Here is a 144,179-nt window from a genome sequence, read left to right as displayed (position 1 = left end):
GTTGATTCAAATGGACTCTAACCACATCGATTATAGGCAGAAAAAACTTTCTTCCTTGAGGAAGAAGATGATCCGCACATTGAATGTAGACACATAGCTATCGAAAAAACGAGTGGGAAACCATTTTCTCTATGAAAACGAAAGCTGATAAGAATTAATAGGCATTCCTTGTTTCTTCTCCAATCAGTCGACAAATCTAGTACTAAAAAAGGGCACAATTTTTTTGTTGTTTGTTCAATTTTAGATTAGGCCAAAAGGTCTTTCTCACACATGGGTGGCTTATTCAAAAATCATAATGTCCAACCCCAATTCTTGGTAATAATACTCCTCACGCTCAAACTTAGTGCAATAAGAACCTTAGTGTCGGAGAAACTTTCATGTAGACCCAAATTCCCATAATTGAAGAAGTCAATTTGGCCACGGTTTTGTGTAGGTGTCAATCTATGGCGTGTCAACAGCATGATAAATCAGAAGTGCTATTGTGCATGTGTCTATCAAGCAATGGTGTTCACAAATTTTCTCCCATGCAGCTACTAATATTATCTTAATTAAAATCTAATCATCTCTCATTATCTCTAAAATGATAAGGCAAATTAATGTGATAATCTTTTGGATAAACGAATCAGTGTTTTTAATGCTTTTTTGGCGTCACCCCTTTTCTTAAACTAACCCCAATTTGAGAAAAAAGGGTTTTATCTTTTCACTTTATATATTGCAATTACAAGTATATATTTTAATTCCCTATAGAATTTTTTTAATTAATAAAAAAATTACAACTAATCTCTCTTAAGGTGTTAATAGAGATAATCATTAGAGCTCTTATTCGACTGATAATTCTAAAATCTTGAAGGATTAGTTAAAATTTATATAAACTGAGCTATACACTCTCTGTCATGGAGAAAAAAAAAAGTTTAAACTAAGGAATTTGGCATAATAGCAGCAAGTTTATCATTATACAGCGGGTCTAATCAAACTATGAGTCATATTAATTCTTAGAAACAAGTCGATCGCATTATTCAGCATAGTGCGACAAACGAATTAATGTTATTAATTAATATATCTATATATTAATATAAACATTATAAGATAAGTCTGTAAAGTAATGGGGAGTGAGAAGCTGAAACGAAATGCATTGGGAAGAGAAGGTAATAAAGGATGAGGTCGGATGTTACGGGGACTCAAAAACATCTTTACACCGAGATTGCAACAAAAAGATACATCAATCCTCCCCCACACATCTTCATATCCCTTACTCTCTCAGTAATCTAAAATTAAACTAATAAATAAAAACACAGAGATATTTATTACGAAAAAATGATGCTCATATCGATCTTTTCTTCTCTTTTCTTTACTTTTGAGTTTTGTTTGAATACTTAAAACAAAAGATGAATAGAAGAATAAATTATTTATTGCAGAGGATAAGTGGCAGTGTACACACTACACGCACATGTGTTACATGATAATATGATATGCCTCGTGGGACTATAGTATACAAATTATAAAATATGTTAATTATTTTCAATGTTTAGCAATATTAATGTAAACATATAGATATCATCTAGATAATAGCATGATTAATGCCCTGATTAGCTTATAAGAGGAAGTGCTATTAATAATAAGCAACAGTTAATCTTCCAATAATATTACTTCTAGATGCCTGCACTGTACACTTGCTTTTGCATATGGTTGATTAATTTAAGTACGCTGCCATGGGCCAACTCATCAATAAACCTTATTGTTAAATGTATCTTTTAATGGAGATTAATTAAATATTTACTATTTGTTAATTGTACTTTAATTGTAACCTAAGAGATCATCCGATATTTTAAACACCCATATAAATGTGTTTAATTTTATTAAATTCTGAAATCATTAGATGATGGAATTGAATGATTCATTATTGTTACTTTAGTTTGGTCAAACTTATATTATCTAAACTATTCCTCTAACAACCTTGACATGAGTAAGATTTAACTCACAATAATTATTCTTAATGGTGTTATTAAGTTAATTAATATTTAATACCCACTATTATTCTTATAATTATGGAATAGTGATAAGAATTACCAGTAATGTATGCATTATAGAATCATTGTACTTAATGTACTCACCTTCTTTTTTTGTTATGATCAATGATGTCTGGCTAGTTTTCGCACACCTCAACTAATCCTTTGAGACTTTAGAATTACCGATCGAGTAAGAGATTCAATAAGTAATGGTTACCCCTATCAGCAATCGAGAAGAGACTCGGACTCAATACTTCTTGAATAATACATCCAAGAGTCCATATTGAACCATTTGGTCACCAAGAGGTAATCAAGTCACCTTCTTTAAGTGAGTTAATACTTCTAAAAAAAAAAAAAAAATTAAAGAATAAATTGAAGACAGACATTTGTCCGAATAAATTAAAAGAGTAGAAGCCAATTTGACAGGTCGAGCAGAAAAAATAAAAGGGTTAATTGTAGAGAGAGTACATGCACGTGAATTTCCTTATACAAGAATGGGAAATCCTTTCAAATGGATCTCGTCGAAGACGCTAACTCAACCATTAATTTACTGGTTTTTATGAATTTCGTGAGCATGATTTTGTTTTAATTTTAGAAGGACAAAATTTAACCTTAAAAACAATATGTTTTTACTTTTTAGTACGTTTATAATTAATAATAATAATAAACGTATTTGCATGCTTTGGGATGTTTGCACCAAAGTTTACAAGTAGAGCCAAAAAGGGATCTACTAGTCAAAAATACAGAGTTTGTGAGGAGATACAATCACATATTTACGGGGATTCTAGTCATTCTAGTCTATCTGTACAGCTAGCAGTAGAGACAAATTAGGGCCTTGAATATTGGAGAACCAACTTGGAGATAATTACTCCTGATTGTCAACACTACTATCAAATGTATGAAGTATAAACAATAATGAGTTGATTAATCAAGCATCAAAACAAAATTTAGAACTAATTTAATGCAGTTCTATAATCAAAACAAACAGAAAAGTCCATATAAAATAAGGTTTAAAATTACTCAAGATAAAACATGGATGAATGGGTGAAGATGAAAATTAAATCAAGATCTGAAGCAAGAGAGAAAAAATAAAGAAAGTGAAGTGGGTTTTTGAAGAAGAAGAAGAAGAAAGTTTAAAGAGTCAAGTGGGATTGGAGACAGGAAGGATTGGTCCAGCAGGGAGTGAAAATATGGAGAAAGTGTTTGTTTTTTGTAATGAAAATGAAAAATGTTTCCTATTCATACAACAAGTTTGTCTGGTGAGGGAGGGCTGGTGAGGGTACATTTGAGATGGGTGATGGGGCATAGCATAAGCTTATGTTCATGTGAATTGCCGAGGATGATTTTACAAATACTATACTATATAATATAATTTATATAGAATTATAGATCAATATATATATAAAGGTAATTTACTATACATACATGACACCATCTCTGTCCCATATTTCTCCATATGCTGCAGCCAATAAAAAAATAGTAACTATTCATAATTTTGGTACAATGAATTTTGTACGGAGAGAATAGTTACATTGTGAGTTAAATTGACTTCTCAAATGAAAGAGAAAAAAAAAAAAATTTGTCACCACCACACTACAATTTTAGGTTCATACCATTTGTATAAACCAAAGAGTTTTAGAATAATATGATTATGAAATTAGATTTGTGGGTATGCAGGTGAGTCCTTTATTAATTAGTTCAAATTCTGGATATGTATCAAATGACAAAGGATTAAAAATCCAAATTACAATATGGACAAAAAATTTACCCACCCATAGGTAGCCCGGCTGTAAAGGCAAACCAAGGAAACTATAAATGGTTTAACCTACAAACTTATATTCGATTCTTCCGTTGGACGCAAAGGTAATACATTTGTCCATGATTTACCTAAAGAGGTCATAAAGGACTAGTCGAAATGCGCGTAAGCTTGTCCAAACACCTTAATTATTAAAAAAAAAAAATAAATAACTTTCACAATAATCTATGTCATTAACTTGTTATGGAATTAAAATTATAGAATTAGAAAGAGAGTCTACAGGGAATCATCTAATTTTAGGTCAAGATCACTCATAATAATATCAAACCTTTTCCTTTTTCCTTTTTCCTTTTTTCTTTTTTAATTACTAGTATAGCTAAACTTTTTGACATTGAATATGCAAATGTAACCAAATACGAAAATTTTGATAGTGAAAGCCATGAATGTGTGAAATTCTTGAAGAGAGAATTGTCACATTAAGAATATGAAAGCATCTTCTTAATATGTAAGCAACAAGTCTATAGTTTATTATTATATCACTTTGGGAATTCTTTTTATATTAAAAATGTATTCATACATACTAGTTGCTTAGAAGGTTAATTGAGAAAATATTGTGATTCCATTCATAAGCTTTTTCTTTGCAATTTCCTCACAATTCTCAATTCTCTTCTATTTCTTCTTTTATGCATATTACTCAAAATTCTAATTAGGCAATCTCTATGAATTTTCTTCTTCTTGTTTATTCTTTATCAAGAGAACACAAAAATTCTAAAACATTATGAAACACTTCAATTGCATACATAATTATGAAACTTAATTTATATTCAAAGTTTCTAATTATGTATTTACATTTAAAAGTCTTACATTATAATTGTACAAATAGTGAAATTAATAATTCCATTAAACATTAATAAAATACTCATTCATAATTAGTTTTCATATAAAAATTTGCATATGTATACCTCTATCAAATTCAAAAAATTCAATGCTCCATCTTAATTGCATAAATATCAATTAAATCATATAATTTTTTTCTTTTTATTTATTAGTAAGGTAAGTTTTTTTATTTTCATTTTCTTTACTTTGTTATTGATACCGATGATTTTTAAATATTTATTAATTATTAATAAGTTTCAGGGTTGGGATGGCAATCCCCATCCCCTCCCTGAAATCAAATTTGGGAATGGATAATCTCCTCCTCGGATGGGCAGGAACCAGTATAGACTCACTTGTGAGGAAATTGCCACCCTATTTATGAGGGATATTAAAAAAATGAACACAAAGGTTGGGGGTTTGTAATTGACCACTTTCTCAAACCTTATATATTTCTATCTAAATAACTCAGTTAAATACTAAATTGCCCTTATCCCTATCCTTACAACACTTAAACCAACTCTCACATCATTTCATTCCATAGACACCACACCATTTTCACACCAATTCATTTTACTCCACAATAAACAATGATTATTACAGACTTCATCCAAGTAAATTCATCGATACGTGATTAGTTTACTTTCTTAATAATTTTCTATTTCAATTTGTGATTGTAAAATAAATTTAAACTGAGTTGCCGTAATTGAATTTGTGTATTTTGGTTACGGTTTGTGTCATTTTGATGTTTTACACAATAAAAATTTTGTATTTGTGTTGGATTGAGTGTATATTGAAGTGTTTTCTATGTTTTTGGCTTGAATTTGGAGAACGAATGGTCGACACAATGTCTTCGTGTAGAATTTCCTAGTTCGCGTAGTATTATGAGAATTGGATAATCCCACGCTAACTTGAAATTTTTATACTAAGACATAGAGGCTTAAAATGAGTTAGTGTGATATTACGGTAATTGATTCATGCTTTGACGCTAAGTGATTACAAGGCAATATCAGTTAGCGCAATATTACAAGCCAAAAAATAAGTTAGTGTAATGTCACACTAACTTAATTTAAACTGAAGTGTGGCGAATTGGATAATCAATTTGAGGATTATTCATTATGCAAACCCATGTTTTTATACCTGGACCACGGCTTGACTCGGTCAAGAGGTCAATCCCCGGGTTGGGCGGTCTGATTGGCAAATCGAACCGGTGACGTCAACATAATATGAAACTTAACAGACATACCCTAAGAAATTATCATCAATTCCTAAAAGTTTGAAATCCAGTAAACACACCCCTGCGATGGCCAAGAGGCACAAAGAGTCGCGCAGCACGCGACAGGTAGCGATCGACGAGAGAACTCAAGTCGTGATGATAAGGGTTTTAGTGTGCAAAAGGAGGTGGATGGCACTCGACGATGGGCGGGTGCACTTGGCTGGAGATGGTAGGTGTTTTGTCATGGAGGTGAAGGTAATGCCTATGGTGCTGTTAGGTGGGTGCAACAGTGTCGAAATCAGGCTAGATCATACCTGGAACTGGCAGTCGCGCGAATGGGGAAGGGTCACATGAACAGTGCAAAACGGCAAAAACACGGTCAATCGAGGTTAGGAAAGTACTCAAACAGTGTTAGGAGGTGTTTTATGCCAATTTTGATGGAAAATCCGACAGGAAACAACGAAAATGGCCGATGACGAGGGTCGATACTGTAGCAACGATACTATAGCAGTTGAGAGAAAATGGTTGAGCGACCTGGCAATTGAATAGGCGATTCGTCACTATTCCGCCAATTCAACTGTAAGTCAATCCGGGTCAATGACTGAAACTGGATTTAGAGTGTCCCCGAACCAGAGTAGAGGTCAATTCTCAGTCGAACATGTTGAACCAGTCGATCTAGTCCGGGTTGTAAAATAGAGATGCAAACTAGGAAAAATTAACAAACTCATCAGGTAGGAATCATTTTTCCAAATTCAACCCAACACTTCAATTTAACGTAATTATTACTCAACCCAAATCAAATACACAATCTTTAATCCATAAAATTAAAAAATATATATATAAAATAAACCTTAACCAAATCGAATACAATTTCAATGTTATCCAAACAAAACCGTAAAACCAAATCATTCAAAATTTCACAATTTCAAGAACAAAACAATAGACAAAATAATACTTTCTTTCTCATTGCCGAAGTACTCAATTAATGTTTGAAATCAATCTCACGCTGCCAACCACTCTCGATTGAAACCCACTCCCCTTAATCTACAGAAATCCAAATAAAAAAAACAACGGCTTTTGACTCGTTGGATCAAGAAATCCGAGACGGCTCCGATTGCCGAATTCAAGAAGTTAGTATTTATATAAGGGTATTATTGGGAAGAAACCATTAATTGGATTTATAGGTATAGGGTTTGAAAATGTAGTTAAATCACATAAAACCCCCAATTTTTGGTTATTTTTTTAACATCCTTCGTTATAAATATAATATATTTTTATTTTAAATTTTATTTCCTCTTGTCCGTACATGTGTGGACTATTTAGAATAAATCTTGGATTTTGGTTTGGGCGTGCTAACTTACGCCTGCGGTACCGTTATATATTCACACCCCATGAAGCAGTCTCAAATTTATCTCAACTCTGGTGGGTCACTTTGAACACGGAGAGAAACAGAGTATATTTGCTTTCTTCACTTGAGAGAGAGATGGAGATGGAGATGGAGATGGAGATAGAGATGAAAATGAAACAATCAAAATTCAATAGAATTTGTGTGTTTTGTGGGAGTAGTCCTGGAAAGAAAAGCAGTTATAAAGATGCTGCCATTGAGCTCGGCAAAGAACTGGTAATGGCATGCCTCTCTGTTCCTGCCCTGTTTTTTTCCTTTTTGTTTGCCTTTTTTATATGTTTTCTTCCTTTTCAACCTTTAATGTTTCTGTTTCTGATTGTTTTAAGAAGTGTTTTCAGAAAAAACATGCTTTACGATTCCGTCCATCAATTCTTTTCCTCTGCTATGGCTCTGTTTCTCCTCTGTTATCTCATCTTTTTCATGACTTTCAACTTTGTTAGTCTTTAATTTCATTTTTTTTTATTCGATTTTAGATCTAACAGAATTGAACTTAATGGCCTTTGTACGAACAACAATTTCAGGAAAATTACTTCTATGATACTGTTTGGTTCTTTAATATCTCTACCCTTTTGTTTTGTTTTTTGTCCTCTCCCGCTACATTTTTTATACAAATTTGACATTGACAAATTCTCTGTGTGTTTCTCTTTCAAAAAGAGATTTAAATGTACTTTGAAGGGTACGATTAAAGAGTTCATTTTTTGTCTACATTATTCACCAAAGTCAATTTGTCTCACATATTACTTTTTTTCCTCCAAAGGTTGCAAGAAACATTGACCTCGTTTATGGAGGAGGAAGCGTTGGCTTAATGGGTTTGATTTCTCAATCTGTCTATGATGGTGGGCGCCATGTCATTGGGTAAACCACATTCCTCTTTTAGCTTCAAAACTGTTCAAATTAATAAACAAGTTGAAGTGGATCAATTCAGAACTAAATTTTGTTCATTCTTGGCTTGTTTTTGATTACTTAGAATGGCTTGAATTGAATTGATCTGCAACTTTTAACTAATCTTTGTCATGTTGTTGCCTGCAGAGTTATTCCCAAGACACTCATGCCAAGAGAGGTTTGTCTGTCTTCTCCTACTAAAATATAAGCTTTCAGGAATCTTTTTGTTACAAGTTAAAATTGAAAATGACCGAAGGCTGGCTACAGAAAGAGAGAGATCATTATTCATTATCTACTTCTATTTTCTTCTCTCATAAATTGGATATTTTTCTTTCAATGTTGTGGTAGCTACTGTACATGAATTTCTACCTCACCTTTGTTATCTTCAAGCAATGGATTTCATACTTGTCTCTTCTGTATTCATGCAGTGGGACTTCATTCATTGATTGGTTCTGAAATTTTTGCTTTGTTTTTAACACATTTTAAATCTCTGATGAATGAAGCAACTTACTATCAATCCCATCTGGGTCTTCACCATTTTGTCCCTATCTAATAGTTTTATGTAACACTACCAAGATTCCTATGATCTGTCCTATTTTTTCTGGGTTTCTTTTTTTTTTCTTTTTTTTTTTTTTTTTCTCTCTTCTTTCTTTCTTTCTTTCTTCGTGTACCTTAACAACAGGTTTATCTGGTTCTGGTGTATATATTTTCCTTGGAGTTTTCCTTCTCTTTCTTTTAGTTGACCTGTTGAGACTTGAGCCCACCACCTCTCTACACTCATCATTGCTTTTCTTTCAAAACTCTCTCTCTCTCTGTTTCAAAAGTTGGTGTCTTTTGGTCATGTATTTGTATTTGGAATAATACTACACATGCATCATTTTTATACAACATTTTTCATACAATATTATGTGGCAAGATATAATTGGGTGAAAATTTAATTTTAACTTTAAATTAGCCAATCATATCTTGCCACATAATATTGTATGGGAAATATTGTATGAAAATGATGTATGTGTAGTATTACTCCTTGTATTTGTATTTACTTGGATTCTACATATACAGATAACCGGAGAAACAGTTGGGGAAGTGAAGCCAGTGGCGGATATGCATCAAAGAAAGGCAGAAATGGCGAGACAGTCTGATGCTTTTATTGCCTTACCTGGTTGGTATTTGACTATTTGTTATACGTATATATAAGTTTGCGAGGTTAGGTTTATTAATTTTCATAAAAACCCTTAAATTTGTAGAGGTGAAATGAAATAGGATAAAGCAAACCCAGTTCTGGTAATGAATAATTATTAGAAGAAGAATGAGAATTTTCACCAACCATTTCACCTGAAAAGGGATAGAATTTTGTGTTATCCTTTTTCTTTCCAAAGTCAACTGAGCTGACATGAGAAACTTTTACTTGCCCTACATTCATACTGTTTAGCCATTAGAGCATCAACCAGCCAGGCTTTATGAGTTTTCATAAAGTGAAAGTTTACCTAATGTCAATCCATTTGTATATAACTTTATATTCAGTGGGGAATGAGATTTGTATAGAAGGTTACCATAAAAGGGCTGAAATAATAATTTTTTTTTAAATGAAGTTACCAGCAGAAGTAGAAGTAAGAAACGATTAGAAGTTAGAATCTCACAGATCCCAAGAGGCAAAGAGAACATAAATATGAACCTAATCTCTGACTTCTATTATCTTCACATCAGACTGCCTCTGGCGTTCTGGTGGACCTCAACTTCTGTGGTTAATGTTGCACTTCCCCTCTGCACATAAATTATACCATGCTTCACCATCTCAAGAAATTTAATAAAACCCCCTTTTATCAACTCTTTACCCAGCTGTCGGTTGCCTGGGGCCCAAAGTTGGGCCAAATGGGCTTGGGCTAGACTTAACAAAAGCCAAACCTAAAAGATTAAGAATTTCAGCCCAAACCCTAAAAAGTTTCTTTGTTATGTATTTGAAGGTGGCTATGGGACTCTTGAAGAGCTGCTTGAGGTCATAACCTGGGCTCAACTTGGCATCCATGACAAACCGGTAAAGCAAAGACCAAGCTAAATTCAAAAGTTCAAAAAAAAAAAAATATCATCCAAGTTTGATTAAATTTTTATTTGTTTGATGATTTTGAAGGTGGGTTTGCTGAATGTGGATGGCTACTACAATTCATTGTTGTCGTTTATTGACAAAGCAGTAGAGGAAGGTTTCATTAGTCCTAGTGCTCGCCATATCATTGTATCAGCTCCTAATGCAAAAGATTTAATGATGAAAATGGAGGTGAAAAATTAAAACTTATAAATCTCAACTTTATCTAGTTTTATTAAGGTTTTCAACACTCACTTCGTTGAGCTCCTGCGTTTTTTCAGGAATATTTTCCACGCCATGAGAGTGTTGCTTCAAAGCTAAGTTGGGAGATTGAACAATTAGGCTGCACTCCAAAATGTGATATCTCCAGGTGAACAGAAGATCACCGGAGCTCATATAGACAATATATGCAGTGGACTAATTTTAGGTGACCCAAAAAAAAAAGGTTCCTGAAATGGGAATTGTTTTTTTTCTTTTTTTTTTCCTTAGTGTAAACTACAAAAATTTAACCTCATAATTTGAAGCTCCATTTGGTTGCCAAGAAGAAGAAGATGAAAAGACAAGTGGGTTTGTTAAATTTTATGCATCCTTACATTTATTTTCTTTCATTTTCTTGGCAATGACTGAGAGCTCAAGTTTAGAACTCAGCAATGGTTAATTTCAGTATATTATGAGCTTATGACAATGTTTTCATTGTTCACTGTCAATTATTGGATTAGTTTAATAACAGAAATTCTCCAAATGTTGATCCTTTAATGTCATTAATTCAGAAATAAGGGGCTGAAAAACAGACGAGAAGACGAAATTAATAAATCTGTCAATCTCGGAGATCAAAGCACCAATTTATACGCTGAGCCTATGAACTAGGTTTATGGTTCATAATGATAATATTTAACATGTCCCCAAATTCAACAAAAGCCCATGTGCTCCTTCATAAATTTTGAAATATTAATAGACGTTATCAAGAACACCAATCAATACTTGAACATTACTAAAGCCTTAAACAAACCTTGTTAGATTAACGATTAGTATGATTTGATGGATCATTAATGATGTGGGACAAATTCTGTTAAATTAGGATTTTAATTTATATCTTTTTATTCAGAGGAAACGACTTCAAGGTTTGCACCAATAACCCAACCCAAAAAGTTTTAAAATACAATTTTTCCATTTAAAGTTCATATTTTATTAACATCCAAAATACGCTTCACTTTCTCAATCGGCATTCGGCAAGTTACCAGTAGCCAAGTTAAGAGGGGTTTTATAAAGTAGAGGTTGGTGGATCTAATGGTGGTGACCGATTCGGAATCAATAGAAAATCAATTAAGAACAGAAAACCCTAGCTTTGTGGTAGGTGGATCTAATGGTGGTGACCAATTGAATATTCGTTATCGGAATCAGCAAAAAATCAATTAAGAACAAGAAACCCTAGCTTTGTGATGGTCGACAATTGACGAGAAATCAGGTGCTGGAGTGAGAGGGGTTTTGTAGAGAAGAGACCAAAGGTTCAAATGGTGGTGACAGAGAGAATTTTCACCGCTTGATTCGACTTTGGGTAGTAACGGAATATTAACTTTAGGTGGGAAAGTAGTATTTTAAAACTTTAGTGTCATTAAGGCAAACTTTGGGTGGGAAAAGGCATTTGGTTTCAATGTTTCATTTTAGGAATTGGATTAATAACAATAATCCCCCTTAAGTATAATTGAAGAACATAAATCTCCCTATAGTTATAAAAATACAGAAATACCTCTTTCTTTAAATTTTGTGTGTTATAATAAATGGTAATTAGGTAATTATTTATTAATCCATTCAGTTATAAATAGGGATGGGCATTTTCCCTGCCCCGTCTGGGACTCAGCCCGAACGGGGCAAAGATTCCCCAAATAGATCAGAGACGGGACTGGGCTCGAGCTAAAATTCAATCCCCAAATTCAGGCACAGGTTGAGGATGGGGTTAGTCTCACCTCGGCCCACCCCACCCATTATATATATATATATATATATATATATAATTAATTAATTGTTTCACATTATTAATTAATCAAATTCAAATGTGATTATAATAATTTAATTGTGGGAACATTGAATGAAACCATTACAAATGGGTAATAAATAATAATAAATATCATATATAATATTATTAAATATGTCATAAATATCTATATTAAATATAATAAATCATTATAAATATTTTTAATACATAATAAATATGTTATATATGTATAATGTATCATATGTATTATATATTATACATTATACATAATATGCTATTATTCGTAATCATCTGGTATTTTGATTCATTATAATAAATCAATAAATCATTATAAATATTTTTTAATACATAATAAATATGTTATATATGTATAATGTATTATATGTATTATACATTATACATAAAATGCTATGAAACAAAAAAATATACATTATATATTATACATTATACATTATAATAATATATCATATGTTAATATATAATATATATGTATAATGCATCATTCGATATTTTAATTCATTGAATCATTATTTAAATTCCATTACATAATTACTTTTGTTATATTTTTATAATTTTTGTCATTTATGAAAACAAATTTTGCTTTGGGTTTGGCCGAGACGACCTAGGCTTCCTTACATCCTCAAATGGGGAATTCGGGGATTCCTCGAATTCCCTGTTTGGGGATCGAGCCTAATCTTTGAGGTTATATTTGAAACATGCACTACAACAAAAATGACATACGGTAACACTAAACATTATCATTTTTCCTTAAAGTGTTACTGTAGACTATCTATGATAACATTTGATGTTAAAATGTTATGATAACAATTTTTATATGTAACACTTTAACTTTTTGTAACACATTTTATATCAATGATAACTTTTTTTAAATGTTATGAAAAATATATCTGCAGTAGCATTTTTAAAGTGTTACAATAAACCTAATAATATAGTAACTTTTTTATAATATTACCATATAATCAAAATACAGTAACATTTTATAAGTGTTACCATAAACCCAATTATTTACCGGCAAACAAAATATTATTCCCGCCAATATGAAATGAGGTTGATTTTGTCTCATTTTTATTGTTTAGGGATCAAATATACTATTTGGGGTTTACTTTGTTACTTTTCATTCATGTAGGGACCAAACTAAAATATTTTTATAAGTAGTATAAAAGGAAGATGGAAGGTTATGCAAAGCCAAAAACGTCCACCCATCTTCATCCATTTTCTGGAGACCATCCAGCGTCCACCTTTGGCGACCGTTTTCCTTCTCCAAGAGCCGGTCGTCATCACCTAAGACCTTCATGGATTCCCGCGACCATTCATCTTCCTGACAACTTTAATTTCTCACTTTTTCGATGGCTTGTAGACATCCTAGGGGCCGGTCCATACTCCCTAAGGTCAAATCCACCTTCCCCAAGCTTGGTTGACTCAAAATCTCGCATGAAAAAGCCATTTCACCGTCTTGACTCTTCACCTTCTCGACGTGATTTCACTCACTTTTTGGTGTCGTTTTATCTCCCAAGTGTTGGAGTTGTCCACCACTTCAACAATTAGAGGCCACGCATACGCATTTGGGAGTCTTGCTAGCTTGTCGATGGGCGGGGGTGCAGGGGGCAGCGCCTCCCGGTCCATAGGCAATTTGCGCGTATTGAAATAATATTGCTCTACTAAATTAAAATATGGTAGCACTTAAAAGTGTTACTAAATCAAAATATAATAACACTTAAAAGTGTTACCATATTCCTAAACTTTAACCGAGAAAAAACACAAATACTCGCCAACACAAAATTTCCGCAAAAAAAAAAAACACCTAATACCTCATTCACTCATCTTCTTCCCTCCATTTTCACAATTTTTACTTCTTCACTCAAATTTCAGCTGCAAACTTCCCCCTATAATAGTTATTTGTTATCGCAATGAAGCCACCCTACATTTAGAACATTTTCAACTCTTCCAGCCTACTCTCTCGAACAAAATACCCCACACTTAATCATCTTCATTCAAAAACATCTAGTGAAAATCATTGATTTCATCCAATTTTTACCTTAAAATCTCCAATACCCATAACCTATTGAACCCTAAATCGAAGCCCCCATCCCTTAAGAGGCAAATCAATGAAGCTACGACTCAGGTGAATCATTTTCTTCGTTCTTTTTAATCTTGTCAGTTGTTTGCTTATGTTTTTTGGTTATTTGATAAAGAGGATGTTGTTCATCAGGGTATACAAACTCTGGGTGGAGGACCGCCTGTAAAAAAGGTCATTTCTGGTTGCTTCACATTCTTCTTTTGCTTTAATAGTTTCGCTCTTGCACTCCTTCCTCACATTTGTTACTTTTTTTTGTGCATTTAATGTTTATTGGTTTGTGCTTTGTTTGCTAGAATTAAAATTGCGTCAAAAGTGGTAATGTACAAACTTCTAAGTTTAAAGCAACCGTTGACAAGCATAAAAAGTATATTGAATAGTGAAATTGGGGCTGGCCAACTGTTGGCAATAAAGAAATGTATCAGTTTATGTTCATGTCCTGCATTTTTGTTAACTGCTTTGTTCTAAAGATTGATTTTGACGTCTAAATTTAGGGAATTTTTGGTTCCTCCAAATTGACCTATTTTTTTGTTGTATCATCTACTTTGAGTAGTTGAATACTTATACTAACTCAATCCAAGATACATTATTATTTTGTTTGTGTAGTTGTTCATCATATATACATTTTCTCCCCTTTTACAGGCTACTAAACATGAAGATTATTAAGGTAAACTTAGCTACAACTATATTCATTCTTTATTGTATTTTAGTACTATTTTATTCTATTGAACCGTTTTTTATTGATTTTCAATCCAAGGATATCATTATGTATGTATATATTTATATGGACTTGATGTTTTCAACCTTTTATAATATAAATTTGGTTTCTTACAATGGATGTTAGCTAGCTAAACATTATCTTTTTTTTTTAAGGAAAATGCAGTATAAAAAATTACTTTGAGATCTATAAGGTACTGAACATGTTGGATGTTTGTAATGTTTTGTTGTTTCCATATATTTTGTGCATTTCCTCTTGTTTTTGGTATAGGCCTTCATTTGTTGTTTTCGACTATTGGCGGCTCCTTTTGTATGCCGTACATGATAGTGGTGGGGTTAGTGGGATTGTATACCAGGTTTCCTCTTGTTCATTTTGTGTAGCTGGATTCTTGGGTCTGTCCAAGATATTGATTTAGTTAGGGTCACTCCTGCATTTAGGCTGTTTTTTTTATTCTTTACATAATTACCTTTTGCCGAAAAAAGAAAATTTTTAGACAAAAAAAAATTAGGCAAGAAAATGTTTAAACAAAAAAAATAGTGAAATTGTATACATCTTAAGCCCAAGTGCTTTTATAGTATATGCTTGCATGTTGAAAAAAATTTGAAATTACTTCTATTTTATATGTTTCTTATCATATCCTTTTTTTTTTTTTAAATAAAAAATAAAACTCTCTCATTGGCTATCATGTGAACGCAATAAAAGGGGCGTTGGTTGGGGTTTATGGGATTACTGGGGTAATGTCATCTTATATTCTTGATTACCATGTTTGGTTGTTAAGTATATAAGATACCAGTAATCTTCAAATACCATAGTGGTACTATTGGTAATATGGAGGTAATTGTTACCTCTATTTTTCTAGGTATTCTGAGATTACCTGGTTTATTTTTTTGCTACATTTTCTCCTTATTAATAAAATTTTGGACAATATACCCCTACTTTAAAACAAATTTACTAAATATCCTATTTCAATTTTCCCTTGTTTAATTAAAATTTTGGACAATAATGCCCTTATTTTAAAAATATTATAGACCACCACTGCAACCCAGCCACCACCGCCAACACGAGCCACCCACCATGGGCCGCCGCCGGAAAATCACCGGATCCCCAAAAAGAACGAGATTGTGGGGAGACTCCGAGGCTTCAGTATGGCCATTTCTGGCCAAATTGATGGACGAAACGGCCATATCGGCCAGAACTATTCTGGCCATTTTCGGCCAGATCCTTGGCCATTAACGGCCAGGTTTGGGCAAGATCTAGCCATTAACGGCACACACCTGGCTGTTAACGGCCAGATCTATTCTGCCGAAATAGATCTGGCCGTTAAGAACCATGTCTGTGGCAGTTAACGGCCGATTTAGCTGTATGGCCGTTTTCGGCCATCAATATGGCCGAAATGGCCATATCGGAACCTCTTCATCACGGTGAGGTACTCAGGGATACTTTCAGAGATTCCAACGGTGGTTTGCGGTGGCAACAGGAGGGGGGGGTGATTTTGTTATAAATTAAAGTTTTTATAAGTAGGGGTGTTTTAGCTAATCTGAAATATTGGGGGCTAAAGAAAACTATTCAAAAATTAATAATAAAAATAATCTTATATTAATATTTAAAAGGGGGACAATTTAGTAATTTAATAACATACCCACCATTTATTCCTTAACCAACATTAATAAACATACCCACCAACTAACCAAACACATTTTTTTAAAGATTCTCAATAATCTTCCAAGGTAATCATCTTTCTAGTATCAAACATTCCCAGTAATCTAACATTCCTGAACCAAACCCCCTAAAAGGTTTTGAAAAGCATGAATGTTGTTAGGCTACTAAAGAGATTGGTGGGACCTGTTGCCAGGATCCATACCCATTGACTTTCAATTTTGCCACTTCTCCCATAATAATACCAAACCCTTATTGCCTTACCTTTTAAATTTTACTGTTAAAAATAATATCAAATCCACAGCTACAGTTATAGATATATTTAGCTATTTATGTTGCTACTACTGTACTGTGGTTCTATTTGGCTTTCATGTTTGACATCTATTACTAGATTGTGCATCAATTTAGTTTATCTCAACTAGAGTTTGCAAACCGCATTCTGCATTTTTATAAACTATAGTCTACTTTTTTATAATTTGCAAAAATGGGGACTGCAATTTGCAAACCGCAGTTTAATAAAATACTATTACATTGCAAATTATAGCTTGATTCCTATTCTACCTTCCTATTTTGATGTGTGTTTTATCTTCTACAAATTCTTTATTGGGTTCATGATTTCTGATCATGTAAGGTTTTATGCATTCACTAGTCAAGGAGATAATTCTATGTCTCAAAAAATGCAAACTATAGTTTGCAAAAAGCGAAGTCCCAACAGTTTGCATGTGTATATTTGAAGATAAATTTATTGTATTTGTCAAATTGTAATAGTGTTTCCGTTTGTGCATATCGAAATTGTCCCATATCCCTAGTTAGTAAATACAGGTACGGCAAAAAAAGGTACGGGAATTATACGGGTATAATACGGTAACGGTGAAAAATACGTTTATAAAATTCGGCCATAAAATTTAGATACGGGAAAAATACGGTACGGGTATTACGGGTTTAATACGGTGCATTGTCAATAATACGTTTTGAAAAATACGACAATATCAATCTTAGTTTAAACACTTTTATGGACTACCTGGTTAAAATCAACATAACATTTCAAATGCAAAGTATTCAATTACCAATAACACAATACACAATATTAACTGATTTCAAATTATAGTCTTCAGACTTAAACATAATATTTAGCCAAGATTCAACTATAGTGTCAATAAACACATAATTCATAACAGAATTGGGTTATGAGATGTGATAATTTTAAAGCTACTGATGAGTGTGAGCCCTCTCCTGCTTTTCAGGCCTGGGATAAGAGGGTTAAAATAATCTAGTACTATAATCAAACTATTTTGAAGTATTTTATTATTGGTTGAATTGGATATTAGTATTTATTTTATTGACTTACGAAATAATTTTTTTTACAATTAAATAATAGAGAGTCACATATTTTAATAGGCTGAATGACATTTTCTCAACCCAAGTTTGGCGAATCTCATTTTCCCCACCATTATTAAAATTCTTACGTTAGTTTTAATGGTTAAAAGACATTCTTGTCGTCAGTCTGCATAAATTTTATTATAAAGTTAATATTACTTACTGCCCAAATACAATAGATGGTAATTACCTTTATAACTTGAAATTAGTCCCTTAAACTCCATTCTCAATTTCTATTAAAAATTATATTTTTATTAAAATCAGGTTATTAAATAAAAGAAAAGTTAAGTTTTATAAAAATATATAAATAAATGTATAAATTAATAATAACCATTTTTAATATAAGAAAAAAAATTAAAAAACAATTTGCCCCAACCCCTTTTATCCTTCTCCCACACCCCACCGCCACAAAATCCTCCACCCCCAATATTCTTTCATAATTCACACCTGCTACGCACCTTCCCTCATCCCCAAAATCTAACAACCCTAGCGCCCCACCTTCATCATCTTTCGAAACCACTACAAACTCTAGCAGGGCCACCTCCTCTAATTTCTTTTCTTCTTTCTCTTCATTCTTGTTTTCCCTCTCTCACTATTAGTTTAATGTTTTCATGGATTTATTCATTTTCAAGGTGAATTTGATGGTTGTTTGGGGCGCACTACTGACTGCCAAAGAACTGAAGAAGAAGGACTGAACCAGATCTGTTTTAATTTTTTGTATAAACCCACCAAAACAACGTCGTTTTGGGGGTGTGAGATTTTGTTTTTTTTTTTTTTCAAAAATTCGCGAATTATACATGAATTATACGGGAAACCTTATTATACGCGAATTATATGGCAGATTTTACAAAATAAGTATTCACGCGTTTTATACGCGAATTATACGACTGTACATACAATTCGCGTATAATACGCGTTTTTACTAACTAGGCTCATATCAAGAGAGAATTAAAAATTATTGCAACAAGAAGGATTGGAGTTAATAAGCTATAACCATTAAGTATTCAGAGAGTAAGCATTATTGTGCTGTTTAATGGAATTTGCATATTATGATGGTTACATTATTTTGCCCATATAAAATGGAGTTTTTTTTTTTTTTTTAATGTTTTGTATAGTTCAAATAGGGTTTGGGCTTCATTATTTCCTATTGAGGTTGAGGTATAACTTAGAAACTTACAGTTGCTCTTTTAAATTATTGGATGCAGGAAATTCTAGGCAAAGCTTTACTCTTCATGTCATTAGTTTAGCTGCTGGTGAGGTATGCATTATTTTAGAATCTAAATTTTCTCATGTTAAGGTATATATGTATTCAATGTTTTAATTGTATGAACACACAGTTATGTATAGAGTTTGATCTATCTTTAGAAATTTAAATTGTGTAGCATGACATGAAATATATCTGAATAGGTCACTCTATTGTCTTTGTAAAACTTTAAAGGTTTTGCACTATAACATAATAATGTGTTCTTTGTTATTTAATTGAGTGAAGAAATATTCTTGATGGTGTGCAACAGTTTGCTAAATTGCATATTGTAGTTTGCAAACTGCAGTCTGAAATTTTGCAGTTGCCATTTTTGCAAAATACAATCTGCAATTTTATAGACTGCAGTTTGCAAACTGTATTATGCAACTTTGCAGTTGGCATTTTTGCACTAGTGATTGTGAAGTTGAAGACTTAAACATATTCTTTTCCTCTTTCTTTTGCATTAAATATTTGGGGTGCTTTTGTCTTAATCTTTTCTTGAATTTACAATATATGTGTGTTGTCATTTTTGAGAATATACATGGGAATTGAAGATGTTTTTTGTATTAATGGTTTTGTAGGTTGTGAAAATGCAAGAGTGTTTTTTTGATAAAGCACAATTGGGAATGGAAAATGGTTTTTGTTGTTAGAATTTTTGAATGATTGGAAAGTATTAACTATTGTTCATAGTTAATTTTCCAATCATGTTGGTATTATAATGTAAAAATGATTGGTGCATACTTGTTAGGCATATATAAAGCTTTTTGTATATGAATGTTTATTTGTTACAAAATGTAATATGATATATGAAGCATATTAGATTTTATAGATGTAAATGATGTTGGGTGCCTATTTACTAGGCACATATGCAAACTTTTTGTTTATGGAGGTTCACCATTAATGAAATGTTCATTGGAAAATTAGTGTATCATTGTTTATAAATTGTATTGTTTAAATAAAAACTATAACAATTTTATATATGCTATAACAGATACATTGATAGCACTTTCAAAATGTTATGGAAAATAATTTTGTAACATTTACTAAATGTAATGAATGATACTTTAGTAGCATTTTTAACATATTATTAAAAACTATTCTATAACATTTAACAATGTTATAGAAAACTAAACTGTAACAGGTTAAGAATGTTACAAAAAAACTTACTTATAGCATTTGGAGAATGTTATAAAAAAATAAATTGTAACAAGTTAAGAAAGTTACAGAGAACTTATTTATAACATTTTGAGAATGTTATAGAAAACTAAATTGTAACAAGTTAAGAATGTTACAAAAAAAAACTTTTTTATAGCATTTTAAGAATGTTACAAAAAATTAAACTGTAACAGGTTAAGAATGTTACATAAAACTTATTTATTGCATTTATGCAGTGTTACAAAAAATTATTCGTAACTACCAATAAGTGCTACAATATACTTAACAACAACATTTTATGACAGTGATTGAAATGATTAATAACATGCAAAAAGTGTTACCAATGTCTACTTTTTAGTAAAATAGGTTGTCACAACATCCTTATAAATGCTACGAATTACTCACGATAACACTTTTTGCATATTACTGTAGGCCATTTTTCTTATAGTGATGGTACAACATTGATTTTTTTTTTTATTGGATGAACCGGAAATTATTGATTTTTTTTTCATTTATAAATTAACATATAGTTTGGATAATACTACACTTACAACTCAATCTCACGAACTTTCTCTCATAACCTTAACGTTGCACCTCGCAAATAGGTCTCGCTTGCCCATTATGGGTCTTGCTTGTCCAATTACAAGCTGTCACGTCGAGGTTATAAGAGAAAGTTTATAAGATTGAGTTGTGAGTCAATCTTTATCCATATAATTTTTATTTAAAATAATATTCATTTACTTATATCACAATTATATTATATATAAGTTTTTTTATTATTATTATCCATCTTTCTCGGGTTTTATGTAACAATCTTTTACACTGAGAATTCATTAGTCTTAATTATAAGATACAAATATTAGCCTTTTGTGAAAAAATTCTAATACTTGTTATATAAGACCTCTTTTTTTTTCTTTTTTCTTTTTTTTTTTAGTGCAAAAATTTGAATTATAAAATCATGGGACAAATTTGTTTATGTTTATGGGATAAAAAATATTTGATTCAAACTATAAATTACTATGGCTTTATTTTCCCAACATAGAAATGAACAATATTTATTCGAGACTTCAATATTATTATAAGGAAATTGCTCCCAAACAAAACTTCTTATTATAAGAAAAGAGCCCTAATCACACACTTAATTCTACTAAGATTTGCGAGGATTTCAGCTTCACATACTACAAATATGAAATATCATTAAATTAAGATGATCTAAAATTAAAAAAATAAAATAAAAAGTAAATTTCTTTGTTCTTTTTGGCACAATGTCAAATTAAACCATTTTCTTATTCGCCAATAGATCATGGGTGTACAGTCACACTGCATTATTTTCATAACATAATCAAACTATATATTATAATTCATTTGTATCATATTACAGCTGCCCCGAAGATCACGAAAAGGCGAAAACTACACTGGCGATTGACAAATTCAAATCATGTAGAACCCAACAACAGTCTCATATATCATTTATAAATTAAATCAAGTTGGAATTTAATTTCTCTTTTGGAAGGAGGCAAGAAAGCATGTGATAATTCTTCGAAAAAATCTAGCTATTAGGTATCATACCACCACTTATGCATATTATATATTGAATAAGACACCAGATAAGACCAAGAACCTTTTACATTGACTTATTCAATTACATGAATTATAAACTATAATAATCTATATGGTATATTCAGGGGTGGATCTAGAGTATATAAATTTTTTCTTTTAAAATATTTATATGTAATTTTTTCTTTTCTTTTTATGTCAATTTCAACTAAAAACATAAAATATGAATATTATATGCTATTATATTTTATTTTGACCTATCCTAACAAGAATTTCTTATCCGCTACTGGGTATAATATTAATGCAACAAAAGTCTCACATGCAGACCCCTTTAGTCTTGAATCTTGATCAATATTTCAATGACTAGATTTTGATTTTCTTTATTGTTAGGTGTTATAAAACTACCCCCATTATCCCATCTTTGCTTACGTGGCTTCCACTAGATCTGATTTCTGGCTTTGTCAGAGCTCATCGCCAGTCAAAATCTGCCATCTGGCTCAAGTCAAAGATGTCCAAGTGCGATGGAATTGAACTAGTTGCCTTTTGTATCATAAGTTGACTTTTATTGGGGTTTAAGGTTTTGACCATGAAATGGTTGTTAATATTAGAAGAATGTTTTGACCATCAAAACGGTATGTCTCTCTTCATTTAATTTTTGCATTTTATGGCACATCACGTGTGTGTGGAGATCTCACACGCTTAGTCAACTTTACATGCATGTGAGTTTCATCACAAAATGAATTAGCACAATTAATTATACATTCGTTCTATAATCTATAGAATAAGGATTTATTTACTGTATTATCAAATTAATTTCAAATTACAACAATATAATGAAAAAATATATATATATATATATATATATATATATGATTCAAAGTTTACTTTTTACCATGAATCATAGGCTGTATTCTAATTAACAATATTTACAAGAGAGATTAAACTATAATATGTATTAAAGAATAGTTAAACTCGGATAAGCAAATTGGAGATTGGCCTTAGTAGTATTCTCTTTTGGATTCTTTTTTTTTTCTTTTTTTTCTTTTTTTATGACCGAGAGTGTCCAAACTAGCTTATATACAACTCAACTAATCTTTTAGAACCCTGAAATAAACGATCCGATAAATCACTTCAATAGCTAAAAGATTTAAATTCAGAAACTCATGTTGGACCTCTTTGAGTGGTGGTTTTCTCCTAGGGATTCTCTCCAAAAAAAAATATATATATATTTACTGTTTTATTGTTGTTGCAACTACCAACAAATATCCATGGTGTTTAATCAAAATTAAACTTGAAATTAATGAAAATGACTATGATTACATGGTTGAAAAAGAGAGATCTGAAAGTAATGATCCATTGCCTGGAAGGAAAATCTATTAAACCCAATGATGAGTAAACATTTGATCACAACAGATAATTAATTAATAGATTAATAATTCCATAGACCTCCTTCAAAGTCAACTTTAATTAATTAACTAACCTTGTTATTGAGGCCTTCCATGTCATTTTATAGTGATTGGGATTTTACAAAAACAATTACCAGGTAATTCAAGCAAATCACCAACACAAATACACTCTTTTCAAAGGGATTACTGACAAAAGGCCAATGGTGAACAAGCCATTTTCGAAGGTAATTATTTATTATTAGCAATACAATAATCTACAATGTCAAGTCAAAGGTCCAAGGAGCTTTTGATTCTATTTTGACAGAGAATGGGGTAAATAAAATTTAATAAATTCAGAGTTGGCTTTTTGGATCGTCTCTAGTTGAAACTATACTTGTGTCTTTTATTACCTAATATGAACACATTATACCTTTTTGCAGGTCTAATTTAAGTGTCGAATTACTTCATATGAGCCTTACGTGAGTTAGCCCATCACTTCCTTTTCACGTTTGTAATTTAGCCATCTATGGAGTCTCTCGCAGAAAATTGCTTACTTGTAAATTTTTGGTGTTTTCTTTTTGAATTTGTTTCATTAGATGCAATATCTTTATATTTTTTCCCTTCCAAGTTACACTTTTTTCTTCTCTTAATTTCTACAAAAAAATAAATTCTCATATTAGTTGAATTGACTAATGACAAATTATATCCCCTCAGTCCTCATCCATTACCTAACAATTTTCTCAACAAAATTTCATTCTTTCTTCTGCAATGCTAATGCCAACTCGCCTATAAATTAAAAAGACTATGACTTGTGAAGAAAAAAAAGGGAATAAGTGTTCATCTTCACTTTTTCTTGAATAAGCAAGCAAACCCATTTGAATTATCCCTTCTGCAAGCAAATTTAGTCATAAATTTCTCAAAACGACTTGCCTAAATTTGGCTCAAAGCCATTAACAAGTAAATAAAGTGTACTGTTATATTCATTTACGTATCTACATGCACAGTCAACCCTTCCCTATATTAAGTATTTTCTTAGTTCTTAAATTCTCTTGTATACTCAAGCTTTATAACTCCATGGACAACGCGGTCTTTTGTTAACCATTAACGATAGTACAGTTGTGAACACGAGCTGATTCAGCTAGCTTTTGTTGAAGAAGAAAAGGTTCTTTAATCTGGTGTTTCCTTGATTTCCTTGGTTCATTTTCTTTATACACAAGGTAATGCTTTTGTTCAATGTTAATTTTGTCGATTATATTTCTCTTGCACTCAACTTCTCTGGACATATACTCTTGATTTAGGGAAATTTGTGACAATATCATGTTTTTTGTAATACTATAATCTGCTGGGGCGCTCAGGGTTTTGTAAATGAACTTTGAGTTCATTGATGGCAAAAAATATGCTTTGATCGGTTTCTAATTAACTCTAAAGGGTCAGCACTGATTGATATTAATTCTAATTGAAATGGGGTTGTGCCAAAAACGCAGGGATAGCCCTTTTATGCGGCAGCAAAGCTGCCTTTTAAGTGGTGTCTTAAGGAAGGTTATCAAGGCATAATGAATGAAAAGTAAGAGTAATCAAGGTTGAGGTAACGCGTAATTCAACAAATTTAAGTGTTAAAATATTGAACTTTATTAATGTAAACGTTTAGCCCATGTGACCCTTGATGCATTTCCCATGGGGTGCTTCATCTTCACTTTAAGGCATCTTTTTCATTTATATAAATACAAATGGCAAAGGATCTGTTGCTCTTCAAACTTCAAAGCTACAACCCATTAAAAACTTCTCAACTCCTCTCATTCTTTCTTTTATAGACACTAATCACGGTAACAATCCATGATATTCAATTCGTAATTTGAGTTTTGGGTACTGGTTTGTGGCATGTTTGAACGTTTTCTAATGTAACTTCTGTTTTTGGACTTGTTTTTGGCTTTCTTGCAGGCGAAATTATAATTTGTTCATCTGTGAGATGGGTTTGATTAGGGGTCCGAATATGAGAAGTGGAGATTACCTGGAAGGGATGCTAAGTGATTATGTGGGAGGAAAGGCGAAGCTAAAGGCTCACAAGAGTACTTCAGCGAAACTTGTAACTGCTCTCACATGCCTTCAATTTGCGTTTGCAGTGTATGCAACATTCCTTTTGTATTACATGAGCCCGGCTGTGGATTTGCGGACCAAACCAGACTTTACATGGGCGACAAGAATAGCGAAAAACTGGAGACAGTTCATCATCCCGCCACACTTTGTTGGTCACTACCAAGAAGCTGCTAATTATCTTGTTCAAGCTGAAATCGTACCCATTACTCCATCAGAAGTTTGTGAGCACGAGAAGATTGATTTTTCGCAAAAGAAGTCGAATGATGCGCACATGATCAAGCTGAAGAGGGAGTTATATGAAGAGATATTGGATTTTCAGATGAAGTCTGTGGGTACCGAGAGTCTAAAAGAGCTCATGGCAATGAAATCTAAGTGGGATTTGCGCGGTCCAAATAGACCGAAAGTGACAGTAATCTTAAACCATTTCAAGAGAAAAACACTTTGTGCACAACTTGATTCATTGCTTCAACAGACGCTTCCGTTTCACCATGTTTGGGTACTTGCATTTGGGAGCCCAAATGAGCTCTCATTGAAGAGAATTGTAGATAGCTATAACGATTCAAGAATCAGCTTCATTAGTTCAAGCTATGATTTTAAGTACTACGGCAGGTTCCAAATGGCTCTTCAAACTGAAGCTGATCTTGTATATATTGTCGATGATGACATGATTCCAGGCAAAAAAATGCTACAAATTTTATCACATGTAGCAGGGACAGAGAAGTACAAAAATTCGGTTTTGGGCAGCATCGGAAGGATCTTGCCTTTTCGACAAAAGGACTTTACCTTTCCAAGCTATAGAAAGTTCAGATCAAAAGAGGCAGGACTTTATTTGCCTGACCCTGCTTATGATATCACAGTTGATAAAATTGTGCAGGTGGATTTTCTTTCTAGCTCATGGTTTCTATCTGCAGAGCTCGTTAAAACTCTTTTCATCGAGACGCCTTTCACCTTCATGACCGGAGAAGATCTTCATCTCAGGTATGTTACTTCGTCGTGATCGAAAACTTTTCAACATTTAGTTCATTCTTATTTATTGTTTTCATGGAGAGAGAGAGAGAGAGTTTTTACAAGATTAGTTCTAGTTTTGGGGTAATAAATTTTAATTAAATACTGTTCCTCATCTCATTGCATAGTTTGACCAAACCAAAATGTGAATTTATGTTGGGTTGTTCACCTGTTCAATAATATATATGTGACTTAAATATATAATTTTGAGTAAGTATTAATCAAACAAATAAATTTTATCAGAACAATTATACAGTATTAATTATATGAGGAGTCATTATATGTTTAGCTAATCATTTTAGAAATCTATCATAGTTTAATTGTAGATTGAGTTGAAACTGATTCAGGGAGCATTTCACGTACTGAATAAAATTTTCTGCCAAAAAGAGTCTTATTATAATAAGCTATTTCTATGAATAATTAGGTCAACTCTTCTATGTTAATATAATGTTAACCAATCCAGAATGGGTACCCTATACCCTATTTCCACTACTAAAATTTCGGCATCTCCTTATTTGTCTGTTCTGAGTTGTTTATTTCACATTATTTGCAGTATAATTTTCTTAAAGAAGCATAAAACACTCTTTTCGAAAGACCACTCACTTCTTGAGATTCCTTGCACCACTATGTGCACATTATTATTAGATTTGTGTTAGCAGGGAATCTATTGCTAACACCATTAAAGATTATATGTTTTGATAGCAAATATTTGAAAGTATAATGGTTAACAACTGTACTTAATGAAATTAAGAAAATATTATGCATTTGTTTTTTCACCTAAAGTAATTTACTTTATGGCTACTGCATGTTAATAGCAATTATGAAACATTTATGTTGAGATTCTAATAGTTATAATTTCTACAAACATTTGCAGCTATCAGCTGCAGAAGTACAGAGATGCAGGCTCTTTTGTTCTTCCAGTTGACCCTAATGACAAAGAAACTTGGGGTGACAGTGAACACAGACTTGCTTATGTTTCCGAAACCACTGTAATTTTCAAAGATATTGTTCAAGTCCGAGATGACCAATGGTGGAAAGCATTTTCTACTGGTTATATAACTCAGTGGGCTGCAATGCACCCTCAAAAGATTGATGCACTCTTCTATGCTCACTCTGTTGATGAAGTTCGTGCACTTGCGCCCCTTCTTGAGAAATTCAGATCCACTGTTGGCAAGAAGGCGTACATTGTTGTATCTGGAGGCAAATTTTGCCCTTGTGAAGATGCTGCCTCTGCTCTCAAGTGGCCTAAGTTGGTTTGTAAAGAGCGAAGATTTAAGATATTCGATTTGGCAGTCGGGGCGCTGTCGGACTTATCAAAATCAGAAGTGCCAGTGGTGCAAGCAGTGTACTCTAGTATGAAGGGATTGATCAAAATTCACAACCCCAGTGTGGTGATCACAGTTTCTGACATTGATTCTCATGTAAAGAAAGCTTTGAAGATGGCAACTGAGACTAGTTCAAATGCCACAACATTGGTTCTTTTGCCTAGGCCTTCTGTTCCAAAGGTTCTTTGGATGGCTGATCTAAGATCAACCGCACTACCAAGTAAGAGTCCTTACATTTTAAAGCTTTAATCCTATATTTATTTCAGCTTTAGAGGACTAAATTGTTAATCAATTTGCAAATGCAGATTGGAACCGGATGCGGATTTCTATTAACATAATTACACAAAACCGTGTTCAATCATTGACAAGGCTTCTCAAATCTTTAAGCAATGCATACTATCTTGGGGATGAGATCCCAATCAGCTTCAACATGGATAGTAAAGTGGATGAAGCAACTATAAGAATGATAAGCTCTTTTGAGTGGCCTCATGGTCCTAAAACACTCAGAAGGAGAATCATCCAAGGAGGCCTAATTCGCGCAGTGAGTGAAAGTTGGTACCCTGCATCTGATGACGATTTCGGTCTCCTTCTTGAAGATGATATCGAAGTTTCTCCTTACTACTACTTGTGGATCAAATATGCTCTCTTGGCCTACCACTATGACCCTCAAGTTTCATTTCCAGAGCTCTCATCCATCTCTCTTTACACTCCTAAATTAGTTGAAGTAGTCAAAGAAAGGCCTAAATGGAACCCAACTGAATTCTTCAAACACATTCACCCACACACACCATATCTCCACCAGCTACCCTGCAGTTGGGGTGCAGTTTTCTTCCCTAAACAATGGAGAGAATTCTATGTTTATATGAACATGAGGTTCACTGAAAACGCCAAGGAAAACCCGGTTCAAATCCCAAAATCTAGAACAAATGGATGGCAAGCTTCATGGAAAAAATTCCTCATTGACATGATGTACCTTAGAGGCTACGTCAGTCTGTATCCAAACTTTCCAAACCAAGCAAGCTTTTCGACAAACCATATGGAGCCAGGGGCTCATATCAGGGCGAAGGACAATGTTGTTCAGCATGATAAGTCTGATTTCGAGGTGCCACTATTGAAGGATGATTTCAAAACGTTGTTGCCAAACGGAAAGCTCCCGCCTGCATCGAAATTGCCATCGGTAAACTTGTTCAACCAGCCCGTTTCTCTGAAGGGTCTCAAGGCTGCTGGTGCCAAGTTGGGTCAAGATGTTCTAAGTTGTGACAATGCCACGGAGATTGTTGTTGTTGATCATCAAACGGGTCTGCCACATCGCTGTGCAAAATTCTGATGATTATCAATTGTGATTACTGATTACTAATTCTTTGTTTCTTTCAGAAAGATATATAGTCTTGTAATTTTTGTATTTCCTTTATTTTGTTGATTATGATTATTGGAGGGAGGGGAAATTGAAATAATTGTAGCCAAAAGTGGCTCTCAAATTTGTCATTTGTCCCCTAAAGAAAGGCAAATAAAAAATATATATATATATATATATATATATGCTCCTTTCCATTCGTTGTAACCTCTTTGTGTCTCCCCTTTTCTTTCCCACATTAAACACTGAAAATTATTTATATATATCAAAAGATAATGTGTTAAATTGAAATAAGCGGTGGCAATCATTAATCTAATAAAGTAGTTTCGAAATTAAAAGAAAACTGACTAATGATCTAAAGATTTAGGCCACCTAAGCATGAACATCATAAGATACATTTATTAAGGTCTGAAATTTGAAAGAAAATAGACATGTGACAGATCACCAAAATCGTATAAGGGGGATTATTTATTTATAGTTATGGCTAACCATCTAACAGGTTAGTTGGCAGAACCAAATCGCATGGAAGCAAAGCAAAAATGACATGAGATGATGGAACTCCGAGATTATTTTTATGATAGTAGGTAAGGCATCAGTTTATAATTAAAGGGGTTAATCAGGTTTCATTTGGGAATGGGATTAAAGGTACTGGGTCAAATCCATTTATTGTTAATGATGTTCCTATTTTTTTTCAATATAGACTCACTCTAAATTGTTATTATATGACTATATTTTAATAACGTCTAATTATATCATTTTAATAAGAGTAATCGACTTTTTCTCACCCAATTAATGGTTTAATGGTATTTTTTTATCCACAGATTTTTAAAATATCACTAAATTATTCAAATTTATATTCCGTTTTCGATTCTGGCATCGTTGCAACCTCACGTTACCATCATTCTCTTCTGCAATCATCACTCACCAAAATCCCTCGAACTCTACTCCTTGCTGACCCCGTCAATCGTTGGCAATCAAACAATTAAGGTTTGCGCAGTCACCCCTCTTAAGTCAAATTTTGATCAATCTCAACCACCAAAATCTAATATTTCATCACCAAAAGACTCATCAACCTTTCCTCTTAAAAAGCCTCAATAGTCTGGATTAAGTTTGTTTTTTGATTACGGTCAGAATATAAATTTGAATAATAAAATGGTATTTTAAAAGTCTATGGGTCAAAAAATGTAATAAAACGATTATTTGTGTGGAAAAAGTCGTTAACTCTTTTAATGATCTTTCAATTATATAATTCAGTAATTAAGATTTTATCCCAAATCAAAACGTCTCAATATTAATTTAAAAATCTATATTAAAATCTGAGATATTAAAAAGAATAGAAATAAAAGAAAATTTGAAAAATAGAAAAGAAAGAGAGCAGACATTACCTGGAATTGGAGCGGGCCAGGCCCAGCAGCAAGCGTCTAAGTTGGAGGGCACGCTGCACGTGGTGCCAGCCAGCCAACATACTCTAATTTAGCGGAACACCATCATCATAAACTAACAAATCTATTTCAATCAAATTACGATTTGATTAGATTTGGACACACTTGTATATTCTTACCAGATCTCAATTTTTTTCTTAAAAAAAAATAATAAATAGATGAAAAATGAAAAATATATTTTACTAATATTATATTACGTGATAATATTTCAATAATTGGAAACTAATCAATAACAGATTAGATTAAGATAAATAATTTTAAATTGATATATTTTATCTCTACTTATCGCTTTCATTTTCAGGATTGTTGTGTTATATTAAATCAAACAATAATGATTAGACACCGAATTTTTATATCGAAGGACATAAGATCCAATTAGAAGCGATCATGTTGGAGATAAAATACGTCTTCCATGAATGAATGGTCATCCAACAATTATGGATATCAGTCCATATTTGATGGACAGCTGTTCACCACAAATTGACAAACGTCCACAAAAATATCAATAAACTCTCATCCATATTATATAAACGAGTAACTATTTACTATGAATGGGTGTACATATAAGATGGACACTCATCCATAAAATTTTAAAACAAAATAATAGATGGTCATTCATCTTATATGGATAAATTGGATAATTGAATTTGGACGATTATCCATATACATTAGATAATTAAATTTGGACGGTTGTCTATATACATTAGATAATTAAATTTGAACGGAGGCCTACCTTAAATGGATGTCTGTCCATAAATTTTTAAAAGAATAAAAACTTTCATTTGTACTATATATAGCTCGGAGTTGGCCTGATACTATTTAGGGGGTGTTTGTCTAAGCTTATAAGCTGGTCAAACTTGCTTATAAGCTCTAAAATTAAGCTGACCTGTTTGTTTATAATTTTTTTGAGCTTATAAGTTGAGCTTATAAGCTAAAAAAAATAAGTTGGGGGGAGGTACTTTTTTTTTTTAGCTTATAAGTATTTTGCTTATAAGCTAGTTTGACCAAGTATATTACCATATTATCCTTATTTAATTTTAAAATTCCATAGTATGCCATTGTTTAATGTAGTACCTTTTTTAGTAATTTTATAATAAAATGTACTTATAAGCCACATTTTACCAAACACATCAATTACTTATCAGTCACTTATAAGTATTTTAACCAAATACGTAATTACTTAAAATTTTAAATACTTATAAGTTAATTTTAGTTTATAAGTAATTGTTGCTTATAAGCTAATTTTTATAAGCTCAGACAAACACCCCTTCGAAAGCAGATTTCTAACTAAAACTTTTTTTTTTGTAAACGAAGAGTCAAAAATGTCATTATGCCAAATATTATAGGCACTTGCACAGATTTTTTGCTTTATAAAAGTTTTTGTATTTAATTAATGCTCTTATTGCCAATTTCTACATTAAATGAATGACAAAGGAGCATTAAATGAGAGACAGAGTTTCTTAACTTGTTTTTCACAAATAAAATCTTTTTTTTTCTTGGATGTCAATGGACGGTCCATCTAACAGGACGGTCGTAGGCTGAATATGCAACCGTTCATATAATACGGACAGAAGTTCATTTTGATTGTTTTATAATTTTATAATTTAAGTTATGAATGGACATTTATTCAAGGTTGATATCTGTCCATAGAAAATAAAGTCTATTGATATTTTCTTACGAGATTGATTAACGGGAGTCTATTTAAAATGAACATTTATTCAATAATTATGGACGTTTGTTCATATTTGATAGATGATCGTTTATTCATAAAAGATTTATTAGTGTCTATTATTTTATTTTTAAATTTTTATGGACGAGCGTCCATATGAGATGGACATCCGTCTATTATTATTTTCATGAACGTTCATCCATTCGTGATAAACGACCGTCCATCAAATATAAACGGGCATCCATAATTATTGGATGACCATTCATTCACAAAAGACGTGTGTTATCTTTGACTTGGTCGCGTCTGATTGGATGCCATGTACATCGGTATAAAAATTGATGTCCGTAGTATTATCCTAAATCAAATACTTTGTCAAGTCATTTATTTATTTGAAACCAATATGTTTTTTTTTTTTCGATAATTAAGGATGTTTAGATTAACTTGTGCGTACTTCAACTAATCCTTTGAAACCCTAAAATTAACTACAGGATAAATCCTCCAATGACCATCTCTATTAATCGAAGCCAATATGTTGCTACATCACTTAATATAAAAACTTTGAATAAAAATTGGATATCTTAAAAACAAAATAAAATCAATCTTTCAAAAAATAAAATTTCCACCTTCAATTTCCTTATATGCTAAAAACTGATTAACAAAAGGATACTATGAAATCTACAAATTTTTGTCAAGTCATTTATTATTTTGCAAAACTGTTCAAATTTCCACTTTTAATGGCTTTTAATTTCCTTGCAGACAAAGAAATGTTCAAAAAATCTAAAATATTTTTTCAAGCCATTTATTATTACTATATTTTCACTTTTAATGGCTTTCAATTAATATTTTCACTTTATTTCTACATTATTTTGTTGATTTTCTATGAGGACATAATCTTATTCTCATTAGTGAAAGCGATAAAAACTGCAACTTTTATACGTGGCAACCATTTGTTGGTTGTGAAAAATGGTTAAATCAAACACCCGTACCACTATCAAACTTGGCTGCAAATTCAAAAATAAAGGCGGGGCAATATCGTCAGGATCGATTAAAAAAAAAGGAAAAGCAAAAGACCGGCTTCGAGTTTCGGTTGAAGCCCACAACAAACAGCAGGTGTCTCTCGTCTCTCTATATAAAACCTTTGAAAAAAAAAACTCTTGTTTCTCTCTCTTTGCTCAAGATCGATAGCCAGAGCGCGTAAGCACCAAACCCTAAAGTCTTATTTTCACCGAATTACTTCGATATCTGAAATTGCTTAGTTCTCTTGTTTCGAATTCTGTAATGTGATTTGTTGTTGTTACTGCTTTTGATTGTTGATGAGCGTTTTTGTTTGAGTTAACGATATCACATTTGAATGTTTTTGACTGTTGAAGCAGATCAACTGTGGAAATGAACTGGTTTAGCTTTGAATTACGTAATTTTGGTTCACTGTTTGCAATATTAGTCCGTGTTTGGATTTAACTTGAAAATAGTTTTTAACCGTCCAGTGTAGTGGCGCATTCTATTCATCATTCATTTGCTTTGAACAGGTTCTTCAATACATTTTAACACTTAAAATATGTCCAATAACTTAAAAAGTTTCTGATATCTTCAATAGTGGTCATTTTGAAAATTGCATTGTTTTTTATATTATATGTATTTCCTCTTCTTGAATTTTTTTTTTTTTAAATCTTTTTTAAGATATTGATATAGAAAATGGTTGGAACCAGTAATTCTTATGATTTTTTACTCTTTAATAGGCTACTGTTTGCGACAAATTTTTATGAATAATGTGTGTTGTGGATCTATTTACAGGCACGTGGATTATGCGGATTGAAATTATTGGACAAATAGAGTAGAATTGATATATTAAAATTATAAAGCTTACTTGCTACCAGGTTTCATGCTTTGTTGAAGATCCAATGCTGATAGCTTCTTGAAATAGAAGAATGAGATATTTGGTTCAAGAGGTGCTTAAGGAAGTGATTTATTTTTGTGAACATCTGACCTGTTGAGTTGGAGTGTAAGAACCTGTATGAAATGGGGACATTACACCGGAGGTTTGAATTATTCGTATATTTTGTCATTTTACTGTGATCCTTGATTGAGTTAAAGTTGTCGTATGAACTCTCATTTTTAATCTTCTAGGACTATCTTGAAGTTTTTATTTTAGAATTACTGATCTACTGCAGCCAGTAGCGTGCACACACTATGCAAACATTTTTTAATCCAGTTTCAGTTTTGCTTTGCAGCAGTCTTTCAAAAAGAACAAATGATAGTGGTAGACTTATTATAACTACTATTCTAGGAATTGTCTTTGGATTTTTCGTCGGTATATCGTTTCAATCACTTTCTCTTAACAAGGTATATTTGCCTCCATCCTAATGTACCTGTCTTGCAGTAGACACCTGTCATCAGTATTCATTTATTTTTTACTCTTGCAGATTCAATTACCGTCGAGCCTTACTTCAACCATCGAATTTGCTGTAAAAAATCAAAATCAAAACCAAATTCAAAATCAAAATCAAATTCTAAAGAGTGATCCCAGATATAATGAATCAAGCACTATTCCCAGGGTAAATATAATGTTTTTCCTTCAGACATCTTCTTATTCTTGGTTTGCTTATAATATTTGTTGCAAAGTGTTTACCTTGTTCCTATGTGATTTATTACATGATTCTGTCATTCTTTTTCTTGATTTACAAAAGTTAATTCAATTGGTACTAGTTTGATGCCCATGCACAAAATTTGGTTATATGCAACATAACCATACAAAGTAGTATTCACATTCTCTCTTAGGCGAATGAAGCTTACTAATTCTTTGACCAGCAGCAAGCGCCTAAGTTGGAGGGCAGGCCGCACGTGGTGCCAGCCAGCCTACATTCTCTAATTTAGCGTAACACCAACATCTTAACCTAACAAATCTACTTCAATCAAATTACGATTTGATTAGATTTGGACTCACTTGTATATTCTTACCAGATCTCAATTTTTTTCTTAAAAAAAAAAAAAAGGTGAAAAATGAAAAATATATTTTACTAATATTATATTACGTGATAATATTTGAATAATTGGAAAATAATCAATAACATATTAGATTAAGATAAATAATTTTAAATTGATATATTTTATCTCTACTTATCGCTTTCAATTTCAAGATTGTTGTGTTATATTAAATCAAACAATAATGCTCAGACACTAAATTTTTATAGCGAAGGACATGACATCCAGTCAGACACAGCTATATTAGAGATAAAACACGTCTTTTGTAAACGAACAATCGTCCAATAATTATGGATTTCCATCCATATTTGATAGACGATCGTTCACCACGAATGGACGAACATTTACAAAAATATCAATAGACTCTCATCAATATTATATAAATAAGTAAATATTTACTATGGATAGACGTACATATAAGATAGACACTTATCCATAAAATTTTAAAAACAAAATAATAGACGGTCATCCATCTTATATGGACGATCGTCCATATACATTGGATAATTGAATTTGGACGATTATCCATATATATTGAATAATTGAATTTAGACAATAATCTATATACATTGGATAATTAAATTTGGACAGACGTCTACCTTGAATGGATGTCTCTCCATAAATTTTTAAAAGAAAGAATTTTCATTTGAATTATATATAGCTCGGAGTTGGCCTGACCCTATTTAGAAAGCAGATTTCGAACTAAAACTTTTTTTGTAAACGAAAAGTCAAAAATGTCATTATGCCAAATATTATATAGGCACTTGCACAGATTTTTCGCTTTATAAATTTTTTTGTACTTAATGCTCTTATTGTCAATTTCTACGTTAAATGAATGACAACAGTTTCTTAACTCTTACTGTTTTTCACAAATAAAATCTTTTTTTTCTTGGATGTCAATGAACGGGGCATCCAATAGGGAAGACCTTCTATTGAATATGTATCCCATTCATATAATATGGACAGACATCCATTCTTATTGTTTTATAATTTCATAATTTAAGTTATGGATGAACATTTATTCGAGGTGGATGCTCGTCCATAGAAATAGAGTTCATTGTTATTTTCTTACGAGATTGATAGACGGGAGTTCATTTGAAATGAACGTCCATCCAATAATCATGGATGTTCGTCCATATTTGATAGATGACCGTTCATTCACAAAAGACTTGTTAGTGTCCATTATTTTATTTTTAAAATTTTATGGATGAGCATTCATATGAGATGGATATTCGTCCATTGTTATTTTTGTGAACGCTCGTCCATTCGTGATGAATGACCATCTATTAAATATAGACGAGTATCCATAATTATTGGATGATCATTCATTCACAGAAGATGTGTGTTGTCTCTGACGTGGCCTTGTCTGATTGGATGTCACATACATCGGTATAAAAATTCGGTGTAAATTATCGGTGTCGGTAGTATTATTCTAAATCAAATACTTTGTCAAGTCATTTATTTATTTGAAGCCAATATGTTTTTTTTTTTTTTTTTCAGATGATTAAGGCTATTTATATTAGTTTGCGCATACTTCAACTAATCCCTTGAAACCTTAAAATTAACTACAGGATAAATCCTCCAGTGACCATCTCTATTAGTTGAAGCCAATATGTTGCTACATCACTTAATATAAAAACTTTGAATAAAAATTGGATATCTTGAAAACAAAATAAAATCAATCTTTCAAAAAATAAAATTTCCACCTTCAATTTCCTTATATGCTAAAAACGGATTTAACAAAAGGATACTATGAAATCTACAAATTTTTGTCAAGTCATTTATTATTTTGCAAAACTGTTCAAATTACCTCTTTTAATGGCTTTTAATTTCCTTGCAGACAAAGAAATGTTCAAAAAATCTAAAATCTTTTTTCAAGCCATTTATTATTACTATATTTTCACTTTTAACGGCTTTTAATTAATATTTTCACTTTATTTCTACATTATTTTGTTGATTTTCTATGAGGACATAATCTTATTCTTATTAGTGAAAGCGATAAAAACTGCAACTTTTATACGTGGCAACCATTTGTTGGTTGTGAAAAATGGTTAAATCAAACACCCGTACCACTATCAAACTTGGCTGCAAATTCAAAAATAAAGGCGGGGCAATATCGTCAGGATCGATTAAAAAAAAAGGAAAAGCAAAAGACCGGCTTCGAGTTTCGGTTGAAGCCCACAACAAACAGCAGGTGTCTCTCGTCTCTCTATATAAAACCTTTGAAAAAAAAAACTCTTGTTTCTCTCTCTTTGCTCAAGATCGATAGCCAGAGCGCGTAAGCACCAAACCCTAAAGTCTTATTTTCACCGAATTACTTCGATATCTGAAATTGCTTAGTTCTCTTGTTTCGAATTCTGTAATGTGATTTGTTGTTGTTACTGCTTTTGATTGTTGATGAGCGTTTTTGTTTGAGTTAACGATATCACATTTGAATGTTTTTGACTGTTGAAGCAGATCAACTGTGGAAATGAACTGGTTTAGCTTTGAATTACGTAATTTTGGTTCACTGTTTGCAATATTAGTCCGTGTTTGGATTTAACTTGAAAATAGTTTTTAACCGTCCAGTGTAGTGGCGCATTCTATTCATCATTCATTTGCTTTGAACAGGTTCTTCAATACATTTTAACACTTAAAATATGTCCAATAACTTAAAAAGTTTCTGATATCTTCAATAGTGGTCATTTTGAAAATTGCATTGTTTTTTATATTATATGTATTTCCTCTTCTTGAATTTTTTTTTTTTTAAATCTTTTTTAAGATATTGATATAGAAAATGGTTGGAACCAGTAATTCTTATGATTTTTTACTCTTTAATAGGCTACTGTTTGCGACAAATTTTTATGAATAATGTGTGTTGTGGATCTATTTACAGGCACGTGGATTATGCGGATTGAAATTATTGGACAAATAGAGTAGAATTGATATATTAAAATTATAAAGCTTACTTGCTACCAGGTTTCATGCTTTGTTGAAGATCCAATGCTGATAGCTTCTTGAAATAGAAGAATGAGATATTTGGTTCAAGAGGTGCTTAAGGAAGTGATTTATTTTTGTGAACATCTGACCTGTTGAGTTGGAGTGTAAGAACCTGTATGAAATGGGGACATTACACCGGAGGTTTGAATTATTCGTATATTTTGTCATTTTACTGTGATCCTTGATTGAGTTAAAGTTGTCGTATGAACTCTCATTTTTAATCTTCTAGGACTATCTTGAAGTTTTTATTTTAGAATTACTGATCTACTGCAGCCAGTAGCGTGCACACACTATGCAAACATTTTTTAATCCAGTTTCAGTTTTGCTTTGCAGCAGTCTTTCAAAAAGAACAAATGATAGTGGTAGACTTATTATAACTACTATTCTAGGAATTGTCTTTGGATTTTTCGTCGGTATATCGTTTCAATCACTTTCTCTTAACAAGGTATATTTGCCTCCATCCTAATGTACCTGTCTTGCAGTAGACACCTGTCATCAGTATTCATTTATTTTTTACTCTTGCAGATTCAATTACCGTCGAGCCTTACTTCAACCATCGAATTTGCTGTAAAAAATCAAAATCAAAACCAAATTCAAAATCAAAATCAAATTCTAAAGAGTGATCCCAGATATAATGAATCAAGCACTATTCCCAGGGTAAATATAATGTTTTTCCTTCAGACATCTTCTTATTCTTGGTTTGCTTATAATATTTGTTGCAAAGTGTTTACCTTGTTCCTATGTGATTTATTACATGATTCTGTCATTCTTTTTCTTGATTTACAAAAGTTAATTCAATTGGTACTAGTTTGATGCCCATGCACAAAATTTGGTTATATGCAACATAACCATACAAAGTAGTATTCACATTCTCTCTTAGGCGAATGAAGCTTACTAATTCTTTGTGGTTATTGTTTTTGACCCAAATCATTTCGAGTTTGATTATCTCTACAATTATCATCAAATCCTCTTAAAGGGAGTTATTATTTCCATGATCCTGTGTATTCTTCACTTCTATGGGTTAATTTTCTTGATATTATGTTGGTATCCCGAGTGGAACTTGCATTAAAAAGTAATAATCAAATCGTTTGATCTTAAAATCTTTGGCCAATAAGCTTTTTTCTTTCTTTTTTTTTTTTTTTTTTTTTTTTTTTTTTTTTTTTTTGTGCAAGTTTACTAGATGTGGTTTGTTTATCTCTACATTTTTTGGCCTTTGCACATTTCATTATGGTTTTGGTGTTTGCATTGAAGCTTTATATTCATTAGCTTAAAAATAAACTAATTTTTTTTCAATTTGATAATTGTTTGTGTTATTTATTTCCCAGATATATTGTTCAACAAATCCTCGTGGTGCAGAGTTATTACCTCCAGGAATTGTGGTGCCAGAAACTGATTTTTACTTGCGCAGATTATGGGTGAGCCTCTTGAGGTATGATATACAATTGTTTTTAATATATACAGTGCTTGTTAAGGGAAACCTAATACTTACCATTATGATATACGGCTAGAATGAACTGGAATTTTGAATATCTTTTTACCCTATTTGCTAGTGATAAGCATTGGATACAGCAATATTAATATTATTAACGATAAAGTTCTGATAGAAGGGTGATGGCTCCTTTGTGTCGATTATAGCAGCAATTAATCTTCTAGCATGATTGCTATATAGTGTACCATTGACATTTTGGGACTATATATTTTACAATTCTGCTAATCTGTATCTCTCAAAGGCAGAATCCGTAAAATGTGCTTTTGGGATATTCATATGGGTACCGCATAGCTCCCATGCACAGACACTCAAGATCTATGAAGTTTTTGTATAATTATCCAAGAATAGTGTTTATTCCCATGTTATCTGGTTCATTTAGACATTAATGGCTTTAAACAGTGAATTCCAGCTAACGTAGTCAAATTTGATTGGAATGGAAGCATTTGCGGGTGAATAGCTAATGGGAAGCATAAGGTTCTATGGTTCTTTCTTTAGAGAGATGTTGTAGTTTAGGCAAATGTGAGCATGTTAACAAATGATGAGAGTAATAGAGAATCCTCAAGTTTGACCTCTTTACTGATTGTGCATGTTGGATCAACGTTTTAGATTATCGGAATTGACTCAAGTAAATGCTCTAAAATTTGCATGTTCTGAAGTAAAAGCCTAAGTACTTGCTGTCAATCACAGTTGGTCTGAATCAAAGGCAAAATATTGATAGAATGGTTAAAAAGGTGTATATGAATGGACCATTTCATTCTTTTTTTCTACCTTAACTGATTTTTACTTCAGAGATACTGAGGTTTTTGTTACATAAATTTTGGTAGTTTTCTGAGGATTTCCAACTTTTGCTTTTCCACTATGATGGTCGGACAAGTGAATGGGATGAATTTGAGTGGTCAAAGAGCGCAATCCATGTTAGTGCAAGGAGACAAACAAAATGGTGAGATTTGAGAGCTACCAAAGTATAGAATAAGCAGCTCCTTGTTTTTATATGTTTTGTTTTCATGATCATCCATTCTTGAATTGCTTGGATTTATTGTCAGGGTTTTGATGCGATAAATCTTCAATTTAAGCTTTCATTTTCACATATGATTGGCAGGTGGTATGCAAAAAGGTTTTTGCATCCTGATGTTGTTGCAGCTTATGAGTATATTTTTATTTGGGATGAAGATCTTGGCGTGGAACACTTCAACGGGGAGAAGTAAGTTCTATTTTTCCAGTTATGATTTCTGGTCAAGTTTAACAGTCACAACTTTCTTTCTAAATTGCTCCATATGAATAACCAGGTATATTGAGTTGGTTAAAAAGCATGGGCTAGAAATCTCTCAACCAGGTCTGGAGCCTAATAACGGATTGACATGGCAAATGACGAAGCGGAGGGGTGATCGAGAGGTTCACAAGTAAGCTTTATAGCTCACTCTCTTGCGCTCTGTCTCCCTTTTGTATACACTAGACATTTATTTGATGAGTCTTACTGGATAATTCGTATATATCAGTTTTCTAAGACATGATGCATTTTGAATTTATTTTCAGGTTTACAGAAGAGAAACCTGGCTGGTGCAGTGATCCACATGTGCCTCCATGTGCTGCGTATGTTTTTTCTCTCACACACGTACATTTTGTATTAGTTTGATGTTGGCATATCTCAATTGGTGAGTTAACGTCATTCGTAATTATAGTACTTGCATGCTAGTTATTGACATGAAAAATCATGCTTCAGTGAAGAAGTGTCAATTGCCTATTGGCAATAACGGATATTTATGGTTCCTTATATACGACTTGTTAGTTGACACATTTTATTTGTGCTGCACAGTTACAATAACATCTTTTAACTCTTTCTATAAAAGAATGGTATATAAGTTCGATTATGAAAGAGCAATAAAAATTTTGTTGTCCTTAATTTTCCTTTAAGAATTCAATCACTCATATCTCTCTAACTATATGGCTCGCTTTCCTGGGCCATGGCTTACACAAATAGTCATTTAATTGATGCATTCTCTCTCCTTTATCCATTGCTGATATTATTGCTGCTGCCGGTCTCTCTCTTTCATCCACCAATTGATCCAATAGCAGACAATGATATTGTTTCCCTTATCTCAATCACTGCCTCCATAGAATTCTAATAGTTTTCACCAAGGAAAAACTTACAATGATTTATAGTTCTTTTAAAATTGATTGACCATAATTTGAGATTATTAGCTGTTATCAGTTGTCAGAAAAATAAGTCTATTATATCCATAAAAAACCGAATTTCTTAGTTCTGCGACACCTTTGAGTGATTTGGTCCCCAAATAAGTGGATATGATGAAAAGAAAAAGTTGATGTGATTTGTTCATAGTTGTAGTGATAGTGCATGGCAGTAGAGAGTAGTATTGGTAAGTGGCAGTGGGGTGGTACATTGTCAGCGGTGATGGTAAGCAAATGATGGTGGTTGTTTTAATAAGATGGGCCGTCTCAAATTTTCTTTTAAGACAACTTGATTGACTTTTATTCTATTCATATGAATGTAGACATGTTAGAGAGTGAGAACTTATTTTGCTATTGAGTTGTGGTCTGGTTGTCTATGTCAAAAACAAAATTTTGCATATAAATTATTCTTAAAAAGCGTTTTCCTATATCATTAAGATTCATTGGAGGAAGGAAATATTAAAGTTTCCCGTAATAAAATTATTTTCTAAAATAAAACTTCTTTGTAATTGGGATTTATTTGTTAGCATTTTAAATCATTGATGCAAAATCCCGTAGCAAAATCTAAAATAGAACTACCTTCTGATTGAGGTTTGTTTGTTACATTTTAAATCATTGATGCAAAAGTGGTATGTTCCATATAGATGTTTCTAATAATTAAGTTATATCTACAGCAATACCTCTCTTCTGTTTGTGTTTAAGATGTCTTCCTTTCTTTCAGCTTTGTGGAAATTATGGCTCCAGTGTTTTCTCGGGAAGCTTGGCGTTGTGTTTGGCATATGATTCAGGTAAGTTGTATTTTATGTGAGTGGTTAGATTGATTATAATTGCATTCTTAGCTTTGTACATCCATCCTATTAGATCAACAATCATTATTAGAGTTAACACATGCAAACGCTCTTCATAATTTGATGCATTATTTCTTCATAAAGGTGGGGAGTTCAGATGTGAATGACTTAGACTAATATAAACAAGTAAAAAGCCACCAAATAATTCAAACATGAGATTGCCTTTTAAATGAGTCATATATTACTTGTATACATGGTCACAGTGATTGTCTCAGTTTTCAGCAAACTGGTATATGCACAAATTTGATAATATGTGATTACGAGTGTCAGCATAGCTCTTGCCTTTCAGTATATACAGCTTTTGTGAAATTTTTGTTTTTCACCTTACAGCTAACCAAATTCTAAATTCTATGCTTGTAGAACGATTTGGTGCATGGATGGGGATTGGATTTTGCTCTAAGAAGATGCGTAGAGGTAAGTGGTTTTTTCCTTTTCTTTTTTCTACTTGAAAGTGGGTTATGTTTAGAATATGTATTTCTAGGAAATGGCAAGTAGCATGCTTGTATAATCACAATGGTGATTGTGGATATATATTCATGTGTTGGGTCTGTGAGGCCCTTTTTTTTTTTTTTTTCCAAGATCCAGCTGATCTTAGGCTAGTGCTTAATACTTACCCAAACATGAACCAGTTCGGAGAGTAAACTTATTCAGATGCAGCAAGTGAGGCAATCGTTCAAAGGATAAAATCACATGGCTTAAAAATGGACGTAGTACAAATGCTGCATGGCTGAGTCATCTTAATTGATTTAACCCACGTAAAACCTGTATCGCCTGGCAAGTTAAAATTGAAATCATTTTCTTGTTAACAAGAAATAATGTATTCTGTGACTTTGTAATACTTTTTCGTCACTCTTAATTTTTTTGTCACAAGAAGTTGGTAGAAGAAAGTAAAGTGCAAGCAGAATAATTGTAAGTACTCAGATAGTCATCTAGTTTGATAAAAAATTCAAAGATTGATGTTAAATTGGAAGAAAAGCTTGGGAGTGGGAATACTTACTCTAGTGACCCTATTAATTTATATAAGTTGCTCCTCCCATACATAGCATTCCAATGTCTGCTATAGCTGCTTGACTAAAAAGACATAGTGAGAAAACGTTTCAAAATACTGATGCTTGTTAAGTAAGTGATTCACGCGAAATACCCTTGTCACTGGTAAGAAAAGCTGAGTGGTTGGACCCTTAATCCCGAGACCCTATTGAGAGGAATAATTTGAATGTGAGTAAAAATAATAATTCAGGGCATGGGAGAAAATCTAATAACATCAATATTTATTTGGCAAAGTAAAATGATTACATTTTCATAGGCGCCTAGATGCATGACCTCTCAACTTAAGGTCAGGGTCATTCCACATACTGGCAATCTACATTGAAGACTATTCTAGAATCGTAGGTGAATAGTTACATTGCATACCTAATAAACCTACCTTGTGTATAAGATATAATCTAGAAAATTTATATACATTTAAAAGTGATCAATCTATATTTGTTCCCATCTAGGTGGTTGGTCTTATAAATATTTTGTAACTTGGACTAGTTGTTGGCCAGTTCTAGTTCATAATGCAATATCGATTTTGTTTCAGTGTACATACTCCTTGCAGGTTCTTGAGCCAAATATCTGATTTTTTTTTAAATCACCTAGAAACCTTATATTTGAATTGAATTTTAGTCATTGTTTTTTCCCTACAGCCTGCACATGAAAAGATTGGTGTTGTTGATTCACAGTGGATCATTCATCAAGTCATCCCTTCACTTGGGAGTCAGGTGAGTTATCTTCAACTGGCCATATATTTTGATCTTTTCTGCTGTTATCATTATACACCAATTAGAATTAAACTCTTTCTCTCTCTCTCTTCGTGCATGCACATGTATTTGTTGGGTTTCTCTGTCTGCTTCTGTGCATGAGACAAACTGTTTTAAAGGGTATTCATAATTTGGGATGGTTACTTGTAAAGTTTATTGTAACAGAAGCTTGTCTTAGATTCTTAAACCAAGTTTTCAATTGGTGAAGTAAAAGAAAATAGAGTTAAGAGATAGGGAAAGGATCTGAACTTTGGTTTTCTGTTAAGGGCGGTCATTGTGGAATTTGATGTATTTAGCCTCCACACAAGACCTCTTATTAACCAATTTGGTTAGAACATTCTGTTATTTACTGTTTGGGGTGAGAAGGAATAGGTGGAGATGTAAAATCTGATGTTATCAGCAAGAAACATGAATTTGATGTATTAGCATTATGACTTGTTTGACTCAAGTTTTACAGAGTAACTACAGTATGAAATCCTATATAACAGGTTATTCTGATTCTAGTTGAAGATGTCCCCTGCTTGTTAATTTTAGCAGTTATAATTGAAGATAGCCTGACATTGAGCCTTTTCAACTGCAATGTTGCCTCATTTACAGAAAGTTATATTTTTGTTATCTTACGGATTATGATATATGCATTTCCTTTTCTTCATTTCATATGTGGCATATTCTCTCGTTTGTCTCGTAGTTAGCTGTTAACTATAGTCTCATTACTTTTCTGTTAAATTCCAGGGTGAGTCGGAGAATGGGAAAGCTCCATGGGAAGGGGTATGTATATCTATGATGTTTTGTTTATCTACTTCAATGGTTTCTTCTTGGAGGAAGGAGAAAGGAGATGAAAATGTTTGCTCGTATCATATTGGATATATCAAGTGTAAACCTCAAAAGACTTTTTTGTGTTTTGTTAACATATTTAACTTCGCCTTCCTCCTTTCTACTTGCAGGTGAGAGCGCGGTGCAAAAAGGAGTGGTCTTTCTTCCAAAATCGTCTTGCCACAGCCGACCAGGCGTACTTTGCTCAGATGGGGAAGGGATAATTTTTGTGCAATTCTCTCTCTCTCCCTTCTCCCTTGTACATTTATGATTTTACTGCCCTTGAGGGGTGCTCTAGAGTTTGATAGTTCAAATGATATTCTTGGTCAAGGTCGCTCATTGTCTGGGCCACATTTTCTGTATCTTATAGATCATCTCAGTTATATAAAGAGAAGAGAAATTTATTTTGCCCAGTAGCTGATATTTTCTTTCAGTCTGGCTTTGGTATCAAAAATTTGTGTTCACCTATCGCTCAGTTCCTGACGTTTTAGGCCGATGTTTATTTTATTTCTCTATTTCCCCTGTATCAAGTCGGCTACAGGAATATATTGGTCATGCTTTCTTTAAATATAACAAATATATGGAAATACTTAAATATATAATGCAGCCTGGTTGCCAATCGAATCCAACAGCAGAAAGAGCAATTTTTCAAATCTAAGCAATGCTTTACTAACCAGCCCGGGATGAAATTTGGCAAAGTTATTAGGTCCTGAATTAACCTCTATTTTAAAAATTGGACCGGCCGGTCAGATCGGTCAGACTGGGATCCGGCAGCTTCTTTGGTCAGGTTTAGGTCTTAGAGGGGGTTTTTGTAATATTTCAAAATTATAAGGGTTACTTGTAATTTTATAGGGGTTTTTTGGAGATATGTCAAAAGTTTAGGGATCAATGAATTTTTGGGGGTATTTTTGAAACAAACAAAAATTTTAAGGTTACTTTGAACTTTTTTGGGGAATTTTTGTAATATATTAAAATTTGAGGGATAATAGTAATTTTTTAAAAATAAAATTATCATTGACGTCATTGGTCTAACTGGTAGGACCGATTGACCCGTGACCTGGACAGCAAAACGGGTTGCCTTCTGGTCTGAGTTTTAAAACAATGGAGTTAACCGGTTTAATCGGTTTGATCGGCCAATCAAACTAGGTGGTCAAAATTTTAAAATTCAGCAAATATACCCTTGAAAATTACAGTCAAGCTCCTATAGGTTTGAAATTTAACAACGCACTTCAAATACAAATTGGCGGTTGATTGGTTGGTAGCGGCAACACACTAAATGCAATTCCAATAATCCCCTGAGTCATTCTCCAAAAAATCTACCCAAGATCTAGTTGATTTTGATCAGATCTCACCACCACCGGTGTCAACAACCCTCCTCATCACCACAAAAATACTCTCCTTAGCCTTCTATCCAAAACCCATCTCACTCCACCCCCGTTCGTCTCGCCAATTGCCGACAAAAGCCAACTGTTGTTGCACGGAAATCACCTCCGTCATCACCATTGTACTCCTCAGTCATTCCTCTTCAAAATCCCCAACATCCCAACCTTCAATTGTTCACCGATCACCATCCCAATTTCTAAGGTTTTCGATGGACAGAAAAATTGCTAACCCGGCTCAGTGAAGGCCCCAGGTCTTGGTTGAACCTGTCAGGCCGAGCCGAGTTTTAAAACAATGTATCTAAGCATTCATGTGGAATCATGGTAGTCTTCTATGTTTAGACACTATAAAAGTTCAATTGTTATATAATTCCTTTGAAAAGTAATGTGAACCTTAATCAGAATTTTGGTTCAATTCAATTATTAGAATGAATGTTTTCTCTCAAGGTTGAGCATTCCCTTTGATTTCCTCGGTTGTGCCATCAACCTGGGGACTGTTTGTTTCATTCCATTAGCCTGACGTCACATTTATAAACTACTTATTAAATTGACTTTCTGTTTACAATCATGCAGTGGTGTATATTTTTTCATTTCAACCATAGAAAACGCACCCCAAAAAAAAAAAAAATATTTGACTTTGAGAACAATTTTTCGCCTATCAAATCTCTAGAAATAGCATCAATGATTAAACAAATAAAGATGGGCCATAAATTTAAAAGTATTTCATTCACTTGTTATAGAAGAAGAAGATAAAAATAGTTTATAAAGTAGTTGAACTCTTGTCAAAATATTTTCTTTTGCACAATTTGGAAGGGTAAATTTCCAACTTTTCAACCATATCCATATGTACAATTTCTCTCCAACAACTTAAGCTTATATACTAATTTTCATGTCAATGCCTAAATTAAAATCTACCAAAACTGTTTCGAAATATATATAAGAAGAGCCAACATCAAGGTGATTGGTAAAGAAAGAAATTTGCCTGGAGGTTGGTTGTGGTGATGGTGATGTCCAATTCAAAATGGAATTATTTGGAGTAAAATTGAAGTTTTTCATACCAAACATAATTGAGCTTGAGGTTGGCCAAGGTCTCGTTTTTTTGCTTGCATTGGCAGATATCTCACATTCATATTCAAATAAGAAATGGTTGTTTCACCTTCCTGCCTTATTCCCCAAGGCTTTCTAATTCTAGACATGGCTGTTAAAGCTTTAAATTTTAATTAAAATTTAAAAAAAAAAATTATTACTGATTTAGAAGATGGTATTGGACTAGATTTTACTCAAACCATAACATAAAAATACTTTATTAATTCAATTTAAGAAAATTTATAAAAACACAAAACTCATTTACTATGGAAACTATTGGGTATGTTTAATCTATTATTGTGTTTAAAAATACCTAAATGAAAATGATACAAACAAATAAATAATTTAGGATTTTTTTCTACTCTAAGGTTTAATCAAATAACAAAATGCTCCCTGATATTTCGGAAGTAAATAAATTCCCTTATATACAATATTTACCTAATTACCCCTGTTCCGTTTATTTTAACATAAAAAACTAAACAATAGAGGTATTTATGTTATTATTATAATCATAAGAGGATTTTTGTTATTTAATTATATTTAAAAGAGATTATTATTATTATTATTAACTCAAAAGAGAAAAAGGAATGGTATTTATGTGATACAAAAAAATAAGAGTATACTAAAAATAAATTGTATTTGCCACGTGATTTTTTTTTTTTTTTTTTAAAAAAAAGGTATATTAAAATAATTAAACAGCGGTAGGCACCAACCTCTTTTTGTTATCGATATTCAAAAATAAAAGGATCGTTGCCAAATTCAACATTCTCACACAAGCCAAAACTACAATCTCTCTCACACACTCTCTCAAACACAGAGCTATCATTTCATCTTCCACCTGAGGATCGCTGTAACTTGCCGGACTCTGGTGCTTTCGTGGAGTTTTGGGAGCCCTATTCAATATAAATATATCTTCTACATTCATTTCTAAGTTTTGTTAGCTCGTAAATTTTAAATTTCTGGGCTCCTAAAACTCCATCCTTTTACTTCTTTTTAAGGTATGTACGTTAATCAACCACAACTTGTTTTGTTTCTCTATCGTAAGTTAATTAAATTTCTGTAGATTGTTTGCACATCGTCTATATATATATATATATATATATACAAAGTTGTGCGGTGCCATGCATATAATGCAGGCAATTCTATATCTTCTTCATATATATGATTCATTCAGTTTTTAGCTGCTAAATTATAGTAAACATATTATCCGTAAAATGGGAAATGAAAATCCAGTCATCTGGCTGTGTATACTTTAACTGATACAAGAGAATGAAGCAGCAAGAAATTGACATAGTCACCGGCCGAGGATAGATTTATTAATTAATGACTTATTTTACATTGCAAACTTCTAAGAAACCGGCTTTTTGATGTTAAACTTTATTTATTAATTATGATACAGAGGATCTGTGATGATTAATGGCTAGTTGCAGTGTATATTTTTATATGTCTCTGACGTTTTTTATATTGTTTTTGTTAATGAAAAGATATGGGAGAAATGTCGAGCTTTCAGTTAGGTGTTATTGGTGCACTGTTTCTTTCAGTGGCATCATCCGTCTCTATTGTCATTTGTAACAAAGCTTTGATGAGCAATCTCGGCTTCCCCTTTGGTAACTCAAAATACGTTTAATTAAATTGATAAATATTAATTTGAATAATACATGCCTTCTTTTTTAATCTTTTGCTGGTGGTATAGCAACGACGTTGACCAGTTGGCATCTGATGGTAACATTCTGCTCTCTTCATGCTGCACAACGATTTCACCTCTTTGAAAACAAGTCGGTTGACATGAAGACTGTCATGCTCTTTGGCATTCTTAATGGCATTTCTATTGGACTTCTTAACTTGAGCCTTGGATTCAACTCTGTTGGATTCTATCAGGTTAATTTACTAATACAATGTAATTAGAAGATAGAATTCCTGTGACTGCAATTCCTCGTATTACATTGGCTTCATATACATTTTTTTTTTCTGTGGCAGATGACCAAACTTGCAATTATACCATTCACTGTGTTACTGGAAACAATCTTCCTGAAAAAACAATTCAGGTTACATATATATCTCTTCCCTGGTTAGAATTTCTGAAAGCATGAGTAATTCTCAAGCGTTAGTTCTAATTGAAACCTCTGATTTTTCATATTTGTTGCAGCCAGCAGATAAAAATGTCCCTCTTGGTCTTACTGCTTGGGGTTGGCATTGCCTCTGTGACCGATCTCCAGCTCAATATGGTCGGCACAATCATCTCTCTGCTCGCCATTGCAACCACCTGTGTTGGTCAAATTGTATCCTTTATTCACAACCATTTATATTAATATTTCCAAATTATTAATATTCTTAGTGAAATTGTTTCAATTCTTAACCAAATTCTGAATTCAGCTTACTAACACAATCCAAAAGAGGTTGAATGTCTCATCCACACAGCTGCTCTATCAGTCAGCTCCATTTCAAGCAGCTGTTCTTTTTGTCTCGGGCCCTTTAGTCGATCAGCTCCTCACCAAACAAAACGTCTTCGCTTTCAAATATTCTCCAATAGTTTTGGTAAATATATAAATTTCCTACCTCCTACTTTCCTATATTCAACTGAATTTGTGAAGATTCCCTAGAAAAATTATAACATGATTACATTAAAACAATTGCAGGCATTCATCATCCTTTCATGCATTATATCAGTTTCTGTGAACTTCAGCACATTTCTGGTTATTGGCAAGACCTCCCCAGTTACATATCAAGTTCTTGGACACCTCAAGACCTGCCTTGTTCTTGGCTTTGGCTATACACTTTTACATGATCCATTCACAGAGAGGAACATCATTGGAATTTTAGTTGCCATTTTTGGTATGGGATTGTATTCATATTTCTGCACTCAAGAGAACAAAAAGAAACAATCTGGCGATTCATTGGCGTCTCAGGTAATGTTTTTGGTGGTTTTTGATAACAGAAAAAAGGTTTTTTTCTTGAATGATTACTGTGTTAAAGTGAAAACTGGTGTTGCATGTTTCAGATGAAAGATCATAATGAGACAACAGCACTCTTGGGTCATCAAGAAAAAGAAGGTCATGAAGTTAAAAAAGCAGCCAAGAATTCTGTCGTTTGAGTGGTTAAGATTTTCATGTATTAGCAATGGCTTCTTTTCCTTGATTACACCTTGGTTGAGTGTAAATGATTTTATTCTTTAAATAACTAATTAAACTCCCTTTTTTTGTTTCTCTTAAACATTCAATCATTTCCTTTTACCTAATATTTATTCATAGAAATGGACTCAAATTCAGAAATAATGGTTGTCAGTTCAGACCATTTGGCCCATTCCAGAGACTCAAAGCTTTATTCATCTGGTAAATCAAAATTAATGGTGGAGACAAAGCATGGGCATATCATGTTATGAAATGAATTTAAAGAAAGTAACTTAAAACAACATATAAATTTAAATATCTATCTATTCTTACCCAATTATTTAAGAAATTGTTAAATTAACCCAAAAAAAAAAAAATGGGTGCAAAGAAAATGATTTTTTTTTAAGCTTAAAAGGGTATTTTTTTAATATTAATTGACGTTTAAAAAATATTTTAAAACTTAAATGGAATGTACTAGTAAGGAAAACACTAAGCTCGTTAATAGCATAATATCGTTTCCCTTACCTTTACGAGTTAAATGATATTTTTTTTTTTTTAGGTTTCTGAAATAATAAAATATCTTTGTCATTAAATTTTAGATGTTAATATAAACTGTAGAATGACAACTTGATAAATATTCATTAACATCTAATAGTGTAAGTTCTTATGGTTTACTAACAATTCATTAACATTAAGGGAATTTTTGTTATTTCAGAAAGTTGGAGAAAATACTTGTTATTGCTTCAAACTTCAGGGGGTATATTTTTAAAACTATAACTTGACCGCAGAAACCTGTATGATGCTAGGCCCACTTTAATTGGACCTGAAATCCATTTCAACAGCCCATTAATTTCATAAGAAATGCCTTGTTTCAGATCTTGTTTTTCTTCTTCACAAAATATGCTCTGTAGTGTAGATTCAAGAGAATACTACAAATTCCAAAACAATCTTACAAGCAGACAGAGAGAGCACGTTTGGTTTTAATAATCAGAAATTTTGCCGAAAGTCTATAGAAAATATATAAGGAATGAGGTATTGTCTTGACAAATATTATACATGGCCAGGTACGTACATTATGTAAATTATTATATAATATAGTTTTGACTGGTGAAATTTCCAAGGTTTTGGTCAAAATTGGCCCACGAATCCCCAAGGAATGGTCTTGGCATACCATTTGTCATATTGTGACCCCCAACTTGGCATTTCCGAAAACGACATAACATTTCTTCGTATCCACGAAATAAAAAGTTTACAGAAAAATCATACTCTAAAAAGTTTACTGGAAAAGTATGCATTATATATTGTTATTATAAGGTATGGATGGATGATTATTTTTTGTCGACACTCAACACCATCCCAACTACGACTAGAAGGTTAAACCATTTAAGTCGGTCCCTTGATGGTAGGTTTGAGAATTGAGTTTTCAACTCTTTTCAAATTTTTTTTCTTTTTTTTTTTTTTTTTGGATCTAAAATGTTAGCCAAAAACCCTTTTATTTATTTTGTGGCTTTAATTTAAATAAAGAAATTAAAAGCTTGAGAAATTTAGATAAAAGATGTTTATCTTAATTTCAAGAAAGTTGTTATTTATTTAAATATTAACAAATATATCGAATTACACCATAACATTTATTAAAAAAAAAAAAAAAAGGCATGAAATTGTTTTTTTTTTTTTTAACTAGGATGTCTAGACCAGTTTACATGCATTTCACAGTCAAGTTCATATGTTGGGTCATGCCTGTTATTAGAAGTAGTTGTCGGTTCTAATTCCTCACCCGTTGGTCAAACACTCAGCTTAATTGAACCTGGACTTCGATACTATGATATAATTTGAGGTGGGTCTGACTCCTCACCCAATAAGGCTTTGTTGAATAAGAGAATTACACTCTCTTATAAATCAGTAGACTTGAGCGTGCCTAATCGGTGTGGGACTCCAACATCAACCCCTGGGTTAACATAAAATCATATTAAAAAAGCATAATTTAATGAATTATGGGTCAGTCCAAACCCCAAAGTAATTTGTTTTGAAAACATTGGAAAAATGGAAGTTGGTAAAATGGAAGCATGAAATGGATAGAAGTGTTTGATGTTTTTTGTTTCCTACAACGAAACATGTATAATATTTGTTTGATAATGTATTACTTTCCATATACAAAACATGCAAACCATTTATATCATGCTTCTTCTCTTCAATTTACCAATTCCCATGTCTCTCCAAACTTAATACTATCTTTTATTATAAATAACCCACTTAAAATAATGCTCTTTACTTGCTTTTAATCATTCCTTAATAGGCACGTAGTCACGTAGCGACTTGTGGGTTCAATTCAACTTTTAAAAAGTATTAATGTTTTATAGTTTTTACAATTTCAACCTCAGTTAACTTCATGTTGAGCCCACAAAATAAATTATTAATTAATATTTTTTTAACTTTTCTCTTCTCTTCCTTTCCTCTCACTTTCTCTCAAATTATATTTTTCCTTTTGGTTAAATATTCAAGAAAGATTACTCTTTTGGATTACAAGGTAAAATGATACTCATTTTATTTTTACTTAAAATTCTTTTATTTTAGCTTTCTTAATTGATGAAACATCATGAGCCATAAGTTTTTGTTGAGTTTAATAAATGAGTTTGAAATTGGTAGATTAAATTACTGTATTTTGATGTGAGTTTTGATTTAATCTTGTCCATATTGAAGTATGGGTTAATTAGTTGTTATTTTAAGTTGGGTTTGATAAATTTTGGTTTATTATTAAGTTAATTTTTAATGATTTAAAGAATTGATGAAACCCCAAGTTGTACAGATTTGAGGATTATACAACATTTTCAGAATATAAAAAATCATCGAAAACAGTTGTATTTTGAATCTTCTGGCTACGTCCTTGTTCCTTATCATACTTTAAATAGTAAAATAGTGGTAAGAGTTCATAAGTGTCAAAATGTGGTTATAACTTATAATCAAGTAGATATTTGTTCACTATGTCCCAAATTCATATAGATTTGTTCTTTTTTTTTTTTTTTTGGATAATCAAGAGTGTTTGGGTTAGCTTACGTGCATCTAAACTAATCTTTCAGGACCCTGAAATTACTGACTAGATAAGAACTCTAGTAGCTTTCCTTATTAGGAATCAATGAGTAACTCAAATTAAGGATCTCTCTAGTAATACATCTAAAAGTCTTTATCGAACCATTCGACCAACTAGAGGTAGTTAAATGGATTTGTTTTTTAGCTTCACGCAAACAATTTTGTTATATATAACCCATCTACTTAGTTAAAAACTCAAGTTTTATAAAGTTAGACATGGGGTAAACATCATGAGATCACCTTAGTATATACTATATACATAGGATGTTGAGAATAAAATTTGAACCATGTGTCAAATATTTATTTTTGTAAATTCCCTAATCATTAAAGATAGGTAAAACATTTCATTCAACTAATGGGTAATACTACATTATTACAGTATAACCTCTATAAATTAATATTTGGAAAATTAATAATCTCTATTATATAATAATTTCTTACTGTCATGACTTAGGTTAGTAGGTTAAATTAATAATTTCGATAGAATAATATTTTTCTCGAAAACTTTACATAACTATATAGTCCCATTCATATCATAAATAAATAATTTGCTAATTGCCTATGATATTTTGTTAAAATATGATTATATTGTTACTTTTTTTTTTCCTTAAAATTTAAATATTGTTGGATCTCCTCTCTAATTTTTCTCATTACATTAAAAGTTTTGGGGTTGAATTCTCGAATTACAATAAAAAAGTATTGTTAATACTTTGAATCTTGTTGGATCTGGTCTCTAATTTAAATGTATGTTCGTTGAATCATAAATATATTCATAAATTATTAATTTATTAATTTATCTATTAATTAATACCTATTTTAATTAATAGAATTTATATGGTCACAAGGTTATTAATTTGTACAGGTTATACTGAATAATGCAGTTTTTTTTATCTTAGATTAAATTTTTAATTCCTAAAATAAAAAAAAAATAAAAAAAGATAAAACGGATTAAATAACCCCAAATGTAGCTAATACATAAATGAATAGATATAGGTATGGTCCGTATGGATGTGTATCACGTAAAGATTTTATCACACAAATAAAAATAAATTAAAATCACAGTTAGATCATATTTTCAGGTAAGCCTACCTTAAAGAATCACGTTGAATTTAAAAAGGCGGGAAAAGAGATAAAAAAACAGGTTGGTGATGCGTCTCAAAGTAAAAAACTGAAATGATTGGTCAGAGGGGCCGGCCACTGCCGAAAGTTACTACTTACTAAAGTATTCATTTATTTTTCCAATTTTATGCATAAAAAGGACCAACCATGCAAAATTAATACAGAGATCAATTATGTAACGACGTCAGAGGAATCATTTTTTCATGCATGAATTGTCACTATCAAATATTCATATCTCACTCCCAGCCATTTGGCCTTTGGCTTTATCAATTTCATATGTACATAACCGTTACTTTGCCTAACTTATATTAATCCAATATTCATCTACATTAAATCAATTATTTAATTTAAGTAATTATCTGGTAACTGTATCAATCATACTATATTTTAACCCAATTATTGAATTTCTTTTACTTTTTATTTTGTACTGATATGTTATATTATCTTCTAATCAAAGCATGGAATAATTTCATACTACCATTAACAACTTTATATGTTAAGTACTACTTATAATTTTACTGGTCGTAGGCTACTATAAACTTTAGTGTTTTAAGGAATTTTAATTAGACTCGTTAGATTTTTTTTTTAATTAGCTGTTAATTAATCATTTGAAACACCAGAATTACTGATCAGATAGGAGATCTAATGACTGTCCTCATTAGTACTTAAAAAGAAACTCGAACTCAGGACCTTTCGAGTATTTATCAAACCGTTTGGCCACCTAGAGATAGTTGTTATACCATCAAAGTTGCTTTTAGTCTTTTAATGAATTTTAGCTTTTTTTATTTTTTTTTCCTTTTACCTTCAATTAAAAAAAGTATGTTGGTTTGAAATGGTCATTCAATATAATTTTTTGTATTTTCAAATATTGAAAATAATATAAATTTATTTCATGACAAATTGTATGCAAATTGTAGTATATCTATATCACAATTTATTTATTTTATCCGAGTGTGATTNATTTTTTTTGTATCATTTTATATTAGATGTAATGTTTTTCTATAATGTTTTTCTATATTAAATGTAATGTTTATTTGATTAAATAAATGTTTAATTCTATTAAATTAGTATAATTTTCAAAATAATTATTATTTAATAAAAATATCATTCCCAATATTTAATTAATATATATAAAAATAATGAGTGAAATAGATTAATTGTTGATTATTACAATAAAATAAAAAAAATAATATTTTAAAGAATATTCTAAGGAATATTCTTTTTGGTGCAATATTTAGTGTTATGGGTTGGAGATAGAATAGTATTTTATACCAAATTTTGCACCAATTTGCACCAAATTGGTGCAATGGGTTGGAGATGGTCTAATCAAAGCATGGAATAATTTCATACTACCATTAACAACTTTATATGTTAAATACTACTTATAATTTTACTGGTCGTAGGCTACCACTCTAAACTTTAGTGTTTTAAGGACTTTTAATTAGACTCGTCAGATTTTTTTTTTTTTAATTAGCTGTTAATAGAAGTTTTATTTTAATTATTTTTTAATAAAAATATGGAAGAATCTCATACTACAATTAATGGATAACTTTATATAATAAATACGGAATATGATGGTAAGTTATACCCCAAAGTTTTTTTTTTTTTTTTTTTAATGGTCCAGTGTATCCAAATTAGTTTATACCTATCTTAATTAATTTTTTGAAACACTAAAACTACTGATCAGATAAGAGATCTAATGACTGTTCCTATTAGCACTTAAAGAGAGACTCGAACTCAGGACCTTTCGAGTATCTATCAAACCACTTGACCACCTAGAGGTAGCTGTTATACCATCAAAGTTGCTTTTAGTCTTTTAATGAATTTTAGCTTTTTTTTTTTTTTTTTCCTTTTACCTTCAATTAAAAAAAGTATGTTGATTTGAAATGGTCATTCAATATAATTTTTGTATTTTCAAATATTGAAAATAATATAAATTTATTTCATGACAAATTGTATGCAAATTGTAGTATATCTATATCACAATTTATTTATTTTATCCGAGTATGATTTGTTCTTATTAATTTACTGTCTCCAAAGATCAATAAAAAAAACATATATATATGACCATTTCAATGCCAATATATTTGTTTATAAATATATTAGAACAAAAGTCAATTTAGAGATCAAAATAAAAAATTATTTATTATTATTATAATTGTCTGGTAAGAATTTCTGACCAAACGTCCACATAAATCAACAGATTAGCTGCCACCAACAATTTAATTTTCTTTAACCCTGCCGTGACATCTTTAAATTCACATGTTGATAATACTATATATTATATAAAGTATAAAATATGTACTAAAGTAGTGAAAAGGATTATTCTAAGGTTGCATTTGAATCAGGGTGATATAAGATTAATCTTGTAATCTTTATTTAATTTTCAAGATTCCCTCGTTTGGTTGTCAAGTAATAAAATATTACGTAATCTTTTATTGTAAATAGTGTTTATTATTATAAATATTGGGGGTAATCAAATTACCTTTCTAAGGGATGTTAATATAAGATTACCGAGGTAATCTTAATTTTGACTCTATGTTGTCCTTAATCTTTTATCATTTTTGACACATTTGCCTTCATATGTCTATTAAATAACAATTAGCCTAGACCGCCTACATTTGAGAATTTAGCTAAAACACTCTAGCCATAAAAAAGTTTAAAAGTTAACAAAATACCCCCAACCACTGGTCGCTAGCCACCACTGCTGGCTACTGGCGAAAGTCATCATATCAATGCAAGACCGACGAGATCTTGTCGATTGTGTGCCGGTAAGGATGTTTCCGACCATGGATTTGTGATCCATGGCCGGAAACGACCAGATCTGGCCGTTTCATGGCCAAAGATGTGGTAGTGAAATGCCATTCACGACTAGATCTTTGGCCGTGAAATGGCTACAGTTTCATCGCCAAAGATCTGGCCTTTTCACGGCCAGATTTGTGGCCGTTTCATGACCACATCGTTGGTCGTGAAACAACCATATTCGTAGCTAGATATAGCCGTTTTTTGCCATGGATCTAAGATCCATGACCTAATTAGGCTTTATCGACGCACGACCAGCTAAATTCGATCGATCGTGCGCCATTACGGTGACTGCCGACGATGGTGGCTAGCTGTCGGTGATAGTGGCTGGCTACTAGTAGTGGCTTGGGGTGGGTGGGAGTGATTTTGCTACAAATTAAAGTTTTATATGATTGAAGTGTTTTAACAAAATTTCAAATATAAGGGGTTAAAAGAAATAGTTTAAAAAATAATAATAAAAATAATACTATATTATTATTTAAAAATGAGGGCAATTTAGTAATCTATATAACATACCCACTCATTTATCCTCCTAACCAAACATATTATTATAACATACCCACCAATTTATTCCAATCAACCAAATATATTTCTCTAAAGATTCTTGGATAATTTATCTTTTCAGTAATACAATATTCCCTGAACCAAACTCACCCTAAAAGAATTAAAAAAAATTGCGTAAGTCATGCCTACCAAAAGATTCTCCACTAGTCTTTTCTTTTATATGAACCAATTCCGTGATAGTTGATACAGTAATGATGTAACAAAATCTAACTTTATATTTGTATCTCTCTGTCAATTCCTTTTCATGTCATTTAGTATTCGTTATAATACAACAAACATGAACTCCACACACCCATTTCATAATACTCTGCGTTTTGATCCCAAAATTATGCTTTCTCAATTTTGCCCTTATGAGCAAATTTATTTTCTTGGACTCTTAGGTCAGATATTTTTTAAAACTTAAAACAAGTAAAACAATGAAATAACGCATATGAGAGAATTATTAATTAATAAAAATTAAAGTTTGATCAATCAAATATCATGATATACTGTATGTTTCATATCAATCAAATAAACAAATTTTAATCCCAAGAGGTTGGCCTGTCGATCAATAATATTTGCTCATTTTATTGACTTACTGCTTCAAAGTTCGAATCATCTTAGAGACACTTACCACATTTTTAATTTACCTTATAACATTAAACTTGTAGGGTGTTCAATAGACATCAAAAGATTAGTTTAGGGTGTTTAGGGCAAGTTGGCCCAGATACCCTGTCATGAAAAAAAAAAATATAGTTTGATCATATGGACTAAAATTTATTTTTTTATTTGATCCAATTGATTGGTCTACAAACAATAATAATCAAGTCAAACGGAGTTGGCTCCCACTTTTGTCTTCAAAGGATGATTTATTTATTTTTACTTAAATCCATATTATATTTTTATAAAAATATATTCACAATAATTATTTTAATAATATGCAGCTCATTTATTAAGATGAGAATATGTGTAAAAAAAAGAGGTGGCATGTAATTATATCAATCATGATAGCGGGTTATTTGTGAAGAAAGTCAAGATAAATCATTTGTTTCAAGTTGCGTGTTTCCAACTTGAGGCAATTAGTATTAATGTTAATTATGATTATCTTAATACTTATTACTTAATTTAAATAATGAAAAGAAAAAAAATTAAATCTAGACTATAATAGTAATATTATTTATTTTCTTCTGGATAAGCTCTAATGAGAAATAATAAATCTACGCTTTATATATAGTGATTATGATGAATTTGATTAAAAGAATAAAATCTACTTTTTAGAGGAAATGTTATCATATTTAATGCTTATAACATAAAGTTTTTAATTTCATTCATCCTAAAAATGAAATATATGATTAAAGCACTACATTGTAAATATTGACAAATACAATTAGTCACATCTTTTATGATTGTGCAAAAGATTTTGATATTGATTTTTTTTTTTTTTTAAAGATTTCTATTTAACAGACAAATTGACCTATTGCAAATTCTTACACGACAACACTTCCAAAATTAAACCCAACTGCAAACTTACCTTAAAAAGATTAAAATCATTTAAGGGATTACAATTACCTCTTGATCAATTTTAGTGTTACCAGTAGTGATTATAACGACTCAATAACGAAACCAGAAGCAATTACCTTAAAATAATATTTATTTGTTGCACAAAAAATTAAAAGTTATTATAATTATGCTGCAAGTAGACTTGAGTCTCCCAAGGGCATATCCAACTCAATGCCAGAACACCGAAATGGTGTGAAAAATGTGTTCAAATCTAACATCAAACACTACATCAAATTGGTGTAAGTAAACAGTATCACGCCTGTTCACTTACACCAATTTGGTGTGGCAATGTTTATATTTTATAAAATATATTTTATTTTCTTATTTTTGTTATTTATATTTATGTTAATTTGATTATTATTTATAATAATAAATTCATAATAATTATATAATTCAAAAAATGATGAAAAATAAAAAAATGATGTATCAATTGAGAATTAGATGAAAGTGCCAACTCCTGAAGTTGCAAAATTGTTGTAAATGAAAATGTCCGATTTTAAAATTTTATTATTCGATATAGACAAATCAATGATACGAGGCTCACTATGTTCTTCAAAATGCATTAATTGATCATTGTGGGAAAAATATACTAATTCAGAAAATTAAATACTATCAATAAAATTTACTTCTTTGGTGTGTCTTTTTTTTTTTTTGATATTTTATAATAGATGAAATGTTTTTCTATATTAAATATAATGTTTATTTGATTAAATAAATATTTAATTTTATTAAATTAGTATAATTTTTAAAATAATTATTATTTAATAAAAATATTATTTTTAATATTTAATTAATATATATATAAAAATAATTAGTAAAATAGATTAATTATTAATTATTAATAAAAAAAATAAAAAAGAGAATATGCATGGAATGAGTTTAAAGATATAATAATAAAATATACTAAAAATTATACCAATTTAGTCTGAAACTTGCACTACTCTGATGTTTGTGACGAAGATGGTCCAAGAAGAAAAAATAAAAAAAATTGCCAAACTCAACTCCCAAACTCTCAAATCTCAATTCAAGAAGAAGGACAATGGAGTAATTTTACATAAAATATTCGGCAGTCAATCTTTGTCTGATATACGCACGCACTCGTCAAGCCAAATCAGTTTCATTGCTTTAACAGAGAGAAAACACAGACTCAACCAAAACTGAAGAAATACAGAAGAGTCTAGAGAGAGAGAGAGAGAGAGAGAGAGAGAGAAGGAAACAGTCTTTCTCTTTCTTTTAATCAATTTCCTTTACAACCCTCTCTGTCTTCAACTGATGATCACTCACACTTTTTTTTCTTGAATTGTAAACATTTTTGTTTATTTATTCAATTCTATTTGTTCGTTCTTGTTGAGAGAGAGAGATGGATTTGTCGCAAATCAAGAACGATGGTACAATGGAAGGTTGGTTGTACCTAATTCGTTCGAATCGGATTGGATTACAGTATTCAAGAAAACGGTATTTCGTTCTTGATGATCATCATCTCAAGAGCTTCAAGTCTGTACCGGATTCTGAGAACCAGGTTTTTTTTTTTCTTTTTCTCTTTCTTTCTAACTTCAAATTTTTTAATTTAGATTCTGGTCAAGTCAATGCTGTAGCAAACTTCGGAAAATGCTGTATTACCGGGACCGTAGTGTTACCGGCGTCACGAGTTCTTGTAACTCGCAATAATCGTCGTTTTCCGTAAGCTCAAGGCAACACTTGCAGTACATGTTGTAAATTGTAATACATGAATCCTACAACATTATTTTAGTGATAGAAAACAATCGGATCACATGTTTAAGTAACTTATTACGCAATATTAGTATCGTTTATAACGTGTGATTCATTTTTATGTGGCAACTTTATGAGTTATTTTTTTATTAATTTATTTAGTTTTGGGTATGCGATATTGGATTTGCTTTTATGTGTGTGGATGCAACCACTTTTGATTGCCAGTTGTGTTTTCCATTGTATTGTGATAGTGTTAGGTACTTAAACGTGGGCTACTTGAATGTGGAGTTTTATTACTTACCCAATTTAGTTATGGCTTTTCTTTCTTTGGTTTTGGCATAGAACGGTTGAGCGTTTTGGATATTATTACATGTCATACTAAAATTGCTTCATTTGAAGTGATTGGTTTTCATTTTTGATCTTGCCTGGAGTACTAGGCAATGAAAATAACGTAGTTTTTTATTCAGTTAAAACCTGTGTTAATGTGAATGAAATTGCTTAATTACTAGTTTTTACTCTTGAAGGCTTTGGGGGAAAGTGACTGGGCCTCTGGGAAAGCAAACGTTTTCCTTGTGTTGCTGACTTTGGGGTTTTGCTTTTGTCTTTTCTGGGGGAATTGATCCTTTAAATTCACTGACTTACATATTTTGAAGGTTCTTTTATCTGAATATGGTCGTTTGAAATTTCCCTTCATTCAAAGAATGATGAGTTTTGAGTTTCCTATCAACTTGTCATGTATAGCAAATTTCTGCTTTAGCATTTAGTTGTTTCAGTAGTCTTTGTTTAAGATTCTACCGCTGGGTAACATTTCAACTCTGAGGTTGAATAAATGATGTGATTAAAATACTTATGGAGAAAAAAATAGTCCAATGTAAACTTAGGTATATCATATTTACTTTGCTGATACTCTTTCTTTTTTGGGAAGCAACTATACTTTCCTGAGTGTCATCCACTACCTGGCCCACCTGGTGCCTCTTAGGTGCTTGAAGTTGATTTATGCACACCTGGTGCCTCTTAGGTGCTTGAAGTTGATTTATGCACTTACTAGGAGAAAGATGGTAGATGGTAAGTGGGAAATAAACCAAAGGTTCACAAATCCAAAAATATTTAAGGGTGCTGTGTCAAAACATCAAAGAGTTTGCAATCAAATTGGACCAAAGCAGTAAAGAGTTTGTAGAGCTATTTTAAAGTAACCATCTCAATACCTATCAGGTTTACATAGAATGAGTACAATTATCTCAATAAACACACACCCACACCAGATACGACTCTATAAAATTGGTAATAAGTTTCATTTCCTTTGTTCAGTATATTTATCGTGTACATAAACAGAGTGAGTGCTTTTTCTAAATTCTATTAAGGCTTTGATCACAAAATGAATCTGAATGTTTTTTTTTCTTAGTTGTGCAGTCTGTTTTTTCACAGATTCTCTAATTTGTTTCCCATGAGAATGTTCTTTTGTTAAAAATTTTGTGGTCTGGTATTTAACATTGTTGTTTGGTATATTAACTAAGAAGAAAAACCTTGATATGCCTGTCAGGAACCTGTTAAAAGTGCAATTATAGATTCCTGCATTCGCGTTACAGACAATGGGAGAGAAAACATCCACAGAAAAGTATGTCAAAGTGCTGTTTTTGTTTACTGGTTCCTGTTTCGCAGTTTGTATTTTCTGATAAAGTTTTTGGTATTGATACTTTTGTAAAGTAAGCTCTTTCTTGCAATGTGCAGGTATTCTTCATATTTACGCTTTATAATACTTCTAATCATCATGATCAACTTAAGGTAAGGTAATTGTCTTTTTAAGTTATTGTAAACTTTATATAACATTTTCATGTATAGGTTATGGTATTTTAATGTCATAGCTAGGAGCAAGCAGTCCTGAAGAAGCAGCTAAATGGATTCATTCATTTCAGGAAGCCGCTTTAAAGGTTCCAAACATCTTTATTTTGTTGAGGTACAGCAGAAGTGTGTCTGTAATACAGAAGATTAATACTTATCTGTTTTTCAGGTTGCTCCATATCAAGGAGATAATCTTGTTGGATACTCAAATAGACCTTGGGAGTCTTTCAGGTACACTGAATCTGAATATAGTGCAAGCAATCAGTGTAATTTTGCAATATATACTATCTACTGCCTTTTCTGTTACTAGCCTTTTCACCAGAAACAGTTCTGTTGGAATTTTAGAGAAAGCTATTCGTTGTAGGCTATGGCTGATATTTGTGGATTCAGAACATTGTCCCATGTACGATGGTCAATTTCTGGTTTTTCAGAGATTTTATTAATGCATGCAGATTGAGCGGTTCCAGTAGGGCAAATCGCATTAGATCTGTAGACTGGACTCTATGTTCAACAACACAAATGGATCAAGTGACACCTGATGTTATCGCACCTTCACCTTGGACAATCTTTGGTTGTCAGAATGGTGCGTACAAAATTAAAAATGTGCTGTTCGATTTTAGCTCGCACAAGTTGCATGCCTGAAATCATGAGTGTAATGCAGGTTTGCGGCTGTTTAAAGAAGCAAAAGATAGGAATTCTCATGGGAAGGTTGGTAGCTTTTTCTTTTTGACCATTTAGATTTTTACAATGCAGCAATAATTTATATATTTTTCTCTCTGCAGTGGGATGATCATCCTGCAATAATGGCTGTTGGGGTGGTGGATGGAGCTTCAGAAGCCATTTTCCAAACACTCATTTCTCTTGGTCCCTCAAGATCAGAGTAAGTTTTCTTGATGCATTTAATTTTTATATTTTTACAAGGTTGAAGTGATAAGTGATAACTTATATGGGTGCAGAATTTTGTACTTGGATTCATAACACCTTTAAAGATAAATAGGCATTTTCCCGTGAATTGATCCTTTTTCATCAAACAAAACTATATGTTGTAAGTTTATATGTTAGTGATTACATATTTTTAGATTATGGCACCTTAGGAAGACACAACACAGAATATATTTGTTTAGTGACCATATCCATGAGCAAAGGCATCTGATGCAAAACCTGGAACGAAAGGTTTTATTTTAGGAACTATTTTGTTTTTGGGACTTTGCCAATAAACCATAATTGTATATTCATATAAGAAAACCAAATATAACTCAAAACAGGTAATAATCAACTCAAACAACTAATATCTGAACATTCATAAATATAAACATGTTTCCTTAAATAAATTAGACTTTAGGTTCCTGGTCTTTCTTTACGGCCTAGAGAGCTTCCTCTGTGCAGATAGTGTATACTACTGAGATTAAAACCTTGTCGTCTATCCTGTAACATTAGATGACTCTAATGCACTTCCAATTAAAAATTGATTTTTCCCAGTGAAGTCCTATTAAAATGCTACCACCTGACTGAAGATTATTATCCCGGAGCTATGCAGAATTGTAGTACTGTTATAAAGTAATTCATCTTTGTTCTTCTAGAAATTTACATTTGTTACCAGAAGTAACTTGGCAAATTGGCTTGCAGATGGGACTTCTGTTTCTACAAGGGTAGTGTCGTTGAACACCTTGATGGTCATACTGATATTATACACAAGCAGTTATATGGTGATTGGTTACCATGGTCAGATTCTAGGCTGTATTATATATAGTCAGTGTTCTTTTAACATAGATGCCTAGTAGTTTACATTCATTTGTAATTGTTGTCATTTACATGTAATTTGCAGGGGAATGAAAAGAAGAGATCTCTTGTTGCGGCGTTATTGGAGAAGGGAAGATGATGGGACATATGGTTGTGATGTTGTTGAGGAATTTCTCAAATAATTATATACCCCTAACTGATTTGGATTAGACATAACTTTCTTTGGTTTATTTTGTTGCAGTTATACTCTACCATTCCGTGTTTCATAAGAAGTGTCCACCCCAGAAAGGCTATGTTCGTGCCTGCCTTAAAAGTAACGTATGCTTACAATTTAGAAGGAAAAGATAATTTACTTTATTTTTCAGAATTTCTTGCATGCATGCTATGTAAAAATAAATGTATAATGAATGATCTGTTGCTTAATAATTATTTTGATAATGATAGTAATGGTACTTTTCTTTTTTAATCATTTTTATCATCATCTATCATTGTGATTTTGGTTCAGTGTGTGTCAGATGTTGTATCTTTTGAATCCTCTGGTGATGAGAGGTCCTTATACATATTTTTATTTTTTTGGGTGAATGCATATCAAAATTGTCAAGGGAAAAATAACAGATAATATTTTACACTCTCTTGCAGGTGGGGGTTATGTTGTATCTCCTGTGGACCAAGGGAAAAAATCAGTTGTAAAGCACATGCTTGCTATTGATTGGAAATTCTGGAGATCTTATCTACAGCCATCTTCAGCACGATCTATTACCATCAGCATGCTCGGAAGACTTGCTGGTAACCTTTAACTGCTCATATACACTTGCATTAATGTGATTTCACTTAAAAAACCTTTGAGGCGACTAATTACAATTTTACTGTTATTATTGTTGTTGTTGTTAATTGTTATTCTATTGGTATTTGCAGCATTACGAGAACTTTTTAGAGCAAAGCAAGGAAATTATTCTTCTGATTTTTCATCGGGAGAGTTAGCTAGAAATGTTAGGTTGCTTCATATGGAAGAGGATAGCACAGTTGGTGTTCGAACACTGACAGAAGATGGGCAACCCAAGGAAAACATAAGTGAAGAGATGGATGAACATGCAAGCCTGGTTGGCTTAAATGATGCTGCTGATGAGTTCTTTGATGTTCCAGAACCATCCGACTATGACGATATAGAAAATGGCTGGACTTCTGATTTTGGTCCAGAAATTTACTCTCAGGTATCAGCTTTGTCAAACAATTTCTTGTACCTTCTCACTGTCAAAGACAATTTGGAGTTGTTTTTAAGGACATTTTGCATGAGTCACATTGCGAAATGGATGCATACTTGCATTAGTTTTGTTAAATTTGTCAGCACATAAGGTGCAAACTTTTTTCTTGAATCTTATGGGTTTAAAGTTAAAACTAGTTGTATGATGATGATGATTCTGAATATTCTACCCATCCATTTTCTTCTCTTCTCTCAAGCCTTTTGGCATGAAAATTTCAGTACTAGCATAAGCTACATATCCCATAAGCTCCAGATATTGCTTATTTTGATTTTCTCACTGGAGTCTATGACAATGACAATTGCAGGATACACGTCAACCAAGATTATCAACAGCTGCAGGTTTTGTGAAAAAATTGCATGATCTTGCAGGTGATTTTGGTTTGGGTTACAAATATTCAGCTTAAAATTTTAGTTCACTGAAAAAGAAATTTGCTTCTGCCTTGTAGTTGTATATGGTTTTCTGCTTTTCTGAACTGTTGATGACAAGCTACTTCTATGTGTCACAGTTCAGACGAGGGGCTATATGGACTTACAAGGGATGTCAAGGGAAGACAGTATGTCATGCTGTTATGGAACTACTCTTCAAAAGGATCCAACTTGTACTATGCCTTGCAGTTGGACATCAACAGATCCCTCTGCATTTTTAATTCGTGGAAAGAATTACCTGCAAGACCGTCAAAAGGTACGAGCAGCAAAGTTATTAATAAAAAAGCGGCCACTGTCTGAAAAAAGTTTTGCTTTGTATCTTTTGTATTATGTTCATCATTCCCACCTACTGGAGAGGTGAAATGTGGTCTGGGTTTGCGTGATCTTGCATCATATTAATTTAATGGTAACTGATCTATGTTAGCTTGCATTTTTCTTCTCCTGCTATCTATGTTCCTTGTTTATGAAGTTTCTAAGACCAATCAGTCTTGGGTTTACTCTGTTGAATTTGTTCTTGTTCCTTGTGATCATCCTGAATTCTCAATTGGAAATGTTAACTCCCCACCTGCAGTTCTTATTTTATCTATTATCATCTTTTCCCAGGTGAAGGCGAAGGGCACCTTAATGCAAATGGTTGCTGCCGATTGGCTGAAATCGGACAAGCGTGAAGATGATCTTGGAGGCCGTCCAGGGGGAATTGTTCAGGTTGATCTTTCATCACTGTAAATTGCTCTTATGTTTCAAGATTTCCTAGCCATTCATTGCAGACGTTTTACAAGCTCTTTTCTACAGAAATATGCGGAGCAGGGTGGTCCAGAGTTCTTTTTTATTATAAACATACAGGTAGATTCAGTTTTTGGTTTACACCCAACTCAAGTCAATAAATTCTTGAGTTATATTATACGATTGATTATTCTGCGTTTAGATTTTAGAATGACTAAATGTTTAGATATGAAACAGGTTCCTGGCTCAACCTCGTATAGCCTGGCACTTTATTATATGATGATTACTCCTGTCAAGGATTCACCCTTGCTAGAAAGCTTTATCAAGGGGGATGATACATATAGAAATTCGAGGTTTAAGCTCATACCATACATATCTAAGGTTTGTAAATACAATGGATGTTGCAAATTATCTGTTTTAGAATTTGATAGCACAATTGCGTAAAATTCCACTGCTTGATTACTTAATGTGTCGTATTTTTATTTATTTATTTCTAAAGTATTAAATATGATGCTGAAATATCTCTCTCTTACCAATCCATTCGATTGCTTGTTTATGGAAGTACTTGGTGATAAATGGGCTGGGGTAGGACCTTGGTGATAAATGAGCTTGGGTAGGACTCAACTCACTCCCGTTCGATTGCTTGTTATGAAAGTACTTGGTGATAAATGAGTACTCAAACCGAAAAGCTAAAGCGTACAGGGGTCCAAACTCATCACACATCCAAACAAACGTGGTTTGATAGCTTGATAAATGAGTTTGGGTAAAACTTACTCCCAAAAGTTAGCTCAAGGAGGAGGAGGGAGTTCAATACACATATCTACACCATAACAGTCTACTAACTTGGTGATGTGGGACAAATTCACTTTAACCCTTGGAATTGATGGTTACTATGGTCCATGTGTATATATTTTCTTTTGCATATGGAGGAACTAGAAATATTCAATTTTGAAAATTTTCTTTCCATTTCTTTTCCAGAGACATTTATTTTGTGCTGCATTAATTCATTCAATGTGACTATAATTCTAGCTCATACTAATTTAACTTGATTCCCAGGGTTCATGGATAGTTAAACAGAGTGTGGGAAAGAAAGCTTGCCCATTGGTCAAGCACTGGAAATTAACTATTCCATGGGAGGAACTACTTGGAGGTATGTTGCAAAATAGTATTTTATGTTGGGAGAAGAGGGCGAGAGTAATTGGTTGAATTATTTACGTATATAAATGAAGACGTTCAAATGTTGTTTCTTGACTTCAGATACTACATATTTGGTTATATTTATGTTTAGGTTGATGAAATTCATATTATGCAAGTACTACACTTGTTGAGTACTGCAATATTTCAACCGCATAAATTTGACAAGTGTTTACTAGATAGACTTTGTGCTAAGAGAAGAGCTCTTTCAATGTCTAAACATTATATGGCATGGGAAATTACGTTTGCAACATGTGATTTTTGACATTCATTAATTTCATTTCAGTCGGGATTGATATTGGATCTTCACAGTTGCAAGGGGTGTGGTTAGTCTGTTCTTGGTTACCAACAACATGTTATTGAAATGGCATTTTTGATACAGGTAATTCCAATCTATTTTCCGTTACCGTAACCAAAGGTTCTACCCCTTCATGTTTGTTGCATACCCTGGCACAAACATATTGGAAAAGCTAAAGCTTTTTGATTTTAATCATGAATCAAGCCAAGTAAACTAAAGTTTTTCCCCGGATGTGGATAAATTTGAGTTGTAAATGAAGGAAATATGTGTACACACGTTTATGTTTGGTTGTGCAATTCCGACCTTTGATGACTACCATCCATTTTAAGTACTTAGTGTGGGTAAATTTGAGATTGTAAATGAAGGAAATATGTGCACATAATTTATGTTTGGTTGTGCAATTCTGACCTTTTTTGATGACCTACCATTCCATTTTAAGTACTTATTTTCGATGTTCTTGCCACAGGGTAATACCGAAGAGGAGCTCCCAGAATTTCTTCTGGGGACATGCCGCCTGAACCATCTGGATGCGACGAAATCGGTTCTTGTAAAACCATGAACGTCTCCCTTATCTCATATCTTACTCTCTTTGAAATGAGGATGTGTGTATCTGCCATCAAAGTTACAGAAACTATTCTTTGATTCAATGAAAATTGAACCGGCAGCATCTTCCGATGCCAATCTTTGTACAGATAATTTCTTAAATAGTGCTGAAAATGTTCCTATTAGATTACAATCCATTTATCTAATGAAAATACTCAACTTCTCAGCCTATGAGCTATTGAGGAAAACCGTGATCTTGATGTCAGCAGCAAAACGCCAAAAGACAGATGTAATGGATGCAAGTGGCCACCAACAGAATAGTCCACAGAATTAAGGTAAAAAGGGGGTGGTGCCAAGTTGGTGGGGTTGCCCACCCTTTGACTCTTCTAAAACAAATAAAAGTGCCCACATTCCCCGATGCCACTTAGGGAAAACGACAACCTGTTTCACACTGCAACGACAGTTTTTAATTGGTGGAAAAGTGGACCACCCATATCAATGCCATTTGGTTTCTCCCTCATTACCAAATTAACAACTTTTCATCATGTCCCAATTTAAGTTGTTTGTTCTTTTGTTGATTCATGTGCCTTTTTCATTTTCGTGAAGAGTAAACGGCCTTTTCCCACCCAAGGTTTGCTTTAATGACACTTCCCACTTTAAAAGTTTTGAAATACCATTTTTCTATCCAAAGTTTATACTATATTACTATCCAAAATATACTTTACTTTCTCAGTCGACGTTTGACAAGTTACCAAGAGCTAAGGTGAGAGGAGTTTTATAGAGTGGAGGTTGGTGGATTGAATGGTGGTGATCGATTGAATATTCTTTACCGAAATCAGTCGAAAATCAACTAAGAACAGGAAACGCTAGCTTTGTGATGACCGACAATTGGCGAAAAATCCGACAATTGGCGAAAAATCAAGTGTCGGAGTAAATGGGGTTTTATAGAGAGGAGACTAGAGGTTCAAATAGTGGTGACAGTGAGAAATTTTGCTGCCAAAATCAACTTTGGGTAATAATGAAATATAAACTTTGGGTGGAAAAGTGTCGTTAAGGCAAACCTTGGATAGGAAAAAGTCGTTTACTCTTTTCATAAAATACCAATATAACTTAAATGTTTTGAACCCATTCACTAAAAATTCTAACTATATCCTTGACCTCAACTGTTCATTTAGATAACAATGTCATACATTGATATATAATTTATTATAACGACGTAACATTTGGGATTAAAATTTTAGAATATCGGTTAGAGAAGAAGTACACTATTATTCTTTATAAAATTAATATATTGTTGCTCATAGTATCTGTCAAAGAATTTAGACTGGCTCTACTGCTTGGTAATTTAACATCTCCTATCCAATTAGCTAAAAGGGTTTTTGACATAAATTTGTAACACGAATTTTTAGCCCTTAATTCAATGTAATAAGATAATCTAGATGAAGAATTATAGTTAATTACTATTAATCTATGAATTTATGCTACAAATTTTAAAAATTCGTATTACAAAATGCGAGGACATAATACTTATACGAATAAAACTATGTGCACTAACCAATGAGTACTAATCCAAGTACTAACATTGGAAATTTGAAATTCCCTCTAATTTTTTTTTTCAAATTTCCAATGTTAGTACTTGAATTAGTACACATTGATTAGTGCACATAGCATTACTCTANTTCATATTTAAGGCACTCAAACTTTGAAGAATAAAAAAAGTTTCTATATCTTATAATATTTTAATTTTGATCCGACTTAAATTCTTTTTGGCCTCACAAAATTTTATTGTAAATTTATAACTTAAATGTTTTGAACTCATTCACTAAAAATTCTGACTATATCCTTGACCTCAACCGTTCATTTAGATAACAATGTCATAGATTGATATATAATTTATTATCTTGGCTTCTCATGCAGATATCAAAACTACATTAAAGTACATATCATTTGGGATGAAAATTTTAAAATATGGTTAGACAAGAAGTACAATATTATTCTTTGTAAAATTAATATATTGTTACTCATAGTATCTGTCAAAGATTTTGGACTGGCTCTACTACTTGGTAATTTAACATCTCCTATCCAATTAGCTATAAGGGTTTTTGACATAAATTTGTAACACGAATTTTTAGCCCTTAATTAAAAACCATTTTGGATACAATTGCCCTTACTAAATAACAATTACCCCACCCTTCTACATTTGAGAAATTAGCTAAAACATCCCAGTCACAAAAGAGTTTAAAAGTTAATAAAATACCCCCAGCCACCCAAGACTACTGTCGATCACCTGCGTCAATCATTGTAATGTTGCACAATCGGTAGGATCTGACTGGTCATGCACCAATAAGGACTTTTCCTCACAGATCTATGGCCGGAAACTACCATATTTGGCGTTTCTATGCTCATTTTATGACTAAAGATGTGGCTGTGAGATGACCATAGATCTGGCTATTTTCTGGCCATGGATTTGTGATCCATGGCCATTTTTGCCTTTGCCCGAGCACGACCGACCACATACGGCCAGTCATGCACCATTCCGTCGACTGTCGACGGTGGTGGTTGACTGCCGGTAGTGGCTTGGGGTGGGTGAGGGTGATTTTGCTAAAATTAAAGTTTTATGTGATTAGGGTGTTTTAGCACAATTTTAAATATAGAGGGTTAAAAAAAAAATATTATTATATTAATATTTAAAAATGAGAACAATTTAATAATCTATATAACATACCTACCCCTTTATATTCCCAACCAAAATATATTATTCATCAATTTATTCAAACGAACCAAATACATTTTCTAAACATTTTTGTTAATTTTGAAGGTGATTTTTTTCTATTCATATAATATACCCAATGATAAAATATTATGAGCAGTGTTAGTCTTACAAAGACAAATACAAAGGGGGCATACAAAGACAATTATTATCCTCGATCTTCATGATTTCTCTCTCTCTTTCTCTTTTACCGTTCTTTCTTTTTTTCTGACGTCACTTTATAGCCTTTTTTGTCAATTAGGGGTGTTCAAAAGAACCGGTTAGAACCGGAACCGACGGGTACCCTGGGTTTGGTTCTGGTTCTGGTTCCTACCCAGAATCAATCGTTAATGGGTAGGTTCCGGTTCCAAATTTTTGGAACCGTTACTATGCGATTCCGGTTCCAGTTCCTATAGTTAGGAACTAGAACCAGAACTGGAACCAGGAACCAGGAACCAAGCCTAATATAAAATAAAATTAAATATTAGGGGGCTTAATAAAAAATTTTGTAGAAAAAGTAATGTGAATACATTTATATTTATATTTCATAACATTTAAAGTAAGTTGGTTTGACTTTTGAGAATCTACCTTTACAAAGTAATGGAGTTTGTAATTTTGAATTTATAATTTGTAATTTTATTTTTGTTAACAAGTGCCAGGTGGGGGGGTATTTATAAGTTTTTAAGGGTTTTTTTACCATTTTAAAAACTTTTAGGGGTCATTGTAATTTTACAGGGTACCCAGAACTAGAACCGAAACCGTTGTTACAGGTTCTGGTTCTGGGTACCTAGGAACCGGAACTGTCGGTTCCGATTCTAGTTCCAAATTTCAAGAAACTGTCTGTTCTACTTCTAGTTTTGGTTTCTTTAAAAAGTGTAAGATACTCGAAGCCGAACACCCGTCCTTTATATTGTCTTTTAGGGATAACATTTTTCAAATATTATACAATCGAGACGCCCAATAAATGTTTTTTTTTTTTTTTTTTTGGTTCTCACGGCGTGCGTTTCATACTAAAAAAAGAAACCACCCACCTGCCGGCGCCCATTTAAAACCTCCCCAAAGTTATCATTACAAATTCCTCTATGTTATATTCGCTCGCTCTTCAACTCTGCATTGAGAACCCAAAATCGTTTTTACACAATTCGAGGGTTTCCATTTCCATGCTCTATAACTTTTGATTTAATATATTCTTGTAGGTTACAGTGGGCAACATGGGTGGTGTTAGTTTATGAGCACGAGATCACGAAAATCTATACAGGTTCAACCACATGTTTAATGTTTCATTTCTCTCTCTCTCTCTCTCTCTCTCTCTCTTACTAGTTTCTTTCTTAACAATTTCAAATTGCGTTTATTTACTTGCTTTTTTGTTTTGCAGTGATTTGAGTAGGAATCAGCCCCATGGATACTGCTCTCAAATTTGGTCTTCTGTTGCTGCTTTTCGGGTTTGGTATGTTTTCAATCTTGTTTAGAATTGAAAAAGGTTTTTTTTTTTCTTATGTTTATTATGATGGTTGGGCTCATGAGTATTGAATGAAATTGTTGATTTGTTAGAAAGATTGATTCTGAATTTTAGAAACGAAAGGCATAAATTTGATTGAATTTTGTGGAATAGTCTCGTCTTCCCTTACCCCAAATGTTGATTCGCTGTTGAGTGTTATTACTTATATTTTGCATTTTAGAAATTAAACACAAACTTGATTGAGTTTTACCTTACCTCTAGTGCTGATTGAATATTCAGTACCATTAATAATCATTGTCGCTCTAACTTGATCGCTTCCACCCATACATCAAATGTAGATATCACTGTCCCAGTGCCATCTTTGCCACATTTAGTTTATAATTATTATTATTTTGTTACCTAAATGAATGACCTTGATTTCTCTTTACTGAATAAGCTCTTCTAGATGGTGAGAATAAATTAGTTTTTAGTTTTGTAATTAGGACGGCAGAAACATATTAGAAAGCTGACTAGGGGCTTTGCTAAATTTGAATTTTCTGTTACTAATTATTGATATGTTGATATGAAGTAAAACCCTTTTGAATTTCCTTTATTATTTTTATTTTGACCTCAAAATGTTTATTTCTAGTGTTAATTGTAGTGCAATATCTGACACTTTTGAGTTTCTTTTACAGTGAATGCTTCTACAGTAACTGATTTTGGGCACTGTGAAAGAGTTGTCAAAAAGTGGGCACTTTCTTCTCTTGATCAAGAATTAAAACAAGACAAACACACCCTGCAAGATTTGTTGTTCTTTCTACATGTTCCCAGGACAGGAGGGCGCACTTATTTCCATTGGTAATTCCCTCAGGATGTAATGATAGTTACTCTGAAATTAGGGTCCAGCATTTTAAAAACCTTATTAATTTCTGCTTTGGGTAATTTGTTATTGTTGCAGTCTTCTGAAAAAGTTGTACTCTAGCTCTCTAGAATGCCCCCGTTCTTATGACAAGTTGCGGTTTGATCCAAGGTATCATCGTGTTGTCCTGTGTTCTGATATTTATGCTAGGCGTTATATGATTAAAATTCTATTATTCATTTGATGGTTTTACTTTTTATCAAATCATTGAACCTTCTGTAGCAAATAATATTGATGTTACTTCATTGTGTTTTACTAGGAATTTAGATTTACCTGTAGTTTGTTGGATGAAACTGATTTGGTTTAGAGATTTAGAGGTTAAGGGTGCTTATTGAAAAATAGAGAAAACTCTGAAGAAAGGAGAGACCTTTTAATTTATAAACATTTATATGTGTGGGGGAAAGAAATTGGTTTGAATGTTTGTAGAGAGAGATGAAAATTATTGATGCAACCATTGAGTATGGCACTCAAGTTGAACATTTTTAGTAGAATATTGGTAGAATAGAAAAATTGTGGGGAAAAAAAAAAGGTCTATTAGTGGGATTTAAGGTTCTTTAGGAATTATTCTAAAGCACTTTTCTTCTTATTCTTTTGAATGGAAGATTTTTCTAGAAATTAAGTTGAATAGGGTTTGTGTTTGTTTATATTACTACACGGTGGAGATGACAAGTGTGACTGTTGCTTAAGTGTACTAGGTTAACTTGTAATTAACTAGTTTTCTTCAAAATGTTCGGGGGAAGAGACAATCTTTTAGCATCTGTAAGTCATAACTATAGCAAAAGAACTAGATATTTCTAATTTGTTATGAATGAAACTATCATAAATTTTAATTAGTATGTACTTATATGGCTTTTTAATTGCTGCAATTTTGTTACCTGTGCAGCAAAACTAACTGTAGATTGTTGGTCACTCATGATGACTATAGCATGATGTCCAAACTTCCAAAAGAGAAAACTTCAGTGGTGACGATACTTAGGAATCCAATTGATCGTGTATTTAGCACTTATGAATTTTCAGTAGAAGTTGCTGCTAGATTTTTGGTGCATCCTAACTTAACTTCTGCCACACAAATGGCTAAACGCTTGCGCTCTAAAAGTTCTGGAGTCAGCACTCTTGATATATGGCCATGGAAGTATTTGGTTCCATGGATGAGAGAAGACCTGTTTGCTCGGGTACGTTTGTCTTGTATTTTTCTGTTGGATTTTTTTTTTTTTTAATTCTTATTTCTTTTTACAGGCTATTCAATTTTCTTTTTCTTCACATAGTAGTCCATGAGAAATCCTTTGTTATGCACATCATGAAATACAATTTTTATTTTAAATTCCTTTTTAATTACTTGACTCTAAATTTTGGGCTAGGGCTGCTTCTATAGGTGGGTTTGACAAACATCATTGGGCTGAACTCATAGGGTTGGATTGGAGTGAACAGAAATGGAATGGATTAGATTTTATAGGACTTTGTTAAACATCATATTATATTGTGTTTGCTGATGTATTATACTGGACAAGATTATTTATATGATTAATAAATTCAAAATTTACTATATAAGTAATTTGAATAAAAATCAATGAAATACTTAACCTTTAATTTTAATTCAATTATTAATTATATTTATTTAAAAGGAATATTAATAAGTACGTATTTTGTCAAGTTATTATTAAAATTGTTAGACATTTACAATTTTTAATAATATTAATTAATAAGTCACGTTAAATTATTAAATTACATTTCCGCCTGCACATGTTTGTGCAAAACCAGCTCTGGGAAGTGCCCACAAGATAGTGCGATTCCAGTGCACTAAAAACTAGGAAAGGACTTTAAATAGTCCTGTGGATCTCCAAGCACTGGTTAAAAAAAAATTATTAATGCTGTGCGGTGTTTTTGTGTTGTCCAATATGGTGTAATAAACACCCCCAATAGTAATTATGATGAAGTTTTTACGTATTCTACTTTGATGAACAGAGAGATGCCCGAAAACAGAAGGTCACAGTGGATGTTAACGGCAATGATTCATACAACATGGAGGATTTTGTAATGCCATTACAAGATTTCATCAATAAACCAACTGCTTGGGATATTATTCACAATGGAGCAACATTTCAGGTATTCTTCCTCATGGTTTATCTTTGTCATATTCTGTTCTCGTGAATTATTTTTCTTTGGTTTAATTTAGGTTGTGCGAGCTACTTATGTGTTGGAAATATTACTAAAAATGGATTATAAAAGAAAATGTTTTTTACTGATTTTCTGATGGGATTGTTAAGGCCATGAGGATTAAGTTGTCAAATTCATCATTGAGTGTTCTCGATAACAGGTTGTAGGATTGACAAACAACTCATATTTAGCAAAATCACATGAAGTTCGCCATTGTGTACAGAAGTTTAAGACTCTTGGTGATTATGTGCTTCAAGTTGCAAAGGTAATTGAAAAGGGTATTAGAGTTGTGGATAATTTTATGTCATAATATTGTTTTTCTGATAATTTCTCTCCTTATGGTTGCAATCATGGTAGATACTTGTAAATCTTGCAGAAGAGGTTGGATGAAATGCTATATGTTGGTCTCACAGAGAACCATAGAGAATCTGCAAACATTTTCGGGAAGGTGGTTGGTGCACAGGTCATTTCCCAGATGGTAGCATCAAATTCTAGTATAGAGGGTAACAACAAATCAGGTTAGTTTGACAAAACATAATTCTATTTCTAAATTTTGGGATTAACCACCTCTGAAGGGCTTGCATATGTTGCAAATATCAAAAAAAATATTGGGACTTATCAGATGCTATTAGACACTTGGTTGAAATAACATTAGAAAAGATAGCAGTTCTAGAGTTTAACCATTTGGAAGAAACCAAGTCCATTAACCATTGATAACACAGGTTAACCAGAAGCAAACTTGTTCTACTGATAAAGCTGTGTACAGCTGCACATTCACATATCTAAGGGACTAAGAGTAAAGACTGGTCAAGAAACCTCTAATATTGAAAGAGTAGAAAAGTCACAACTGGAATTCTTAATTATGGGAAATGGTTTTCACAATCTTTTGCTTTTGTTCAGAACTTCCTCATTTGCACTATTTTCTAATGTTCCATTCCTGATTGGTATGCTTGTATGGGCAAAAATATGGTTTATTATTTCATAGCATAAACTAAAATGTGGAATCTGGACATCTTGGGATTTCACTGTTTCATAAGTTGCATTGGACTTCATAAATATTTCCGTATTTTCGTTTCTAATTGGATTGAATTGAATTGGGTGTAGTTAGCTCTTTATTTGATTCACTCTTCTTGTGCTACAGAACATAGCTCTTCATTTTCAGATCCTGAGCCTGATAGCAATTATCATCAGGTGGTAGCATGTACTTTTGCATTTTTGTTATAAGACTTTTGGTAATTGGACATGAATCAAGTAGACTAGCATTCTTACTGTTGCATTTTTACTGTTCCTTCCCATGTGGCAGAATAGCACCTCAGACCAAAAGTCTGCTGAGATCACCTCAAATGAAAAAGTCGAAACAATAAAAGAAAATGTAAGCCTTTTTATTTAATCTGATACCTGACAATATCAAGATGATATGATTTTCCTATTCGAAAATAAAAATAATATTTGCCCTCTTTCATTCTATATTAGATGACTGTTGGAAAGCTTATGCAAGCTTATGAAGTGTGCATTTCTTCCTTACGAAAGTCCCAAGCGACTCGACGCATTAATTCTTTGAAGAGAATCTCTCCGGTGAACTTTTCAAAGGAGGTATGTAAATTCTTTGAATTGGTTGGTTACATGAGTTCTTTTTCCCTGTTTGATTTCTTACATCGGTGATATTTTTTTCTTCTTTCACATTGTGCTTCAAACCAGTTAATCTGAGAGTAGGGATTAAACTAAATTTCTGTTGGTCTTGAAGATCCCGTAAGGGTCAGTAGATAGGATTATAGTTGAAGAATCAAGTTTCTTTCTCTAAATGGTTAGGGATTTGAACTGGAGTTTAATACTAGTCAAGGCCCCCCGGTCAGACCACCCAGACCGTGATGGTTTTGAAAGAGTAATAAACATTTTTTATTTATATGTTGTTACGTTTAAGAAATATAAAGCTTATATCCTAGAGGCTTTTTTCTTCCCTTACAAGTATTTATTCTCCTTACTAATATGAGAGGTGGGCTCAACGATATGATCTTGATATTATTGTTATATGTCACTGGTTTCTTAACTACTGAAAATTGTGAGGTCCATCATCTCTGAGCTTTGGACCTGGTGCTTTTGTCAGGACATTTCTAGGTTATTAAAATAAACTCCTTGCCATGCACATTTCATTCTAAAGCACTTTTGCAATTCTTTTGATTGTGTTGGAGTTGCTTTTGCTCATGTTTGTTGGCTTTGTTTAAACTGTGGTATCCCTTTCCTGCTACTTTTTCTTTGACCCATGAAATTTTGCAGGCACGTCTTCAAGTTCCTGAAGAGGTTCTGCAGCAGATAAGATCACTTAATAGCCTTGATTTAGAGCTTTATAAGTATGCCCTGGACATCTTTGAGAAACAAAAGCAGAAATTAGCTTCAATAGTAAGTCGCCATCTGTGAGAAATTATCCAAGATGCTGATTTCTACCTGTTTTTTTTTTGGCTTTTTAATTCTCTGGTGATACTCAGTGAGTTCCACACTGATAATTGTTAAATTTTTTATTTATTTTTTTATTTTTTTAAACTGGAAACGGAAAAAAAAAAACTGTTTGAGAAAACAAGTTAGAAGAATTTAGAGTGCATAAAGACTTTCTACTGGCATTTTCTGGGTTTGTCCCTAGCTGAGCAAATATACATTTTTATTTTCAGAGCATCAGGTTTTCCTTGGCTTAAATTTTAACAAGCACAATTGCGATTCTTCATGACTGCTTTCAGTTCTTTGTTTATGTTTTAATCTTTCATAGTTACAAAGCAATCAGTAATTGACAGTTTTTGTTACCTTATCAAAATTTGCTTTCGGAGTGATTGATATTTTATTGTGTTGTATATATAAACCACACTTCTATCTTAGCTGTTGACTTTTTGGTTATGGCTACTTTAGATGCATCTTGTGCATGTTTAGAGCTGCTTTCACTTGACATATTTACTGATTTTAATATTTGTACATGGTGCAGGATGAAGTGGGTAGTTCTGGATTTAACGTACTTTCTTTGGCCCACCTCCATTTGGTGTTTAAAGAAATGTTGACACTCTTACATAGTGACCTAATTTGATTAATATTTTTCAATTGCAGGAGAAGCTGGAGAGCATGTTCTACTCTTCTTATGGCATCACGCTTGGACAAGGGCTTTTATTAGGCATTCCCATTTTCTTACTCGTCTTCTTCTTTCTATTTGTAAATGCTAGAAGAAGAACATCAAAAGTTAAAATATAAATGTATGGTTTTTTATATTGACATGTTGCAGAGCAGCACATGCACAAAAATCATTTTTAAAAACTTGAGATTTGTAGAAATCAATCTTCAAAATGCAGTGCCATCCTTGCATCATATCCCATTTCTATTCTCTTGAGATTGATTGGATATTTTCTGTAGCCCCTAATGAAGTTTTGACTTTTGAGTGACTCTGAGCCTTGCATTCTTTGAGGCTTATCCTGGTTGTTGGCGAGGAAACAGATATGTGGGACTGAAACTAACCCCCTGGTGCTGGACGGACTTGTATATCACCTGTTTGATAAGAATCCTAAACCAAAAACCCCACCAGTGATGATGAAATTGAACCGACACTTTGTGTAATTTTTTTAGCCTGCTGCCTCATTTTCTGAAAAAAAAAGCGACTCTTTTAACTAACTCCCTTTGCTTCCAAGCTACATTTCTTCAGCTACAATAAGTAGCAGTACCAACCCTTGGGGTTGGTCTCTCAAGTTTCTATGTTTAATCTTTCTGATCACTTATCCTTATAATACTGTAGCTTATTTGGGTTTGTAGAATGTTTAATAGATTTTGAGGATTAATTGAAGTAAACGTAAGTTGATTTGAATACTCTGATTATAAAAAAATAATAAAAATAAATAATATTGCAATTTATCAGTCTTTTTAGGCATATAAGGTGTTCAATGAATTTTAAATATTAGTTGAGACGAGGGTAAACTGGGTTGAACACTTTAATTAAAGAAAAAAAATAATAATAATAGTACCCGAATATCATGCACCGCCATGTAACTGTAGAATTTCCACAAAAATATATTAAATTTCTTACTAATTAGGTAATATTACAAGTCAATAGTAATCTAATAAGTTAATATCTTTATAATTATCTCTATTCAAATATATAAAATAATTCGTGGGTAAGTTAAAAATGTTGAGGAGACAAATTCTGACAACCACAGCATGTGCCACATGGAAAGTCCAACTAAATACATGGGACCCAGATGTAGAGTAATTGCAAAGACAATGAATGAATGATTTCGATCTTCACTTTGATATCATAATCGTCGGTGATCTCTCCTCTCCATTTCTTTCCATATATAACATCATACCATTATCGTAGACCCCACCTTTTTTTCTTGTCCCTCTGATTCCACATGTTAAACAAATCATACACCCTTCACTCAATTTCCCCTTAATAAGGTTTATTAATTGTTATGAGTTATGTTTCAATAATTAAAATTAAAATATTGAAGATTACAATTTTTAATTTATCCTTATTTATGATTTTTTTTTATATTTAGTTTTGAAAAAAAAAAAATCCAATGATTTTAACTTTATCCATTTCTAAATTGGCTATAAATGATTTTTCTTAACCACATTAACCCCACCACTTAATTATGTTTTCTCCAATCAAATAAATGGTATATGACAGATGTAGGCTGATGAATCAGGGGCCACACGCCAAACCCCATGTGGTCGCTCGCATTATAATACTCACACACTCTCTCTCTCTCTTTTAAAAGCAAAATCCCTAAATTCCCAAAACAAGACATACAGATTCAAAGGAATCTCACCCACAGCTTCTCAAACAAATACACACTCACTCATCTCTAAGATCCCATGCATTGCTTCATTCTTGATGATAGGTTTGTTTCTTTCCCCCTCTTCTTTTACCTTTACATTTCTTTTCTGTTGTTTTCTTTTTTTCTTTTGATTTTGATTTTTGAGGAAGATAATGAAATGTGAACCTAAGAAATCATTTCTTTCAATAATAAGTATAATGTGGTTCTAGCTTTTTTTGCTCGGCTTTACTCAGCTTCGGCTTACATTGCATGTGTCTTGTTTTTTGGTTTGTGATGTTTGTTTGGTCGCTGAGAAAAAATTGGGGAAAAATTGTGTGTAAATGTTTCCTGCCGTGAATTTAATTAATTTCTCTGCGTTTTCTCAGTGGCCAAACAGGCGATAGTTATTTATTTATTTACGGTGACTTTAGTTGAGTAATTTTTATTGGTCAAAAATAAAAATGGAAATAATTAGCTGAAAAAGACGTGGTAGCGTAGTTGTTTTTTAAAGTATCTTAGAAGAGAAAAGGAAGTAGTTGCTTTTCCTTTTAAAAATACGAAAATTCCTTTTGTTAAATCTCAAATTAGGAAAGATTAATTATAAAAGGACCCCTAGATTTTGAGAATTTGTGCTATATTTGGATTTTTAGAGTTTTAGTTGAAACAATTTTGTACTTATATAAGGGATTTTTTGTTGATGATAAAAGCGTGTATATTAATATATTTTCAGTTGGATAAGGTAAAATGCATGGTAATCCTATGGACCTAGCCTACGATATTATTTCATCTTTACTTTTTACTCTTAACTGCTTGTAAATTCATGTTATGGGTGTTCGTTTTTACTTTAATCTGTTAAGAGTTTATGTTTTTTGAACTTAGAACTAACATGTCCTTTTTGCTTGTTATTGGATTCTAATCACAATGTGTAATCAGAGAGTGAAGAATAATATGAGTGATTCCTGGTTTTTGGATGAAAATTTCAATGGCGTCCCGGATGAGTTCTTTGATGATTTTATGGAACATTTTGATTTCCCATTGGAAGACCTGGATTCTGGTGTAGATTGGAATGCAAATTTTCAGAGCCTTGAGCCACCACCCTTGAGTGTTTTGTCCGAATTATCAGCAGTGACCAAAAATAATTCTATCTCGGTGAGTTCTTGTATTCATAATATCTTGTACATAAACATATTACATATTATTCATTACAAAAATTTTGTTACCATAGAATTCTATTAGGGAGTGAAATTATGCTTGTATGATGTGCGCTAATGACATTGAAGTGGATGAACTTGACTGTTGTCATAATATGGACAGTAATATAGAAACTTAGAAATGTTATCAAAAGTTCAAGGACTGATTGATTAGAATTGGATACTATATGGAATACAAGAAATTTAAGAAAACTTGTTTGGTTGAAATGCTTTGAACTAGTTTTTGAATATAGTATTGAAAATATATATATTTTTTCTAAAGTTATTTTTCTTGTTTTCTGTAATGTTCTACATATAATAAAGTTTTTTGATATCATATAAAATGTAATTTTGGATTTTAAAATCATTAAGCATATAACCTTGAGGGTTATTTGAGTGGTTAGGCTGGTCACAAGGTCTAAGGTTAATTCCTTTGGGCCACCTACATGTTGAAAGCCATATGTTTCTTGCTTCGCAAAACTTGCAAAGTCAGCGGGGCCCTTCAAATTTGAGTTTGCTCAAGGTATGTCTGGTTTAAAAAAGAAATTGAGATCACAACTTATATTTTTTCTATTGTAGAAAAAGGGGGAAAGTGATATGAGAAGTGATTTAATTCAAAGTTTGGGGCATAATTTTGCCTAGCAATCTTATTTTTATTGGAAACTAAGTATTTGCAAAGAAAAAATATTAGAATAACATGTTTGGCTCAAAAATTGATAATGGCTGGGTTTATGAGTTTCACAGAGGTTGTAACTCCAATTGTAATAATAACTATAGTGGTTTTAAGTACTTGAAAGCATTTCCACACAGAAGTGACCGGATGATTGCATTAATTCTTCTGAATAATTTCTGGCTTGAGAGGAAAAATACTTTGAGAGGAAGAATACTTTGGAGAGAGCACTAATGTACATTGATTACTTTAGTGTCACAGAGAGGTTTGGTATTGGCATGGACCTTAATTGGAGTTACTGGAGATCTGTGCAAGGGGTTGAGATGGTGTAAAGCATGTATGATTTGCTAACAGCTGGAGTTACGCCTGTTAATTACTTTATTTTATCAGAGAGTTTGGTATGGCAGATATGATACGCTAATAAAAGAAATTACACAACAGCATATGATTTTCATACAAGTGTCAGATAGGGTGTAAAGGCTTTTTTCATGATGAGAAGAGAGATTAATTGCAGTGTACAGCTCTACAGAGATGGTTTTTTTTTTTTTTTTTTTTTTTGAGATAATGAATTAATAATTGCTTAACAATCTACAGCATTGGGTAATCTATAGGTGTTGTGGTAGAGGCTGTGTAAATCTTATCACTGCTTGATGGCATGAATTCCATCTTAAATCTAAGCATTTGTAGGTTGTATTAAATATAAGGTGTAAGCTCATGCATGAAATTCAACTTATCTGATCAATTTATAGTGTTGTTTTTAACATTATAACTTCTTATAAACCCATATTGTCTGTCTTTTTGGAGTCTAATTAATTTGGGAAGATGTGGAGAAGATTCTTAGCATGGCCTCTGCACAGGGATAGCTTACTTAAATCTAAATATACTCCCAAATGAACCCATCTGGTCTAATAGAATTTGACTTAGGTGTGCTCTCTTGAAAGCAGTTTCCAATTTGAATTATCTTGTTATATAAGTGTTCAGAGTCCGTTAATATTAATATATGATGAAATTATTGCAATTGAGGATGCAATAATATGGTATTAGTTGACTTTTATCCCACAACAATAGGAATGTTAATACAACTTTTGCTTCTATCATGGAGAGAAAACCTTGTAACTCCTGTTTTATTTTCTGTTTTCTGATTGACCAGCATAAATTTTTCATCAGTTAGTTAGTTCCATGCAAATGCTACAAGTATCTCTTACTGTCTCGTCTAACCTTTTGTGTGATTGTACCTTATTCTTTGATCAGTATAACAGAGCTCCTCAACCAAAACAGCGACCAAGCTCTGGTGATTCGTCCTCTTGTGGAAGCATTTTTCTCTGCAGCAATTCTAATGATGTCAAAGATTCAAAACTTTTCCAAACCTCCAGTCCAGTCTCTGTCCTTGAAAGCAGCAGTTCTTGCTTGGCTGAAAATCGAGCATCCATTAATCCTAAACTTGCCTTCCCAGTGTCAGTGAAGCGCACTCGAAGCAAGCGTCGGCCAATCTCAGCCTTCAAGCCACAGTTTGTGTTCCCTTTCATCTCCCCCACTTCCTCTGCTTCTGAGGAATATAATCCTTCAACTGCTTCTGACTCAGGGTCAGAATCCCACTTTGAGAAGCCTTCCAGGAAAAAACAGAAGAGGAAAAAGAACCTTACAATGCTCTCATGTTCGAGGGAGATTAAGAAATCTAATTCTCAGCAATCAGTTGCAATTAGAAAATGCACTCATTGTGAGATAACAGAGACCCCACAATGGAGGGAAGGTCCTTTGGGACCCAAGACCCTTTGTAATGCATGTGGGGTTCGATACAGGTCTGGCCGCCTACTTCCTGAGTATCGACCTGCTGCAAGTCCGACATTTGTACCATCATTGCACTCCAACTCTCACAAAAGGGTCCTGGAGATGAGAACCAGGCATAGGCAGTAGACCACCATGTACGACCTGCAAGTCTGGCCTTTTGCCCCGTCATCGAGGCAGTAAACCACTGTGGTTGTGAGGAACTGTGTATGAGCAGACACATTAATTAGAAAATTCATTTGGATAGCTTCTTGTTTAATTATTTCTAGGACAGCAAGCTGATGTTTCTGTTTACTGTTTTTTTTTATGTTATCCTAGTTGATTTGTTTTGTATATTATTGGAATAAGTAGGAAGTAGGACTAGGAACCTTTGGTGAGCACGTTTTTCATTAGGAAAAGAAGGCAATAGAATATCTGAATGAGGCAGAGAATGAAATTAGATATTGAAGTTAGTATTAGTAGTAACTTTNCAGGCATAGGCAGTAGACCACCATGTACGACCTGCAAGTCTGGCCTTTTGCCCCGTCATCGAGGCAGTAAACCACTGTGGTTGTGAGGAACTGTGTATGAGCAGACACATTAATTAGAAAATTCATTTGGATAGCTTCTTGTTTAATTATTTCTAGGACAGCAAGCTGATGTTTCTGTTTACTGTTTTTTTTTATGTTATCCTAGTTGATTTGTTTTGTATATTATTGGAATAAGTAGGAAGTAGGACTAGGAACCTTTGGTGAGCACGTTTTTCATTAGGAAAAGAAGGCAATAGAATATCTGAATGAGGCAGAGAATGAAATTAGATATTGAAGTTAGTATTAGTAGTAACTTTTTAAACTTAAAGCTCTCTTGTGGTGTTTGATGTGCTTGTCCGGTTAGTTATGGTGGACTGCATTTTGAGCAACGACATCAGAATCATCAGGTCTTTTAAAAATATACATTTATTTGTTTATTTTTTAAAAATATACATTTATTTGTTTATTTTTTATTCTTGCATGCAATACTTTTCTTGGTTTTTTCTTCATATAAATTTATTATGTCGTGTTTTTTTTTTTTTTTTTTTTTTTTTGGGTGAAAGTCACGGGTCTCTCCATGTCCAAAGGTATGAGACTAATTGATCAAGGCTCGGGTAAGTACCCTTGGCCAGAAGGTATTTCCAGTGCGGTTCGAACTCCTGCAATGGCTCAGGTAAGTATCCTTGGCCATAAATTGCTTCCAATATGGGTCGAATCTCTAACATTGTAGGGAAAGTTCGTCCTGTCTTAGAGTCTAGCTATTGGCTTGGCCACAATTCATGGTTTAAATTTATTATGTTATTTTGTTCCCACGCTAATGCTGTTAGTTTTGCTTCCAACTTTTAGTGGACTCCACAAAAACAATTATGGGAGAACTATGGGGTGGGTTTAATCCAGTTCTAGCCCATCGTAAAATCAAGTTCGAACCTACTGGGCTCTGTCCAATAATTCGTAGGCCCACATAATCCTCAATTACATGTGTAGTATGTACATTTTGTATGTATGTATAGCATTATCCATTAAATACGTGCCAAAATTAAGTTACTGAATGGTCACAAAACTAAAGCTCTTGTTTTTGGTGCCAGTTGATTGCACGACTTTAACTGGTTTTTAGTTTTTACACACCTAACTCAATTTTTTCACAGATTTAAATAAAACTCTCATTAATATGTTGCAATTATTTTCTGTTGGCACATGATTCTGGATTTTGTACTATACCAAAACCATGTGCTAGACATCTCATGCGATGCGCCCATACCAAACTTCTGCCCAATACCATCCCATAAAATCCTTCCATTTTTGTTCATTATTTAAATTTGACATTCAATTTTGAACACAAATTAAATTGGAGTAGTGTAGATTTGGAAATTGTGACAGAAAAAACAATGATATTTATGTGAGTTGGATATAATATTTTAGGGTTTGAAAATGTAGTTAATTTTGTATGTGATTAGTTTTATTAGTATTCTTTCTTTAACATTATTAAACCCGATTATCTGATACTTAAACATTAATTCATAGTGTAAGAGGGTAAACTAATCGTAAGTTCAGCATAAAACTTTCATGGACACACATATGATTTAATCTCATAAAATTTCTCTTACAACCCTAACATGATAACTCGTAATTAATCCTTATTAGATCAGTTATTAACTAAACTTTCATTTGCAAGGTGTCTCGTTTCTCCTTGTAAAAAGAGTAATAAAGCAAAGAGTCAGATAATTCGATCTCACCCCTACACGTGGCAATCCAAAATTCTTCAAAAAAACAGAAACTAGTTTAGTTATGTCATGCTATGTTTAGTTTCACGCACTGTACCTGAGGAGTGAGGACATAACGACAGAGATTCCTGGGCTGTCTCAGTATTAAAGGTCCCACTCTCGCCCTGTAACGTCCCATCATCACCATCATCAAAGGTCCACATCTTTAATCATCAACCCTTTTAAACTATAATATCATTCCATTCAGATCCTGCCACCTGGATTCTCATGCCATGCCAGGTCACCCACGACTCAACTTGCACATCCACATGACATTTTTATAGCTGTCATTATATTTTTTTCAAAATATGTACACTTGCTTCCCCTTTTTATTATTTTACCAATTTAGTAATATATAAACACACATTTTTATTTAAAAAAATTATATTAAATTTCCTAAATAACGTGATACTAATTTTCAAATTAATTATATTATTTAAAATATGAAAATCTAGATATATAATTCTCACTAGGTATTAAAATTTTCCAAAATTTAATTTTAAAAAATGAGTTTCTGAATTTCTCCATTAAGCTAGTAATATTTCTATTAAAACACAACACAAGCTTAAGTATATGAATATTAAATTAGTTTTTGTTCTTGTTTTAATTTTCTATGAAAAAAATAATTTTGAAAATGTGAATTTACGCAAAAGGGGTTGGTGTTTAACAGAAGAAGAAACTGTTTTGTCGTAGGAGGTGTCAGGTGGGTTGTCTTTTATTTTTTTTGTAAAGAGAAATTGTTGGGGACCTAATAACGGTTGGCTTTCAATTAGTCGCCCATGTTTTGGAGAGACATAACAGCTATTAATCTAACCACTTCCTTTATAATTCATATTAATTTGATAAAATTTTAAACATCTCCTGCATATCAAAACAAAGTTTATCAGAAATCTTTTTTAATTTAAAATATTTTATTAAGTGGGTATGACATTTTTCAAATATTCATTAAATACTTTTATAAGTTTAAAACTTTTGAATGTATTATTTAAGAGATCTTGAGTTCGATTTATCTCGACTGTTAATAGAGATAATCACGGAAAGCTTATTTGATCATTAACTTCAAAACACCAAAAGATAAGTTAAAGTACATATAAACATCTCTAGAATTCTATGCCACGTATGCTTGAAATATTGACAAAATGGAAGTCCTAAAGTCTAAAAATCTTAGTTAAAATTGGAAAACCATTATCCACATGTAAGTTAAGAGTCAAATTCAAAGGGCCACTTAATGCTAAACACAACCAAAACGAAAACTTTTACTTTGGGAAATGAAACCCACATATATGTAATCCATAACACTATAATTATATAGTTTAGGCACAAGATAAAAGACTATCTCTATTTATGGGTAGCTAAACATTAATTGGTTTAATGTAGTTTGTCCTTATCAACGTTGGTTGTTCACCAACTTTTCTTATTAATTTCTATTTCCACATCCTAGTATTGTAGGGCATATCTTCAATTTAATTTCTTCTTGCTAGAGGATTTAATTTGTTTAATCACTTTATTGGTGTACGTTGGTATTGATGTTGTTTCTTCACCAAATTTTAGTTTCCCATGCTACTTTTAATCCCATGGTAAGTATGGATTTTTCCAACAAGATTGAATCATAGTTGATAATTTTGTGTCTATTAGATGTTAGTTATCTCTAGTTTAGAGCAACCATTGCGATAGATGAAAGTAAACTAACGAGTTCAAATGTTAATGAACCCTATAAAAGAGTAACATTGTAAGAAAAATGTGTTTTTCTAGTGAGTTTTCTACTACGAAAACGTCTAACATTAGAACAAACTATATCTCTCGACACAATCAGCCATAAGATGTATGTTGAAAGGAACTAATATAATAACTTAAGAAGAGCTTACATTTTAAGGATTTCTGAAATTGGAATGGAATATGAATTAATGTTGAAATGAAATAAATACTTGGGCTACAATCATTGCCTTTAATGTTCCAAATGAAAAATACAAATTAAAACTTCAAAGGATTGGTCTGATGGTCAAATAGGTTTACTCTATTCCTTTAGTTTTTTTGTTCAAATCTTGGGGTTACCTATCACAATAATATTGTAGTTTACCTGATTCTTTGGGCTTATAAGGTGTTTAATGGACCTCGGGAATTAGTTGAGACATGCACAAACTGGATTGGACGCGCTGGTTACCAAAAATAATAATAATAATACAAATTAAGAAAGGGTCATACCATGTTATCAATCCAGAACAGGGGCGGATCTAGCACCTTTGAGGGTAGGCTTCAAGTTTAAAAAAAATAAAAAATTATTAATATATAGACCCACAAAAATTGCTATTAATATATATACCCAAACCCACCCTTGGATTTAAAAAAAATGAGAATTATTATACATATATCTAAGCCCACAAAAAACTTACTATTAATATATATATTTCAAGCTCACATCATATTAAAGTTTAAAACTCTCTTCACTCTTCTTCTCTACGACTCTACCTGCTTTTTATGATTTTATCCCTAAAATTCTTTACTCTCTCATTCTCTTCCCCATGCTATTTCATCTTAAAACTTTTGAAGACTGAAATTGTTGAAGTTTTTACTACTCAAGGTGTCACAATTATCTCTATTTTCTATTTTATCAGTTTTAGGTATGTGTATTGCTCATTTCAATTTAGTTTATTTTAGGGTTAAATCATGTTTTTTTTTTTTTTTTTTTTTGGGAAGGTTTTTTATTATAATTTGAGGGGAAAAGACATGGATCTTGTGAGTTAATTTTGTGTTTTATGTCTAAGAATGAACTTGCTTTCCCAAATTAAAACCTTAATTATATTTCAATTAAATGACGTTATTTTTCACCCTTCACCCACCACTTTCCTACATTTCAAACGTTACCGTTTTACTACTCAAAATAATTAAAGAAATTTGAGTTACTATCTATGTTATATCAAGGAAATTCTTTTTTTTTTTTTATTATTAGATTTAAGTTTTGGTTGACTTTAGCTTAGGTTAAGGGGGTGTTTGTCTGAGCTTATAAAAATTAGCTTATAAGCAACAAATGTTTATAAGCTAATATAAGCATTTGAAATTTTAAATAATTACGTGTTTGGTTAAAGTACTTATAAGTGATTGATAAGTAGTTGACATGTTTGGTAAAATATGGCTTATAAATACATTTTATTATAAAATAACTAAAAGGGTACTACATTAAACAAGGGTATATTATGAAATTTTAAAATTAAACAAGGATAATGTGGTAATATACTTTGTCAAACTATCTTATAAGCAGAGTGCTTATAAGCTAAAAAAAAAAAGTACCTCTCCCGTAACTTAGGGGGTGTTTGTCTAAGCTTATAAGCTGGCAAACTAGCTTATAAGCTCTAAAATTAAGCTGACGTGTTTGTTTATAACTTTTTTGAGCTTATAAGCCAAAAAAAATAAGTTGGGGGGAGGTACTTTTTTTTTTTTTTGGCTTATAAGCACTCTGATTATAAGCTAGTTTGACTAAGTATATTACCACATTATCCTTATTTAATTTTAAAATTTCATAGTATACTCTTATTTAATATAGTACATTTTTTAGTCATTTTGTAATAAAATGTATTTATAAGTCATATTTTCCCAAACACATTAATTACTTATCAGTCACTTATAAGTACTTTAACCAAACACGTAATTGCTTAAAATTTTAAATGCTTATAAGCTAAAATTAGCTTATAAGCATTTGTCGCTTATAAGCTAATTTTCATAAGCTCAGACAAATACCCCCTAAGTCTGGTTAAAGTTATGAAAATTTATATTATAATCTTTAAAAGCCAAAAATTAAAAAATTAAAAAAATTAAAAGAAAGTTTTGCTCAAGGTTTACTTAACACATTTACTCAAAATTTTGCTTCTCATGGATTTATTCAAATAGGAAAATATTGCATTATTGCATTCTTTTTTTTCAGGTTCTTGATATTGTATTATTTTCTTTGTTTAAGGCTTATGATTTTTTCAAGTTTTTATTAGTTGTTTAGCAAATAATGATAAAGCCGTGGAGGCCCTCTCTGGATAAAAATCCTGAATCCGCCACTGATCCAGACTGATCCCAAATTGTAAATACTACGCATTATTTAAAATTTTAATTATGAGCCTGAATTTTTTGAAATTCAAAAGAAACCACAATAATATTAAAGTCTTTAACAAATAATAAATAATATTAAAGTCTTTAATAGAAGAATATATAACATGTAAGATTTGTAGCCTGTCTTTGTCTCACCCGAAACCCTTTCTTGCTTATTCACGACTCTGCAAGAACAAAATAAGATACCCTTTATCTTCTGCCTTTTGGCATTACCTTAATTCTAATTAATGTTATCAATCAAATATCCAATTAATATTTTATTTTCAGAGTGTGTTTAATTCTTCCCAAGACAAGTGTGCTTGTTTTATTATTTTAAGTAATGTTTTTGAAATATTATTATTAAGTTGAGTTGAATTATCATTACGAGGTAAGATTTAAAAATTAACAAAAAAACTAATAGGCTTGTTAATTTAGTTAAACACCCATAATAATAAAGAGCTTATAAATTGATAAAAACACTTTCACCTACCCACAGTTGCTAGATTCCAACCACCACTATCGGAATTTGGTGTCATTGTGCACGATTGACCAGATCTGACAGGTCGTGTGCCGCTATGGCCCTTCTTGGCCAGATCCACCACGGATCTAGTCGAAAAAAACCAAATCTATAGTCGGATCTGGCTGTTGATGGTTAGTTTTGGTTGTTGTTGACGGTCAACAACGGTCATATATTAGTTGTCATTGACGACCAGATGTGGCCAAAGATCTAACCGTCAACGCCCAGATCTTTGACCGTGGATCTGGCTGAAAACAGTCAGATCGGCTCACTACCGGCCAGATCTAACCTGTAGTGCGCTATTACACCAGATTCTGACAGCTTCTGGTAATGGTTGTCAGAATCTAACAAATGTGGGTAGGTGGAGGTGTTTTTGTTAATTTATAAAACTTTTTTGTTGGGGGTGTTTAGTTAAATTAACAAACCTATGGGGGTTTAAATGTTGAATATTATAGGATATGATTTTGAGAATAGAGAAAAAACATGTATTTTTTTCGAATAATATTACACATACATCATTCTCATACAATATTATGTGGCAATATATGATTGGGTAAAAGTTTAATTTTAACTTTAAATTAATCAATCATATTTTGTTATATAATATTGTATGAAAATAATGTATATATAGTATTATTATTATTTTTTCATAATATGAATAGAGTATTTTGAAAAAAAGAAGGAGACAAACCATTTGTATTGTATGTCTATTTGAATAAATAAAATATGGAAAATCTTATAAAAAAAAAAAAAAAATACATGATGGCATTTTTGTATAAAAATTGAAAGAGTCCATTTACAAAACGACTGGTGAAATAAAAGGCAATCGCTTTATGTCATCGCTAAGTACCATCAATCAATTCCTCGTCGCCCTGACCAGAAACCTCGCCGACTGCACACTCATCAAAAATTGCTCAACCTTCTTTCACGCGCCTCCATGTCCACTTCCTTTGGTATTTGAAGAGTTACGATAAAAATTCTTTTAATTAATTGAATTGAATTTATGTAGAATTATGCCGTCCTATCTCCCGTATAGAATGAAAGAAAGAAAGAGGAAATGCATATAAAGATGAACGTAAATATAATGAAAAAAACAAAAAAAGTGATCATAATCAGTGTCGCCTGCCCACATCTTAATTCATCAAATTACAAATTTTTAATACAAAAATGTTGACAAAACTTTTTAAGTCTTTTTATTTTACATTACAACTTGGAGGTTTTTTTTGGACACCCCATAGGTTTCAAAATGAAATCCTTACACTCTTGTAGTTTCAGAATGGAACACTTACACCCTTATAGTTGACAAACATTTTTTGAAAAAGTTAATTGGACACAATAATTGATATATCATTATTTTGTCTTTTCTCTTATAATAAAAAGAAACTAATATCAACATTTGTCACATGATTAAAATATTAAATAATTTAAAATTATTAATTTTAACCGCAAGGGATTGGTGTCAAGGAAATTTGCTCATTTCCTTGAGTTTTTTTGTTCAAACTTTAAGATCATCTATCATAATAATATTGTCGTTTATCTGATCATTTGGGTTTGTAAAGTTTTCAATAGACCATGAAGATTAATTGACGTATGCGCAAGCTTGCCTGGATAATAATAAAATTGTCGTTTATCTGATCTTTTAGGCTTGTAAAGTGTTCGATAAATTATGAAGATTAATTGACATGTGCACAAGCTTGTCTGGATACTCTGTTTATCAAAAACAAAAAATTATTAATTTTAATAATTCGATAAGACAGTAGAAAAATTAAAAACCTTTTTTTTGTATTGTCTATTTTACTTTTACAATAATTATTTTTCACAAACATTATTTAATTATAAGGGTGTAAATGTCACATACTAAAACTATGACAATGTAAATTGTCATTCCAAAATATTGTGAGTCTCCTTATTTCTTTCACTAAATCTTTCGATGTTTACTAAAAACCTCTTCCAAGTTGGATATAATAAAAAGGATTTTTTCAGAGGGTGATTCACAGTCACACTGCACCTTACTTAGCACGCGCCTGCAAGAAATAGCAATAAAAAAAGTACACTTTGTCAGTTCTAGTCCAATGGGCTACAATTTAACCCTGGTTAGTCTATACAAATTTGGATTTGTTAACCATGGTTAGTTTGTCTGGTTATTGTGACTGCTTCGATTTCGGAGCAGTACAAACACAAAATCAGTAAACAGTAAGTGAGTTAATAGCCCAATCCCAGTATCTCTGTTACTTTATTTATTTACTGTGGCATTTTATCGAGCAAGTTGTGTGTATAAAAACTCGCGAGATTTAACTTTGTTTTTACTTTAAAATCTCGATATGAAATTAATATATTTTATTTGTTTTTTTTTTTCTTTCTTATAAATTCTCTGGTTAAATAAATTAATAACAGTTTTTTGTTTGTTTTAAGATTTCTGTGTTTGTTTCGTTTGGGTTAGGAGAGAGAAAGTTAACAGTTTGAGATCTGAAGAAAGGAAAAAGATATTAAAATGAAAACAAAAACAAAAGGGTAACAGATAGAGCGAGATTGGGGTTTTGTTTTGTTTGGTTTTGGGATTTAGTAGATGGCAAAGTAAAGCAAATGGTAAGAGAATCAAAGGGATTTAAAAGTGTCTGAGAACAGAGGATTCGGTGGTCATTGCCGTACCAGATAACAGCTGCTACCATCTGATTCTGATCGCCGATTACTTAAAGTCTCTTGTCCGTGCATGAGAAAGTTAAAGCAGAGCAACTCTGGTTCAAAGTCTGCAAATTTGGAAGGAAAAAGGATTTTTTTTTTTTTTCCCTCATATGAAGAGATGTTATGTGTTTAGAGCAAATGTGAAAAAAGGGTTCTCTTTTAAGTGATAAAGTTGCTAACTTGAAAGAGAGGGGTAGAGTAAAGTGTTGAATTTGAAGGGTTTTTTGTTTTTCTGGTGACTACTGACAGAGGTAAGAAATTAGAGATTGATTTTGCGTTTCATGTATAATTTAATGAACTTGTTTACTTAACCTTCTCAGTCTCAGCTATTTATTCTTTGCTTTGTTAAATTTGATTCTTATTGTCTTTCTCTCTCCCCTAAATAACTCACAGGATTGTAGAAAGAAAATCAAATCTTGAAGCTTTAAGCGTTTGTATTTCAGAACTCAAAATACCAAAAGAGGCCCCCCAAATGAAGGAGGTTGAGAAGAGCATTGATCCACAACTATGGCACGCATGTGCAGGATCCATGGTGCAAATCCCTCCATTGAACAGCATGGTGTTTTACTTTCCTCAAGGCCACGCTGAGCACGCTTTTGGGCCTGTGAATTTCCCTTCCTCAACTACACCAATCCTACCTCTTATTCTTTGCCGTGTCGCTTCACTCAAGTTTCTTGCTGATTCTGAAACTGATGAAGTGTACGCCAAGATAAGACTAGTTCCATTACCAGGTAGTGAGCTTGATTTTGAAGACAATAGTTTAAGTCTGAACTCTGTTGGGTCCGACACTGAGTCAGAAAAGCCAGCATCTTTTGCTAAAACCTTGACACAATCTGATGCTAATAATGGGGGTGGATTTTCTGTGCCAAGATATTGTGCTGAGACTATATTTCCAAGGTTGGATTACAGTGCAGATCCTCCAGTCCAGACTGTGGTGGCTAAAGATGTGCATGGAGAGACTTGGAAGTTTCGGCATATTTATAGAGGGACACCAAGAAGGCATTTGTTGACTACTGGGTGGAGCACGTTTGTTAACCAGAAGAAACTTGTTGCTGGGGATTCTATTGTCTTCTTGAGAGCTCAAAATGGTGATCTCTGTGTAGGGATAAGGAGAGCAAAGAAAGGAATTGGGAGTGGAAATGACTCTCCATCTTCCGGGTGGAGCTCAAATCATGGAAGCTGTGTTGGCATTAATCCTTATGGAGGATTTTCATGCTTCTTGAGAGAGGAAGAGAACAAGATGTTGAGAAACGGGAATATGAGTTTGAATTCTTCTGCGAGTGGAAATCTGAGGGGCCATGGTGGAAGAGTAAGGCCTGAGACTGTTTCAGAGGCAGTGGCACTTGCGATGGGTGGGAAGCCATTTGAGGTTGTTTATTATCCCCGGGGAAGCACGCCAGAGTTCTGTGTTAAGGCCTCTTCAGTAAGGGCAGCAATGAGGGTTCATTGGCACTGTGGAATGAGGTTCAAGATGGCTTTTGAAACAGAGGATTCTTCTAGGATAAGTTGGTTTATGGGAACTATATCCTCTGTTCAGGTCTCTGATCCCATCCGCTGGCCTAACTCACCATGGCGACTCCTCCAGGTACAAGTTCTATGATTTGATAATTTTTTCTTGGTAAAGGTGTTTGATTGTTAATATTTTAAAGTTGGCTTCTCATTTTTGTTGATTATCGTTTTGTGGATATTGTTTGCTTCACATTAAGCTTGTAAAATGTTTTAATGTTCTTGTAGCCAGAAGTGCATTTCAGCTTCCCAGCCTGATTTGCAAAATTAATGATCCTTAAAAGTGTCAGTTTATCAATATTCTCTTAAGTCTATATATATACATCAGTATATTGGACTTTGGTTGCCTTAATTGCTTCAAATTTTTAATTTTCTGAACTTAATTTTGTATACACTTAAACACTTCCTTAATATGATATGGCTGTAACATTTACGGGAAGACTAGTTGTAGAACAGTTTTCTGGAATGACTTTTGTGGATTCTGTAGTTGTTGTTGTTCTTGTGGACCATGTCAATATTACAGAGCTATATTATTTCAATCTTAGAATATATTTTACTTTGATTGAAATTGCTGAATATTCCACATTGTTAGATCTGTCTGGTGTACCTTCTCATTTTAGTTGAGGGAAGATCATCCTCATCTTGACTGACAAGAACCACATGCATGGCATCTCTACCTTGAGTTTTGTTGGGGTATCTTTGTTCTAAATAAATGGCTTTATTTGGCGACTGAATGGACATTTAATACACTTAACTACACCTGACAGAAAAGTTCAATTCATCCTGTGATTATAAATAAATTCCACATATAATTAGATATTTTTTGGCGCATTTAATACATGTACAAATTACGCCATCTAGTGTATACGTTATAAGAGTTATATTGTCTATTTATTAAGCATTGTCAAATAAATTCATTTATAATTTATGTATATCCACGAATTAAGATGCTTGGGCAAATTACAAATGTATATGCTTCTATTATGATGCTTGTCTGAGTTAAATTGTTATTTGGAGTTTTCAGTTTCTAGATGCCTTTTTTCTTTGTAATTGGGATTCTGTTTTGGTCCAGTTCTTTTTCAGATTATGTCTTAAATGTTGAATAACTACTTGACCTAATGGCTTATTAAGAACGTTATTTATTTTGCATTATATCTACTCACTCTATGCACATGTAAGGTTCAATTATGCAATGTCATAACTTCTAGCGGATACTTGTTGAATGAAAAAATCACTTGTTTTTGAACATTAAATAATTTGAGTTTTTTTAATCTCTACTTGTATCATCCCTTCTTACATCTTATTTATACCAATTTCCAGGTGACATGGGATGAGCCAGATTTGCTACAAAATGTGAAACGTGTTAGCCCATGGTTAGTTGAACTGGTTTCAAACATGCCAGTCGTCCACCTGTCACCCTTTTCACCTCCAAGAAAGAAGTTGCGGCTCCCGCAACACTTGGACTTTCCCCTTGACGGCCAATTTTCAGTGCCGTCATTTACAGGCAACCCCCTTGGGCCCAGCAGCCCCTTGTGTTGTCTACCTGACAACACTCCTGCAGGCATACAGGGAGCCAGGCATGCTCATTTTGGAATATCTTTATCAGAATTCCATCTTAACAGCAAACTGCAGTCAGGGCTGTTTTCATCCAGCTTACAGCGGTTTAATCCACATTCCAGAATTTCTGATGGCATCATGACAAACCACACACACAATAATGAGAATTTGTCTTGTTTGCTAACAATGGGAAATTCCAGTCAGAATTTGGAGAAATCTGATAACGTGAAAAAGCACCAGTTTTTACTCTTTGGTCAACCAATACTCACGGAGCAGCAGATCTCTCACAGCTGTTCCAGTGATGCAGTTTCACAAGTTCTTGGCAAAAGTTCATCAGATGGCAATTCGGGCAGAGTGAAAGCATCATCTGATGGTTCAGGATCCACACGTGAGCTGCAAATTTCACCAGAGAAGTCATCAAGTTCTGAAATATTTTGGAACCGGGGTTTCCGAGTGACTGAACCTGACCTTGATACTGGTCACTGCAAGGTATTCATGGAATCAGAGGATGTGGGACGAACTCTTGATCTCTCAGTTCTTGGTTCTTACGAAGAGCTGTACAGGAGGCTAGCCAACATGTTCGGGATAGAAAGATCAGAGATTTTGAGCCATGTTCTCTATCAAGATGCAACTGGAGCTGTTAAACAAACTGGAGATGAACCATTCAGGTATTATTTGTGGAAATCTGTTTCACAAGTATTTATAAACTTTTGCATATTTTTTAGTTTTGGCTCTGTGAAAACTACATGGCTATTTCAATTTGCAATCGTAGATGTTGTTAATGACCTTGGTTGTTATGTTTATTTGATCTTCCACCTTGATGACATTGCAGTGATTTTATGAAAACGGCCAAAAGATTAACAATTCTGATGGGTTCAGGCAGTGACAATGTTGGAAGGTAAAGAGAAACCTAAACTTGATTTCTTCTTTTACCTCTTTATGCTATCAGCTTAGTTATTGTCAAACCTAAGACCAAACCTCATTCTGCTCACTGCTTTACACAAACTAAGGAATGGATGGAAAATGATTTTGGACATTTTGCGTAAATCTTTCACAATGCACATGAAAGTATTCAGATCTCTTCAACTTATTTTTGAACAGTCAGAATCTGCTATTCAGTTCAGAAGTTTGTTCATATCATTAGATAGGTTTAGTATACTGTTTTCACTAATGTAAGTTATTAATCTGTTTTGCAGGACATGGATCACAGGTATGCGGAATACTGAGAATGGACTCAATGCTCCCAACAAGACAGGTCCCCTGAGCATATTCGCATAGTTACTGCAGAATTTATGCTAGATGTTCAAAGAACAAATGGATGTTTAGAATTTGTTACTAGTTTGTTAGCCTAATATGTTTAGTTGAGACGGGATTTTAATCTGCATTTGTTATGGTGACCGCTGAATATTTTTCGTTTGTTGCTGAATGTGTTTACAGTTTGACTGGATATTGGTGCATAATATTATGCAACATTATATATGTTTTATGTTTCTGCAAACTACATACACTCTTTTACGACAATTTTTCTGATACACAAATCAATACTTTCACAAGTGTGAAGTTGAGGCAGGAGACATCCAGGGATTTGATCTGATTCCAGCATATGCATGCTGTCAAGGTTGACAAAGATTCCAGCATAAACAATGGACAACTAATTGAACTTATTCAATAGATTAGGTATAATTGATGGTTTAATTTCCCCTTGATGCATAATGAAGTTGAATAATATACTGTTTGGTGGGGTTTATTCATTCATTAATGGAAAGCAGATTTTGGCTTCTCCTTATTGACCTTAGCTCTTGGAATTCATGTGAATTGACCCTTTTGTTAGTGTAACAACTGAATGGCCTCACCATATTTATGATTAAAAGTAGGTGATGTTCTTAAATGGGGTCTTGTCATGAAACAAGAACACAGAATTTAATAATATAATAATAATCAAACAAAAACTCAAAATGGGAAAGATGAAATGGACATTGCCCACATTCATATAGACAGACAGTCAAAAATCAAAAGCTGCAAAATTTTACTTTGGGATCATGTGATTCAGTGATTAATTGGGATCTGAAAATCCGGAAAACATGAAGAGTTTCGACTGATGAAGCAGCAGTTTGACGGCCAAGCTGGGTCTGGTCTGCCTTTTTAAATTTTAAGACAACAAGACAAGACCCTGTTTGCAATCCCAAATAAATATGTCAGCATTTTCAATTCAGTTGTTAATTAATTACGATTAAAATTTAATTAAATTTGACATAAGCACAGTCATTCACACGTGAGAGAAGGTCCCACTGCCAACAAGAAGGAAGTTGGAGTTATGAAGTCAAGGCCCCCAATATCACGTGCAGTCCCATTTGTGTCGCCGTTTGGGTGGTCGGGCTTTTTGGTCCCTTTTTGGGCTTGGAATTGACTCCACTCTCTCGCCCACTTGTTTCCCCACTTCAACCAATTTTCCTTTTATTTATTTATTTAAAATTGAAGACACAATTTTATATTTTATATTTAATAAAAATCCTATTTTTTGAACAAACCCATTTTCATTATAATTTTTTTTTTTTTTTGTAATTAGGGCATCCGGACCAGTTTGTACGCAACTCAACTAATCTCCAAGATCAATTGAACACCCTACAAACCCAAATGATCAAGTCAGCCAAATGTTATTGTGGTAGATGGATTGAAGGTTTGAACTAAAAAACTTTAAGGAAGAAAACGAACCTCCTTGACCGTTTGGTCTACCCCTTAAAGACTTTTCATTATAATGCTAATTTGTCAATGTTTTGATTATTTGATAAAAGCTAATGAATCCATTGGAATCTTATTGAAATTACAATTGAAGAGACAAAATATATATATTTATGTTAGTGGATCCATTGAAGTCAAATGGTCAATGATTTTGGTTTGAAGTTAGGGCCAAAAACTTTTAAATGTGTTTGTGGGGAAATTATTAGGAGGGCTCCATCTTTCAATGTATCATTCCAATTCCTTTCAATGGTTTCAGTTCCAACCCTTAATTTGTGGGAACTGGTTTTCTCTCTATATTGGGATAACCATTTTTATCTTCATTTTTTTTTTTTTTTTTAGTTTATTCTTATCCATTGTGACTGGATAAAATATTATTAAATTTTGAAGGTGAAAAAATGTGGTCAAAATAGGTGATTTTGATGGGTGTTTGAAATTATTGAGAAGTTTGATAGTATTAAGAAAAGATTGTCCAAACCAAGGGCCGAAGGAAAAGAAAAAATGACCATAGAGCGTTGAATCCAAAACAAAGAGGGTATTAATGATGTTTTAAATGTTAACAACAGTTGGCCCACACTAGACATAACAAGATCCGAGAACCCAGTCCACACGAATGTTATGGTAATTAATAAAAATCACTTCAATATTGTTCAGATTACGAAATTCTAATCCAATCACTGATTTTTTTAATTAAAAATAATAATAAACAAATTAATCATTTTATAAAAAGGTTTGGCTTGGAAAAAAGGTTTCTTTATCCAATTTAAAACAAATTCGTTGTAAATAAGCAATAAATTTGGACGAAGGTGTCGCTGAATTTAAAATGTGAATGTTATTAAATTTTATAATTTTAAAATAATAAATTGACAGCTTATTTCAGCTAAAAGTCTTCAGCACAAAAGACAGAGATTTCGTGACGTGGCAAGAATCCCCGTTCGTGCGGTGGATCCCACTGTTCTTTTCCTGTTAGGTTGACATTGCCTATTACGTGTAAGCGTCAAAGGCACCAACTAATGCGTTACGTGTACGGTTAGATTCGCTTTCATAGTTGGTTGTATGGTCCAGATTTTTCCCAGGTTCACTTTTTACCCAATGTACATTAAGGACAGTCGGCAAGAAAAAGAGAAATTGTTTCACTATGGTCCACATCAATGTACAGGAACCAACTTAGTTCTCGTGAGGTGAGAACTTGAACGCTTGATATATCGTTTAATGGCCAACGGTAAATGCACGAGAAGAGAAATTTGTTTAATTTGAAGATAAATTATCTTGGTGTTGTCCACTACTGATAATCGGTTTTAGGTACCCTGTATTTTTATAAAGAATCAGAGTTAAAATTAAAATCGATCGGTTCCTAAGATTTGGAATTGAAATCAAAATCAACTGGTCCAGTTTTTAGAAACCTGAAACATAATTTTGGTTCTAGGTACTTAGGTTAATTTTCCTACCTCCTAGTTTAAAAAAAAATGATAAATACACCCCCAAAAAATTACAAATACACTCTTAACAGTTTACAAAAATTACAAGTCAGTCTTGATTCCTACCCAGATACCCATACTTCGATTCTGATTCTAGTTCTGATTCTCGGTTTCCGGTTTAATGTTGGAACCGAAATCAAACCCAAGAATTCTTGGTTCCAATTTTTCAGAACTGAAACCAGACCCTAATGGGACTGATTATGATTCCTATTTAGAATCGATAGGCGAGTATCCTCCGATTCTGGTTCTACCCTTTATTCATGCTCACCCGTAAATGTTCACTCTCAATCCCTCATTTTTATGTAAGTAATTATATTTATAATAACTTATATTAGCTCATTGTTTACAAATCAATATTAAGTAAAGTTTTTGATTAATTTGTTTATTCTTATCTAAATCTGGGAGTGATGCATGAATAATAATAATCTTAAATAAAGTATACGTATCTAATACCAATTAATTTCTTTTGAAAAACAGAAGATTATTAGGTTATCTTTTCAAAATTATTGTTGGGATGATGACATGATTGTCAACCGACAACAGTACTCTACATGAGACGTATGCTTAATAGTAAAGAGGAAAATAAGAAAGATATGTCATTTTTATTCTACTTAATGTTTGATTGACTCCAGAAACGGCATCTAATATGGCATTATGCGGTTGAAAATTTAGAATCATTTTGAAACCAACTTTCAATATTCAAACAGCGACCAAATATCTTCTCCACAATTTGCCAACATTCAAGTTTTAAACTCCCATTTCAACAATATGCTTCCCGAATTGTCCATGGATTAAAATGTTGGCTGGTAAGTTTAAATATGCAATTGAAACTATTAAAATTGTCAGAGAAGTTTTGATATCATGTTAGAATTAAGGAGACAATTGAAAAAAACTGAAAGTATGTCCAAGAGATAAATATGTTCAAGAGATATATTTGAGAATGAAGAATTATACTCAATTGAATTGAATTAAATGTATTAAATTGTTGTGAATTGCAATTGAATAAATAGCTTATTTATACAAAAGTGTAATAATTATGTAAAAATAAAAAAATATCACAATAATAATGTAATTTCTGCAAGAAAGAAAAGAAAATAATATCTAAAATACAATAAGAATGAGAATAATGTCACATATTCTTATTTTATATTCGCATGTCAACAGAAACAGTCGTGTTAATTCAAAAAATTATATAAAATCATCATTAATGGGCAAACAGTTCAGATGGCATGACCTAACAACCTCTAGATATACATTAGATAGAGTAGTTGGAGAGAAAGATTTCGCCATTATTGCTAAAAGTTGAATGCATGAAGAAGCAAATAATAAAAGGATAAAGATACGACGAAAAATGGGTTCATAACTTACTGTAGACATTTATGTTAATGGAGTTTTGCGTGATCATTACCCAAATACCAGCAATTATCCAAAGATGATTTACAAGTTTCTGCAACATACTCCAAGTGGGTATAGGTAAACTGGTGAAGTATCATCATGAATTAGAATACCAAGTGGCAATTGGTCAACATAAAAATAATGCCATTTCCACATAATTTAGATTCATCATGGATTAGAATCATTATTGTCGTGGACGTGGCAACCACCACCTTCCAATTCAGCTCATAATCACAAACTGATTAGGTTGCGTTCGTTTTGTTATTTCTACACTATCCTATCCGTATCTTACCTAAAATACACATTTATTTTCCTATTCTGAAAATCATAGTCTATTTTACTCCCCCTAAATTTGTTAATTTAACCAAATGCCCCAAAAAAATGTTTAAAAATTGACAAAAACACCCTCACCACTCACATTTGTTGGTCGTCAACGTTAGTCATATCATGGCTGCCGTTGACAACCAAACGTGACCAGATCTAACTATCAATGACTAGATCCACGATGAATCTGACCAAAAAAGACTATATCGAAACACGATCGGCCAGATCCAACAAATCATACGCCATTACGACGACTTTCAGCCACTCTCTTACGGTGATGGCCAACTGCCGACATTTAATGGGTGAGTGAAGGTATTTTTGTTAATTTTCAATGTTTTACCGTACAGTTGTTTAACTAAATTTACAAACCTAGGAGGAAGTTTTAATTTTTAAATCTTACTTCGTAATAACTACCCAACTTAACTTTTTCAAAAATCCTATCTAAACTAATAAAACAACCCAATTTCACAAACTTTATCTCACAACCCCTAGTAGCAGCTCGCAATTGATCAGTTTGCAGTGGGTTCCACCTATCAAATTGCAAGCTGACTAATTACAAACTGCCATATCGGGTTTGTGAGAGAAATTTGTAAAATTGAATTGTGAGTCCATCTTTATTGATGCAGAAAAGCACACCACAGAATGACATCAAATAACAAATATAAACAAATTTCAACCAGAAGTATTGTAACTGTGGAAAACAAATAAACTAATTCAACTCTGCTCCATTAATACACTCGTTTCTCTAGTTATCTGCCAGATAAGTTTTACAAGGATTTGACAATGTCATAAATCAATTTTTTTTTCCACCTCCCACAGACAATAAACAAACCAGTACTGTGCAGAACTCAATTTATCAAGCTCATTTCTTTCCAAGATTTCAACAATTATTGCATTATCTAGTGGATTCCGCTTAGGCAACTGGTTCTTGTCGCCCATTAAGTAATAAAGTTAGATAAAACATTCTAAGTAGCAATCAATGGTGGTAGCACAGCATTATGAATTTCAAATTTTTTCTGCCTACTATTCCTGATAAGGCCAATAAAGCTTCCAATTCTGAAAGCCCTAAAGCATGCTATCGGACATAGTGTATTTGTATAAAATAAAAGGGTAAAATGATCATCAGAGATATTAGGAATCTGCTACAATATTGGTGACAACTTTTGCTTGACATGAAATTTCTAACATCGGTTCATACAAGTCTATTCCACTTTATAAGAGTCATATTGTTCCAAGTTTACAGTTTCATGTCACAAATGTCTTATTAAATGTTACCAGTCCATGGTAAAACAATGGTGAGAAATGCCCCAATGTTGTAGTCAGAGCTGAAATATGCAAATGATCGCCAATATGAAGCAATACAACTCGGGAAAGTCTTACCCTTCATTCGAGCCTCATGCAGAATCACAAATTTATAGTACATTAGAGACAGAAATAGGTAAGTCATAACTGGAGACAACAATACATAACATATTCTGTAACAACAGGACATTTGCCACTATAGAAACGACTGTTCATAAGAAAAGTGTCCACCACCGATTAGACCCTAATATAATAATTGATGACATTTTTTCAATGAAAGTTTGATCTGCAGCACTGAAAAGAAAAGAAATAAACACTATCTCGCTATCCTAATTAGATTCAATAGTTTTCAGTCCATCTAAATCTATTTAGGTTGCTAATTGCTATAACACCTCTTGAGGTCTTCAATTATGCTGAGAAAGTAAACAGGGACTGCTGAAACTATTCTAATCATATAATTAAGTGAAATGATCATAGACCCTAACACAGATGAGAACAACAACTCTGCTAATGTTGCAGATAAGTTAACATAAACTAGCTAAACATGACAAAAATTATCAATCAAATCATGAAGACTTGCTAAAGAAATTAAGAAAAAAGAGATAAAGCGACTAATCCAGGATTGACTTATATTAGTTGCACAGATTACAGAGGACAAAATAACATGCAAACAGAGTTCAGCAGTTACTTGTTTTTCACATGTCCAAACAAGTCAATAACACACATTACACAGAGACAATATTACTTGAGAAACAAGGCATTCACTCCAACAATCGGAACACACACCTCAGCAGCACCATGCAATTTGATATGACCCAACGTACCTGTAAACAAAAAACACACAGCATGTTTAGCTCAATTGAATGCATATCTTGAGGCTATAAAAGAGAACAAGTACAAGAGGAACATACTGGTAGAAGAATTTAGTTGTAATAGAGTTCGAGGCCCATGCCGTCGTGGATCTCGTAGTCTTTAAGAGTGATATGGTCTTTGTAAATTGTGTACCATTTTTGGATTCTAATTTTATCGGGTCGTGTCCCTGTCTGAGCAGCCACTAGCTTCTTGAGGTCGCCGATGGTGTCGTCTTCATTGCATTTCACGCGGACCTTCTTCCCTAATCTATCGTTCAACACCACCTCAATCATCTTGCTCTTCCGATTGCAATCACACAAACAGATGCTTGAATCCTCTCAATCAATAAAATAACAAATAAGTAGAACTTGCCATTTTATTTCTTGTCAACCACGAAAATTTTTGCGCCTTACCAGTGGATTCTGGAAGCTTCATATTTTCTCATCAATCTGCAAATTATAACACGTGGAAGGGTTTGATAGGTTATGGAGAAGGGAAAACTAAACGCGGTTAACCACTACGGAATACAAGATAAATCAACTTAATAGGTTGCATATGATTTAAAAAATTAACCAACATTTGCGTTTGTTATTAGTTTGAGTAATTTTTGAAAAAATGGAGTAGTGTGGTTATTACGAGCTAGAATTTAAAAATTAATAAAAATATTTTATAGATTTGTTAAAATTCCTTTACAATAAAACATTAAAAATTAATAAAAATATATTTACTCACTCATTAAATGTCACAGTAATGGCTCACGATTGGCTGGATCTAGCTAGTTGTGCATCGATATGACATTTTTTGATCAGATCCATCGTGAATTTAACTGAAAAATGTCATATATACGACCATATATGGCTATTGACGATCAAAGATATCGTTGTTGTTGACAATCGACTAGGGCCAAAAATCTAGCTATTGATGTTTAGCCGTAGATTTGATCGGAAAAGGCTAAATCGTTGCACTATCAGCTAGATCCAGCTGGTAGTACGACATTACGTCAAATTCGGGCCAACTTCCAATGGTAGTGGCCAGAATCTGACAAATATAGATAGATGTGAGTGTTTTTATCAATTTTTAAACTTTTTTTTGTTAAAAGTATTTAGTTAAATTAATAATCCTATGGAGTTTAAAAATAGTTGAATAAAGTATAATGAACCTTCAGAATAAGAAAACAAAATATAAAAGATTTTCAGAATAGTTGGGAATAACAAAACAAACACACTATCATATTAATTGTGTGCATTTGGTTTAATATTTTTATCCATATTCTCAATCCTATTCTTTAAATATTGTTTGACACATTATTCCAGAAATATTACTATATTTTTTTAATTACTTTTAGACCCCTTAAGTTCATTAATTTCATAAAATATCCCCCAAAAAAAGTTTAAAAATTAACAAAAACACTCTATTAACCCATACTTGCCAGATTCCGGTAACCACCATCGGTGGTAGCCAGAATCTATACAACGGCCTACACCACGACGGCCACTGGCTGATAGTTCACCAATCTGGTCGTCGCAAAGAAATCTCCATCATTGACCGAAAACTACGACCATATCTTTGGTCATCACTGACGGCCAAAGATAGACTTTTTTGGCCTTTTCCGGCTGTCGACAGCCACATTTGGTCATAGATCTGTCATTTTTCGACCAAATCATGTTATGACACATATCCGACTAGTCTGTGTCGTAACACAATTTTTCGACCAGATTCCGACAGTAGTGGGTAGAATCTGACACTACCGGTAGTGGGAGTATTTTTGTCATTTTATATATTGGGATGTTTAATTAAATTAGTACACCTATAGATTTTTTTTATAAATTTTTAAATTTTACCTCGTAATACTCCCATATTCAACTACCTAATATTATTCCTAAAACCCTATCCAAAATAATAAACCAAACGCACTTATTATTATTATTATTATTATTATTATTATTATTATTATTATTATACTTTTCGTTGCAGACGATTCAACGCATTAAGCCATTAACCAAACTTGAATAGTTGAATTTCATATTATTTAACACAACATCGTTCCGGACATTTCCTAATGTCACTTACTCTTGCCACCGACACCATATTATTAAATATAAAACGAACCATTAAATACGAGGCGATGAGCAATGGAAGATTCAAATTTCACAATGCAGTTCTAATCAAAATCCTACATCAAGAAACGGATAAAAGAGCAAAACTGATTTCAGCCAGAAATGAGAAATATAAATATGGACTATGGGAAATCCAAAAAATCAGTAACAAGAAACAAAACTTAAAATAATAAACAGTTAGAGTTAACAATAACTAATAGACATTAATAACCATAACACAACCTACAGTTCAATCACCATCTGGAAACAAAAATATACTGTACATGCACTTGTTGCATCAGCCCTTCCCAGCCAAAAATGAGGTTGACTGTAGGATCCAACTTTCAGGAACAGCCAACCCAAACAGGAACCCACCCACCATCACTCCAGAACAGCTACCTCTTGATCAACCCTCCAGTAGTTTGCATCATTGAACTCCTTCATACCAGCTCCCCCTTCGTCGGAATTTTCCTTTTCTGGTACCTTTGGGATAATGTTCCTCTTTAAGGGCCCTGCTTCTCCAACTATTCAATTTGGTAATTTAACAATGCCCCAAAAAAATGTTTAAAATATGACAAAAAACACCCTCACACACACATTTGTTGGTCGTCAAGTTAGTCATATCATGGCTGCCGTTGACAACCAAACGTGACCAGATCTAACTCTCAATGACTAGATCCACATGAATCTGACCAAAAAAGACATATCGAAACACGATCGCCAGACCAACAAATCATACGCATTACGACGACTTTCAGCCACTCTCTTACGGTGATGGCCAACTGCCGACATTTAATGGGTGAGTGAAGTGATTTTTGTTAATTTTCAATGTTTTATCGTACAGTTGTTTAACTAAATTTACAAACCTAGGAGAATGTTTAATTTTTAAATCTACTTCGTAATAACACCCAACTTAACTTTTTCAAAAATCCTATCTAAATAATAAAACAACCCAATTTCACAAACTTTATCTCACAACCCATGAGCAGCTCGCAATTGATCAGTTTGCATGGGTTCCACCTATCAAATTGCAAGCTGACTAATTACAAACTGCCATATGGGTTTGTGAGAGAAATTGTAAAATTGAATTGTGAGTCCATCTTATTGATGCAGAAACACACCACAAATGACATCAAATAACAATATAAAAAAATTTCAACCAGAAGTATTGTAACTGTGGAAACAAAAAAACAATTCAACTCTGCTCCATTAATACACTCGTTTCTCTAGTTATCTGCCAGATAAGTTTACAAGGATTTGACAATGTCATAAATCAATTTTTTTTTCCACCTCCCACAGACAATAAACAAACCAGTACTGTGCAGAACTCAATTTATCAAGCTCATTTCTTTCCAAGATTTCAACAATATTGCATTATCTAGTGGATCCGCTAGGCAACTGGTTCTTGTCGCCCAAAGTAATAAAGTTAGATAAAACATTCTAAGTAGCAATCAATGGTGGTAGCACAGCATTATGAATTTCAAATTTTTTCTGCCTACTATCCTGATAAGGCCAATAAAGCTTCCAATTCTGAAAGCCTAAAGCATGCACAGGACATAGTGTATTTGTATAAAATAAAAGGGTAAAATGATCATCAGAGATATTAGGAATCTGCTACAATATTGGTGACAATTTTGCTTGACATGAAATTTCTAACATCGTTCATACAAGGCTATTCCACTTTATAAGAGTCATATTGTTCCAAGTTTACAGTTTCATGTCACAAAGTCTTATTAAATGTTACCAGTCCATGGTAAAACAATGGTGAGAATGCCCCAATGTTGTAGTCAGAGCTGAAATATGCAAATGATCGCCAATATGAAGCTACAAACTCGGGAAGTCTTACCCTTCATTCGAGCCTCATGCAGAATCACAAATTTATAGTACATTAGAGACGGAAATAGGTAAGTCATAACTGGAGACAACAAACATAACATATTCTGTAACAACAGGACATTTACCCTATAGAAAGACTATTCATGAGAAAGTGTCCACCACCGATTAGACCCTAATATAATTGATGACATTTTTTCAATGAAAGTTTGATCTGCAGCACTGAAAGAAAAGAAACTAAACACTATCTGCTATCCTAATTAGATTCAATAGTTTTCAGTCCTAAATCTATTTAGGTGTGCTAATTGCATAAAACCTCTTGAGGTCTTCAATTATGCTGAGAAAGTAAACAGGGACTGCTGAAACTATTCTAATCATTAATTAAGTGAAATGATCATAGACCCTAACACAGATGAGAACAACAACTTGCTAATGTTGCAGATAAGTTAACATATACTAGCAAACATGACAAAAATTATCAATCAAATCATGAAGACTTGCTAAAGAAATTAAGAAAAAAGAGATAAAGCGACTAATCCAGGATTGACTAATTAGTTGCACAGATTACAGAGGACAAAATAACATGCAAACAGAGTTCAGCAGTTACTTGTTTCACATGTCCAAACAAGTCAATAACACACATTACACAGAGACAATATTACTTGAGAAACAAGGCATTCACTCCAACATCGGAACACACACCTCAGCAGCACCATGCAATTTGATATGATCCAAGTACCTGTAAACAAAAAACACACAGCAGTTTAGCTCAATTGAATGATTCTTGAGGCTATAAAGAGAACAAGTACAAGAGGAAATACTGGTAGAAGAATTTAGTTGTAATAGAGTTCGAGGCCCATGCCGGTGGATCTCGTAGTCTTTAAGATCGTTGTAAATAAGCAATAAATTTGGACGAAGGTGTCGCTGAATTTAAAATGTGAATGTTATCAAATTTTATAATTTTAAAATAATAAATTGACAGCTTATTTCAGCAAAAAGTCTTCAGCACAAAAGACAGGGATTTGGTGACGTGGCAAGAATCCCCGTTCGTGCGGTGGATCCCACTGTTCTTTTCCTGTTAGGTTGACGTTGCCTATTACGTGTAAGCGTCGAAGGCACCAACTAATGCGTTACGTGTATGGTTAGATTCGCTTTCATAGTTGGTTGTATGGTCCAGATTTTTCCCAGGTTCACTTTTTACCCAATGTACATTAAAGTACAGTCGGCAAGAAAATGAGAAATTGTTTCACTATGGTCCACATTAATGTACAGGAACCAACTTAGTTCTCGTGAGGTGAGAACTTGGACGCTTGATATATCGTTTAATGGCCAACGGTAAATTCACGAGAAGACAAATTTGTAAAATGCTTTAAAGAATTTTTCCTAGGGAAATTTTATTAATTTGAAGATAAATTATCTTGGTGTTGTCCATTATAGATAATCGTTTCAGATACCTATATTTTTTTTTTTTAAGGAATCAAGTCGAAATCTAAATCAATGGATTCTTAAGATTTGGAATCTAAATCAAAATTACCCAGCTCCAATTCTTAGAAACCTGAAACATAGTTTCGATTCTAGATACTCGGGTTAACTTCCTACCTCCTATCTCCTACTTTTTTAAAAAATAACAAATACACCCCCAAAAAATACAAATACACTACTAATAGTTTACAAAAATTACAATTCAGTCTTTTTGTTTCCTACCCGGGTACCCATACCTCAATTCCGATTCCAGTTCCAGTTCTCGATTTTCTATTCAATGTTAGAACCAAAATCGAACTCGAGAATTCTTGGTTCCAATTTTTCAGAACTGAAACCATACCCTAATGGGACCAATTCTGATTCCCATCTAGAATCGATAGGTGAGTATCCTCTTGTTCTGGTTCTACCCTTTACCTATGTTCACCCTTAAATGTTCACTCTCAATCTCTCATCTTTATATAAGTAGTTATATTTATAATAACTTATATTAGCTCATTGTTTACAAATCAATATTAAGTAAAGTTTTTGATTAATTTGTTTTTTCTTATCTAAATCGGGGAGAGATGCATGAACAATACTAATCTTAAATAAAGTATACGTATCTAATACAAATTAATTTCTTTTGAAAAAAGAAGATTATTAGGTTATCTTTTCAAAATTATTGTTGGGATGATGACATGATTGTCAACCGACAACAGTACTCTACATGAGAGGTATGCTTAATAGTAAAGAGGAAAATAAGAAAGATATGTCATTTTTATTCTACTTAATGTTTGATTGACTCCAGAAACGGCATCTAATATGGCATTATGCGGTTGAAAATTTAGAATCATTTTGAAACCAACTTTCAATATTCAAACAGCGACCAAATATCTTCTCCACAATTTGCCAACATTCAAGTTTTAAACTCCCATTTCAACAATATGCTTCCCGAATTGTCCATGGATTAAAATGTTGGCTGGTAAGTTTAAATATGCAATTGAAACTATTAAAATTGTCAGAGAAGTTTTGATATCATGTTAGAATTAAGGAGACAATTGAAAAAAACTGAAAGTATGTCCAAGAGATAAATATGTTCAAGAGATATATTTGAGAATGAAGAATTATACTCAATTGAATTGAATTAAATGTATTAAATTGTTGTGAATTGCAATTGAATAAATAGCTTATTTATACAAAAGTGTAATAATTATGTAAAAATAAAAAAATATCACAATAATAATGTAATTTCTGCAAGAAAGAAAAGAAAATAATATCTAAAATACAATAAGAATGAGAATAATGTCACATATTCTTATTTTATATTCGCATGTCAACAGAAACAGTCGTGTTAATTCAAAAAATTATATAAAATCATCATTAATGGGCAAACAGTTCAGATGGCATGACCTAACAACCTCTAGATACACATTAGATAGAGTAGTTGGAGAGAAAGATTTCGCCATTATTGCTAAAAGTTGAATGCATGAAGAAGCAACTAATAAAAGGATAAAGATACGACGAAAAATGGGTTCATAACTTACTGTAGACATTTATGTTAATGGAGTTTTGCGTGATCATTACCCAAATACCAGCAATTATCCAAAGATGATTTACAAGTTTCTGCAACATACTCCAAGTGGGTATTGGTAAACTGGTGAAGTATCATCATGAATTAGAATACCAAGTGGCAATTTGTCAACATTAAAATAATGCCGTTTCCACATAATTTAGATTCATCAAGAATTAGAATCATTATTGTCGTGGACATGGCAACCACCACCTTCCAATTCAGCTCATAATCACAAACTGATTAGGTTGCATTTATTTTGTTATTTCTACACCATCCTATCCGTATCTTACCTAAAATACACTTTTATTTCCCCATTATGAAAATCATTGTCTATTTTACTCCCCCTAGATTTGTTAATTTAATTAAACACCTCAAAAAAATATTTAAAAATTAACAAAAACACCCCCACCCACTCACATTTGCTGATCGTCAACGTTAGTCATATCTTGACTATCGTTGACGACCAAACATGGCCAGATCTAGCCGTCAATGACTAGATCCATGATGAATCTGACCAGAAAAGACCATATCGAAACACGACCAATCAGATCCAACTAGTCATACGCCATTACGACGACTTTCGGCCACTCTCTTATGGTGGTGACCGACTACCAATATTTAATGGGTGAGTGAAGATGTTTTTGTTAATTTTTAATGTTTTATCGTAGAGTTGTTTAGCCAAATTAACAAACCTAGGAGAAAGTTTTTGTTAATTTTTAAATCCTACTTCGTAATAACCACCCAACTCAACTTTTTCAAAAATCCTATCTAAAATAATAAAATAACCCAATTGCACAAACTTTATCTCACAACCCTTAATGGCAGCTCGCAATTGATCAGTTCGCAATGGATTCCACCTATCAAATTGCAAACTGACCAATTGCAAACTGCCACATTGGGTTTGTGAGAGAAAGTTTATAAAATTGAGTTGTGAGTCTATCTTTATTAATGCAGAAAATACACCACATAATGACATCAAATAACAAATATAAACAAATTTCAACCAGGAGTATTGTAACTGTGGAAAACAAAAAAACAGATTCAACTCTGCTCCATTAATTCACTCGTTTCTCTAGTTATCTGCCAGATAAGTGTTACAAGGATTTGACAATGTCATAAATCAACTTTTTTTTCCCACCTCCCACAGACAATAAACAAACCAGTACTGTGCAGAACTCAATTTATCAAGCTCATTTCTTTCCAAGATTTCAACAATTATTGCATAATCTAGTGGATTCCGCTTAGGCAACTGGCTCTTGTCGCCCATTAAGTAATAAAGTTAGATAAAACATTCTAAGTAGCAATCAATGGCGGTAGCACAGCATTATGAATTTCAAATTTTTTCTACCTACTATTCCTGATAAGGCCAATAAAGCTTCCAATTCTGAAAGCCCTAAAGCATGCTATCAGACATAGTATATTTGTATAAAATAAAAGGGTAAAATGATCATCAGAGATATTAGGAATCTGCTACAATATTGGTGACAACTTTTGCTTGACATGAAATTTCTAACATCCGTTCATACAAGTCTATTCCACTTTATAAGAGTCATATTGTTCCAAGTTTACAGTTTCATGTCACAAATGTCTTATTAAATGTTACCAGTCCATGGTAAAACAATGGTGAGAAATGCCCCAATATTGTAGTCAGAGCTGAAATATGCAAATGATCGCCAATATGAAGCAATACAACTCGGGAAAGTCTTACCCTTCATTCGAGCCTCATGCAGAATCACAAATTTATAGTACATTAGAGACAGAAATAGGTAAGTCATAACTGGAGACAACAATACATAACATATTCTGTAACAACAGGACATTTGCCACTATAGAAACGACTGTTCATAAGAAAAGTGTCCACCACCGATTAGACCCTAATATAATAATTGATGACATTTTTTCAATGAAAGTTTGATCTGCAGCACTGAAAAGAAAAGAAATAAACACTATCTCGCTATCCTAATTAGATTCAATAGTTTTCAGTCCATCTAAATCTATTTAGGTTGCTAATTGCTATAACACCTCTTGAGGTCTTCAATTATGCTGAGAAAGTAAACAGGGACTGCTGAAACTATTCTAATCATATAATTAAGTGAAATGATCATAGACCCTAACACAGATGAGAACAACAACTCTGCTAATGTTGCAGATAAGTTAACATAAACTAGCTAAACATGACAAAAATTATCAATCAAATCATGAAGACTTGCTAAAGAAATTAAGAAAAAAGAGATAAAGCGACTAATCCAGGATTGACTTATATTAGTTGCACAGATTACAGAGGACAAAATAACATGCAAACAGAGTTCAGCAGTTACTTGTTTTTCACATGTCCAAACAAGTCAATAACACACATTACACAGAGACAATATTACTTGAGAAACAAGGCATTCACTCCAACAATCGGAACACACACCTCAGCAGCACCATGCAATTTGATATGACCCAACGTACCTGTAAACAAAAAACACACAGCATGTTTAGCTCAATTGAATGCATATCTTGAGGCTATAAAAGAGAACAAGTACAAGAGGAACATACTGGTAGAAGAATTTAGTTGTAATAGAGTTCGAGGCCCATGCCGTCGTGGATCTCGTAGTCTTTAAGAGTGATATGGTCTTTGTAAATTGTGTACCATTTTTGGATTCTAATTTTATCGGGTCGTGTCCCTGTCTGAGCAGCCACTAGCTTCTTGAGGTCGCCGATGGTGTCGTCTTCATTGCATTTCACGCGGACCTTCTTCCCTAATCTATCGTTCAACACCACCTCAATCATCTTGCTCTTCCGATTGCAATCACACAAACAGATGCTTGAATCCTCTCAATCAATAAAATAACAAATAAGTAGAACTTGCCATTTTATTTCTTGTCAACCACGAAAATTTTTGCGCCTTACCAGTGGATTCTGGAAGCTTCATATTTTCTCATCAATCTGCAAATTATAACACGTGGAAGGGTTTGATAGGTTATGGAGAAGGGAAAACTAAACGCGGTTAACCACTACGGAATACACAAAATAGAGTAAACGACATGTTCCACCCAAGGTTTATTGAAATCCTGAGTGGTACACAGATTTCATAAATTCCAGATTCCCACCCTTAAATGGATACCGTTTCTTTTTTATCCGTTCAAGGCTAAAATTGTATTTCTCTTTTCCCTTCCCATTTCTTCTTCATCTCTGCCTCCACCTCCCATCTTCTTCTTTTCCTTCATCTGAAAACGGTTACTCATAAATCCAGCCACAAACCCATCCAAAAACCACCACCAAATCATCACAAAATCAGCCACAAACCACACAAAAACCAACACCAAACAAATCACAAATTCAGTGCAAACCAACCCAAAAACACCACCAAATCACTCCAAATTCAGTCACAAACCCACCAAAATCCACCAAATCACTCACAAATTCAGCCACAACCACCCCACCAAAATCACCACCAAATCGCTCACAAGTTCAGCCTCAAAACCACCCAAAATCCAACATCAAATCACTCACAACCCACCCAAAAACCACCACAAACCGCCACAAAAACCACCACAAACCGCCACAAATCCAGCCGCCGGCTGGAGCTTATTCCGACAAGGGAGAAAAGGGAAGAAGAAAGAGAGGAGAAGCAAGAAAAGAGAGGAAGAGGAGGAGGAGAGGGAGAAGAAGAAGAAGAGGAAGAAAAAATAGAATGGGTAGAAGAAAAAAAAGGCTGTGGTGGTGGTTAGGGATGGGGTGGGTTTGGAAGGGGCTGCGAAGAAGAGAAGGGGACATGAAGAAGGGGAAGGTCCAAGGGTAATTTGGTAAAAGAACTATATGCCCCTATGTCGTCACTAACGACATCCATTTAAGGGTGGTAATCTGGAATTTATGAAACCAGTGGTACCACTGTAGGATTTCAATAAACCTTGGGTGGGAACATGTCGTTTACTCTACAAAATAAATCAACTTAATCTAATTATTATAGGTTGCTGATTTAAAAGTTATCCAGGTCTGTTTTATTATTTTGGGTTGAAATTTTGAAAAAGTTGAATTGGGTGATTATTGTGAGGTAGAATTTAAAAATTAACAAAAACGCTTTCTAGATTTGTTAATTGCATTTTTGTTAATTTGCTAAATTCCCTTACAATAAAACAGTAAAAATTAACAAAAATATCTTTACTTATCCATTAAATGTCGTAGTAATGGCGCACGATTGGTTGGATTTAGCCAGTCGTGCATCGATCTGGTTTGTTTCGACCAAATATACTGTAGATCTGACCAAAAAAGGTTAAATATACGATCAGATCTGGTTATTAACGACTAGATCTGACCACATTTGGTCGTCAATGACGGCCAAAGATATGGTTGTTGTTGACAACTAGCTACACCCAAAAATCTGGTCGTTGATCCTTAGCCATAGATTTGTCCGAAAAATGCTAGATCGGTGCACTACCAACCAGATCAAGCTGGTAGTGCAACATTACGCCAAATTCAGACCAAATTCCAACGGTAGTGGCCAGAATCTGACAAATATAGATAGATGTGAATGTTTTTATCAATTTTTAAACTTTTTTTTGTTAAGAGTATTTAGTTAAATTAACAAACATAGAGAGTTTAAAAATAGTTGAATAAAGTATAAATAGATTTTCAAAATAAGAAAACAAAATATATAAGGGTCCGTTTGTTTTGTTATTTTGGATAGAATTTTAGGAGTAATATTGGGTAGTTGAATAGAGTGAATATTACGAAGTAAAATTTAAAAATTAACAAAAAAAAAAAAAAACCCCATATGTTTGCTAATTTAACTAAACACCCCAATATATAAAATTTTTGTAAAATAACAAAAATATCCCCACCTACACACAATGCCAAATTCTAGCCATTATCGCCGGAATCTGACCTAAAAATGGCATTACGATGCAGACCGATCGAATCTGTCGGATAGAACGTTGATATGGTCTTTTTCGACCAGATCCACACAGATCTGACCGAAAAAAGCCAGATTGATGAATTACCAACCAGTTCAGATTGTTTGTAGGCTGTTGTGACATATTCCAGCTACCACTGACGATGATTGCCAAAATCTGATAACTATGGGTAGATGAAGGTGTTTTTGTTAATTTTTAAACTTTTTTCTAAGGGTATTTATGAAATTAATGAACTTAAGGGGTCTAAAAGTAATTAAAAAATATACTAATATTTCCAAAATAATTAAATAAACAAATATTTTGAGAATAAAATTGAGAATATAAAAAGAAATATCAAGAGTAATACTACACTTACACCACTTTTTTACACTATTTTTATTACATCATGATGTAGTATATGCTACAACTACACAAATTCTATTACAATATTAAAAATTCAAAATAATTAAAAATTTATATGGTTGTGACATATGCCACATTATAATGTAATAAAAATGACGTAAAAGAGTAATAAAGTATAACATTATTCAAATATTAAACTAAACGCACTCAAAAGATTTTCGGAATAATTGGATAGAATTTCAAAATCCTACTCAAAAAAACAAAACAAACACACTATTATTATTATTATTACTATAGTTTACGTTGCAGATTCAACGCATTAAGCCACTAACCAAACTTGAATAGTTGAATTTCATATTATTTAACACAACATCGATCCAGACATTTCCTAATGTCACTTACTCTTGCCACCAACACCATATCATTAAATATAAAACGAACCATTAAATACGAGGCGATGACCAATGGGAGATTCAAATTTCACAATGCAGTTCTAATCAAAATCCTACATCAAGAAACTGATAAAAGAGCAAAACTGATTTCAGCCAGAAATGAGAAATATAAATATGATGGGACTATGGGAAATCCAAAAAATCAGTAACAAGAAACAAAACTTAAGATAATAAACAGTTAGAGTTAACAATAACTAATAGACATTAATAACCATAACACAACCTACAGTTCAATCACGATCTGGAAACAAAAATATACTGTACATGCACTTGTTGCATCAGCCCTTCCCAGCCAAAAATGAGGTTGACTGTAGGATCCAACTTTCAGGAACAGCCAACCCAAACAGCTACCCACCCACCATCACTCCAGAACCGCTACCTCTTGATCAACCCTCCAGTAGTTTGCATCATTGAACTCCTTAATACCAGCTCCCCCTTCGTCGGAATTTTCCTTTTCTGGTACCTTAGGGATAATGTTCCTCTTTAAGGGCCCTGCTTCTCCAACTATTCCCTCCTTAAGAGCCTGTTCCATTGCCTTCTCAGTACCTTCTAATTCCACACCCACAAATTCAACATCCTCTTCGAACAATGAGGGCACTGCCGCAGATCTCTGACTCCCATCACTGTTTGCAGATCCATCACTAGAATCCATGGGTGTAACAGAACCATTTGGGACTATGGAATCTGCAGTTGATGGTGAAGTAGCGTCACAAGTTGCAACCTCGGTGTGACTCGCAATGTTAACATCAGAATTGTCATTATCAATAAAAGGATTCAGACTTGACCCACCAACTTGCACATCTGATGATTCTCTCCATCCCTCCCAATCTGGTAAAGGCCTATCAGCAAATAAGTCTTTATTTTCTGGTGTGTCAAACCTGAAGAATCCCATATCATTGGAAGCATTTGCTTTCTCATTTTGTGGATCCAAATTTCCACTATTTGTGGAATCACCCCCAGAAAATGGATTCACATAGTTTGTGTTGGAAGTGGATGTGCCATTAACAGAATCTTTACTTTCAGTCAACTCATCATCTTCTCCAACCACCACCTCATCATCACTACTGCTGTTACCACCATTAGCAGTTCCATTCAAGTTTATCTCATCCATCATCTCTGAAGGTGATGTGCTCACAGGTGCATCAACAATTCTGTCGTCTTGGAAGGCAAACCAGTTGGAATTCGTGAACAGACTGCACAAAACAAAACTTAATTAATACTGCACATCATCACTAATTGACCAAGAGAAACAACTATTCATAAACATTCAGCTGAGCCATTTGAAGTTTTTGTTGAATAAGCCAAAGAAACAAGATGTATGACTAACTCCTAGGAGCCTGTAAATAGAATTTTCTTATAGGATTCAGTTGAATTCTCCAAAGAAATTAAAATGGATGGATTAGAATCATTTAATTGCTCAATGCCTTATAAAAAGAAAAACTAGATATGGCTTCTTGTTCCAGTATTAAATAACCAATATAGACCATTAAGCTAAAGCGTGATTTTATTTAGATAGAACAGAGCTGGAAGGGCTCTCAATAAAATCATGACAGTTTCTTAATTTCAAGAAAGAAAAAAACTAAACATGCAACTTGCTTTTGCTTTTACTTTAGATTCTCAAGAACTTGCTGCAAATTTTATGCTCGTATCACTTCATTTAAAAGACTAGACAGCAGAAATGTGAAAATTGGGTTAGGCCACAGTGGGGACAATGACATAGAATAATAATTATAGGAGAAAGGGGATTCCATCTATATCCTTTTAAAACTGGAAGGCATAATGTGGAAGTTTCCAAAGTTTCAGATGACCAAAACCCCCAGAACCGTGAACTAGCTTTGCCGCTGCAGTGGTAGCAATGGGGTAGCAGCAGTGCTGCAGGATGCTGGCTATAAGCAGTTAGTGGGATTTCGGTGGTCACCAGACCACTGGGAGGTGAATAGCAATTGGTGGGAATGGTGCTTGGTCTTATTGAGTGGCATGCAGACTGCATCACAATTTAACTGGGAAAAATCACTAGGTACCCACAGTTCTTTTTAGAAATTGTCAAGCGGATGGTAACTTTACACGTCTTAATCAATTGTCCCTCAGATATTTCATTAGATTAATCCCAACCACCCCTTACTCTAAAATGATCCATTATCATTTAATGTCTTAGGGGTTGAATTAGTCACTTCATATTTTTTGTTTTTGAAAAATGGATATTAATTTCCAAACACCCCAGGACAAAAAAAAAGACATGTAATTTTTATTTTGATTTTTGTGCCAAGGACATGTGATTCTTAGTTGTCGCATGTTCTCTCTGGAAAACAGAGCATGTATTAACTCAATTCCCCAAATAAAGGAACTACAGACATTTGGGTCAAAATTACACCTATTAAGTTAGTTTAGAAATTTTTTAAGCTCGCACTATCAAATCACACAAGCAAAAATTCAAGAAAAACTATTACTGTTGCAAATAAAAAAAACTATCCACGCAAAAATAGTGCAGCCAATCATATAAACCCACCATTCATCTTGAGATAAAAACTTGTACACAAATCAACCAATAATTAATACTATCAATAACAGTTTAGAAATTTACCTCCCTTGGTCATCACCAAGCCTCAGTGATGATATCACAACTTCAGCAGATTCATCATCAAAGTAGACATCCTGGTGTTGGAAAACAATTTAAGATCAAATCAAATTCAGTAGAAAGTTCAAAAAAAACCCTTCAGTTACAACTTTATCTTAATTTTATATTATTACCTCAAGCTCACCCATCCTATCTTACTATAAACACCCATCCTAATCTTACCACCAACTGCTGTGCGAAAAAAAAAAAATCAAAATAATTACCTCATCATCCCGATCAAGAGCTCCATGGCCCTGCAACACGAATGTTAGAAATTACAAGTCAGCAACTTAAACTAGAACAGATATGAAAGAGCACAATTGTGAACAATGATATACCTCTTCAGCATCATCATTCCCATATATTTTATATCTGAAAGCCTGACTTAAGTTATTTGCAAGAGCTGCAACATCATAATCCCTGTCATGAAGGTCATCATCATCACTGTCCCTTGTCCTATCTTGCAAAGCTGTTGGACGCCTGCACATAACAAGAAATGATATGCTTCCCAATTAAAATTGTTACAATTGTTGTGAATTAAAACAAAAAACAAAAAACTCAATAAGGATAGAATCATCTTCAATACTATCAAATAAATCAAACAAGGAAACGACTACTCTGGTGCTTTGCACATAGATAAGAGGTCAATAGCAACAGAAGTGGTAAAGAACACCTTTACTAACAGTCTGAATTTCGAAAAGCAAATCAAATTAAATGCTATTGTCTTTTTATACTTCATACTTCACCAAATGCTAAATTACTTATTTTATATGTTACTCATGCCCATAAATTCCCACATAGTGATCCTTTAATTAGATTTCCAACTAATATGAATGCATAGAAGATACGAGGCAAGAACATACCCGCAAGCCCATCGGTAGACATTTTCAACTACATTACGCTCTTGCAGGACACTAACTTGCCATCCGGTCCACTCATTATTTTCCTACAGAACAAATCAAGCAATATTAAGAAAGTTATTGACAAAATTTATCAAAACAATATAACAGATAATATATATCAAAGACCCCAAAAAAAAAAAAAAAATTAAACAATTCAAAAGTATCCATCTTAATGCAAAAAAGAAGTGTAATCATGAAACCTCCCCCTTGCTAGATAAGAACAGATAGTGATGCTTTTACTGTTGTTTTCTTCTATAAAATACTCAACACTGAAATTGGATCGAAGAATGCTGTCACTTTGACAAGACGCATTATATAAACCACAAGCTTCAAAAGCAGTGGATCATCCACTTATGCATACTCATCCAGCAAATGTGTCTCATCAGTTCTCATCAATGTCATAGAGAACAATGGCCTTATCCATTTATTCTAATAAGTAGAAATGACTAATCAGAAACTAGTTGTAATTTAATCAATTACCAAACACTTTGCCAGATCCTGTTCTTAAACTCAACCTTTACACACCCAATAATGTAATCAGACTATTACCAACCTGAAGATATGTCTGAATGTGGCTGTTGCTGCTAGCTAATTGAACAAGCTTATTAGAAATCCGTGTAATGTGTCCAAGGTTTCCTGCCCGTGGTGCCCGTTTCCCAGAAGCAGGTAAAGTTGGCTGCATGATCCAGGAACATTTCCATATTATCAGATTTTTCTTTCAATCAACAGAAAAACATAGAAAATTATCCATTATATGAAACTTGAGAATGATAATCCAAAACAAATAATTTTTCATTTCCCTTACACGAGAAGTAAGAAAGTGATGCAAAGGCTAACTAAAGCTTCTGATAAATTTTTGTTTTTCCTTAGTTCTTCTCAAGCATTTAGTTCAAACAAACATAAATTTAATTCATATTATTTGCATGCTATGGCTGTATGCACCATTGATAATTGATAATTGATAATCTATAGTTAGTATATCTATCTACCTTACTGGACTCGCCAAAAAGAACAGGATCTTTTTCCGTTTGGAGAATCTTCCCAATCATATCACACTCTCGAAGAAGATGATCCACCATGTTATCACTCTTGCTCTCCAGGCAAGAATATATAATACTCTCCACATGGTGATGCAATGCATTATTGTATGGATACCTGCAATGTTACAAATAACATAATTATATTAGTCTAGCCAACCATACAGACAAACATACAGAACTAAGTAACATCTCTCCCAGGGAAAGATTCTTCTAAACACAATATCCACCATCATCCATGCATTCAAAATCACAAAATAAAGTAAATGCTTACTCAAAGAAAAGATCAAGAACTCTTTGAATGGTTCCAGAGCTGACCAATTCCTTCTCTGCAGCTTCATTGCCAGTTTTCAATAGCACAGCAATGAACTCCACAATCTGAAATTAATAATAAAAGCGCTTACAAAGTAAATAATTGGAGAATTACTAGACAACACATTTGTTTTCGGGCTTCTAGCAGAGATGAGAATTTTCTGCCTCACAAGCACTTCTGTTACTATATTGTAAATTGACTGAGTGCTTAGGAATTATAACATCCAACTCTAATAGTCTCTCTCAATTTCCATAAGAAAAGAGATTGGGTTCTGAATGTATTTTACATTATGTATAAAACCAACCTTTAGGCGATGCTTCCCTAGAGGCGGTCTCAGTTCTCCATATGTTGTCGGCAAAATCTTCTCATCAGATGCAACATTAAGAAGCATAAGCAAGTCATCTGCAAACCAATGTGCAATAGTCACTATCATGGCTATCAAAGGAATTACAGTCATATTCGGAATAGAAAAGCGTAAGTTCTGCTTTGATTCGGCCGTTACTAAAACAATCCAAAATTGTGATTGTTTAATCAAACACAAAATTTGTCCAATGTTCTTATAGTTAGATTAAAATGATGATCCAAAACAAATTCATGCAAGGAGAATTCATAACAAAGTCAAGTACAAGTTACCCTTTTGAAAATCTTCATGTCCATATCAACTTTGCTAAAGGTAATAAAAGGAATTCAAATATGATGCCACGCTTTTTCCTGACCTCAATATACCCAAAATTTAAAGCCAGTAAGCAAGGGAGAAAAATAGTATGTGGAGTACTCACTAAGTTTTGGCAGCATTGCACCAATGGTCTCCGGATTTACAGGGATTGGAGATTCATACATATGTTGGCTTCGAAAAGAATGCATCAGAGGAGAAGAAATTGCTGATCTTTTTGGATCTAACAAGGAGATACACACAGAAAGGGAGTGGACAAGGCCAGACTTTGAATGTGAATCTTCCAGTGCATGACCAAATATCCTTGCAACGAAACTGCATAAGAACAAAGATACAAAAATCACTTACATAATTACAAAAACAGATGATGAGAGTAAATTGAATGAAACACCAGAAAACACAGCTGGTTAAATGAGAAATTTAAATTCCCAAATACCTTGGGCTTGCAAGTCTTGTGGCCAAGGCTGATGGAGCATTTCGAGTTATCGCACATAGTGTTTCTGCTGCATTAGCATGGACTTCAGGAGGACCCTGCACGAGTAAAAGGATTTGTTAGTTAGTCCACGAACAAATGCAAGGTTAACAGTGACTTTTTCCAGCTAACATCTTAAAACCATACTGTTCACTTTAATTTTTTATTCATAATATCCACAATAAACTCCATATTCTCGCAGAACCATTCTATTGACCTTATTTTTCAAGAAAGGTTTGCAGCTCTTCTTTGGGTAAACGAAGGAAAAAGTGGAACATGAATACCCCTTCCATATGGACTATCCAAAAGAGGTAATTAAATAGCATTTGTGATCACACATACAAGTGGCAACATGACTAAGGTCATTACAGGAAAAAAATGAAAGGAAAAGAGTGAAATTTAACTTACAGATGGACTTAATTTATCTACAATCATTTCAAGCAGATTGCTGTCAGCCAGCCATTGCATCACATCCATAAAATTGGGATATACATGATCATCAGCACCCACAAGCCGAACCAAAACCTGCAAAAAGAGATCATCGCAGATTAGAACTTAAATGCAGATATACACAAGAAATGATGTATTTGTTTTGTGTCAGTTATATATATGTATGTCTGTGTGTATATAAACCACCATCGAAATCAAAATTTAAAAATGAAAAGAAGTCTTAGTACCCTACCTCCATGATAGAGGTGATCCCTATCAAATCAACCAACTGGCGGAAAACATCTGGATGGACCTGCAAAAAAGTCAAACAGACCTAAATTAAAAACAATTTGATAGAATACATCATTTGAGAGTACAACTTATCAGCCAAACTTAACAGACAGCATTTTAAAAGAATAACTCTGGCATGCAAAATATAATTGGCAATAGAAACTTCTTACGACCTAACAATAAGCTCAATACTAAGGCCAGAGAACAGACCTTACTGAAATAAAGGTCCAGTTTGCTTATGTATTAAATTGCAGGAAGAAGCATGATTTTCTAGAGCTTTTACCCCTTGTGCATCTAAATTAAGTAACCAAACTAAAGATGGCACATTTCAACTGTTTTAAACTTGTCTACTTTAGGGGGAACTTCAAAACAATATAATTCATACAAGCAAACAAACAGCAGAGTGACCATGCAGTGCCAAGCAAAGTATAACCATGTACCTGTTTAACAAGCATGTTACCACCACATCAAGATGATGTAGACAGAACAGTAGCAATAGTAAGGCAGAAAAGTGTGACCAGAGAATTGAGTGCAGATTATTCATGGGAACTTAAATTTGGACAAAGGTGAAAGAACAGCAGAAATCAAAGCAACAGACCAACAACAAAACCTCCAACAAATGTCATGACAGTAAACCATGCAACAGGTAATACAATAGAAAGAACACGCAACAGCACCTTTACCAAAAAGGTAAGTGGATATGAATACTTACTTGAACGTAGTTCATAAGTGGAACCGTCTTCCGCAACATAAGGCACACAACAACCTTAAATGTCACATCAAATAGCATTTGTCAAGTGTATATATAAAAATAAAATAAAAAGGCCAAAGTCAGATGAATATTGCCATGAAACATCACAATTTGAAATCATGACATCATACCTTGCTGAAATACCCAGCCAGTAAAGCACTATGAGGGCGGTTTGGTTCCAAGAAGGAGAAAAGCAAGTCCATAAGCTGCAATGCCAAGAAAAACAAATGAAACTAGAGCACTAAAGCAAATGAAATTACATCTACAACCTAGGGAATACATGTCCTACAAAAAAAAAAAAAAAAAAAAATCAGCTACCTCATCTTCCTCCACCAGTGTCTTGAGAATTACATCGATTTCGCAGGTAAATATCTCACATGCAATGAAGGGAAACCTAAACAAAAGAGGTATAACATATATCATAAATAAGAAAGAAAATCTTGCCTTGAAAGAAGATACAACAAAAGAAATAAACATAAGGGAATTAAGTTTCTATGAAGAGTAACAAACTTGAAAGCCCGTTTGCTTTCAGCATCCTCAGGGGCTTCTTCAACTATATACCGCAATAACTGCTCCACTTGGGCTCTGTCTCGTAAACTGCACGAAGTAATAGATAACAAACATTCATCATAAACATCAAATTCCATACTGTATTCTCTAATTTCTAACAATAACAAGGAGGCTGTTAAGATTGTTTGAAAGCCAAGCTAAATGTGTAAATGAGAAAAGAATTACAAATTGATGAGACGACTGTTTAAGGCTTTGCATTCTTGGATTATTTCTTCCTCATCCAGCAGCTCTTCCAACGTGAAATTTTCCTTGTCTAACACTGATTCCACCTATAAAGGGAAAAAGATCAATATAAATGAATCACAGAAGAAGCAAATATTCACGTTATTCAATAAACTACAACTTTTTTTACCCACAGACCAACATGGTCTCCCCAATTAACAAATATACAGTTAGAAAATGGTTCAAAAACTTATAGAACAGTGAAAATATCAGTCAACATTATTTAATCATATCCATACATATAAGCCATGAAAAGCATAAGAGCCAAGTATTTCACTACTTTATTCCACCTATTACTTGGCAAATACTGGAGCATAAAATGTCTGTTCAAAATGCAAAGCATGATGGCAATCTCCACAAACTGTCCTCAATCGCATTCATCAATAAGCTACTACACTGCTCTTCAATCAGTCCAAAGAAAATTCCCCTAAACATTATCAACATGCTAAAACCAAACACTAATTGCCGAATAACAGAAAACAAAGATAAACTAATTGCCACTTATGACACAACTTATACTAAAACCTCTTTATGTACGTATACCAAACTAATCCACACTTCGGTCTAATTAAGTATCAAAAATTTCAAAAACCGCACACAATAAGGAGCTAATTAGCATATAAACAGCTACGAGCCAAAAAAATGGAAAAAAAAATTAGGCGTCGAAAAGAGTTACCGGAGAGGAGGCGGAGAGAGCTGTGAGCTTCCAGAACATGATGAAGAAAGAAAGGTACAGAAGATATTTGAGTGAGGTGAGTAGATCTGTGAGGTGAAAAAATAGGAGCAGTAAATCTAGGTATTTTCGAATGAAGAAACGAGATGGGCTAGATTCAAGCGATTAGTAATAGATTGATGGAGATATGAAACCCTAATTTTGGGAGACTGCAAGATCGAAAAAGTTCAGCGCCGTGAAGATCGAGATGTAGAGAGAGAGAGTGAGAGAGAGAGGGGACGCAGTCCAAAACCTTCGCAGTAGCTGCGAGCGATCGGAAGGTTAATTGTTATGCTACTGCTGATGGAGAGGCGGAAAAGTACAAATGTGATGCTCCGGTTTCCACAATAGCAAAACAATATGTTATGTGAAAGCATGTGATTTATGCATGCATGTATGTATGTTGATGTATCACATATACAAATTTAACACGCAAAACGGTCCAAGATTTAACATCAAAGTTTTCAAATATATATATTTTTTTTATGAAAACAACGATAATAATTTTTTTTTCTTTTCTATCGAGGGTGTCTAGGCTAACTTACGCATACCTCAACTAGTCTATCGAGATTCTGAAGTTAACGGATAGATAAACCTCTAACGACTATCATTTATTAGTAGTAATTAAGATTCGAACTCGAGATCAATAACACACCAAAGAGTCTTAAGCGAACCATCAAGTTATCTAAAGATAGTTAATTCTTTTGTTTTATAATTTTTTTTATTTTTTTTAGATGTAAATATTTTTTTAAAATATAATTGTTTAGGATATGTATGGTTTAGTTTAATCAAAGTAATCCCCCCATATAAAAATCCCAAACCAAATGAAATTATTTTAGCTTATAAAGGCATATGCCTCATTATCATAATTTATGTTGACTTTACATAAATTTGAAGAAAGAAATATTAGGAACTAAAATAAGTTTAGGAAAAAAAAAAAGGAAAAAGATTATTATTCATTATCATATATATTTATATGTTCCATTGTTGCCAATTTTTTGTATGAAATCTAAGGACGTAAAAGAAACCCAACCTAGAGCCAGGTTTCAAATTCTAAAGCAGAAACATACCTAGACTTTACAATAGAACAAAAAGACTCCGGTCTATACCCAGGTGTTTTTACTTATTACATAGTATTTATAAAAACAAAAAAAACAAAAACAGTATGCATTATATAATAGGGTACTTATAGACAACATTGACAATTATGGTAATTTATTAATTGATATTGAAACCTTGGCCCAAAGTAAGGATAGTTTGGCTCAGGTACAAAAACACAGGTATGAACCTATCATTTGAATCTAACTTGACTTTGCTATCCCTACTCTACTTGGAACTAAATTGGTGTAAGAACTTTTTCCCACCCAAATAATGGTGTAATGACACTTTATCATCTATAAATTTTTAAAATACTACTTTATTATTCAAATTTATATTTTGTTTCTGATTTCGGCATCGTTACGACCCCGTACCACGAACATTCTCTCATTTGATCATCACTCATCAAAACCCTTCAAACCCTACTCTCACCGATCCCATCAATCATTAGCAATTGAGTGATTAGGATTTACGCAACCACCCCTCTCAAGTCAAATTTCGATCAATCTCAACCACCAAAATCCTACCTTCCACCACCAAAAGATTCATCGGTCTTCCCACTTCAAAAGCCTCAACAGCTTGAAACGAATTTGTTCTCTATTCACCGTTGGAATATAAATTTGGGTAGTAAAATGGTATTTTAAAAGTTTGTGGATGAAAAAGTGTCATTAAGCCATTATTTGGGTAAAGAAAAGTCCTTAACTCTTAGGTGTAATTTGATCTTTGAGTTTGAAATATTGCCGGCTCATACATTTCTTGTTTAACAAATCAATAAACTTACAAACCCCAACGGGTTACCTAGCGGTCAAAGAGGTTTGCTCACTTCCTTGAATTATTGAGTTCAAACTTTGGGGTTACCTACCATAATATCACTGTAGCTTACCTAGTCTTTTGAGCTTATAGGGTGTTCAATGGACCCCGATGATTAATTAAGGTGTGCGCAAACTGGCCCAGACATCTTAGTTATCACAAAAAAAAAAAAAAAAAATTGATAAACTTATAAACATTTTATATGGAAACTTAATTTTGTTTCAAGTGACCTAATTCTGAATGAATCATGTCAGCATTTCCTATTAAAAATTCTGTCAATATGATTGATATCTTATTTCATGTACGTGTCCTATACATTATAGCAATGTCCATAATTTGATAAATAAATATAATTTATTATGTAGAATGACTAATTTTTTTATGTGAAATATATGTAAATTAATATGTAGCATAATTTAAATTACAATTATAATAACTGAAGTTTCAATCATGTAATAGTATTATATCAATTTAAATAGTAAATTTATACAGGCAACATAATTTAGGAGCAAGCAGAGTGGAATCAAGAATGTACTTAAAGTAAAGGTACATTAATTTCACTAGAGAAAAAATAATAATAATAATTCGTACTAAGATCACGGCACGTGACTCCAAAATCAAAAAGTGCCATAAAATTCGAAAATAGTTGATGATGGTAGCCTTCGGCTATGCTCGTATGTGGTCACACTGCTAATTGAAATGGGCCCATCTGAAACAATGCGTACTTTTATTCAAATTAGGTTCTTTTGANTATAATAACTGAAGTTTCAATCATGTAATAGTATTATATCAATTTAAATAGTAAATTTATACAGGCAACATAATTTAGGAGCAAGCAGAGTGGAATCAAGAATGTACTTAAAGTAAAGGTACATTAATTTCACTAGAGAAAAAATAATAATAATAATTCGTACTAAGATCACGGCACGTGACTCCAAAATCAAAAAGTGCCATAAAATTCGAAAATAGTTGATGATGGTAGCCTTCGGCTATGCTCGTATGTGGTCACACTGCTAATTGAAATGGGCCCATCTGAAACAATGCGTACTTTTATTCAAATTAGGTTCTTTTGACAGGGACTGTGACGCACCACTATACTTTATTGCTGAACCATTCTTAAATTAGTCCAAATTTCTGGCGATTAGATTGCAACCAGTAGTCAACTTATCGGACACGTGTACACTGATGCAACCACTGACGTTTCAAACACATTGAAAGTCATGTGAGTTTAGCATAACTAACTCGTCATGTCAGGTCCGCATAGACCACCATGACCATGCGCACTCAACACCACACGTGGCAAACCTTTTCGTTAATTCCGAGATTGCCCCTTATATTGGATAATTGATAACCGATAAGCATGCGTCCATGAGTGGTTGGTTTAGTAAAAATTACGGATGTGAAATCGTTTTTATCTTCTTATTTTCTTTTTTTAAGAATCATAATATAATATAATTTTATTTTTAAATTAAGTATGATAATATAAAAAAATTAATTTAAATTATATCTAACGTGGCTAATTTGTTTTCACGTGTTTTATCTTTTAAGAGCACTTGTTGAAAATAAGGGGTGAAAGGCGCGCACCTTCGGACTTTAGTGAATGATTGCTTCGGTGTTTTGGCTTATGCGTTAAGAGGGGAACGTTAATTAAACATTTGCGGCAAAAAAAGTTAATTAAAAAACCTAATAAAGGTAAAGTTAGTAATAATTAAGAGTTATCATTTATCAAAGTTAAATAAAAAGTATCCTTTATCGTTCATAACGTAATTATTTTTATTAATATCCAGAAATTTACTCCTTTTTCTCATGCCACATCTTTTATCAGTGCCGATTAATTGAAAAAAAATATTTATGTCTTATGTTATGCAATAAAATAACATGTTCATTTACCGAGCAGAGGAATAGATCGATGAATTGATTGCATGGATTAGACCTTGCATAATACATGCCAAATCAATTAGAATATCCATAAATATGGAAATAATTTGACTTCGTAATGTCAACATCCAATTTTTCTAATCTATATATATTTTACTAATTAATCATTTTTAACCTAATTTTAGGTCTTTCTCTATCAGGCTAACAATGATCTTTATAACCCATAGAAGATGAGTTAACAACTTTTTCCCACTCAAATAATGGCTTAAGTTTAATAATATTTTTTGGCTCATAGACTTTTAAAATACCACTTTACTATCCAAATTTACATTCCGACAATGAACAGAGAGTAAATTTAGTCTAAACTATTAGGGTTTTTGAAGAGGACAGGTCGATGAGTCTTTTTGTAATAAAGGTTGGAGTTTAGTGGTTGGGGTTTATCAGAATTTGACTTCGGATGGGCGGCTGCGCAAACCTTAATCGCTCGATTATCGGCGATTGGTGGGGTTGGCTGGAATAGGTTTTGAGGGGTTTTGATGAATGATGATTGGAAAAGAAAATGGTGATGGTGTGGGATCGTAATAATGTCGGAATCGGAAACGGAATATAAATTTATGTAGTAAACTGGTATTTTTAAAGTATGTGGGTGAAAATGTGTCATTAAACCATTTTTTGGGTGAGAAAAAGTCGTTTACTCCATAAAAGATTAGTTAAATGGTCAAGTTAGGTCTAACTTCTAAGGTTTGCTCTCATAATGTCTCAAATTTGAAAGATTTTATTATTATCAAAAGAAAAAAAAATATTCTCTAAAAATAAAATTAAGGCAAGGAGGTCAAATGATTAAGAAATGAAATAAGAAGAGAAACAAATTAATTAAGTAGGACAATGAAGCAAAAGAAGTCTTCGCTCGTGTCTTTCTCAAGTTAGAGTTCTATCAAGTCATATTAATACTTTTAGTTGGTTCCATAGCTTTAATTGTTGCCTAAAAAACAGATCACTGCAAATATCAGTCGGTTGAAAGAAGCCCCACCTTGGAAGAAAAATATAACCTAACCTTTGTAATGTTTAAATGTTGTACCACTAATTTATAGTCAATACCACTAATTTTAATTTTTAAAATGTCAAGGTTTTATTTAAAAAAAAAATAGCCATAAAATTATTAATTTATGTAATTGTCTTCATTGTTTTAAAACCTGGACTGGAGGGCAACTCGTTTTGCTGCCCGGGTCACGGGTCAACTGGTTGGACCGATGACGTCAACGACAATTTTATTTTTAAAAAATTACTATTAATCCCTCAAATTTTAATATATTACAAAAATTCCCCTAAAAAAGTTTTATTAGTCCCTAAAATTTTTATTTATTTCAAAAATGCCCTAAAAATTACCAATTAATCCCTAAACTTTTGACATATTTCAAAAAACCCCTATAAAATTACAAAGCCCTTATAATTTTGAAATATTATAAAAACCCCCTAAAACCTGAACTGAACCGGAGAAGCTGCCGAGTCCCAGTCCTACCGGCCGGTCCAATCCGTTTTTTAAAACATAGATTGTCTTCAATGAAAAATAACAAAAACAAAATAACCGAAGTGCATTAGACTTCTTGTATGTTTTAGTCAGGTTATCAACTATTAGACTATTGAGTCTAGTATAGTTTAACTTCATACCTTGATAACATCTCATTTATTGTTTTATTAAAGATATAATTAAATCGTCTAATTACAGCTAAATTTGTCATTTAAATAAAATTTTTATATTTTGGGAAATTAAGATTATTAACTTAAATATATATTTGCATGAAATAAATGAATTATTTGCAAATATTTTAAAAGATGTTCTTTTAAAAAAAAAAAAAAAGAACGGAAATGACCAAAAATACGAAAAAGAGAAGGAGAAGTAAGATATTATGTTATATTCAATTGGGTCCTCGGATAATAGTTGAGGTGCTCGCAAGTTGGTCCGGACACCCCATTTGGAAAAAAAAACAAAGATATTATGGAGTCTAAATATAAATGAATTATGAGGAGAAATGTGACAGCATCACTGAGGATTGGCAGCAGAAATGGTAAGATACGAAGAGGACATGCCAAATAAGTTAAAAAGAGTGAAATTAAAGGTTAGGGTTAGCCAGCCAGCCATATCCATGTATGTTGAGGAACAAAATGAGACACCCACCACAACATTTAACAATAATGCGTAAATTAAATATATATTGGCAGTGTGTTAATTATTAATTAATTCACTTATATCATTTATCATGTCAATTCGCTTAAAATTTTGCAATAGATTTTAAAATAAAACGAATAACGAAAGTTATTTTTGCATACACTATAGTTTCATGATGAAATCATACAATACAATACAATGCAATATACAGCACATCAGTATGGAGAGTATTACATTTTTATCCATGGGCATTCGCTCTACTAATTCAAGAACACTCATTTAAACATCACTGTACTAGTATTTTGACTTAACTCTTTCAGTTGGCCGTTAATTGCCTTGAAAACGATACTCAAATGTGAAATGACGATAATATTTTTCTAGATAATATTGAGCAAATCCATTTAACAAAAGACACGTGTGTGTAATGTGTTTGTTTAATAACTTTACATTAATATTGTTTTGTATATGCATTTTTCATTGGTTTTAAAGGGTTATTTTTGTGATTAAGTTAATTTCTAAGTCAATTAACGGTCAAAAGAACCAAATTGCTAGTATTGAAACTAGTATCCTTGATTGTAATTTAATGAGCCACAGGGACAAAAAATTCTCCTAAGTGTTTAGATTTAAAACGAGCTATAATTCTTAGCCTGCCCTCACGTTTGGGTTTTATAAAAGACACCCTAAAGTCCTAAAATAACATCTCATACCCCTCCTCGCATTAATGTTAGATCCACAACTCAATCTTACAACTCTCGACGTGACAGTTTGTAATCAGTCAACTTGTAAATAGATCCCGCCTGCGTGCTATGAGTCCGCCTATCCATTTGCGAGCTGACTAATTATAAGTTGTCACATCGGGGGTTGTGAGATTGAGTTGTGAATTTGATTGTCTCAAACATCCCTTGTTGTTTTTAACAAAATCATTTGATTAGGGGTCAAAATCTATATGATAATTACAAAATATATATATTTTGTTAATGTGTGATTTTGACACCAACAACCTCGCACGTGCAAAGTGCTAAGGATGTTTTAGAAATTACACGTGATGTGATTGATTAAAGAGTTGATTATGGTGCTAAAATGATATATGTTTGTAGAAACATAAATAAAATATTGACAAGAGAGATTTTTATAATGGTTTACATGTTGAAAGCGAATCCTACATCCACTGTTATTTTATTATTCTCTAACTATTTTGCTAATATTGCCTGTAAGGCGTACAAAAATAGATCAATATTTTGTTTACAGAAAAAAAAAAAAAAACTCAAACATATGTCTAACTCTCATATGTTCAGCCAACTATTTTTTCATGAAGAGATGTACTCATTTATATACTTTTGAGCTCAACGTAACGAGTGCTTTTGCAAGTTACCTTGACATATGGATGAGACAAGTGTTATATAATATCTCTTTGAGACAATTTAAGTTTTGATAGCTAATACACTTTTATCTTTTAGTGTGTATTTTTTAGGCATAATATATTTTATTCATCTCTTTGAATGAACACATAAGAAAAGTTTTCATATAATTGTATTAAATTACTTAATTTGTTTCCCTAACATTAATTCATGGTCTGTCCTTGGATGGAAGAGTTTGTCTTCCCTGTAAATAATTTAAATGTAAGTAAACATGGAGATGGGAGATTTGGGACATTTTTTGAACTGCGAGGGAGGATGTAGAACGCTACTTAAGACGTTTGAGAGTGTCTCGTTTAAAACCCAAACATTTAGGAGGTCAGAAAATAGCCTGTTTAAAAGAGATAGAGATAAGAAAAACAAGTGGTTTACAATTACATACATAGAACAACTTCCACGTTGTTCTGGAGCCGAAAACGAACACTCTTGTCAACGGAATCAAGGAGATCAAAGTCAATTAATTACAACATTAAAACACTATTGGACAAGACTTCCTAAACTCCTAAATTAAACATACGTTGATTTATCAATTTTCAACTTAATTTATTATTAATAACAGAATTTACGAGACGGCTTTTGTTGGTGGAATATCGGCAATAAATTGTGAACAGAATGGCACGATTATTATTCATTAAGAATAACGTAAGATTAAGATAAATTAATTAGACTCCAAATACCAAACACGCCTTTACTACATCTCAACAGCCAATAGTGTCGCGAGTCGACCGTTCAGCAAACTCTTTTCTTCTTTTTAGCTTTGCTTTTCCTTCTCTTCATGTTTTGACCTTTCATAAATAATCCATAATTAAACAAAAAATTCAATCGCAGTTAAACAGTGATTCGGATTCCGCCTTTACTACAATGGTAGTTTCTTCATAATTAAGGTACGATTATTAATTATTGAGTTTAGGTACATATTTTTTTCGGTTGTTAGATCTTCGCTTTTGTTTTCAAAATTCTCATCAACTTAGCGTCGGTAATCTATTGGATTTTGAAATTTGTTCAGTTTCTTTTATATTGTTTGTCTTTTTTGAATTTTCTCTGGAGATTAGTGATTGAGAGGCGAATTAAATTGAAGATTGTTTTGGACAGAGTTTAATTGACCGATGTTTGTTCTTTTTAATGGATTGCAGTTAAAGCGCTTTGTTATTTGAGAATTTGACCCAGAAATTAGTCGTGAGGGAGATAGAGGGAGGGCGTTATGAATTGAAGTTTGTGGTGGTAAAGAGATGAACGTGAGCCATGCGTCGGTTCACCCTGTGGAAGATCCTCCGACCACGGATGGCGGCAATGCTCCGAGAGTGAGGATGAAGGACATACAGGGCATGCCCGGGACGCCTGGCGGCCTGACTTTGCGAATTTGTCAGTTGATCTTTGCCGTTGCAGCGCTTTGTGTCATGGCGACCACCAGTGACTTCCCTTCTGTAACTGCTTTTTGGTAATATACCATGTCGTTTGTATCAAGTTTACTCATTAAGTTCGTTTGTTGGTTAATTAGTTTTATGTTTGTATAAATGGATTGCAATACATAGAGTTTATAAATCGCCTTTTGTTAGTAAAATCTGGTTGATTGAGTTTTGAAGAAGAGCTAGAATTATTTTGGTACATTTGGATTTTGTGAAAATGAGACTCTGGTTTGGGTTTTTATTTCAAATCGTGTGAATGTCATCAGAACCATTGGGTTTGCTGTTTGGGAAAGATACTCAATTAGAGCTAAGTCTGCTTAGTGTAAACATCATAATGCAAAAGATGTTAAAATCGAATAGGTCTGAAATTGGGTAATTTATATTATTCAGTGCTGCTTTTTGGTGGATACATGCATTGCATTTTCTTTTCTTGGCAGTTTGGTTGATGTTCTTTGGTAAATAATTCGTAGTAGTTAGTCAACTATCATTTTGGTTGAGAATTCATTTATCCTGTCTACAATCATTTTTGTATTAGTTTTCCATGTTCTAATGCAATAGAGTGCTTATATGAGGATCAATCCAGTTGTGTCTATGATTATCTACTTTCAGTAAAAATTATGAATTTTGTAGAACTTAAAAGATTGGAATTTAGTAATAATTGCAAAGGACATAGCCAGATCTACTCCGTTCTAGACACAATTAGCTTCCTTTTTTTAAATTGAGAGTTTTAAGTTTGATAGCAAAATCCATTGGGTATGAGTATCTAGAATTCAGGGTAAGTTCTGTAGTTTGTGTTTCCAGCATCTGTTGGGTTGCCTCTGCAGAAATACTCTTGATGGTGTTTAGATATGAAGTGTGAGGTGATGGACTCCATCCCCATATAGAAAATGTCTAGCATCCTATCAAGATGTGTAAGGTTGAGCTGTCTAAAGCCATTAGTGATTATGGATTGATGTTGTGCAACTTCTCATTGTCGACCTGCTCATCAAATATCTGTAGTTACTTTGTGGTGTGTGTGGTCAACTGTTAGTTCTGCATTATTGGCAGATTAGTGAGAGGGCTGGCTGTGCATTGCAGGATCTTTGGCTAAATTATGGTGCTTGGTTTTGCCTTTTGGGTTTTGTCTGTGGAATTTCGGTCATGTAACATATTGTTGAATCTGGGCTTCATGTACCATATATATATATATGTGTGTCTGTGTGTGGTGTGTATATATATATATATATATATATATATATATAATCATACAAGACACAGGTTCTCTATCTGAAAAGATGAGAACAAAACTAGGTGAATATGGACTTGCTTTTAACCCTGTCCGGAAAAGGGAGTGAAGACTTGTATTCTATGATTCTGAAAATAGTCAGTCAACTTTCAAATATTTTAGCTACACTCTTAATTTGTTTGTTTATTTCTTGGATATCTTTGTACAACTTGAGTACTTGATATGCTAAGTTAAATACATACTTAAGTTTGGGCTGGGTTTGGAAATGGGTAGGATAAAGAATTGACATTTTCCCCGTCTCCTAAGATTTCAGGATTAGATGAATCTGATGTCTGAATTTATAGGTGCAACAACGGAAGTTGCTCATGCCGATTTAATCTGCCCTAATTTAACTCATGTACTGTGAAAACTTGTATCAAGCCCAAGCCAACATTAAAGCAGTATACTTCCATGCTGGCAAGCTATCTAGTGCATATCATCTGTTGAAAATCATATTCAACATCTTGTGCTCGTAATCAGGCAGTTGACTGTTGAATACATACGTGATTGACCTATTGAAGTAACAAATTTTCAGTTTGTGATTCTGTATATAATGTTATCACGAAGGTTTCTGCTTGGCATTAAATGGAATCTTTTCTGATATTTGCTACATCAGCTTCCTTGTTGCAGCTGCTGGCTTGCAAAGTTTGTGGAGCCTTTCGTTGGCCATTGTAGACATTTATGCCCTTCTGGTGATGCGATCCTTGCAAAACAATCGAATTGTCAGTTTGTTTGCTGTTGGTGATGGGGTAAGATAATGCACTTAACAGTAATATAACTAAGTTGTTGCAGCACATATCAACACCACTCTTGATTTGATGTCTTATTAATTTGGTTAATTCCTGGGAAATTTTTTACTTGCACTTTGGTTGTCTGAACAATATGTTTTTTGATATAGGTGACTGAAATTAGCATATTGCCAAGTTTTTTAAGCGTGTGACACCTTTTCTGACACCTAAGAAGTTGGGCTGTTTTGAACTACTTGGTTTTGCCTATGATGCTTTTCAGAGAATTTGTTGAAACTTTCTTTTTTTAAATGAAAATGCAAGCAATAATTTCATTAAATTACTTTTTAATTTAAAAATGTTGGTTGTAATAGCTCAAGCCATTGTTGCTTTTGGTCTCAGTATCTTGTCATAGACACTGCGCCGAGTAACCAACTGCTGCCTTATCACATGCAGCATCAGATTGTTGTCGTACTACTGAAAAACTTAAGCTATTCACTGAGAGCTCAATTCAGGATGGAGCCAAGTCTAGATTGAGTTTGACTTTATAGATCTTTTCTCTGGTAATCTTTTCCAGCAAAATGTATATACAGAAGATGTAAAACTTCGCATATTCTTGGAACCATTTTGAACAATTAATGCTGGTTAGAATCTCTGATCTTACATTTAATAGAAAACCTTTGATGTTCATTTGTGGATAGCATTCATCATGTTCATTCCCAGCTATTTTGTAGAATAGGACTTTGAACAAATTTTGATTAAGGAATGTTGCCAACAGTGTATATGAATGTTGAGAAGATTATCAGCATGCACTTAAAATGTTGGAAGGCCATGTAAATATTCACTACGCTATGTAACTACCTGAATATATTTGTCCCACCCTTCTTCTCTGTGGCATACTGCTACCGTAACTTGCTTTTTACAGATTCTTAATTCATGATTACGTATTTATGAGTTTATTTATCATATTCAAAATTCTATTTATGTTTAAATAAAATTGTTTCGTTTTTTTTGCAGATAACATCGACTCTTACATTTGCTGCAGCATGTGCATCTGCTGGCATCACAGTTCTTATTGACAATGATCTTCAAAGCTGTTACCAGAATCACTGTGTGCAGTTTGAAACTGCTACTGCCATGGCCTTTATAAGCTGGTTTACTGCATTACCATCTTTTCTCTTAAATTTTTGGTCATTGGCGTCCCGATGAGAAGATCCCATGTAAAAATCCAGAAAGAGGAAGAAGATTCTGGCCATTTTGGACTAATAGCTGAAGCTTACATATCGATGTCGTGTGTATCTGTGATCTTTCCCTTGGCTTTTTGTGTTTTAAAACTTGGTTGTGTTGTCGTGTGTATAGTTTTATGAAATCAGGCTGCAACATACATATTTGGTTATGGATGGGTAACTATCCATTTGGCAATGGGAGAGATCCAATTGATTGAATTATTTTAGTGATAACTGTAAACAATCACCTGGAATATTTTCAAACCCTCTTCGATTGTGTGTTAATGCTCTACTCTTTTGTCACTTAAACTCTGAATTAGTAATACAACCAATTTTTCTGCGTAATTTCTTCAATAAAAAGGCTCTAATGATTTGATATCATCATTTAACGTAAAATTGATTCAATTATTATTTTAAGAAGTACAAGTGAAATTAATATGGGTGAGTCAATGTGATGTGATTACATTTAGTTTTATTTTTCCTTTGGAAGGTTACAATGATGAGAAAGAAAATGGAAAAATAATTAATTATCCTTGCTCTCGTAATTGAAGCATCATGAAGAGAAGTGCAAACTGATGATTCTATTCTTAAATTTTTTACAAGCGANATGCTACTCTTTTGTCACTTAAACTCTGAATTAGTAATACAACCAATTTTTCTGCGTAATTTCTTCAATAAAAAGGCTCTAATGATTTGATATCATCATTTAACGTAAAATTGATTCAATTATTATTTTAAGAAGTACAAGTGAAATTAATATGGGTGAGTCAATGTGATGTGATTACATTTAGTTTTATTTTTCCTTTGGAAGGTTACAATGATGAGAAAGAAAATGGAAAAATAATTAATTATCCTTCCTCTCGTAATTGAAGCATCATGAAGAGAAGTGCAAACTGATGATTCTATTCTTAAATTTTTTACAAGCGATCGACAGTTGTGTCTTTCTTAATTGCAGGAAGTACTAAAATTTAGTGCAGAAATAATTTCCCCACAAATCCTATATTCTCTGAACAGTCTACCAACATTTGATAGTATTTTGGGAATCAAGAGAAGGTTAAATCGATTCTTGATTCTTGAACGGTTTCTCATCGTCATCAAAGAAAGGAATTTGAGATAACAGATTCAATTTATCATACTGTTGTTAGCTCAGAATATGTCTTCCATTTCCATGGTCGACTTCCATGCATGCAACTCCGCCTCAGGTACTTCCAAATCTTTTCATGCCAAAACTGCTAATACCCTTTTTGTCCTTCTACATTTGTAAAACATACTCAGCTCAACTGGCAATGAAAGTTGCTAAAAGTTTCACTAGTTTTATTTGGTTTACATGTAGTTAGATTATACTAAAATTGCAATTTCAAGCAGAAGTGTGAAGGCAGCAGCAGTAGCTCAGTAGCTGATGACCAAGCAAGAGTTAATCAGGTATTTGCTGAGACCATATCCAGGAATTGAATGCAGAAATTGGTGAAAATGATCCCATTTCTTCAAGAATGTCTGACCCATAGTAATACTTTCGTGTATTAATGAAGAGGTTTAATCTTAAGAATAAACCAGTTGTTTACTTGTTCATTGTTCCAGTAATCTGATGAAGTTCAGCTCACCAGAGTTTTAACCAGGTGAAAGGACTTGTATTAAAGATCTAGATTTGAACATGGCCATACCTGAAACATATATTGAATTTGAAGTTGAAATATTCTACAAGGTGGGTCTTAATGCGTGCGCAAGAATAGTTCCAAAAAAAGGCAAAGCCAATCCAATCAATCAGCTTTAGACATATTCATTTTCCATTGACGAAGCAAAGTAAAGTGAATGTCTTAAATCATTCATAATAACAAATGGAATTTAACGACAACAAATGATGGCTGATCCCACACCTTCAAAATTTTCACCATTGCCCATAATAATCATGCCCATACGAAAAAGCTACTAATATTTTACTGCATTCCTTTCAAATCTCACCTTCAAGTGGAACAATAATGCCAGAAGTTTGCACAGTAACTTCTATTAAAGACCCCCCAGGTCCACTCCTTAAATAACACACCACGCTGCTCAAAACTGAAAACTGTAATTCCATGGACCCAAAAACTTTCAACTTTCAAACAACAATTAAGTACTAGTAAACAAATTATACAAACAATATCAATTAATGCTTGGATTTTCAACACCAATTATACGAAGACATTAATAAATGCCCGGATAAGATTTTGCAGAAAAGCCTTGAAAAAACCCCTACAGGTGGTATGGATGGAAAACTGTCACATTTCTGAATACATTTAACAAAGCACCAATGGTGGAGCAGTGCATCCTTTTAAACCTCATTTATTTCATATCTTCGTACAACGAAAAAATCCATGCACAAACACAATCAAACTGTTGAGATTTAAATGCCATATTAAATACTAGACATATTAGCATGATATCTGTCAAAGAATTCAAGGCTTTTAAATAAAAGCCCGTGATTCACCTTGTCTGGAAGTGGAAAAGAATCAAATCTTTCTCCTCCCTCAATATCAGTTTCATTTTCAAGTTCCAAGATGTGAAAGCAACACTGAGGAAAATTTTGGTGCACTAAAAATTCAATTAAATTAATATAAATGCAAACCTGAGGCTGGGATTTAAATAGTACAAAACTATCTTCTTTTTTTTTTTTTTCTACTTTTTTTTTTTTTCATATTCCCTTCTCTTTTTTTCATATTTAACTGGAGGGAAATATGTTGGACAAATAAATTTAACTGTTCACACAAAAGACCAGTTTACAAAGGAGAAGGCAAGACAGTGGACAGTATTCTCTTCTGCAGCAAGGACTTTCCATGCAACTGCTTGTTCGTATGAAACATGGCGCCCCATCGTTGACATGCAGATGCCCGCCGGCAAATAAGTGAAACCCTGATGGAAAAAAATAACTTTCAGTCACTTAGGATTTGCATTTATCAACCCCCCAATTCAATCAATGGTAGAAGGAACCAACTTACCTGCTGCATTAACTTGGCGAAGTCAGCACATAATGACTTTCGTCCAGACTCATCAAAAATTTTATCCAGTGAGATATCTTGTAGAGCCACTAAAGTTGTCTCCAGCATGTCAAGGCCTGCTTGGTTTGCAAAGATGAAAACTGGAAGCGACTGCAGCATCAACAAAGACACATAAGCAAAAAATCACTGAAATTTATTCCAGACTAAACAATTTGATCAGTTTCTTGAATAATGAATATTAAGGAACTTAATTAAAAAAATAATAATTTCTATATCTCAAATGGACAGGATGTAAATTTTCATAGGCTTCAAAATACACCTTCAATGAACAGCACAATATGGCATCCTGATGATGCCAAAGATGCTTCAACACAGAGTCACCAACAACAGAATCAGATCTGAACAACTCTGCCCCTAAATGGAAGCTGCAGAAGAAATTGGAAGGAAACATTAGCAACTTATGCAAAAAAAAGATAAATGAGCTGGTTGTCAATACGATAAGAAAATGTTTCACTCAATAAAAGTATGGGTAAGGCCAGACAAAGATAATTAATTTGAATGCGTTCTGAATAAAGAAAATGATCACTTCTTTTCATCTTTGTCTTCTTTGCTCTCTCCACCAGGTAAGCAATCTAAACTTGAGGTTGTCCACCTCGTAGATGTCAATCACATGTATCCAATTTATTGAATGTTAATACAAGAAAAAAGTTGAAGCAGGACTTGCCTATAGCTTTGGCAGATCCAGTGAGCTAATGTAAGTGCTTCTGGAGAGCCTGGTGAGAGCTTGGGTCCCACAGTTGGGCTCAATCCTGATGGAGTTATTGCCATGGCCACTCTTTGGACGGATGAAATCACACTACGGACGTACTGACGTGCCATAGTTGCGACATTATCCTGTAGATTGCTCTCAAAAGGGAACTGGAAGGCAATTGTCAATACCGATCGTGTGTTCTGACACGATGACGAATCTCCAGCAGCATGGTTTGTCACTGGACCAACTTCCAGACTGGATGTAAGATCTAGGGTCCGATGTGTAGTCAATGTATCTTGGGTATCAGGCTGTATAACAACAACATCATCAGCGTGTTGAGGGAAATGACAACATATTATGAAACCCAGTAAGAGCTAAAATCTAATTATAACAAATCAGGTTCAGTGACTTCTCCATTCTAATAAGTGAAAATCTTTATGTACCAAATCCTATTTCTGATGCAAATGCACTAGCAGTCTCACATATTTGCAAAGAAACCAATTTTAAGATTTTATTAGAGCCAGCATTTTCAAATCTTTTAGAAACATGCCAAGCTTATATAATCATCAATAATACAAAAATATAATAGAAGATTAGGATGAAGTGCAGTTAAACCAACCGTTTTTGAATCCAATGGGATAATACGGAAACCAG

At 32.9% G+C, this 144,179-nt stretch overlaps 13 protein-coding genes and 1 long non-coding RNA gene across 15 annotated transcripts in view; 10 read left to right on the top strand and 4 right to left on the bottom strand.

Annotated features, from left to right (window-relative positions):
- The first annotated feature begins 7,274 nt into the window (after positions 1-7,274).
- Positions 7,275-10,936, top strand: LOC116143924 (cytokinin riboside 5'-monophosphate phosphoribohydrolase LOG1). The gene is made up of 7 exons (XM_031429372.1): positions 7,275-7,472; positions 8,014-8,111; positions 8,286-8,316; positions 9,201-9,300; positions 10,103-10,173; positions 10,267-10,410; positions 10,500-10,936. The coding sequence occupies exons 1-7, from the start codon at positions 7,335-7,337 to the stop codon at positions 10,590-10,592; spliced, it is 675 nt and encodes a 224-aa protein (XP_031285232.1). The 5' UTR covers positions 7,275-7,334; the 3' UTR covers positions 10,593-10,936.
- A 13,511-nt stretch (positions 10,937-24,447) lies between these two features.
- Positions 24,448-29,341, top strand: LOC116144025. 2 transcript variants are annotated; one of them, XM_031429477.1, is made up of 4 exons: positions 24,448-24,614; positions 25,336-26,469; positions 27,371-28,041; positions 28,127-29,341. In XM_031429477.1, exons 2-4 carry the CDS (start codon positions 25,364-25,366, stop codon positions 29,146-29,148), a joined length of 2,799 nt encoding a protein of 932 aa, XP_031285337.1. In that variant the 5' UTR covers positions 24,448-24,614; positions 25,336-25,363; the 3' UTR covers positions 29,149-29,341. The 2 variants fall into 2 exon arrangements, with proteins under 2 accessions (XP_031285337.1, XP_031285344.1); XM_031429484.1 differs by lacking the exon at positions 24,448-24,614 and adding an exon at positions 25,134-25,220.
- A 4,048-nt stretch (positions 29,342-33,389) lies between these two features.
- Positions 33,390-34,847, top strand: LOC116143971. The gene is made up of 4 exons (XR_004130200.1): positions 33,390-33,480; positions 34,078-34,322; positions 34,518-34,626; positions 34,707-34,847. It is a non-coding gene; the product is annotated as an uncharacterized LOC116143971 (long non-coding RNA).
- Positions 34,848-37,452: 2,605 nt separating this feature from the next.
- On the top strand, positions 37,453-45,849 carry LOC116143647. Its single transcript, XM_031429099.1, is given in 15 exon segments — positions 37,453-37,543; positions 38,141-38,385; positions 38,578-38,689; positions 38,770-38,967; positions 39,570-39,659; positions 40,360-40,464; positions 40,558-40,673; positions 40,833-40,934; positions 41,020-41,133; positions 41,267-41,323; positions 42,642-42,708; positions 43,129-43,182; positions 44,454-44,528; positions 45,300-45,335; positions 45,512-45,849. Coding segments are annotated over 14 exon segments (1,239 nt in total). The 5' UTR covers positions 37,453-37,543; positions 38,141-38,365; the 3' UTR covers positions 45,605-45,849.
- Positions 45,850-48,588: 2,739 nt separating this feature from the next.
- Positions 48,589-51,046, top strand: LOC116144003 (UDP-xylose transporter 1). Its single transcript, XM_031429451.1, has 8 exons — positions 48,589-48,843; positions 49,330-49,452; positions 49,539-49,723; positions 49,823-49,890; positions 49,992-50,124; positions 50,219-50,380; positions 50,482-50,751; positions 50,844-51,046. Exons 2-8 carry the CDS (start codon positions 49,332-49,334, stop codon positions 50,934-50,936), a joined length of 1,032 nt encoding a protein of 343 aa, XP_031285311.1. The 5' UTR covers positions 48,589-48,843; positions 49,330-49,331; the 3' UTR covers positions 50,937-51,046.
- A 10,205-nt stretch (positions 51,047-61,251) lies between these two features.
- On the top strand, positions 61,252-70,023 carry LOC116143634 (protein ENHANCED DISEASE RESISTANCE 2-like). The gene is made up of 21 exons (XM_031429096.1): positions 61,252-61,579; positions 63,311-63,385; positions 63,499-63,552; positions 63,633-63,698; positions 63,779-63,840; positions 64,062-64,192; positions 64,271-64,317; positions 64,392-64,489; positions 65,236-65,331; positions 65,435-65,499; positions 65,591-65,662; positions 65,989-66,135; positions 66,265-66,560; positions 66,916-66,979; positions 67,117-67,292; positions 67,640-67,741; positions 67,829-67,879; positions 67,997-68,140; positions 68,816-68,909; positions 69,240-69,274; positions 69,718-70,023. The coding sequence occupies exons 1-21, from the start codon at positions 61,421-61,423 to the stop codon at positions 69,808-69,810; spliced, it is 2,127 nt and encodes a 708-aa protein (XP_031284956.1). The 5' UTR covers positions 61,252-61,420; the 3' UTR covers positions 69,811-70,023.
- Positions 70,024-73,556: 3,533 nt separating this feature from the next.
- On the top strand, positions 73,557-80,282 carry LOC116143625 (protein-tyrosine sulfotransferase-like). The gene is made up of 14 exons (XM_031429088.1): positions 73,557-73,801; positions 73,919-73,990; positions 74,677-74,839; positions 74,940-75,011; positions 75,784-76,072; positions 76,863-77,003; positions 77,215-77,319; positions 77,431-77,572; positions 78,196-78,245; positions 78,358-78,426; positions 78,528-78,647; positions 79,329-79,451; positions 80,023-80,049; positions 80,142-80,282. The coding sequence occupies exons 2-14, from the start codon at positions 73,942-73,944 to the stop codon at positions 80,280-80,282; spliced, it is 1,491 nt and encodes a 496-aa protein (XP_031284948.1). The 5' UTR covers positions 73,557-73,801; positions 73,919-73,941.
- Positions 80,283-81,787: 1,505 nt separating this feature from the next.
- On the top strand, positions 81,788-86,173 carry LOC116144076 (GATA transcription factor 11). Its single transcript, XM_031429532.1, has 4 exons — positions 81,788-81,922; positions 82,772-82,987; positions 84,950-85,599; positions 85,957-86,173. Exons 2-4 carry the CDS (start codon positions 82,787-82,789, stop codon positions 85,967-85,969), a joined length of 864 nt encoding a protein of 287 aa, XP_031285392.1. The 5' UTR covers positions 81,788-81,922; positions 82,772-82,786; the 3' UTR covers positions 85,970-86,173.
- Positions 86,174-95,242: 9,069 nt separating this feature from the next.
- Positions 95,243-99,583, top strand: LOC116143977 (auxin response factor 18). The gene is made up of 5 exons (XM_031429431.1): positions 95,243-95,273; positions 95,416-96,607; positions 97,849-98,753; positions 98,918-98,983; positions 99,282-99,583. The coding sequence occupies exons 2-5, from the start codon at positions 95,495-95,497 to the stop codon at positions 99,361-99,363; spliced, it is 2,166 nt and encodes a 721-aa protein (XP_031285291.1). The 5' UTR covers positions 95,243-95,273; positions 95,416-95,494; the 3' UTR covers positions 99,364-99,583.
- Positions 99,584-105,926: 6,343 nt separating this feature from the next.
- On the bottom strand, positions 105,927-106,700 carry LOC116143995 (ubiquitin-like protein 5). The gene is made up of 2 exons (XM_031429444.1): positions 106,232-106,700; positions 105,927-106,144 (listed from the first exon to the last, which is right to left on the bottom strand). The coding sequence occupies exon 1, from the start codon at positions 106,463-106,465 to the stop codon at positions 106,244-106,246; it is 222 nt and encodes a 73-aa protein (XP_031285304.1). The 5' UTR covers positions 106,466-106,700; the 3' UTR covers positions 105,927-106,144; positions 106,232-106,243.
- Positions 106,701-115,371: 8,671 nt separating this feature from the next.
- Positions 115,372-116,513, bottom strand: LOC116143954 (ubiquitin-like protein 5). Its single transcript, XM_031429403.1, has 2 exons — positions 115,677-116,513; positions 115,372-115,589 (listed from the first exon to the last, which is right to left on the bottom strand). Exon 1 carries the CDS (start codon positions 115,908-115,910, stop codon positions 115,689-115,691), a length of 222 nt encoding a protein of 73 aa, XP_031285263.1. The 5' UTR covers positions 115,911-116,513; the 3' UTR covers positions 115,372-115,589; positions 115,677-115,688.
- A 2,462-nt stretch (positions 116,514-118,975) lies between these two features.
- On the bottom strand, positions 118,976-128,142 carry LOC116143853 (serine/threonine-protein phosphatase 6 regulatory subunit 3-like). The gene is made up of 19 exons (XM_031429305.1): positions 127,778-128,142; positions 127,045-127,148; positions 126,820-126,906; positions 126,628-126,703; positions 126,441-126,515; positions 126,271-126,324; positions 125,521-125,580; positions 125,247-125,363; positions 124,803-124,897; positions 124,473-124,681; positions 123,998-124,095; positions 123,655-123,758; positions 123,333-123,498; positions 122,897-123,019; positions 122,305-122,387; positions 121,780-121,921; positions 121,666-121,695; positions 121,409-121,479; positions 118,976-120,020 (listed from the first exon to the last, which is right to left on the bottom strand). The coding sequence occupies exons 1-19, from the start codon at positions 127,814-127,816 to the stop codon at positions 119,189-119,191; spliced, it is 2,565 nt and encodes an 854-aa protein (XP_031285165.1). The 5' UTR covers positions 127,817-128,142; the 3' UTR covers positions 118,976-119,188.
- Positions 128,143-135,864: 7,722 nt separating this feature from the next.
- Positions 135,865-140,021, top strand: LOC116144056 (CASP-like protein 5A2). The gene is made up of 4 exons (XM_031429516.1): positions 135,865-136,065; positions 136,315-136,619; positions 138,468-138,600; positions 139,594-140,021. Exons 2-4 carry the CDS (start codon positions 136,411-136,413, stop codon positions 139,783-139,785), a joined length of 534 nt encoding a protein of 177 aa, XP_031285376.1. The 5' UTR covers positions 135,865-136,065; positions 136,315-136,410; the 3' UTR covers positions 139,786-140,021.
- Positions 140,022-142,460: 2,439 nt separating this feature from the next.
- Positions 142,461-144,179, bottom strand: part of LOC116143871 (homeobox-leucine zipper protein REVOLUTA) — a 6,297-nt gene continuing 4,578 nt past the window's right edge. The window contains exons 14-18 of the mRNA XM_031429322.1: positions 144,145-144,179; positions 143,499-143,833; positions 143,094-143,199; positions 142,775-142,924; positions 142,461-142,688 (exon numbers count right to left, since the gene is read on the bottom strand). The exon at positions 144,145-144,179 is cut by the window's right edge and continues 100 nt beyond it. Of these exons, the coding sequence (XP_031285182.1) occupies positions 142,539-142,688; positions 142,775-142,924; positions 143,094-143,199; positions 143,499-143,833; positions 144,145-144,179 (776 nt within the window). The 3' untranslated portion in view covers positions 142,461-142,538. The remainder of the gene's footprint in view (positions 142,689-142,774; positions 142,925-143,093; positions 143,200-143,498; positions 143,834-144,144) is intronic.

This window comes from Pistacia vera, unplaced genomic scaffold, assembly GCF_008641045.1.
Source record: "Pistacia vera cultivar Batoury unplaced genomic scaffold, PisVer_v2 Contig1133, whole genome shotgun sequence".
Lineage (NCBI taxonomy): Eukaryota > Viridiplantae > Streptophyta > Magnoliopsida > Sapindales > Anacardiaceae > Pistacia > Pistacia vera.
This window is presented reverse-complemented; position numbering and strand designations above follow the sequence as displayed.

Excerpts from the sequence above, each read along its gene's own strand:
- LOC116143924 (XM_031429372.1), top strand. The coding sequence starts at position 7,335 with ATGGAGATGGAGATGGAGATGGAGATAGAGATGAAAATGAAACAATCA. Across the intron at positions 9,301-10,102 it reads TGCTTTTATTGCCTTACCTG|GTGGCTATGGGACTCTTGAA; the intron begins GTTGGTATTTGA and ends ATGTATTTGAAG. Across the intron at positions 10,174-10,266 it reads TTGGCATCCATGACAAACCG|GTGGGTTTGCTGAATGTGGA; the intron begins GTAAAGCAAAGA and ends ATGATTTTGAAG.
- LOC116144025 (XM_031429477.1), top strand. The coding sequence starts at position 25,364 with ATGGGTTTGATTAGGGGTCCGAATATGAGAAGTGGAGATTACCTGGAA. Across the intron at positions 26,470-27,370 it reads GGAGAAGATCTTCATCTCAG|CTATCAGCTGCAGAAGTACA; the intron begins GTATGTTACTTC and ends AAACATTTGCAG. Across the intron at positions 28,042-28,126 it reads AAGATCAACCGCACTACCAA|ATTGGAACCGGATGCGGATT; the intron begins GTAAGAGTCCTT and ends TTGCAAATGCAG.
- LOC116144003 (XM_031429451.1), top strand. The coding sequence starts at position 49,332 with ATGGGAGAAATGTCGAGCTTTCAGTTAGGTGTTATTGGTGCACTGTTT. Across the intron at positions 49,724-49,822 it reads ACTCTGTTGGATTCTATCAG|ATGACCAAACTTGCAATTAT; the intron begins GTTAATTTACTA and ends TTTCTGTGGCAG. Across the intron at positions 50,125-50,218 it reads CCACCTGTGTTGGTCAAATT|CTTACTAACACAATCCAAAA; the intron begins GTATCCTTTATT and ends TTCTGAATTCAG.
- LOC116143634 (XM_031429096.1), top strand. The coding sequence starts at position 61,421 with ATGGATTTGTCGCAAATCAAGAACGATGGTACAATGGAAGGTTGGTTG. Across the intron at positions 68,910-69,239 it reads ATGGGAGGAACTACTTGGAG|TCGGGATTGATATTGGATCT; the intron begins GTATGTTGCAAA and ends ATTTCATTTCAG. Across the intron at positions 69,275-69,717 it reads GATCTTCACAGTTGCAAGGG|GGTAATACCGAAGAGGAGCT; the intron begins GTGTGGTTAGTC and ends TTCTTGCCACAG.
- LOC116143625 (XM_031429088.1), top strand. The coding sequence starts at position 73,942 with ATGGATACTGCTCTCAAATTTGGTCTTCTGTTGCTGCTTTTCGGGTTT. Across the intron at positions 73,991-74,676 it reads GTTGCTGCTTTTCGGGTTTG|TGAATGCTTCTACAGTAACT; the intron begins GTATGTTTTCAA and ends TTTCTTTTACAG. Across the intron at positions 74,840-74,939 it reads GGGCGCACTTATTTCCATTG|TCTTCTGAAAAAGTTGTACT; the intron begins GTAATTCCCTCA and ends TTATTGTTGCAG.
- LOC116144076 (XM_031429532.1), top strand. The coding sequence starts at position 82,787 with ATGAGTGATTCCTGGTTTTTGGATGAAAATTTCAATGGCGTCCCGGAT. Across the intron at positions 82,988-84,949 it reads CCAAAAATAATTCTATCTCG|TATAACAGAGCTCCTCAACC; the intron begins GTGAGTTCTTGT and ends TTCTTTGATCAG.
- LOC116143977 (XM_031429431.1), top strand. The coding sequence starts at position 95,495 with ATGAAGGAGGTTGAGAAGAGCATTGATCCACAACTATGGCACGCATGT. Across the intron at positions 98,754-98,917 it reads ACTGGAGATGAACCATTCAG|TGATTTTATGAAAACGGCCA; the intron begins GTATTATTTGTG and ends ATGACATTGCAG. Across the intron at positions 98,984-99,281 it reads GGCAGTGACAATGTTGGAAG|GACATGGATCACAGGTATGC; the intron begins GTAAAGAGAAAC and ends TCTGTTTTGCAG.
- LOC116143995 (XM_031429444.1), bottom strand. The coding sequence starts at position 106,465 with ATGATTGAGGTGGTGTTGAACGATAGATTAGGGAAGAAGGTCCGCGTG.
- LOC116143954 (XM_031429403.1), bottom strand. The coding sequence starts at position 115,910 with ATGATTGAGGTGGTGTTGAACGATAGATTAGGGAAGAAGGTCCGCGTG.
- LOC116143853 (XM_031429305.1), bottom strand. The coding sequence starts at position 127,816 with ATGTTCTGGAAGCTCACAGCTCTCTCCGCCTCCTCTCCG. Across the intron at positions 123,759-123,997 it reads TAGGGAAGCATCGCCTAAAG|ATTGTGGAGTTCATTGCTGT; the intron begins GTTGGTTTTATA and ends TATTAATTTCAG. Across the intron at positions 121,922-122,304 it reads GTCTACCGATGGGCTTGCGG|GCGTCCAACAGCTTTGCAAG; the intron begins GTATGTTCTTGC and ends TGTTATGTGCAG.
- LOC116144056 (XM_031429516.1), top strand. The coding sequence starts at position 136,411 with ATGAACGTGAGCCATGCGTCGGTTCACCCTGTGGAAGATCCTCCGACC. Across the intron at positions 136,620-138,467 it reads CCTTCTGTAACTGCTTTTTG|CTTCCTTGTTGCAGCTGCTG; the intron begins GTAATATACCAT and ends TTGCTACATCAG. Across the intron at positions 138,601-139,593 it reads TGTTTGCTGTTGGTGATGGG|ATAACATCGACTCTTACATT; the intron begins GTAAGATAATGC and ends TTTTTTTTGCAG.